The following is a 134,859-nucleotide window of genomic DNA, read 5'->3' on the forward strand; positions in this document are numbered from 1 at the left end:
CCTTCCCACACTGCCAGTGGCAGGTCCAGTTGGCACCAGTAAAACCAGTGCGGGGTGTGCGGGAAAAGGTCTCGGAGACCCCCCCAAAGGCTGGGGCTGGCGGGAGGTGGCTGCGGGTGACAACTCCCCCATCCCAATGTCCCCAAGGAGCGGGATGGTCCCGAGCGGGTACCACCACCCTGGGGCAGCATCCCGGGCATCCCCCGTCCCGCACCCCGTCCCCGGCCCAGGCCTACGCTTGGCGTCTCCCATTCTGCTTCCTAGGATCCTAATGACTTTTCCAGGCTTTTTTTTTAATTCTTTTTATTATTTTTTTTTTTTTTAAGTAGAATTTCTTCCCTTTCCCCTCCCAGCCCCCAACCCCTGCACCGAACCCTCCTGCATTCCTCGGGCGGGCGGCCGGGGGCTGATGAGGTGGCATCGTCCCGTTCCCCCCCCCCCTTTTTTTTTTCCCCTCCCTCTCCATGCATATAAAAAAAAAAAAGAAAAAAATGACATTCTTTTCTTTTCTGTCATGCTGCAAAAATTAAAGACACATCTTCAGGCTGGAGCCCGGCCAGGGGTTTTCGAGTCGCCGAGGCATGATTGGAGGAGTCTTCGCCTGCAACGTGTCTCGGATGCATAGATACAGGGCTTGAAAAGCCGCCAGCTGCTCCCTGCGCGCGCACGCGTGTCCCCGTGTGCACGCGTGTGCGTGTGTGTGCAACCCGCACAGATAACTCCTCCTGGGCTGGTTTTTTTTTTTCCTTTGCATTTAATTGCAGCCTGGAAAAAAAAAGACCTGGAGAGGTCACTGGTGCGAGGGTGGGTGTTTTTTGTGCTCTTTCGACGTGTCTCTCCCCCCCACCCCCAAGCCCCGTTATTTCATTGTTAAATTGCATTGATTTATTTTTTCCTGTTAAAAAAAAAAAAAGAAATAATAAAGAAGTAACTTGGTGGGAGCTCCCGCTCGGACGTGGTTTCCCTCTGCAGCAAACCCAGTGCTCCCAGTGTGCTGTGGGCCCGCACGGCGAGGGGGGGCAAGCAGAGGTGTGAAGGCTTAACCCAGCTCTTTGCTCTTGCCCTCCACCCCCCCAGCAAGACCCCAGCCCCATTTCCCACCCCTTTCCCTAAAAGATCACCCCTTAAAACAGGGGGTGACCCCCCCCCAGGTGCCACATTGCCCCTGCAGGGCTCCTTCCCCCCCGCTCCACCCCTGAGCTCCAGGCGGCTGCCCCGGCCCTGGTAAATACGTATATTTTTTTGGCGTGTAATTACACCCTCCCCAAATTGCACGGTAGATTGTGGATTATTGTCAACGAGCTTTTGCTTTTTCCAACCAACGTGGCTCCTTCAAATGTGGAAACGGCCGTGGAGGCGTGCCAGGGGGGGAGAGAGGGGAGCGGGACGGCCGGGAGGGAGAGGATTGAGAAAAGAAAGGGAAAAAGGGGAAAAAAAGGGAAAAACCCAATAAAGCGAGTGGTTCTTGGGGGCATTTTGGGGGTGTCTGTGGGGATCCTGGCCCAAGGGATGCTCGGGGTGCTCATGCCCTTGGCCTTTGCACTGTGCTTGGGGGGTTTGGTCCCACTGCGTGAGGGTCCTGGTGGGGACAGGTGGGTGGGTGGGTGCTGGGGACCCCCGGGTGGACGTTCGGGTTGGGGTTCACAGTGGGGAGGGGGTGTTTGCAGCGCCCCGACCCCATGGTGCAGCACCCGGCATTGCGTGGCACCGGGGTCCCCAAACCACCACGTGCCACATCGCCTGTCCCCAACCCTGCCCCAGCCACAGCCAGCCCCTCTAACACCTCAGGATGTGCAACCCCCCCCGCAAAAAAGCACCCCCACCACCCCCCAAAAAACCCCCCGTCCCACCCACCCCAGCATCCCCTTCACATCCACCCCGCCGCCAGCCCCGCTTCAGGACGACACGCGTGTGCATGTCTGTGTATGCGTGTGCATGGACGGACAGACGGACGAGGGGGGGTGGGGGGTGTGGGGGGGTGCGAGGGGTGCCCCCCGACTCGCTGGGTTCTGCTGATTGGCCAAGGGGCCGTCCAAAATTCCCCGGTCGCGATGGGTCCCACCTCTCCCCGCTGCCGCACGGTATATAAGGGGAGGCGAAGGAGTGGGCAAGGGCAGTAGGAAGTTTCTGCTGGGGTCTGGATTTGGAGCTCCAGAGTCGGATCGGCCCCGTATGACCCCAACCTAAGAACAAAAGAGACCCCAAAGAGTCTACATGTCTAATATTTAGACATGTTCAGCTTTGTGGATTCTCGGTTACTGCTGTTGATAGCAGCGACTGTACTACTCACCCGCGGGCAAGGAGAAGAAGACAGTAAGTAGTCGGCGCCGGGGACGGTCCTCAGCCTGGGTGGGATGTGGGGTGACGGGTGGGGACGGGGGTCGGGCGGCATCTTCGACGCTGGGTCCTGCTGCCATGGGTCGGGGAAGGATAAAGGGGTGGTTGGCGTGGGGAGCCAGAGGGAAAAAATGTTGGGGGAAAGGGGGAAATTAAGGGAGATTAAATAAATAAAAAAAAAATTAAAATGGAGGAAAAAGTGGGTTGGGAGGGGGTGAAGGGGTTTTAGGGGGTCTGTGCCAGGGCAGAGAGTCGGGGCGTCCTGCCAAGAGCGGGGAAGGAGGGAAGGGTGGAGAGGAGCCGGCGGGGAAGGAGGGAGCGGGGAAGAAGAGGAGGAGGAGGAGGAGGCAGGGAAGGGAAAGGGGGGAAAGAGCGCGGGAGAGAGCGGAGAGGGGGGAGAGGAGGGGACGGGGGGGGGGGCCCGGCCCTGGGATCTGCAAAAGCCATCAGGAAAGAATTAGAAAAGTCTCGGATGATTCATAAGGAAAATGTTTCGGCAGCCTGTAAAGTCGGGGCTGGCCAGACGGCTCGGGATGGGGGATGCCGCCCCACGGCCCCTCCGGGGGGCTGCGGCGGGGTTGGGGGGCTCGGGGGGACGGGGGCACGGCTGGGGTCACTGTCCCCCACCACCGGGTCCCCCCCTGCGCCCCGCGGGGCTGCCTGCGCCTGCCACCTGCAGGCTGGGGACACGGGGGACCCTGGGACAGAGCCAGGCCTGGGGCGCCCTTCGCATTTTGCCCAATTTTTGTCATTCGGGGGGGAATATTTTTTTCTTGCACTTTATTTTATTTTACTTTACTTTATTTTGTTTTTTTGCATTTTGCCTTCTGCGTTTGACAGTATCCATTCTGCATTTTGCACTCTGCAGTTTGCATTTTACATTCTGCATTTTGCATTATTTTACATTCTTCCTTTTGCATTCTGCATTTTGCCGTTTGCAATATGCCTATTTTTTTCTGCCTTTTGCAATGATGTGCGTTTTGCCTTTTGCCTTTTTTTTTTTTTTTTTTTAATTATTACTACGTTTTGGCCCTCCCCAAGCCAGAGCAGGGGGAAGCCACTGGCCGGGACACCCCCTCGTCCCCTCCCGAGGACCCTTCCCCGCGGTGGGGCCGGCCCCCGGGCCCTGGCGCGCCGCCCTGCCCTCCCCACGCCAGCCCCCGCCGGCCTCCAGTCTCCGGACTCTCATTCCCGGGCCCATCTGGCCTCATCCAGCCCCATCCCGCAGCCGCCTGGATTTAATTTCAGCCCAGACGCTGGGGCCAACCCACCCCATCCCACTCATCCCATCCCGATCCCCATCCCTGTCCCCGTCCCCAGCGGGTGGCGGGGACCCCCGTGCCACCCCCCCTGCCTGCCGCGGGGGTATTTGCCTTGGCCCCATCCACCGCGGGACGTAGCAAACTGGCTGGAGGTTTTTGTTTAAATTCCAGCATACGTGGGAAGAGTTTATTGTGGTGCTTTTCCTGTGTCACCGTGATGGGCTGATGAGAAACAGATGAACGGGAGAAGCGCTGCAGGAGCGAGAGGGGGAGGATGGAGACTGGGGGGGGGGGGAAGAGCTTGAGATGGGCCGTGCGGGGGGCCGCCGCCGCCGTGCCCCCGCCCTCACGCTTCCCCCTCTCTCCCAGTTCAAACTGGAAGCTGCATACAGGATGGTCTGACGTACAACGACAAGGATGTGTGGAAACCCGAACCCTGCCAGATCTGCGTCTGCGACAGCGGCAACATCCTCTGCGACGAGGTGATCTGCGAGGACACCTCGGACTGCCCCAATGCCGAGATCCCCTTCGGAGAGTGCTGCCCCATCTGTCCCGACACCGACGGTACCGTGGCGTGTCCCCCCCCACCGCGGTGGTCCCCGGGGAGCAGCAGGGCTGGATCCTGCCCCTCAACATCCTTCCCCTGGGTGCGGGGGTGGTGGGTCCCACTCGGCTCCTCTAAATGCCCGTCCTTTCTCCCGCAGCCTCCCCTGTCTACCCAGAAAGCGCTGGAGTAGAGGTAAGGGCTCCCTTGCCCCCCCCCCCCAAAAAAAATCCATGGCATCCCCCACCTATTTTTGGAGAACCCCTTTTCTAACCACCCATCTCTCCCCAACAGGGCCCTAAGGGAGACACCGGCCCCAAAGGAGACAGGGTGGGTATCGCCACCGCAGAGCCCCCACACACCGTTCCGCCAGGACCCCCGTCCCACTGGGGCTCACCCTCCTCTTCTCTTCCCCCAGGGACTCCCCGGCCCCCCTGGCAGAGATGGCATCCCTGGACAGCCTGGTCTCCCGGGACCCCCCGGCCCTCCAGGTCCCCCAGGCCTCGGCGGAGTGAGTATAGGGGGGGCCCCGGCGGTGCAGACCCCCATGGGGGTGCCCAAGCCCTGCTCACCCCCTGTTCTCCCTCCTGCCTGCAGAACTTCGCTCCTCAAATGTCTTATGGCTACGACGAGAAAGCCGGTGGCATGGCCGTGCCCGGCCCCATGGTGAGCAGCGGGGTGGCACAGGTCCCCGCGGAGGGGACACGGGGTGGGACAGGGGAAGGGGTGAAGCTGGGTGAAGCACTGGGAGCGCATCCCCGGTGCTGAGGATGCTGCCAAGCCGTGGGAGGTGGGAGGGATGGGGAGGGACGTTGCTCCTGTGATGGGGTGATGGGGACATGGATGGGGTGGCAATGGGGACAGGGATGGGGACAGGGATGGGGTGGCAATGGGGACAAGGATGGGGTGGCAACGGGGACAAGTATGGGGTGGCAATGGGGTCAGGGACTGGGTGGTGATGGGGTGGCAACGGGGACAAGGATGGGGTGGCAACGGGGACAGGGAATGGGTGGTGATGGGGACTGGGATGGGGTAGTGATGGGTTGGCAATGGGGGAGACAGGAATGGGGTGGCGATGGGGAGAGGGAATGAGTGGTGATGGGGACAGGGATGGGGCGGTGACCGGGACAGGGATGGGATGGTGATGGGGACAGGGATGGGGTGGCAATGGTGTAGCAGTGTGGACAGGGATGGGTGACAATGGGGACAGGGAATGAATGATGATGGGGACAAGGATGAGGTGGTGATGGGGACAGCAACGGGATGGTGGTTGGGGTGGCGATGGGGTGTCAATGGGGACAGGGAATGGTTGGTGATGGGGACAGGGATGGGGACAGGGTGGCATGGCAGCCACCGATCACCACTTGCCATTCTCCCTCCCAGGGTCCAGCTGGTCCCCGCGGTCTCCCCGGCCCTCCTGGCGCTCCTGTGAGTATCTCCCCCGCCCTCCCTTCTGGGGACAAGCAGCCCCAAGGGCCCCTTCGGTGGTGGGACCCCGGGTGGGATGGGAGGGGACAAGGGCAGGACGGGGCGTCCCACCCTTCCCAATGGCTACGGAAACATGTGGGGATGCATGTCCTTGCGCCACCATATGGGGGGACACCACCATTGCCAGAGGGGTCTTCAGGCCAAATCTTCTCATTTCTAACCCATTTTTTCCTTTTTTTTTTCTTTTCTTTCTTCCTCACCAACCCACAGGGTCCTCAAGGTTTCCAAGGTCCCCCTGGTGAACCTGGAGAGCCTGGTGCTTCTGTGAGTCCTGTCACCTCCTCCTCCAGCCTGATGTCCCACAGGGATGGGGACAAGGCAGCCTGTTCCCAGCCCTGGCTGTGACCATGCTGTTCCCATCCCGGGGCATCTCATCCAGGAGCTGTGGGAATGGGGCTGCCAGAGCCTGGCACTGCCCAGCTTGGGCGGCAGGGTGACAAGGGACAGCCATCACCCACAGCATCCTCATCCTGCGTCTCTCCTAGGGTCCCATGGGTCCCCGTGGTCCAGCCGGCCCCCCTGGCAAGAACGGAGATGATGTAAGTGGCCCGTGGATGGGGTCTCCCCCCCTCAATTTGGGGCCTGGTGGCCCTGCCAGCCCCCCAGGTGAGCAGGAGCTGCCTGGCTTGGGGACGTGCCACCAACCTGCTGTCCTTCTCCTCAGGGTGAAGCTGGAAAGCCTGGCCGTCCTGGAGAGCGTGGTCCCCCCGGCCCCCAGGTGAGCTGCTCCCCACCAGGGGACACAGGAGGGGACACCCCCACCGCGGCCTGCCTGGTGGCAAAGCGAGGACATGACACCAGCTGCCTGCCCCCCTTGGGGACAGGGGCAGTGGGGTGTGGGGACAGCATCCCCCAAGCATCTCCATCACCACCTCTCGTTCCCTCCTAGGGTGCACGTGGTCTCCCAGGAACCGCCGGTCTCCCGGGCATGAAGGGTCACAGGGTGAGTCCCTCCTCCCATCCTGGCAAGGTTTAGGGGAAGGGGGACCCCAACGTCTTTGGGGGGTCCTCTCCTGACCCCCCCATCTTCTCTCTCCTGCTCCCCAGGGCTTCAGCGGTCTGGATGGTGCCAAGGGTGAGCCCGGTCCTGCCGGCCCCAAGGTGAGGAGCGATGGCGGTGTCACCTCTGTCCTCCCGGTAAAGTCATCGCTGCCCCCTGCCTCCCTCGGGAGCAGGTCCCTCAATGTTCTCCTTTCTCCTAGGGTGAGCCTGGCAGCCCCGGGGAGAACGGTGCTCCTGGGCAGATGGTGAGTGATGGAGTCCCTGGGGACTGGAGGGGTTGGGGGGGTCCAGCCTCAGCCAGAAAAAGGGGATGGGGATGGGGGGCAAGATGTGATGGGGAAACAGCTCCTCCTCAGGGATGCTTCCCCAGGGATGCCCTGGGGAATGGGGTGGGAGGGGGTTAAGCCCCCTGGAAATGTCACGGTGGGCAGGAGCAGGGCGGGGGGGCACAGGGATGTGAGGAGACCCCGAAAGGGGAAAGCGGCTGCATTGGTGACCAAATGTGTCCTCTCCCCTCCCCAGGGTCCTCGTGGGCTTCCCGGTGAGAGAGGCCGTCCCGGTCCATCTGGCCCCGCTGTGAGTATCTGGTTTGGGGCAAGGCTGAGCAGGGGGGCTTGGGGGCTATCTCTTCTGCCGGTGGGCATCACTAATGTGTGCCTCCTCTCCCGCAGGGTGCTCGTGGTAATGACGGTGCTCCCGGTGCTGCTGGTCCTCCCGTAAGTAACCCCCAAACCCACCCATCCTCCACCAGCACCTGGCATCAGCTCCAGCTTCTCCAGAGGGAGATCCCATCCCAGCTCCACCATGGCCAGGAAATCCTGGATGGGGACCAGAGCTCTGCTGCCCCGAAAACTCCTCATCATCAGATGCGCGAGGTGTGATCCCTCCTCTGACACGTGCCCTCTCTCCCTTCTAGGGTCCAACTGGCCCTGCTGGTCCCCCCGGCTTCCCCGGTGCTGCTGGTGCTAAGGTAGGACCTGCCTGACCATCTCCTCCCAGGTGCCATCTCCTGGGCTGGGAGAAACTGGGGGAAACTGGGAGCATGGGGTGGGGGAGAAGGACCGAGTGTCGAATGGGTTCCCCCAGGTGGCCCAAAAATGAGAAAACCCAAAGTGCTGTGGGCTCGCCCCTGCCTGGGACGGTGGGGCAGATGGGGACATCCCCAGCCAAGTCCCATGGGCATCTCTCCTGGCTTTGCCTCCATGGGGAAGGAGCTGCAGGTGGAGGGGGAAATCAGGGGTTTCAGGACAGCCCTCATGCTCACGGCTCTTCCTCCCTCCTCTTCCTCCCCCAGGGTGAAACTGGTCCCCAGGGAGCTCGTGGCAGCGAAGGTCCCCAAGGTGCCCGTGGTGAGCCCGGTCCCCCTGGCCCTGCTGGCGCTGCTGGTCCTGCTGTAAGTGGCATCCGACGGCTCCGTGTCCTTTGGCCTCACGTCCTGCCAGGTCCGGTGTAACCCTCCTCCTCCTCCTCTTTCTCTCCACAGGGCAACCCCGGTGCTGATGGTCAACCCGGTGCCAAAGGCGCAACTGTGAGTGTCCCTCGCCCCCTGCCTGGCTCTGGGATGAGGGTCCTTGCTGCTCCCTCACCTCCTCCTCTGCCTCTTCTAGGGTGCTCCTGGCATTGCTGGCGCTCCCGGCTTCCCCGGTGCCCGCGGTCCCTCCGGACCCCAGGGTCCCAGCGGTGCCCCCGGTCCCAAGGGTAACACTGTGAGTATCCCCAGACACCTCCATCCACCTTCTCCCGGGGTTGGATCCCTTCTTCTGCTCCAGCAAGCTGCTGTCCCACCTGGAGATGTCTCCTCTGGCATCCCTCCTGCAGGCATAGGATGGTGCTGGGGTCTGACGGATGCTGACCATCCCTGCCCCTGCAGAGGGGCCGGGCGGGATGAGGCTCAGGGCTCCCTTTGATCATCAATCTGGTGTTAAATGGCTTTTCCCTCTTCTCTCCTTCCACCTCCAGGGTGAACCCGGTGCTCCAGGCAACAAGGGAGACACCGGTGCCAAAGGCGAACCCGTAAGTGACCCCCGCCCCCATACCTCCTTGAGGGCTCAGCCCCTCCTGGCTCCCATGGGTGCTCCCGTGGGTGCTCATCCCTTCGCCTCCTTCCCCAGGGTCCTGCTGGTGTCCAAGGTCCCCCTGGCCCAGCTGGCGAGGAAGGCAAGAGAGGAGCTCGTGGTGAGCCCGGCCCCGCTGGGCTTCCTGGCCCTGCTGGCGAACGTGTGAGTAGCATCAGTCCTTGTCCCATCCCCGCCATGTCCCTGTCCCCATCCCTGTCCTCCTCCCACCTCCCAACATCCAGTGGCTGAGCCTCATGGGTGCTCCGGGACAGGCACCCATCGTGGTGACATCTCCAGCCCCTTCCCTCCACCGAGGTCTCCAATGGAGCATCTTGGCAGGAACACCAGGGTCCTTCCGCTGGTGGCTGGGTCCCACATTGCCGCATCCCTACCCTGCACCCCCAAGCCCCTCGAGGCCACCCTGTGTCTCCACACTGACCCCCCTCCTGTCCCTCGCAGGGTGCTCCTGGCAGCCGTGGTTTCCCTGGCGCTGATGGCATGGCCGGTCCCAAGGTAGGTGCCCAGGTCTCCCTCCTGCCTGTCCGGGCCAGAAAGCCGTGTCCTCAACGGGGCAGCGGGGACACCGTGCATTTGTCAGCCATCCCCACACGGTGGCGAGGCCAGATTGGCACCACTGCCACCGCCAGTGACACGGCTCCGGTCCCCGTCCCCGGATGATGTCCTGCAGCTGTGGTGACCTCCGTCCCCTCTCCCATCCCTCCCCAGGGTCCCCCCGGCGAGCGCGGCTCCCCCGGCCCTGTTGGCCCCAAAGGATCTCCTGGTGAAGCTGGACGCCCCGGGGAACCCGGCCTCCCCGGTGCCAAGGTGAGCACGGCGGGGCGGTGGGCACAGTGGCAGGGTGGCTACGAGCAGCAGTGAGCCACGTCAGCACGGCCACCACACTAGTGGCCCTGCTCCAGGGATGGACGCCGGCTGACACGCTCTCCATGCCAGCGGAGAAGCTGCTTGCCAGGATGCTCACGTTCGCTGGAGCATCTCTTGGAGCCCTGAGCTTCTAACCCACCTCACCCTCCCTTGCAGGGTCTGACTGGAAGCCCTGGGAGCCCCGGTCCTGACGGCAAGACTGGCCCCCCCGTAAGTGGTACCTGCTGATGCCCCGCTCCTCCCTTGGCCCGCCATGGGCTCTGCTAAGGGGGGGCTCGCTCACCTTCCCCCCCATAATAGGGTCCCGCTGGTCAAGACGGCCGCCCCGGCCCCCCCGGCCCCCCTGGAGCCAGAGGTCAAGCCGGCGTGATGGGTTTCCCCGGTCCCAAAGGTGCTGCGGTGAGTGTGAACGGGAGCTGCCTCCCCGGGGGGGCTGCTGGAGGGGATGCTGCCTGGCGGATGCAGGAGTCCCGGTCCATGAGGGATTCCCGGCTGCTGGCTTCTGCCACCACCCGGGACGGTGGCTGCGGGTGGGCATGTGGCTCCTGTGGAGCAGGCACCCAAGGAGGGGGGGCTCAGGGGACGTGTCCCCCCTGGGCAGGGCTGCGCTGGTGCATCCTCCAGCCCGTCTGAGCCTGCAGGCTCGTGCGCGTCGGCGTCGTGATGCCGTCATGGGTCTCATCCTGCTCTTCTGCTTTCAGGGTGAGCCTGGCAAACCTGGCGAGAGAGGTGCTCCTGGCCCCCCCGGCGCTGTTGTAAGTATTCGCCAGAGCCCAGCCAGTCTGGTGGTGGCTTGGCAAGGGAGCTTTGCCCCGACGTGGGGCTGGGATGGGACATGGGACGGCCGAGCTGGGGCTGGGGAAGGCTCCAAGGACGGGGATGGCAGTGGGCTGAGGTGGCTGGACTCCAGCCCGGTGGCTGCCAGCAGCTTTGGAGCGGGGACAGCAGGAGGTGACGTGGCCGCGGGCAGCTGGCCGTGGCTTCTCCTGTCCTTCGAAGGATGCTACGGCCGCATCCAGCCCGGCACCCAGTTTGGGGGGGTGCAGAGTCCTGCGGGGGCATTGGTGGGCTGCGGGTTGGGGCTCTGCTCTGAGCACCCTCTTCTCCCTCTTCCACAGGGTGCTGCTGGCAAAGATGGTGAAGCTGGTGCCCAAGGTCCTCCCGGCCCTACCGTGAGTATCAACACACCCTTGGCCACCCATAGCCACACTCGGTCACCAGAGAAGGGGCTCGGGAGCCGACTGACCCCCCCTCACGCTTGTCCCGTCTCCCCCAGGGTCCTGCTGGAGAAAGAGGTGAACAAGGTCCCGCTGGTGCTCCTGGCTTCCAGGTGAGGGATGTCCCCTTCCCTTGCGAGGGGACAAACCGCCCAGGGTGGGGGTGACGTTGCCCCTTTCCTTGTCCCCTTTGGTCATCCACCTCCGTGGTGTTTCATCGCTCCTCTTCTTCCTCCCCAGGGTCTGCCGGGCCCCGCTGGCCCCCCCGGTGAGGCTGGCAAGCCCGGTGAGCAGGTGAGTGTGGGTGAGCATGGCTGCGGTGTGGCATTGTCCCTGTCCCCTCCCAGTTGCCCATCTCCCAGCCAGGGGCATGGGGGGCACCCCCTCAGCGCACCCCGAGGCGATGTGCTCCGTGTAGCCTCTCCCCCTGGAAGCAGTGGGGACCCCAGCCCTGCCTTGTCCCCCAGGACTGCGGGACCCCCTCCCTCCCCATTCCCAGGGGCATCCCAGGGACCCCCCCGGCCTGTCCCCAGGGCCACCCCTTCCCTCCCTGACTCTGCACCCTCTCCCTCCCGCACAGGGTGTCCCCGGAGATGCTGGTGCTCCCGGTCCTGCTGGTGCCAGGGTAAGTTGAACCCCGCTCGCTCCCCAGCTGGCTCTCGGCACCCCCCCGGTGCCCACTGCCCCCCTGACGGCTTCGGCCCCTCTCCTGCCTCCCCCCTCCAGGGCGAGAGAGGTTTCCCCGGCGAACGCGGCGTCCAAGGTCCCCCCGGTCCCCAAGGTCCTCGTGGTGCTAATGGTGCTCCTGGTAACGATGGTGCTAAGGTGGGTGCGAGGTCTGGGCTCTGCGCGGGGTTGGGGACATCTGGGTGATGGGTGACCGTCCCCGGACGGTGGCTCTTGGGGTTCAGATGTAAAGCTTGGGGGGGGGGGGTTTGGCTTTGCCCCCTTTTGCTGGGGCTGGTTCTGGCAGCCGGGCAGGGTGTTGCTGCGCCGAGGAAGCGCCAGGTTCCTGCTAACGCCCGTTTTCTCTCTCTCTTGCCCAGGGTGATGCTGGTGCTCCCGGTGCCCCCGGGAGCCAAGGCCCCCCCGGTCTGCAGGGTATGCCCGGAGAGCGTGGTGCTGCCGGCCTGCCAGGCGCCAAGGGTGACAGAGTACGTGTCCCCCAAAATCCTGATGTCCCCTCTTGGTCCTCTGCTCCCGGCCATCCCGGTGCCCGCTCCATCATCCCCTCGGGGCTGGATGTGCTCCACGAAACCAAGGCCGGTGGGCAGCAGCCCCCGAGCGAGGGGATGCTCCGTGTCACCTCTGTCCCCATCCGAGTGTGGCCCTTGGGGACAGTCCCTTGCTGCCAGCTGGGAGCTGAGCCCCGCTCCTCCCCCGGAGCCCGGGAGGGGGAGGATGTGAAGGGCCTGGGGCGTCTCGGTGCTGCTGTGCAGCGTGGAGGGGAAAAGGGGGGGTGACCCGCCTGGAGGGGACCTCCCCAGGTAACCCGCCATCGTCTTCCTCTCCCAGGGCGACCCTGGTCCCAAAGGTGCTGATGGCGCTCCTGGCAAAGACGGTCTCCGAGGTCTGACCGGCCCCATCGGCCCCCCCGGCCCCGCTGGTGCTCCCGGTGACAAGGTAGGGCCATCTCCTGGCCAGACGCTGCACCGGTGACCGCTGTGTCCTGGTACCCACTGCCAGCTCCTCGCCACAGCCCTGACATCCTTGTTTTTTGGTTTTTCTCCCCTTTTCCAGGGTGAAGCTGGTCCCCCCGGTCCTGCTGGTCCCACTGGTGCCCGTGGTGCTCCTGTAAGTGTCCCCCCGCCCTGCCGATGGCCCTGACATGGGTGGCCATCCTTTGGTGGCCACAGGTGAGCACCCCCTGCATGGGGTGACACCATTCTCGCCATCTCTCCTAGGGTGACCGTGGCGAGCCCGGCCCTCCCGGTCCTGCTGGATTTGCTGGCCCCCCCGTAAGTGCGGTGGCCTCGCTCCTCCCTGCTCCGGCGGCCTGACCCTGCCCTGCCGGGGCGATGCTGAGCCCCCCCCGCCCCAGCCCCAGCTCACCCCACTCCGCTCTCCCGCAGGGTGCCGACGGCCAGCCTGGTGCTAAAGGTGAAACTGGTGATGCTGGAGCCAAGGGTGATGCCGGTCCCCCCGGCCCTGCCGGCCCCACTGGTGCTCCTGGCCCTGCCGTAAGTTCGCCCCCCACCACGCCCCACACCCCCCTGGGGTCCAGCCCCACAGCACAGCTCACCCCTCTCCTCCTCCTCTTCCTCCTCCACAGGGTGCTGTTGGTGCTCCTGGTCCCAAAGGTGCTCGCGGTAGCGCTGGACCCCCTGTAAGTACCAGTCTCATGGTGGGGAGGGGGGTTTGGGGAATCCAGGGGACCCCCCAGGCATGAACACCCTCGAGGTGCCTTAACACCTGCTGTGTCTCACTCTGTCCCCCCAACACGGTGAGGCAGAGGGGAGCTGGGGGCACTTCTAGCCCTGCACCCCCAAAACCATCTGGGGGGACCTGGGGTGGCTTCATGCCATGGATGGGGATGGAGCAGAGGGGAAAAGGAGGGGTTTGCCTTGACCACCCCCGCCGAAATCAGCCCCAGCTCCCTCCTGGATGGACACTTTCCTTCTGGCCACCGGCCTGGGGATCCCTGTGGTGGCCCCCAGCCAGGGGACTGTCCCCTGGACCCACTCCACGGTGGAGGCAGGTGATTCCTGGATCTGGCCCCTGGTGACTCCAGCTTCTCTCCTTTCCAGGGTGCTACTGGTTTCCCTGGTGCTGCTGGAAGAGTTGGTCCCCCCGGCCCCTCTGTGAGTACCCCCGGTGGGGCGAGAGGTGGGGGCTCAGGGGGGCAGGAGGGTGCTGGACGGCGGCTGCTGGTGATGGGGGCACATGGGACGGGAGATGCTGGGCACCCATCCAGGTGGCTCCACGTGGCTGCCCTGTCCCAGTTGGCACTGGGACACCCCTGGCCGCCCTTCAGCTGGCAGCTGGGGGGGTCCCAGGCTGCTGCCTGACGGCATTGCCTCCCCCCGCACCCAGGGAAACATCGGCCTCCCCGGCCCCCCCGGCCCCAGCGGGAAGGAAGGTGGCAAAGGACCCCGTGGTGAAACTGGTCCCGCTGGCCGCCCCGGTGAGCCCGGCCCCGCTGGCCCCCCTGGCCCCCCTGGCGAGAAGGGCTCTCCTGGCGCTGACGGCCCCATCGTAAGTCACCCCGCCCAGGGTCGGACCCCTTCCACGGCGCTGGGGATGCTGGGCAGCACCACGCTCCCCCCAAGCCCGGCATCCCTCGGCCGTCCCCTCCACGGGGAGGGTGGCCCCCGCTGCTACCACCACCCTGAGGTGCCGTTTGTCCCCGCAGGGCGCTCCTGGCACCCCCGGACCCCAAGGTATCGCTGGCCAGCGTGGTGTCGTCGGCCTCCCCGGACAGAGAGGCGAGAGAGGCTTCCCTGGGCTGCCCGGCCCCTCTGTGAGTACCTGGGGGGCGAGACGATGCTGGGATCCCCCCCCGGGGTCCAACTCACCCGTGTGGCGCTGGGCTGGAGGATGCTCATCGGTGTCTGACGCCTCCGATCGTCTCCCTTTCACAGGGTGAACCCGGCAAACAAGGTCCCTCTGGTTCCCCTGGCGAGCGCGGTCCTCCCGGCCCCATGGGCCCCCCCGGCCTGGCTGGACCCCCCGGTGAAGCTGGACGTGAGGTGAGCAGCCACAGGCAACCATCAGTGTTGGGGGGGCACAGACCCCCGCGTGTTGGACTTGTGTTTGCTGTGCCGAGGACTTGCCAACTCATGGCATGCATGGATGCTGCCGTAGTCGGTGCATGGTGGGGCTGGCAGTGGGCTGAGCGGGGACGGTGCCATCCAGGCCCCTCGTTAGCCCCCACCTGCCCTAACGAGGGGGTCTTTGCTCCTCCGTAGGGTGCTCCCGGTGCTGAAGGTGCCCCCGGTCGCGATGGTGCTGCTGGTCCCAAGGTGAGTGGGCTGGTGAGGGGGGCGCGGGAGGGGGCGATGGGGCTGCGCCGGCCCACACTGACCTCTCCTCTTCCTCTTCCTCTTCCTCGTCCTCCTCCTCCTCTTCCTCCGCCTCCTCACAGGGTGACCGTGGTGAGACTGGCCCCGCCGGCCCCCCTGGTGCTCCCGGTGCCCCCGGTGCCCCCGGCCCTGTCGGTCCTGCTGGCAAGAACGGAGATCGCGGTGAGACGGTAAGTGATGCTCTGCCCAGCGTGTGCCCCCCCTCGCACCCCTCAGCCCAGGGCTCGTCCCAGTCACGGGGCAAGGACGGGTCCTGCAAACCCTCGGCGGGTCAGGGTCCAGCCCTGGGCTCAGCCCTCCGTGCTGGACAAGCTTCCCGGGAAGCCTGGCATCCCACCACCCGGCTCAGGGCGATGCTCCCCCAATGTGGTGGCAGCAGAAAGTGGAGGATGCTCTAACCTGTCCCCTTCTCTCCTGTCCCAGGGTCCCCAAGGTCCCGCTGGCCCCCCTGGTCCTGCTGGTGCTCGTGGTCCTGCTGTAAGTTGATGTTCTCCTTCATCCTCCTTGTGCTTCTGAGTCCCAGCGCGGGGGCAGTGGCTGGCCTGGACCCTGCTCAACACATCTTCTTCCTCCTCCTCCAGGGCCCACAAGGTCCCCGTGGTGACAAAGGTGAAACTGGTGAACAGGGTGACAGAGGCATGAAGGGTCACAGAGGCTTCTCCGGTCTCCAGGGCCCACCTGGTCCTCCTGTAAGTCCCATGGGGTGACTGTGGGTGCTGCCCCACATCCTGGAAGCAGAGTGAGATGCTGATGGGACTTCTTCTTGTTCCTCGCTTTGCACAGGGCTCTCCTGGTGAACAAGGTCCTTCTGGTGCTTCTGGTCCCGCTGGTCCAAGAGTAAGTCTCCAGCTGAGCCACAACCTCCATCCAGGGCTGGAGCATCCTGGGGGGAGCAGGGAGGAGAGGGTCCCCTCTGGCGCTGGGTTTCTCATGGGGACAGGGGTTGCGGCTGGAGGGGACGACTCTGCTGGGGCAGGATGGCCGTGATCACCCCCTCTCCTCTCCCGCAGGGTCCTCCCGGCTCCGCTGGTGCTGCCGGCAAAGATGGTCTCAACGGGCTCCCTGGCCCCATCGGCCCCCCTGGCCCCCGCGGTCGCACCGGCGACGTCGGCCCCGTCGTACGTATCAGCTCCTCTGCCGCTGCCTGCCCAGAGCTGCCTGCCTTCATCTCCTGCTCACCATCCTCCTTCTCCTCCTCCCACAGGGTCCCCCTGGTCCACCTGGCCCCCCTGGTCCTCCTGGCCCCCCCAGCGGCGGCTTCGACTTCAGCTTCCTGCCCCAGCCGCCCCAGGAGAAGGCCCACGATGGTGGCCGCTACTACAGAGCTGATGATGCCAATGTGATGCGCGACCGGGACCTGGAGGTTGACACCACCCTCAAGAGCCTGAGCCAACAGATCGAGAACATCCGCAGCCCCGAGGGCACCCGCAAAAACCCTGCCCGTACCTGCCGCGACCTGAAGATGTGCCACGGCGACTGGAAGAGCGGTCAGTGTCCCCAGCGGTCCCCGTGTCCCTCTGGGATGGTCTCACCTCCATCCCTCTGTCGCCTCTACCTCCATCCTTCCTCCATCCCCCCGGTTGATCCTCACTTTCATTCCTCCATCCTGTCTCTCACGGCTGCTCTTACCTTCATCCTCTGCCTCTCGTGGCTGCTCCTCACCTCCAACCCTCTTACCTGCTCCTCACCTCCATCCTCCATCCCTTCATCATTTTTCACAGCTGCTCCTCCCCTCCTTCCTCTGTTCCTTGTGGCTGTCGCTCCACCCCCCCAGATGCCTCCTACCTGCTCCTCACCTCCCTCCTCCATCTCTCATGGCTGCTCCTTACCTCCACCCACCATCCCTTCATCCTCCCTCTCTCACCCCTCACCTATCCCTCCATCCTCTGTCTCTCCCACCTAATCCTCACCTCCATCCTCCGTCCTCCACGCCTGCTCCTCACCTCCATTCTCTATGCTTGTTCCTCACCTCCATCCTGGCCACCTGCCTCCCTCCTCTCTCCCTGACTCCCCTCCCTCTGCCCCACAGGCGAATACTGGATCGACCCCAACCAAGGCTGCAACCTGGATGCCATCAAGGTCTACTGTAACATGGAGACAGGCGAGACGTGCGTCTACCCCACTCAGGCCACTATTGCCCAGAAGAACTGGTACCTCAGCAAGAACCCCAAGGAGAAGAAGCACATCTGGTTTGGCGAGACGATGAGCGATGGTTTCCAGGTGAGTAAGGGGATAATGGGGGTGGACAACTGGGATGGACAACCAACTCTGTGGTGCCTAATGCCTCTTCTCCGGCAGTTCGAGTATGGTGGTGAGGGCTCCAACCCAGCCGACGTCGCCATTCAGCTGACCTTCCTCCGCCTGATGTCCACTGAGGCCGCCCAGAACATCACCTACCACTGCAAGAACAGCGTCGCCTACATGGACCAGGACACCGGCAACCTGAAGAAGGCCCTTCTCCTCCAAGGCGCCAACGAGATCGAGATCAGGGCTGAAGGCAACAGCCGCTTCACCTACGGTGTCACTGAGGACGGCTGCACGGTGAGTGGTCCCGGGATGGTCCTGGTGGGTGGTGGTGGGGACGTGTTACGGGGACGGGGCTGATCCTGACGTCCCCGCAGAGTCACACCGGCGCTTGGGGCAAGACAGTCATCGAGTACAAGACGACAAAGACCTCTCGCCTGCCCATCATCGATTTGGCTCCTATGGACGTTGGCGCTCCAGACCAGGAATTCGGCATCGACATCGGCCCCGTCTGCTTCTTGTAAACCGGACGCCCCACGCATAACAGGAGAGAGTAATAATAATAATAATAATAAAAAAAAAAAAACAGCCGAAAAAAAAGGAGAAAATTTCACATGGACTTGAATTTGTGTCGGTTTCTATCCAGCGTCTCTAAACTATTTGCGTTTCCATAAAAGAAAAACCTAAAAAAAAAAAAACAAACCCCAAAAAAGCATTAAACCAAAAAAAAATAATAAAAAATAAATGACTTTTCAAACAAAATCACCAGGCAGTGGGTTCGCTTGCTTGCCCTCCTCTCCTCCTCCTCCTCCTCCTCCTCCTCCTCGGGGTCAGGCGCTCCTCAGCCCCGGAGACGGCGCAGCTCAGCTCACCCAAAGCGCCGAGCCCCCCCCCGCGGTGCCGAACCCCCCCAAATCGGAGCGTCGGGACCCACCGAATGCCCCCCCCAGCTCTCCCCTTCCCCGCTGGCCTCTCCGCTTCTTGCATCTCATTAGTATATATTAATTTTTTTTGCTGCAAGGAAGATGTTTAACTCTTGGTTATAATTTGCTTTTTTTTGTGGTTGTTTTCCCCCTCTCTTCCCCCATCCCCTCCTTGTTTTTTGGTTTATTTTGTTGGATTTTTTTTTTCTTATTTTATTTTTATTCAGGCAGCAAAATCAATTCATTCCCAAGCACATCAGGGGAGCAGCCGCTGCCCCCGCCGCCGAGCAGACCCGACCCTTCGCTGCGTGTTCTCCTTTTCTGGAAGGCTACCTCACCGCTGTGCTTTGGGTTTTGGTTTTTTTTTTTTAATTTGTTTTCTTAATTTTGGGGTTATTTTTCTTTCATTTTCAAGTAGTTTTAGGTTCGTTTGGGGTTTTTCAGCCGTGCCGGGACTTTCCTGCCAGGTTCAGAGCAAAGGTGCTAATTTTTCTCTTAATATTCCCCCCCTTCCCTCTCTGTTTTGTTGCTCTGTTGTTCTTTTATTTTCAGTTTCCTCCGTTCAAGGTCCCTCAGGAGTCGCTGAGGTTTTTTCACCCGCAGGATTTTTATCCTGGTGTGGCTTTTTTTTTAATTATCTTTTATTTTTGGTCCCGCAACACCCGAGCCCGGGACCGCCTGGTGCTACAGCCTCCAAAGACGCGACTCGGCTTGATTTATTTTAATTTCACTATATTTTGGGATTTTTTTTTTTCCCCTCCTTTCTTTGCTGCCCAGCTCAACTTGTGAATTTTCTAAAGGTGCTATTTAACCCTCCCACCACCACCCTCATCCCGCAAGCAAATCCCGGAGCAAACGCAAGGTAGAGCCAACAAAAAATTAAAAGCCGTGAAAGGGAAAAAAATTCCCCCGATTTCCAGGTTAAGCAGGTGGAACTTCAGCTCCGCTCTTGTCTTCCAGCAGCTTATTCTCCATCCATCCATCCATCCATCCATCCATCCATCCATCCATCCATCCATCCATCCACCCATCCATCCCTCCCTCCCTCCCTCCATCCATCCATCCATCCATTCCTGCATCCCTGCATCCCTCCCCGGGCACGGAGGGGCACGAACCCACACCGTTTGCCGGCCCCCATCTCCCGGCGCATGCTCCGGGCTCTCCTGGAGTCTGTACCTAGTTTTGTATATGTATAATAATAATAATAATAATAATTTGAAATTGTTTTGGGTTTTTTTTTTTTAATTATTTTTTTTTTTCTGACTGCTGAAATAAAGCATGTGAAATGATCCAACCAACCTGGGGTGCTCTTCGCCGGCGGCTCTCGCTCTCGGGTGTGTGGGTGGGGGTCCCGGGCGGCGCCGGGGGTCGCGGCGGCGGCGCCGGGGCCGCCCGTGCCGGGCCCCGCTCTGCTCCCGGCTCCGCTCCCGCCGAGCGTCTGCGCCGCCGGCCCGCGCCTCCCCCCGCCCCTCGCTCAGCCCCCCGCTGCCCCGGGGGGGCGGGGGGAGAGGCAGGAAGGGGGGACCCACCCCCCGGCAAGGAGGCTGGGCTGGATTTGGCGGGGGGGGAAGAGAGCCAAGGGGACTTGGGGCGGGGGTGTCCCCTCCCCAAACTGGGGGGGGAATGGGGATGGGGGGCAGCAAGGGGAGGAAGGGGGGCTGGGGGGCACTCAGCGCAGGGTGCCCCCCCCCAAAAGGTGAGCTGGAGGCGGGGGGGGGCGCACAGGCGTCGCAGCTGGGTGAGGGAGGGCACAGAGAGACCCACAGTGTGTGTGTGTGTGTGTGTGTGTGTGTGTGTGTGTGACTGTGTGTGACTGTGTGTGACTGTCACAGTGTGTGTGTGAGAGAGAGAGACTGTGTGTGACTGTGTGTGGCTGTCACAGTGTGTGTGTGTGACTGTGTGTGACTGTGTGTGACTGTCACAGTGTGTGTGTGAGACTGTGGTGTGTGACTGTGTGTGTGAGACTGTGTGTGTGTGTGTGTGAGACTGTGTGTGACTGTGTGTGACTGTCACAGTGTGTGTGTGACTCTGTGTGTGTGTGTGTGACTGTGTGACTGTCACAGTGTGTGTGTGAGACTGTGTGTGACTGTGTGTGACTGTCACAGTGTGTGTGTGAGACTGTGTGTGTGTGTGTGTGAGACTGTGTGTGACTGTGTGTGACTGTCACAGTGTGTGTGACTCTGTGTGTGTGTGTGACTGTGTGACTGTCACAGTGTGTGTGTGAGACTGTGTGTGACTGTGTGTGACTGTCACAGTGTGTGTGACTGTGTGTGTGTGAGACTGTGTGTGTGTGTGTGTGAGAGACTGTGTGTGACTGTGTGTGACTGTCACAGTGTGTGTGTGACTCTGTGTGTGTGACTGTGTGTGTGACTGTGTGTGACTGTCGCAGTGTGTGTGTGACTCTGTGTGTGTCACTGTGTGTGTGACTGTGTGTGTATGTGACTGTATGTGCATGTGTGACTGCATGTGTGTGTGACTGTGTGTGTGTGACTGTCACAGTGTGTGTGTGACTGTGTGTGTCACAGTGTGTGTGTGTGTGTGACTGCGTGTGCATGTGTGACTGCGTGTGTGTGTGACTGTGTGACTGTGTATGTGTATGACTGTGTGTGTGACTGTCACAGTGTGTGTGTGACTGTGTGTGTGTGACTCTGTGTGTGTGTGCCACATTATGTGTGTGTCATGGGGTGTGTGTGCGCCATGGGGGGTGTGTGTGTGTGTGTGTGTGTCACTGTGTGTGTGTCACTGTGTGTGTGTGTGTGCCGCAGTGCACACATGCCACAGTGTGTGGGGGGCACAGTGCAAGCCCCCCCCACCCCCGTGGGTGCCCCCCACGTCCGAGCCCCAGCACACACTCACTCGTGCAGCCACCGGCACCGCACGCGTGTGCCCAGGGCAGAGGGTGCCGCCGTGTGCCACCGCGTCACCTTGGGGGTGGGCGCCAGCGGGACCCCCGGGGGCTGCGCAGGCGGCGGGACGAGGCCTCAATGGCGCCTTTCTCCTCGCCGGCCCCGGCCCGTCAATGGCTCCCCTTGTTCCCGCGGGCCCCGTGTTTTCCTAACCCCCGCCCTGGCGCCTGCCCCCAGCGAAAGGGGGGGCCATAGTGAAAGAGGTCCTTTCTTTGGAGGCGAGGGGCCGGGGGGACCCCCTGGGGGGGGAGCGGGGAGGGGTTATGGGGGTGCTGAGCGGGATGCCCGGGTCTGCGCGGTGGAAGGGACGAGCAAGCGGGGGCTCCAGACGAGATCCCGCCGGTCACAGGCACCCAGGTGAGTCGGGGGGACGTTGGGGTGCCAGCGGGTGTCCCTGGGACTGTCCCCCCCTCCTCGTTGTCCCTGTCCCCATCCCCGATCTTCTCTCCACCAGCCCCACAGGGCTGGGACCGGGGGGGGACGGGGTCAGGCCAAGCTCTTGCGGGGGGTGCAAGTCTTTTGGGGGGGGGTCGTGGGTGGAGAAAAGCAGCTGAAGAGCGGGGAAGAGGGGAGTGGGACCCCCCCCTAGAAGAAGGGACAGAGTGGGACATCACACGCACACACACACACACACCCCCCCCGGAAGGACCCCAGCCCCACAGCGCTCAGCATCCCCCCAACCTCGGAGCTCATCCCGCTTTGGGGCCGGTTGGGGCAGAGAACTGGCAAACTCAACACACTCTCTGCAGCCAGAAGGAGCCCAGCACAGGCTGCACCCCAAAAACACCCCCTCCCGCCCCCCAGTATCACTGCAGCCAGGCTGGGATGCTTGTTGGGGGGGGGGGGGGGGGGAGGGTGCGGGTGGGCAAAAATAAAGCAGAAAAGCCACAGTTCATCGCCAAACGGCCACTTTATCAGCCCCAAACCGTCTGCATTGCCCACTGCTGCGTGTGGATGATGATGACGCCCCCCCCAACTATCGGTGCCACCCCCACAAAATGCTCTGGGCAATGGCCCGGCAGCGGGCAGAGCCCAGCCGGACGGGCAGTCGCCCGTCCGGCTGGGCTCTGCCCGCTGCCGGGCTTTTGTCCCCTGCAAATTGTCCCCAAAAAATCATCATGATGCCCTTTTGTCCACCTCTGGGACTCACACACCCACCCCACCCACCCCCGGCATCATCCCGGCTCACTGCGGGAGGAGGGGGACGCGGGCACCATCCGAGGGACCGGGCATGGGGTTGATGCGTTGACCCGTGCGGACGTTGAACATGGGAAGGGTGGAAAGGGGCCGCGGGACGTCCCGGCTGCCGGCCATGTGCCTCAGCTCCTCCGTGTCCCCGTGGATGGTGGTGTGATGGACCAGCTGGATGCTGGGGTGGGGGGGGAAGGAAAACTGAGTGCTGCGCCCCACATTCCCACCCGCATGCCTTTGGGGAGGGGCTTGAGGGGGTCTGTCCCCCCATTAGTAGGGTTTTTCCCCCATCGTTGGGGTCTGCACCCCATCGTTGGGGCTGGTCCCCCACCATCGGGGTCTGCACCCCATCATTGGAGTTAGTCCCCCATCATTGGGATCTGCCCCCCATCTTTGGGGTCTGCATCCCATCGTTAGGGTCTGCTCCCCATCGCTGAGGTTCGTTCCCCATCATTCGGGTCTTCCCCTGCTATCATGGGGGTCTGCCCACCCATCGTGGGGGCCTGCCCCCCATCGCTCTGGTCTGCTCCCCATCATTGGGGTCATCCTTGCTGGTGTTGAGTCCGGCTGAGGCTATTGGAGAAGTAAAACAGCTCTTGTGCTCCAGCCCGCGTCTGTGGGGGGTTATTGGGGGCACTGAGGTGTAGGGAGAGGAGGAGGGGGGCTGGGGGGGCTCTTTGGGGAGACCTTTAGGGTCCGTCACCTCATCACATCCCCCGACCGCAACCGACTGCTCACCGTCCCCCTCTCCGTCCCCGCCCTGTGCTCGGCCACGACAAAGCCCCCCCAAAAGCAGTCCCCCAGCACCCCCACGGCTCAGCCCGCGGCGACTTACTCAGATGTCTCCAAGTCCCGTTTTTGCCTACGAAACAGGGGAAGAAGGGGAAAAACATATAATGATGGTGAGAAGGGCTCTCACCACCCCCAGGCTGTCCCTGGGCCATGATGGCTGGGGAAAGGGCACCCAGCCCGGGGTGCCCATGCCCTGGCTGGGGTGGGGGGACCCCCACCCTGAGTGTGCCCCCCCAACTCACACTCCTTCCCTGCGGCAGCACATGAGGTGGCCCAGGAGCAGGCAGAGCAGCGCGGCCACCGCCAGCGGCACCAGCAGCGTCACCAGGTACCCGGGCAGCAGGTCCCGGGGGGGGACCTCAGTGGGGGGCTGGAAATCCCCCCCCTCCTCCAGCACCCCAGAACCCCACACTGGCCCTGGCGATGTGGGGCTGGGCCAGACCTGCAGCTGCAATGGGAGGATGGTTACGGGGGGGTCTCCAGGGGGTTGGTGAGTGGGGTCGGGGGGGATGTGGGGGTCTCACCAGGGTGAGGTTGCACCAGCGGATGGTGAAGTGGGGGGCGAAGGTGTCGTAGCAGGAGGCGAGGGGCTGCTGGCCCAGGCTGCAGCGGAAGCGGCTCTGGGGCGAGGCGGCCGATGCCAGGCACGGCGAGAAGCCACCGCGGGAACCCACCTTCACGTACACCCTGCCAGGGTGGGGGGGCACTGGCTGGAGGCGCCCCCCCCAAAACCGCACGCACAGAGGACGGGGGGTCTGCCCGGGAACAACCCCACCACCCCCGGCTCTGACCGTACCCCTCTTTGCGCCCCTCGATGGGCAGCGGGACGCGGCCGCCCCGGTCCAGGGCGGAGGTGATGTTGATGACGTGGAGGTCGTCCTGCTCCCAGACACCGGCTGTGGCCCCGAGGAAGGTCTCCTGTGCGGCCACCGGCAGCAGCTCCTCCACATTCCTGTTCCCCACCAGGAACTCGCCCTGGTATGGGGGCTCCCCCCCTGCGGAGGAGACCTGGCACCCACGGGGACACCCCACGCCCGTCGCGGCGGGTCTGGGGCAGCCCGGTGCGATTTGGGGGTGCACAGCCCTTACCTGGAGCGGGGACGACGGTGACGATGAGGAGCTGAGCCACCGTCTCGTAGGTGTGACGGTTGTATGCCAGCACCTGCAAGCCAAGGAGACACTCCTGAAGATGCCACCCCCCCCCCTCCCCTGTGTCACCCCCTGGCGTGGGGCCGTGAGGGTGGGCACCTACCTCAATGGCATGGGTGCCCACCTCGGCGGCCGTGGGGCTGCCATAGAGGTAGCCTGGCTGGTGGGGGTTGCGCTGGATGTACCGCAGCCACCGTGGCAGGTCGGGGTGGTCCCGGAGGTGGGCTTGGAAGGTGATGGGGGTGGCTACTGGGTGCCAGGACACACAGATGGGTGGGGACAGACACAGACATGGGGACACGCATGCCACCAGGCTGTGCCACACGCAGACCCTCACCCTGCAAGCCCTTCCCCATCCAACTGGTCCCAACAATGAAGCACCACTGGTCTGTGCCCCAGGGGGGTCCTGGTCTCCTTTCTGAGACGAATGACCCCAAATGGAGGTGACCCCCCAACCCCTCAGTGGTGGGGGATGAAGGGATGCTGCTCCCAGGTGGCTTTAACAGCGCAATGGGGTGGTCCTTGGGGATCCCCAAGTGGGTGAAGGGGAGGAAGGGATGGAGGGTGGGATGGATGGAGGGAGGGAGGGATGGACAGCCCAACTGGGGTCATGCCAGTCATGCCAACATTAGCCAGTGCCCCCCGTTAACAGTCCCAGTCCCCCCACCCCAGGTACTGCAGGACACCCCCCCGACCCCACTCCCCTCAGCCTGGCCCTCACCGCTGTCGTCCTCGCTCCTGGCGAGGAAGGCCTCCTGGAACAGCTCCCGCTCCAGCTCGTGGACGAAGATGGCTCCGGTCTCAGAGGAGACGCGGTGGTCGGGGAGGACACGGTGGTTGGGAAGGGTGGCCCAGGACCGCCCCAAGGCCATGACTGCGGCCAGGAATGGGGCTAGAACCGGGGCTGGGGAACACAGCTCCTCCCTGCCTCAGTTTCCCCATTCCCCAGAGACCCCGGGATGACCCGCAGGTGCCCACAGACCCCCCCGGACACCCAGCTGGGGCAGAAACACGTCCCTGTGAGGCAAGCCCAGGACAACGGGGTGGGCTGTATTTAGGAGGGGGTAGGGATGGGGACACGGACAGGGACGGGGACAGCACCTTCCCTTGCCCGGGACCTGTCACGGAGAAGTCCCACTCGGTCCCCCCCATCCCAAACCCAGCTGGCACCAGGGACAGGATGGCTCTATTTAGCTCTGTCATGTCACAGCCCTGTCCCCCCCTTCCCCTCCTGCCGGGATCCCCCGTCCCCACTCTGCCCTGGGGGTCCCCCCATCCCCTCCCCGCTGGGGGTACCCCCGGCCCAGCCGTGTCCCCCCCGGGGGGTGACGGAGCTGCCACTCGCCTGCCAGCACCCAGACCCGGAGCAGCTCAGGGGCCTCCATCTTCGCCACCACCCGGGAGCGGGGCCAGGGCTGATTGACGGAGGCAGCGGGGCTGGGCTGGCCGGGGGGGGGCCCGCCTGGGGGGGGACCCACTGGGAACAAGGCCAGGACCCCGTCACAGCCACCTTCTGCCACCAAGGCTCTGTGGCACGGAGCCCCCCTGGCTGCCGAGGGGCTCTGGGGGTCCGGTGGGGTGTCCCCTGGGTGGGCTTGTCCTGGTGTCCCCACTCATAGGCAGTGGGACGGCAGTGGGGACACGGGATGGGGCACAGCGGGGTGGGGGGACGCTTGGGGACAGCTGCCGCCCCCCGCGCTGTCATGGCAGGCAGCCTGCCAGCACCGCTGCCATGCACAGGCGTGTGCCCTTGTGCGGCACCGCAGGAACACGCCTGTGAACACGCGTGTGCGTGCACGGAGGGGTGTGCGTGGGGCCGGTGTCCCTTGGCGGGACGCAGCGGAGGGTGCTGGGACACTGGAGGGCTGGCGGTGGCGGGGGCCAGGCCCTGCGGTGGGGTTTTTGGCGGGGGGAGATGGCAGCAGCGGAAGGGGAAGGCGGTGGCTGGGCGGGGGGTGGGGGGGGGAAACGTCACGTCACGTCACGGCTCGTCACGCCGCGTCACGCACAAAGGGCCGGGAGCCTGCGTGGGGCGACGTGGGCCATCTGCAGGGTCCTGGCGCCCGCGCGCTGCCCGGCCTGGGGAGCAGGGGTGCCCCCACCCTGACCCCCAGCCCCTTGGGGTGCTCCTCCCGCGGCAGGGACCCCCTCCACGGCCCCAGGCTGTCAGCTCTGGCCCCTCTGCTGTGTCCCAGTGGGAAGACAACAAACCCCCCCAAATTACCCCCAAAAAACCACCCAGCAGCACAAGGAGGAAGTGGCGCAGCATCTTGGACCCCCTCCCGGGGTCCCCTTGCCTCAGTTTCCCCCCCTGCCAGCCCTGGGTGGGGACATCGGGGCGATGTGCTGCACCCCAAGGACAAATTTATGGGGGCAGAAAGCAAATAGGGCCCCCGTGGGGACACCTCAAGATGGGGGGGGAGGACTTTGGGCATGGGTGCATAGCGGTCCCAAGGGATGGAAGCAGGGGGACATGTGGACAAAACTGGGGGGAGGCAAAGGGAGAGGAGCGTGGGGACATGGGGACAGAGCTGGGAGGACAGACAGGATGGGGGGATGTGGGTACAAACTGGGGGGGATATGGGGCAGAAGGGGGGGATACAGGGATAGAATGGGGGGACATGGGTACAAAATTAGGGGGAAATGGGTACAAAAGTAGGGGGACATGGGGACAGGACGGGGGGACACGGGTACAAAATTAGGGGGATATGGGGACAGCATGGGGGATGTGGGGGCAGATGCAGGGGACAGCGGTACAAAACTGGGGGGACAGGGACAGCTATGAGGGGACATAGGGACCAGCCTGGGGGCCGAAATGGGGGGTGGGGGAGTAGAGGGACAGAAGGAGACATGTACGGTGTGGGACAGAGCTGGAGGGGGGACGTGGGTACAGAGCTGGGGGGGATGTGGGGACAGAGCTGGGGGGGGGGCAGCAACACCGTAGAAGCCGGGGGACACGCACGGCACAGCACAGATGCTGCGGGGGGGGGGGGGGCACATGCCACAGGGAGGGGACCCCGTGCGGGTGTGGGGCGTCTGTGCGGCGGGCGGGGGGTCTCGGGGGGGTTCCCCCCATCGGCGGGCGGCGAGGCCGAAGCGGGGCGGCGAGGAAGAGGAAGAGCGAGCGCGCCGCTAAGACCCAGAGGGCTCTGCGGGCAGCGGGGCGGGCAGATCGCAGGCAGCAGCGGCTCCATCACCAGCCACAGAGAAAGGGGAAGAGGAGGAGAAGGGAGGAAGGAAGAAGGGCTGGGGTGGAGGGGGCCCCCCGGGATGGACATGGCCTGACCGAGCCCCGCAGCCCCCCCGCGGGCCGGTGCAGGTGTGCCGGCGGCGGCCCCCCACCCCGCTGCGGGCGGCATCCCCCTCCCCATGCCGCTGTAGCCGGCGAGGGGCCGCGGCGGCGGCGGCGGTGGCGGCGGCGGCGGCGGCGGCGGGCGATGCGGAGCGGAGGCCCGGTGGCGGCATGTTGAGGACGGAGGCAGGCGGCGGGGCGGCCGCCGGCGGGGGGTCCCCCTCCGGCGGGGCGACGGGCGGCGGGGGGCTGCGGAGCGCGTCCCCCCACCGGAACGCCTACGAGGCCACCATCCAGGCCCTGGCACCCACAAAGGAGGCCGACGGCGAAGACGGCAAGAAAAGCCGGGGTAAGAAGTATGGCTCCAACGTTCACCGTATCAAGAACATGTTCCTGCAGATGGGGACGGCGCCCGGCCCCGAGGGCGCCTGCGACCTGGCCAAGGCCAAGGAGAAGCCCGTCCGTCTCTCCTTGCCCCGGGCCGGTAGCCTCAGCGAGAGCATGGACCAGGGCAACCTTCTCAAGCTGGGCACCAGCGTCTCGGAGAGGGTCAGTCGCTTCGACTCCAAACCCGACAAACCCTTCTCCAAGCTGCAGGAGACCCGTAAGATCTTCGAGAGGAGCCCGCAGGAGAAGGCCACCACCACCAAGCTCTTGCTACGTAAGGAACGAGCCGGTTTCCAGGACCGTAAGCTGGACGTGGTGGTGAGGTTCAATGGCAGCACCGAGTCCTTGGACAAGCTGGACACCGAAGCCGTCTCGCCCACTGTCAGCCAGCTCAGCGCCGTCTTCGAGAAGGCCGACCTCCGTAACAACCTCCATAAGGCGCCAGGGCGAGCGGGAGGGCCACTCAACGCCAAGGTGGTGGGCAAGCGACCTCGGGTCTTCTTGCCAAGCCCTGAGGCCGGACGGTCAGGTGATGGCCACGCTGCCCCGGCACGAGCCAAGCCACTGGAGGAGGACAAGACAGCGGGGAAGACCAGCCGGCCGGCGGAGAAGGAGACAGCCACCCCACGGGTGCAGGAGGTCTGCAAGATCAAGCCGGTGGAGGTGGAGGAGAGTGGCGAGGCCGAGGAGGAAGAGGAGGAGGGAACAACAGCAGCAGGTGAACCCGTGCCCGCACCCCAACCGGCCAAGGCGGCCGAGGGTCTGGCACCCACTGCACCCCGGCTGGATGGGGGCTTGGGGCTGGCCACGGGCGAGGAGGATGTCAAGGGCGAGCGGGCAGAGGAGGGCGATGGCTACGAGGAGGCCAAGAAGGAGGACTTCTCCGAGGCGGACCTGGTGGACATAAGTGCCTACAGCGGGCTCGGGGAGGACTCGGGGGGCAGCGGGCTGGAAGAGGAGGAGGAGGCCGAAGGGCTGTACGAGCCCGAGTCGGGTTGCGTGGAGATCCCCGGGCTCTCCGAGGAAGAGGAGCCCGTCCCCAACCGCAAGATTCAGTTCAGCACGGCCCCCATCCAGGTGAGATGGTCTGGGGATGAGGGGGACAGCTGGGGGTGGCAGGGGGACACCCTGGGGTAGGGGGCAGCTGGGGATGGGGAGATACCCCAAGGTGAGGAGCACCCCAGGGTGGGGGGCACCCCAGGGTGGGGTATATGTTCCCCACCCAAACAACCCCTTTTGGGTGTGCTGCGGACAGTGATGTGGGGTGGGGGGTTGTGCCCCCCAGCCATGGGGCATGGCACCCCACTTGGCCATGCCCTTGCGTTGAGGGGAGGAGGGCGGCCACCTGGGCCTGGCTAACGAGCCGGTTAACGAAGGGCCCTGCCCTGGCGTAGCCTGGGCTCCCCCTGCCAGCGAGGGACCACCCTGGGGTCGATGTGATGGGGAAAAGTGGCACTGGGACTCGCTGGGGTGGCCATCCACAGCACCCAGTGCCAACCCACTGCCGTGCCTGGGACAGGCCAGGAGCCACCCCCATATTTTGGGTGGGGATACCCAAAATATCCGGGTATGGGGTGCTGGGTGCGGCAGCCACGCCGCCACCCTCAGCCCTTGGTCCCCGGGGGATCCCTCAGTGCCAGGGCTTCTCCTGAACCGGGGGTCCCCGAGGATGAAGCGGCGTTGGGGTGGGTATTTACCCCTGCCATGGGCCCAGCCCGGCGCCCAGGACCGTTTCGGGAAGTGGAGGAAGGGGAAGTGTCTCAGCGGCATGGCCAGGAGGGGGGACAGCATCCCCCGTGTCCCCCCAGTTCTCTGTCGGGGATGCCGGCTGGGGTCGGGGTCCCCATCTGGGATGCTCCCCCAGTGATGGGGGCAGGGGAAGAAGGGGCCATGCAGCTATTTTGGGGTGTTCTCTCCCGCTTGAATCCCCCCCGACCGGAGGAGCAGCGATTGCTTTGTGCCGGAGCTGGGTTATTTTTAGAGCCCCGGCCTATATTCTGGCTCTGAGTCAGAGCGGGTGGGTGGCCCCACCTGGGATGGGGGGACGGAGGGACAGGGACCACCTTGGCCCGGGCAGGGGACAACGGTGTGCTGGGTGGCTGCATGCTGGGGGGGGCCTTGGTCCTGTGGGAACTGGCCAAGCCGGCCCTGGGAAGGATGTCCCCCCACCCATGGATGGGCGGTCAGGCTTTTTGGGGTGCTCCCCCAGCACTGCCTTCAGCCTCTCGCTTTTACCCACGTCCCACCGCAGGGTGATGGTGGGGGTCCCGTACGCAGGTGGGGAAGGGGCCCAGGTGTCTGGGAGCTCCAGCTTCCCCCCCATGCACTTGCAGGGGTATGGGTGACGCTGAGCCCCCCAAACCCACTGTGGTGGTTGGGGCTGGGAGCACTGGGGACCCCCCCCCAGCCCCAGCATGGCCCCCAAAGCGGGCAACCTGCACCCAGTGATGGGGGCACACACTGCCAGCCCCGTCCCCTGGGTCTGTGCTGGCTCCGGCTGCTTCTCCCTTGGAAGCCAATCCAGACCCCCACCATGTCCCAACCCCCCCAGGACGTGAGGGCAGGGGTGGGGGGCACAGTGGGGTGAGCCAGGACGTGTGCCTGCAGCTGTGGGCTCGGGTGCCCACCGTGCATATGGGGGGACAGAGGCATGTCCCCTGCCCCGCTTGTCCCCGGCACCCCTGGGTGCCACCCAGGTGGGTCCTGCCCGTCCGTGGTGTCACCGGGCTTTGTGCGATGGCCCTTGACACTCATCCCTAATACCCTTTGTGGCCAGGCTTTAACCCTGCCGCGTTATCCCTAATCCACTCGCCCCGGCAGCAGCGCCGGGCCGGGGCCCCTCCGGGGACATCTGCCGTGCTCAGCGCCTGGCCAGCCTGTCCCCACCCGGAGAGGGGTGCTGGCAGCTTCCCGGCGTGCAGGGATGTGGCACCCCACTCCCTTTAGCGCCAGGCTGGGGACATTGTCCTTGTGGCACATCCGACCTCAGCCAGGGCCACCACAGTGCCCAGCATGGGGACGCCAAGCCCCTCCTGAGCTGCCGGCCCCCATTGAACCAGGTGTGGGAGGGTTTAGGGGTGCCCCACGATGGGGGTCAGTGTCCCCAGGGACTTACGATGTTAGAGGCCCATACGTGTGTCCCCAACCCATCCCCATCCCCTCTCCCTTGGGACCGAGGGTGGCTGATCCCTCCTCGGTGCCCAAGCTCAAGCATCCTACAAGTGACACCGATGGGGAGAGACGGGCATGGGGAGGATGGAGACCTGGTGGTGGGGGTGGTCTGTGGACCCCCAAGGTCCGCAGAATCCCTGGTGCTCCCTGTGCCCAGGCATCCCTCCAGATGGAGGTGGAGGTTGATCCTGCTGGGTGGAAACCCGGGGGAATAAACCAACCCCAAACTTATGGTGGGATTTATCTCTCCTGGGTGCAATGGTGGGTTTGGGTCCGTGGGGTCCGGGCTCGCCCATGGAGGTGCCCAGGCAGGGGGTGAGGTGCAGGGATGGGCAGAGGAGGTGAGGTCCATCCATCCAGTCCTGTACACTTTCTTCCACCCACCCACCCATCTATCCTTCCTTCCTTCCTTCCTTCCTTCCTTCCTTCCTTCCTTCCTTCCTTCCTTCCTTCCTTCCTTCCTTCCTTCCTTCCTTCCTTCCTTCCTTCCTTCCTTCCTACCATCCATCTGTCCATCTGCTGTTCCATCCATCCACCCCTTTGTCCATCTCTCTGTCCATCCATCCATGTGGCACAGGGCATGACACCATCTCTGCTCCCAGGGCCACCCCAAACCCTCTGTGCTTCCTCAAACCTCCCCTCACTCCATGACACGACTTGAGGGGGGATTCTCCAGTGTCTCGTAGCCTCAGTAACACCCCCTGATGCCCCTGCCCGGGGCTCCCCTCACCTGAGGATGCCCCCTCGGCCACGGGTGCTGCTGGTGCCGGGGTGGTGGGTGGCTGCAGCGTTTTCCTACCCCATCCTGCTGCCCCACTGAGCAGCTCCCTCCGTCCCGGCAGGTCTTCAGCACTTACTCCAATGAAGACTACGACCGCCGCAATGAAGACGTCGACCCCATGGCTGCGTCGGCCGAGTATGAGCTGGAGAAGAGGGTGGAGCGGCTCGACCTCTTCCCCGTAGAGCTGGAGAAAGGTGGGTCCTCACCCCATCCTGCAGCCTGGGGCCCCTGCGGCACCCTGGGGACAGGTTGGAGGTGACTCCATTGGTGTTGGTAGGGTGCTGCCACCCTGCTAGGACATGGCGCGCTCTCTCCACAGACTCCGAAGGGCTGGGGATCAGCATCATCGGCATGGGCGCGGGGGCCGACATGGGGCTGGAGAAGCTGGGCATCTTCGTCAAGACGGTGACGGAGGGGGGCGCTGCCCACCGGGATGGCAGGTAAGGGCTGCCCGGCCCGAAACACCCGCCTGGGTCCCCGCTGCCACTCACCTGCGGCTTGGGTGGTGGTGGAGGAGCTGGTGTGGGGGCAGAAGCGCCAGATGTTCCCTGGGGTGGGAGATGCCGGGGAGGTGGGCAAGGGGTGGCCCTGCTGTGACGGTCCCCTTGTCCCCAGGATCCAGGTGAACGACCTCATCGTGGAGGTGGACGGCACCAGCCTGGTGGGGGTGACGCAGAGCTTCGCCGCCTCCGTCCTCAGGAACACCAAGGGCCGTGTCCGGTAGGGCCTGGGACTGGGGGGGTTTGGGGGGCTGGGAGACCCCCACGGCCCGTGATGGGCCCCCTGAGGCACCCTGCCCCATAGCCTGTCCCCAGAGCACCCCAGCTCCCAGGCTAGGCTGTCCTCTGCCCCAAAACAGCCCTGCCCCCCTAGTCCCCATGCCCTCTGCCTGCCCTGTGCCACCCTAGTGCCCCCTTGCCCCCCAGAATGCCCCCTCAGCAGCCCAGGATCCCCCTAAACCCCCGACTCATCCACTGGCCCCATTATGTCCCCCCCACAAATTTGCCACTCCCAGGAGCACCGCCTGTCCCAGCAGGGATGTTCCCCTGGCTGTGCCACCGGGGCGTCCCCCACCCCAGGCCCCCCATGGCCAAAGCTCCCTGTCCCCAGCTGAGTCCCCGCCATCCCCGCAGGTTCCTCATCGGGCGGGAGAAGCCGGGGGAGCAGAGCGAGGTGGCCCAGCTGATCCAGCAGACGCTGGAGCAGGAGAGGTGGCAGCGGGAGATGATCGAGCAGCGCTACACCCAGTACACCGAGGATGACGAGGAGGTGAGGGGGGACAGCACCCACCCAGGAGGGGACGGACATGGTCCCCCCAGCCGATATGGGGCCGGTGACTCAGTTTCCCCTGGTGGGATGGGGTGGAGGTGCCAAGCTGGGGACCACCATGTGCCAACGCGGCTTCGTGCCCTCCGCAGACGGGTGAATACGCCACGGACGAGGAGGAGGAGATGAGCCCCATGTTCCCCAGCGGCGAGATGGCCATTGAAGTGTTCGAGCTGGCCGAGAACGAGGACACGCTCTCCCCTGTGGAGATGGACCCCGAAAAGCTGGTGCACAAGTTCAAGGAGGTGAGGAGGGGACGGGGGGTGCCCGGGGAGCGTGCCCGAGCGTGGCAGCCTGTGTGCCCGCCTGGGGATGTGCCCGCCCCGTGCGAACACCCGGCTCCTCTCGCAGCTCCAGATCAAGCACGCCGTCACCGAGGCCGAGATCCAGCAGCTGAAGAGGAAGGTGAGCGGGTGCCCCGGCCCCATGCGGGCGGGAAGGACCTCCCTCCATCTCCCCAGCCCCCATGGATCTCCATCTCCCCCATGCCCTCCTAGCTCCCCACATCTCCCCCCCAGACCCCTCACCATGCCATGCCGAGCCATGTCATGCCGTGAGCGGTCCTGGCTGTGCCGTGCCATGCCCTGACCCCGCTGTCCCCCAGCTGCAGTGCCTGGAGCAGGAGAAGGCGCGCTGGCGGGCCGAGAAGGCCCAGCTGGAGCAGAGCGTGGAGGAGAACAAGGAGCGGATGGAGAAGCTGGAGGGGTACTGGATGGAGGCGCAGAACCTCTGCCAGGCCGTGGACGAGCACCTCAAGGAGACGCAGGCCCAGTACCAGACCCTGGAGCGCAAGTACAGCAAGGCCAAGAGGCTCATCAAGGAGTACCAGCAAAAGTGAGGGCAGCGCCGTGCCCTGGGCACCGATCCTCCCCCGGGCACGAGCATCCCCCTGGGCATGGACCCATCCCTGGGCACCAACCTGGGGCCCCTCACTGAACCATCCCCTGGGTGTGGACCATCCCCTTGGCATGGACCCACTTGTGGGGCACCAACCCCTTCATGGGCACCCTTTGTCCCTGGGCACAGACCATCCTCTGGGCAGAAGCCCATCCCTGAGACACCAAATCCTTCTTGGGCACCTTCATCCCCTGGGCAGGGACCATCCCTTGGGCAGGGACCTTCCCCTCGACATGGACCCATCCCTGGGGCACCAGATCCTTCCTGGCCATCTCACATTCCTGGCCAGAGACCTTTCCGTGGGAAGGGACCACCCCTGGGTATGGACCATCCTCTGGGCAGGGACATTCACCTGGGCACAGACCTTTCCCTGGGCATGAAGCATCCCTTGGGCAAGGACCATCCCCTTGATGTTGACCCATCCCTGGGGTACCAGTTTCTTCCTGGGCATCCCTTATTCCTGGGCATGGACCATCCCCTGGGAGATCCCCAGACACCACCACCCCACTGAGCACGGTCCCCCTGGTGCTGGGTGGGGGGTGACGTGCACCCACGCGCTGGTCCCTGCAGGGAGATCGAGTTCCTGAAGAAGGAGACGGCGCAGCGGCGGGTGCTGGAGGAGTCGGAGCTGGCACACAAGGAGGAGATGGAGAAGCTGCAGGAGAAGGTGGGCACTGGGCGCCGGGACGCAGGCTGCCCCTGAGCCCCGCGGGCAACGGCCGGCCCTGGCTTCGGCCCCGCCGTCGCCCGGCCCCGCTCCACCACGTCGCTCCCGCCACACCGCCGTCGCGGCCCATGGCTTCCCAATCGCCGCTGGATCCCAGGATGGATCGCAGCAGATCTGCTCGGGTGCCGGCTCGCGCCAGCCACTGGATCCCACGCCGGGCGGTAGCGGAGCTGCGCGGGGCGCTGGCTCCCCTCTGGACTGAGCTCCGGCTGCTGGATCCCACAACGGATCACGGCGGGGATCTGCTTTGGGCGCCGGCTCCCACTGGATTGTGCTTCCGCCACCGTGCCCCGCACCGTGATCGCAGGGGATCTGCTCGGGTGCTGGCGCACGCCCGATCCGCCTCCGGGCACTGGATCCCACACTGGATTGCAGTGGATCTGCCAAGGGTTTGGGTCACAGTGGATCCTGCTTCAGGGTCCGACATCCCATAATGGATCCAAAGGAGATCTTCTTGGGCGCTGGATCCCAGGCGGTTTGGGTGGGATCCCCCGGTGGTTCCCGGTAGATCGGCACAAGGCGCGGGGTGACACTCGATCCTCTGCTGGGAGCTGGATCCCGTGCTGGTCATGCTGGATCCCACAACAGCTCACGCTGGATTCCATGCTAGCGACACTGGATTCCCGCCCCCCCCAGTAGCGGGGGGCAGAGCTGTGCTGGGTCATAGCAGATCCTCCGCAGGGTCACTGGATCCTCTGGGATCCCCCAGCGCTGAGGAGGCTGCTGTGGGTCGCAGCGGGGGGGCTGGCACCCACCCGGCTGGGGGGCACCAGGGGGGTCCCCTGGCACCCAGCAGAGCAACCCCCCACCTGCCCCCCCCTTATGACCTCCTCCGTCACCCCCAAATTGTCCCCCGGCATCCCACAGAGACTCACCCCCCGCCTGCCTGCAGCCCCCCAGCCTGTCCCTGTGCCCCCCCCATCCTTGTTTCCCCCCATCTCTCTGCCTCCAGCCCCACACTGGCCCTCCAGTACCTTCCTCCTGCCCACGCTGCCCCCCTGCCCCGTCCCCCTGTGTCTCCCCACCAGCACCCCCACGTCCTGCCCCCTTTGTCCTGTTTCACCCCCCTCAGTCCAGTCCCCCCATCCCGGTGTTCCCGTCCCCATATCCCCATCCCTGTATCCTCATCCAGTCTCTCCCAGCCCTGTCGCCCCCCCGCCACGTGTTTGCCCCCATGTCCCTGTGTCCCCACACCCTGTCCCTGTGTCCCCCACCCATCCCCACGCCCCCTGGTCCCCCCCGGCTGAGACCTCTCCCCTTTGCTGTTTTTCAGATCTCCGAACTGGAGGCCAAGCTGCAGACTTTGAAAAATTCCAACCCGACTTAAACCACCCTCAAACCGCAGCGATTTTGGGGGGGGGCCCTCTACCCCCCCCAGCCCTGTCCTCCCCACACACCCCCACACACCCCTTCCCCACCGGGGAGGAGGCGAGACCCCCGCCAAGGCCTCCTGGTGCCCCCCACTTCCCTCCCCCGGGGGCACAGACAGCGGGGGGGGGGCTGCGGTGCGTCTCGGGGGGTTCCGGGGGGGGCGGACACCCCGCGTTCGTGTCTGTGTCCAGTGTGAGTCTCGTGGTGACGTGATGGATAGATCGGGGGGGGGCACGGCCCCCCCCAGGACTCCCCCCCTCCCCAAACGCACCCTCCCCTCGACATGACACCCCCCCCCCTCCGACACAGAGCTGGTACCCCGGTTGGACGCTGGGGGGGGGGGCAGGCAGAAATGCCCTCCCCCCCTAAATGTGAGCCATACTGGGGAGCAAAGGGAGGGGGGGTTACGCTGGAAGCTCCCCCACCCCCAGCTCCTCCTCTTGGGACTCTCCTGGACCACCGGCCTGGAGGGGGCCAGTTGCCTTTGGGCCCCCCCGCGGACTTGATCCCGGCGCTGCAGCGAGGTACCCCCCCCTCGGGTTCGGTGCCTGGGACACCATGGACATTCGTCGTGGAGGGGGGACCCCAAGTGCCCCCCCCCCCCCCCGCGCCCTCTCCCCCTAGTGTCACCACCACCGGGCAGGAGGGACCCCCTCAGCCTTTGCCAACCCCTGCAGTGGGCATGGGGGGGGGCAGTGGCCCCACCGTGGCCTCCTGGGGATGTGGGGGCTGCCCGACACCCCGCTGTGGGGGCACGGCCAGGGGGGTGCCCCCCAGCACCTGCCACTGCCCTCCTCGAGCCCAGGGCTTTCGCCTTCCCTGGGCAGGAGTGGGGGGACACGCGGGGGTCCCTCTCCAGGGTGGGGGCGATGCTCTCACCCGCCTCCCCAACTGTAAATACACCCCCCCCACACCTCACCCCCCCCCAATAAATCACAGTATTTCTCTGGGGCTGGGACACCCCCCACCACTGGCCAACCCCAGCCGGGTCGGGGGGGCCCCACCCCCTCGGCCCAGGGGGAACCCCTTTAAGTTTTGTTTCTATTTTGCGCCCCCCCCCCGCCCCCCTCCCCCCGAAGTACCGAGTCTCCGACAGTAACTGGATGTGGGGGCAACTGGGAGCCAGAGCTGGTTATACTGGGAGGGGGAGGAGGGGGGCTCGCGGGGGTGGGGGGAACAGGGAGGGGGGGTCCGACTGGATTGGAGCCACTTGGGGGTGGGGGGGTGGGGGAAGTATTTAAGGGGGGGGGCGGGGAGCGAGAGCCCCGGGGGGGTGCTGGGGTTATTTAATCTCACACGTATACCTGTGGGTGTATATACTATATATATATGTACGTATGTATGTACTGGTCCTCGTTTTGTAACGCAGCGTCCCCGCGTCCCGCCATCCCCATAAACACCGCCTCAGCCTCCACCACCGCATCCTTTCCCGGACGGCGGGGCCGACTGGGGGCACTGGGGGACTGGGGGGCACTGGGAGGAGTGGGAAGGATTGGGGGCATTGGAAGGAGTGGGAAGGCTGGGGCGCGGGGCCGGGGGGGGCACTGGGAAGATTGGCAACGATTGGGGCACGCTGAGAGGAACGGTGAGGCCTGAGGGACGCTGGGAGGAGTGGGAAGGACCAGGGGGGCACTGGGAAGGACTGGGGGCACTGGGAGGAGTGGGAAGGACCGGGGGGGCACTGGGAAGGACTGGGAGCACTGGGAGGCGTGGGAAGCACTGGGGGGGCACTGGGAAGGACTGGGGGGACACTGGGAAGGACTGGGAGCACTGGGAGGTGTGGGAAGGACTGGGGGGGCACTGTGAAGGACTGGGAGCACTGGGAGGCGTGGGAAGGACTCGGGGCACTGGGAAGGACTGGGAGCACTGGGAGGAGTGGGAAGGACCGGGGGGACACTGGGAAGGACTGGGAGCACTGGGAGGCGTGGGAAGCACTGGGGGGGCACCGGAAAGGACTAGGGGCACTGGGAGGCGTGGGAAGCACTGGGGGGGCACTGGGAAGGACTGGGGGGACACTGTGAAGGACTGGGAGCACTGGGAGGCATGGGAAGGACTGGGGGCACTGGGAAGGACTGGGGGGGCACTGGGAGGCCAGCGCATCCACGGGGCTATGGGAGGGCTGGGGGAGGCAGAGCGTGTGTGGGGGGGTGCGTGTGCAGGGGGGGAGGAGGGGGGCGCAGGGGGGTGTACGGACGCCGTGTCCGCGCCCCGCCGTGTCCGTCGCCCCCCGTGTCCGCGCCCCCCCGCGCCCCCGGCGCTGTCCGTTCAGCACCGCCACCCGCCGCCGGCACCGGCCGGGCCGAACGGAGCCGGGCGGGGCGGGGCGGCGGTTCCCGGCCCCCCACCCCCCCCCGGCCGCTTCCGGGTTCCTGTCCCCCCCCCCACGCGGCCCCCGGCCCGGCGGGGCGGCCCCGCTCCGCACCGCCCTCGGCCCGGCCCGGCCCGGCTCGGCTCCCCGGCGCTTCCCCGGCGCCCTCGGCCCGGCCCGGCGGCGGGAGTCGCCCAGGATGCCCGAGGAGGGCGGGTGAGTCGGCGGGGGGGGGACACCAGGGCGTAACCCCCGGGCGGCCCATCCCGCGGTACAGCATCCCCGGTACAACCCCCCACCCCCTGTACATCCCCACCCGCCGTACAGCCCCACCCCCGGTACATCATCCCTGGTACGACCCCCCCCTCCTCCGGTACAGCATCCCCGGTACAACCCCATCCCCGGTACAACCCCATCCCCGGTACAACCCCCCATCCCCGGTACAACCCCCACCCCCGGTACATCCCCACCCGCCGTACAGCCCCACCCCCGGTACATCATCCCTGGTACGACCCTCCCCCTCCTCCGGTACAGCATCCCCGGTACAACCCCATCCCCCAGTACAACCCCCTCACTCCCGGTACAGCATCCCGGGTACAGCCAGCCGCCGCCCCCCCCCACCCCGCCCCACGACGGTGCTGTCCCCTCCCGGTAAGGTCCCCGTTCCCGGCACTATCTCCCCCCCAGCCCAGCCCCCTCCCGGACCCCCCCGGACCTCGCTGGCCCCGGTTCCCTGGGGGGAGGGAGGGGCTGGGGAGGGAGCTGGGCTCGGATCTGCCGCCCCCCCCGCCCAGAGACCCCTGAACCCGGGGTGGGGGTGGGTGGGATTTAACCCCTTCCCGGCTGCCCTGCAAAGAGCGTTCCCAGTAGCCCCCCCAGCCTCCTCTTCCCACACCGCCCCCCCACACCCCCGGGGAGAAGGGGGGGCTGACCCCCTCCAACTGGGGCAGATATCTGCTGTGTCCTGCTCCCCCCCCAAGTCCCTGCTGTTCTCCCCCCCAGCGCTGCAAGGTTGAGGGCATGGGGACACTGGGATCAGCAGGAGGGCGGGGGGGGGGGGGGGGAACATCCCCTTCCCACCCCCACTTGCAGAGGGTCTGGGTGCATTGGGGTCTGGGTTCCCTTCCTCCTCCCCCTCACCCCCCAGCACAGGGTCCCCCCTCCCTGACTGTCCCCTCTATCCCCAGCTCTGTCCCACCATGTCGATTTCCAAACTGCAGGATGTGGATGAGGTCTTCGGTGAGTCCCCGGGGGCCCACGGGGCACAGAGACACCCATGGGTGCTGCCCCCCTGGGTCCCCACCCGCCCTCAGTGTCCTCCTGCCTGCTAGAGGCGAGGGGGCGGCACCCCAGAGCTGGGCTTGGGGACAACATGTGCTAGGGGACAACATGTGCTAGGGGACAAAGGGATAGGCATGGGGCATACAGCCACCTGCAGAGGGACACATGTGGGGCAGGGGACATGGTGTCACGGGGACGTGCATGGGGCACAGGTATACGGGTATGGGAACATGTATGGGGCAGGGGACACAGGGACACATATAGGGCACACAGGCATGTGGATGTGGGCACACAGAGGGTGACAGGGACATGGGGACACGGCCCAGAGCCACTCCTTGGGCTGGGGTTGGGGTGCAGGAGGCCACAGCCGGGCAGGGACATGGGGGTGGTCCTGACCAGGCCCTGGGCAAAGCTTCCTCCCCCCCCCAGGGGATGGGGTCGCTCTGTCCTCGGGGACACCGCACTGCTCCTCTCCCCGTGCCGGGACAGCTCTTTGAACACTTCTCTCTGTCCCTCTGTCCCCTCACCCCCCTGGGGTGCCCCATCCACCCACGTCCCCAACGCTCCCCTCTCCTCGTCCCCCTCTCCCATCTCCACCGGGATCCCCTGCCCGTCCTTCAACTCTGCTGCCCTGTCCCTGTGCTCCGCTGTCCCTCTGTCCCCTCTCAATGGGGCTGGCCTTCTCCTCCTGACCATCCATCCACCTCTCCCATCCCCTTCTCCTTGTCCCTAACTGGCCATTTCTCCCTCCATCCGTCTTCCTGTCCTTGCCCATCCATCTGTCCCTCCACCTCCTCTACTTGGCCTTATCCCTTCTTCTCCCTCTCCCTGTCCATCTGTCCACTCCCCTGTCTCCTTTTCCCTACCTGTGTACGTGTCCATTCATCCATCCATCTGCCCCATCTTCCCTCTCCCTACCTGTCCATACGTCCTTCCATCCCTCCCTTGCATCTCCTTGTCCCTACCTCTCCATTTGTCCATCCATCTTCTTCCCCCCGTCCCCATCCATCCCCATCTCCTTGTCCCTGCCCATCCATATGTCCACTCTGTCTGCTTTTCCTTACCTGTCTGTTCATCCATCCGTCCATCTATCCGTATCTTATCTGTCCATCTTCCCTTCCATCCCTGCATCTCTCCCTCACATCTCCTTGTCCCTACCTATCCGTTTGTCCATCCATCCCCATCTTCCTTCTCCCTACCTGTCTGTCCATCCCTCCTTTCCTCCCTACATGTCCATCTGTCCTTCCAACCATCCCTCCCTCGCATCTCCTTGTCCCTACCTCTCCATTCGTCCATCTGTCTCCTTCTCCCTGTCTCCATCCCTCCATCCATCTCTTCCTTCTCCCTACCCATCCGTCCGTCCGTCCCTCCCTCCCTCACTCCCCATCTTCCTTCTCCCTACCTGTCTGTCCATCCATCCCTCCCCATCCGTTTGTCCCCCCTGTCCGTCTCTCTCTCTCTCTCTGCCCCGGTCTCTCTTTCACCCCCAGATTTTACCGCTGTGGTTCCAGAGACGCCGCGCCTGGACAGTAGCCTGCAGAAGGCCCGTGCCCGGCTCCTAGCCAAGGGCCGCCGCCACCGGCCCTCCCGCTCCCGCCTGCGAGACAGCGCCAGCTCCACCGAAGGCGATGAGGGGCCCGAGGCGGCGGTGAGCCCCGGGGGGGCCGCAGGGGCTGGGGGGGCTCCACGGACCCAAGGGAAGGGTTTGGGGGGACCCCTCGGCTGGGGTAGGGAGGGGATAGGGGGACACCCTGGGGCGGGGGGGGGGGAGGAGCTACAGGGGTTTGACCCCCCCACCATGCCACGTGCCCCCCAGGGAGCGGAGGGCGATGGCGGCCCCCCAGCCCCCTCACCCTTCTCCTGCAGCACCGAGTTCTCCTTTGAGGTGGGGGCGGTGAGGCGGGCCCTGGGGGACCCCCTGGCCCCCTCGGCCCCCCTCAGCCACTACCGACCCCTCACCAACGCCTCGTCCCAGGAGGGGCTGGTGGGCACCCCCTCGCCCAAGTCCTGCCACAGCTCCGACAGCTCGCCCGGCTTCGCCCGCTGCGACACCCGGCCCCAGCGGCACAGTGAAGGTGAGCCCCCCCCCCCCCCGACCCCCCAGGGCACGCAGGGACCCTGACACACGTGCAGGGGGCAGTCGGTGACACCCCTGTCCTCGTCCTGCAGATGACAGCCGGGACATGAGCCCCCCCGAGCCAGCCAGCCCCACTGTGGGGCTTGATAAGAAAACACGGAGGAAGTTCTTGGATTTGGGGTGAGACCCGGCCCTTGGGGGGCGTGAATGGGAGGGAGGGGGGATGGATGGACAAACGGATGGAGAGGTGCATTGGAAAGATGTAGGAATAGATGGAGATATCTAGAGGGATGGAAAGGTGGAGGGATGCAGGAATGGAGGGAGGGAGGTGCAGATGGAGGGATGGATGCAGAGATGGAGGAGGGATGCAGGGATGGATGGAGAGATGGAGGAAGGATGTGTGGATGGAGGGAGGGATGGACAGAGGGATGCAGGGACGGAGGGAGAGAATTCTGGCGGGAGGGAGGGATGCAGAGATGGAGGTGTCTCTGAGGATGGATGGGTGGATGGAGGCAAGGCTGAGGGCTGTGGAGGTGGTGGGAGGGGTACGACCATCAGGACACCCCGCTCCCCACCGACCCATCTCCCTCCCACCCAGGGTGACCCTGCGCCGGGTGTCCTCCAGCAAGGGTCGGAAGGAGAAGGGCAGCAACCGCCTGTCCATGGGCAGCAGGTGAGGGACCCCCCGTCCAGGGCAGGGAGGGCGCTGCAGCGGGACAGCCCGGGGGCCCTAACGCGCCTCTGTCCCCAGGGAGGTGGCAGAGGGTCCTGGACGCCCCTCGGGGTCCCCATTCCTGCCCTTCTCTTGGTTCTCGGACGGCGCGAGGGGCTCGGCCTCCCCCGGCTCCGCCTCGCCCGCCGGCTCCCCCCGGCACGAGGGGCTCAGCCCCGCCAAATCCGCCTCCCAGGTCAGTGCCCAGAACAGGGGGCTGCCGGCCCCGGGGGGTGGGTGGCATTAGGGGAGGGTATGGGAGCCCTATAGGGACAGGGTGCTGCAGGAAAGGAGGGTGGTGGTCCTATGGGTTATTGTCCCTTGGGTTTGGTTGGCTATGGGGACAGGGGACAAAGCCCCATAGAATGAAGATAGCTATGGGGAAGGGGACCAAAGCTCTACAGAATCAAGACAGCTATAGGGGAGGGGGTCAAACCCTACAGAGTCAAGAAGCTATGCAGGGGGTTCAAAGACCCATAGGGTTGGGCAACTAGAGGGAGAGGGATCAAAGCCCCACAAGGGTCAAGACAGCTTTAGAGGGGATCAAAGCCCCACAGGGTCTGGCAGCCCGATAGGGAGGACAGCTATAGGGGGGAGGATGGCTATAGGGAGCTGGCTATAGGCCAGCCCTGCCCTCGCCCCTCCTGCTGCCCCAGGACTCGACGCTGAGTGAGGACTCCCCACCACCCAGCGCCAGCCCGCGCCTGCCTGGCCCCACCGCCACCAAGTGCTCCTATCCCTACCACACCCTGTCACAGTCCTCGGACGAGGTGAGCCCCACGGGGGGTGCAAGGTCAGTTCCCCCCCTGCCCCGGGTGCTATGGGGATCCCCCATTAACACCCAGGCCCCTGTGCCTAGTTTCTGGATGAGCCCCCTGGCACGGCTGCGGACTGGACGTGCCATCAGGTGGGACAGTGGCTGGAGAGCCTCAACCTGGAGCAGTACGTGGAGGAGTTCTCGGCCCATGGCGTCGATGGTCCACGGCTGCTGCACCTCGATGGTGCCAAGCTCAAGGTATGGGGCTGGGGGGGCTATTCTGCTGGGGTGCAGGGCGGCCCAGGTACCCCCACAGGCTCAGTTTGCAGGGCAAGAGGTTCTAAGTACCCCAAACGGGGTGCTCCATGGGGTATGAGGTCTGGGTGGGTTCTAGGTATCCCAACAGGGTTCTCCATGTGACAGCTCTAGGAGGGTTCTAAGTATTCCAATGGTCTCATCACAGGACAACAGGCTCTAGGTACTCCAAGAGGGAGCTCTATGGGGTAGGAGGTCTGGGAGGGTTCTAGGTACCCCAATGGTCTCATCAGAGGACAACAGGCTCTAGGCACCCCAATGGGCTGCTCCATGGGGCAGACGCAGGGATGTTCTAAGTACCCCGATAGGCTCGTCACAGGGTACCTAAAACCTCTTGTCCTAATTGTCTGCTCCATGGGGCAGGAGGTGGGGGGGAGGTTCCAGGTATCCCAGTGCATGAGTCAACGAGGCAGACGGAAGGTTCTAGGTACCCCAACGGGCTGGTGCACAGGGGTGTAGGTACCTCAGCAGGATGATCCTGAGGACAGGCAGCGCAGGGGGGGCTCCAGATACCCCAAGGGGCTGGTCCATCAGGCAGGGGGGTGCCGGCGCCCCGTGGCCATGGGGAGGGCAGTGTGGTCCTGCTGCCAGCGCCCGGCTGTGCCGGCAGGCGCTGGGGGTGGGCAGCTCGCAGGACCGCGCCATGCTGAAGCGGAAGCTGAAGGAGCTGAGCCTGGCCGTGGAGAAGGAGCGCAAGGCCCAGGAGAAGGCGAAGCAGCGAGAGAAGCAGAAGAAGAAGGACCAGGAGCAGCGGCGGAGTTAAGGGGGGGGCTGGGAGCACCCCTGCACCCCCTCTCCACCCACACCCAGGCATCCCGGGGGGCACCCGGCTTCGGCACAGGACACACCGCCACGGCCAAGGGACAGCGGTGCCAGGCTGAGACGAGCATGGAGTGGCACAAGTCCCCCCCCTCCTCCAGCCACCCCCTCCCCGCCTGCACCCCTCCACTCCATGGGCACAGTCTGGGCCCCACCATGGGCCCCTTTTTCCGGATGCAAACGGCACATTGGACTCCCCCCCCCCCCCCCCACCCACCCTGTCCTGTCACCCCCCCAACCCTGGGGGGGTCACAGCCACCCCCCTCAGCCACCCCCGGCACGGTGCGGCACCAGCCGAGGACAGTGCATGGCCTGAATTCCCCCCCCAAGACACGCACACCCCCCCAAGTCGAGGTGTGGGGAGTGAATGCTGACCCCCCCCCCCAAGCCCTGAACACAGTGCCCCGGGGGACGCCCCAGGAAATAAAAGGGTATCAAGGGCCAGTGCAAACCAGCGTAACCAGTGTGAGCGTGACTGGGAGCAGGCTGGGGGACAACAAGGGGTGGGGGGAGCTTGGTGCCAGGCTGGGGGGGCAACCGGAGTCAGGGCACAGAGCATGGCTCCTGCCCAGGACCTGCGTCCCCAGGTGCCACCCTGTGACTGCGCCCAGGGTGGTGCGACACAGCGGCCTCCTCCCAAGCCCGGGTGGTCCCAGGGTGGGTAAACTGAGGCATGGCGAGGCAGGGGGGGGCAGTGACCCGCGTTGGGGGGAGAATACAAAGAGGGGGCTTTCCCAAGACACTAAAACTTCATGCCAGCAGCTCAGTCAACATCCAATTTACTGACAGCGGGGGGTCTGCGGGAGGTTCGCGGGGGGGTCAGATCACGTGTAGGGAACCCACCCCAGGGGCGGTGCAGGGGGTGCGGGGGTCGGGGTGGGGGAACACGCAGGTGAGAACAGCTCAGTAGTGCAATACCAGGGATGGTGCAGGGAGCTGGCAGGGGGGGCTCGGGACTGGTCCCCCCACCCTGTCAGGGCTGGAGGGGCAGGGAGGTGCTACTGGTCATACTGGGGAAGGACCAGTCCCCTGCTGCCCCTGGGGTGCACCCCCCCAGGGTGGGTGCCAAGGCTGGGGGGACGCAACAGGGGCTCCACCCCCTCCACGCTGCTCCAACGCCACCCCCAGCTACGTACCTAAGTGCCACCAAGGCGGGGGGGGTGCTGGGACCCCATACCCGGCTGGGACCCCCCCACCCCACATTTCACACGCTTCCCGGTGAGCCCGAACAGCCGCGGCGGCGGCGGGAGGCAGAACCGGGATGCTAAAACACCACGCCGGCATAAAACACCACCCTGGGGTGATGGGGGACACCCCGGGGGGAGTCCCAGGGGCTATCGACAGCCTGGAGGGGGCAGCGAGCCCCCGGGGAGGGGGGGCCCTAGGGGACGCGGTAAGTGGAGGTGTTCTTGGGCTCGGTGCTGGGGACGCACCAGTCGCCCGCCTCCTGGCTGGCCTGGTAGTGCCGCCACGCCGACTTGTTGTAGACCGGCAATCGCTCCACCGAGTCCGTGGAAAGAGCCTGCGGGAGACACGGGGGGGCTGGGGAGGGCCCTGCGCCCCCCCACCCCCCACCCAGAGGCCATGGACCCCCCCTAACCGGGGGGGAAAGACCCACCTTTAGGTAGATGACGGCGTCGGTGCCGAAGCCCTCCATGGAGAAGAGCTGCAAGTCCCCCTGGAAGTACTTGGCGTAGAGGCGGGAGATGGGCAAGCCGTAGCCAAAGCCGGCCTGGGGCGGGGGGGGAAGATGGGGGGGGTCCCCAGTGCTGGGGTCAGCACCCCCAGGGGACACCAAGCCTCCCCGCACCACCCCAAGTAGCGCCACACGCACCCACGAGCCTCCAAGTGCCACCTCCAGGGGTCACCACACCACTCTCAAACCTCCCCAGGCACACCCAAACGTCCCCACACCACCCCAAAGTGTCCCCATGTCACACCCAAGTGTCCCCATGCCGCTCCCAGGCATGTGCAGGCCACTCCTAGGCACCCCGAAACACCCCCATCCCACCCCCAGGCACTCCCATCCCTAAGCTGCCCCTAAGTGTCCCCAAAAGTCTCCACGCCAAGCCCAACCCCCCCTGTGCCACCCCCAAAGCACCCCTAACCACTCCAGCCACCCTGAAATGTCCCCACACCACACCCAGGCACTCCCAGAATGTCCCCAAACGTCCCCATGCCAAGCCCAAACCTTCCCGTGCCACCCCCAATGCCACCCTGAAATGTCCCCAGGCCACCCCCAGGCACCCTGGAATGTCCCCAGGCCACCCCCAGCCGCAGACCTGCACCTGTCCCCCACCCCCCAGGGCCGTGCGGGGTCCCCGTGGCACCCACCATAGGGGCACCTACCAGGGGGGCCCCGCCGGCGCCCAGCTGTGGGGTGGGAGCGGTGGAGTACATGTAGCTGAAAAGACGCTCGATCTTCCGCAGGGGGACGCCCATGCCCCGGTCACTCATCTGCAAGATGTGTGGGGGGGTGACAACCCCACTTCCGAACTGCCCCCGCCCCCCCCCCAACTAAGAACCCCCCAAGCTGGGCTTGGGGACCCCTCCGGGATGGAGCTGGTGGTCCCTTACACACCTTGATGGAGAGGTCCTCCTGGCCCAGGGCCACCATCACCTTGATGGCCGGCAGGCGCGGGCTGTTCTCGTGGCTCTCCACGGTGGCTCGCATGGCGTTCTGCGGGCACGGAGGCAGCTGCGGTTTAGGGGACCCCCCCCCCCCAACCTCCCTCCTGCCCCCTCCACCCCAGGCTGGGGTTACCTTGAAGAGCTCAAAGAGCATGTGGTAGAGGTGCGAGGGCACGTAGACGATGCTGATGGGCTGCTGGGAGTTGCTCGCTGCAGGGAGGAAGAGAGTGTCCGTCAGCATCGTCATCCTCCCCAACGCCCCACGAGCCGCCCAAGAATTCCCGCGCCCCCCACTCCGCCATAGGGACACCCCCCCACAGCCTGGCCTCACCGTTCACCTCCTCAATCTCCAGGTCGGGCGAGGACATGTAGTACTTGTCACACAGGAGCTTGGCCATGTTGTAGGCATCTGGGAGGGGGAGGCAGAGGGGTCAGCATCCCCAGCACGAAGGTGAGGGGAGGATTTGGGACCCCCTTTCCCCCACCCCCTCCAACTATTTTCCATTCCTACAGATCCAGGAAGATTTTGGGGTCTTCTGAAGTGACCCCAAAGTACAGGGGACCGCAGACATCTTGGCTGAGGCCCACCAAAACTCACGACACAAATGGCTCCCGAACAACCAGATCCTGGGGTCGGGCGGAAGACTGGGGGGAACCTTCAACTGCCCACCTCCGCCCTCCCCTCCCCATTCGTGCCCCCCGTGGGGGTGGGACCCCCTCGGTCCCCACGGACCTCTCACCACGTTGGCCACGCTGCAGTGGGGGTCGATGCTCCCGATGTGCTTGGGGTGCGCAGGGTTGGTGCTGCCGTCAAAGAGCAGCGCTGGGGAGGGGAACGGGGGGGACGGTGAGCAATAGGGACCTCACCCCAGCCCCAGAGACACCCAGGGCCACCCCCACGGCCCCCCACCCCAGGCTGTGCCCAAGGCTGGGCTTAGTGCCCCTCCCTGGGCTAGGGGGGAAGGGACATACGGGGACAGGGACATGCACAGGGGCAGGACCAGGGGGGCACCTGAGGGCAGGAAGGTGCCTGGAGCAGGCAGAGCATGGGGGGGTGCTGAGGCTGGGGGGGACGCCTGGCGCTGGCAGGGCTGTGGGGGGAGCTCAGGGCTGGGATGTGCCCGGGGGCCAACTGGGGCTGGTGAGGCTGCTCGGGGCAGGAGCCCTGGGGCTGGGGGGGACACTCGGGGCAGGATCCCTGGGGATGGAGAGGACACTTGGGGCAGGGGGGGGACATGTGGGGCAGGGGGATGCTTGGGGCAGGATCCCTGGGACTGGGGGCCACGCTCCTGAGGGGTGTGGGGGGATGCCCAGGGCTGGTGGGGACACTTGGGGCAGGGGGTGCTGGGGCAGGGGACACCCCCAGGGGTGCCCAGGGCTGGTGGGGACACGCTGGGCAGGGGGTGCCGGGGCAAGGGACACCCCCAGGGATGCTCAGGGCTGGTGGGGACACGCGGGGCAGGGGGTGCCGGGGCAGGGGACACCCCCAGGGATGCCCAGGGCTGGTGGGGACACGCGGGGCAGGGGGTGCCGGGGCAGGGGACACCCCCAGGGATGCCCAGGGCTGGTGGGGACACGGGGGGCAGGGGGTGCCGGGGCAGGGGACACCCCCAGGGATGCTCAGGGCTGGTGGGGACACGCGGGGCAGGGGGTGCCAGCGCAGGGTTCCCCCCCGGGGCCGCTCACTGTGCTGGTTGATGAGCATGCGGATGGAGATGCGGCTCAGGTAGAAGCGGTCGAGGAAGTACTGGATGTTCTGGTTGGAGACGGGGTCGTCCCCGTAGGCCTCCTTGTACTCGATGACGCCCTGCGCCATGGTGGGCACCACGTCGTTGTGCCGGTTGCGGATGGTGACCAGGGCGTCCGTGAACCTGGGGAGGGGAAGGGGATGGGGCCGGGGGACACCCGGTCCGGGCAGAGCCCCGAGCCAGGCCGGGTTTCCCCAGGAGCTGGTGGCACTGAGGAAAACCCGGAGCAGAGTCTGGTGGCACCAGGACGCTCAGGGCACAGCGGGGTGGGGAGGGCAGTTTGGGGTCGACGTGGGGTGCAGGTGACACCAACTCCCACCAGTGCGAGTCAGGGAGGAGGTGACACCCCAGGATTGGGGACAAGGGGTGTCATGGACAGGCTGTCACCCCCCAACTTACTGCCCGAGGGTGGCCTGGTCCTCAGGGTCCCTGTCGAGGAACTCCATGATGTCCAGCAGGCTCTGGACGTACCTGGGGAAGGAGCCGGTCACCCCCGACCCGGTGTCCCCCCCAGAGAGAAGGGGACACCCCAGGGGGCGCAGGGTGCCCTGGGGCAGGGAGAGGGGCTCAGCATCCCCTCAACCAGGACCTCCCCCCCCAAAAGCTGCTGCCCCATGAAACCACACTGTGCCTGGGGGGGGGGCAAGCTTGTCCCATCGCCCTGCTGGCATGGTGGCCCTTGGGGACACGTGGGGACAGCAGCCCCTCCGAAGGGGTGGGGAGCATGAGGGTCACTGTGATCTGGGGTGGCCCCCCCCTGCCCCGAGGGCTGTGGGAAGGTGGCACGGCCGGGTCCTGCCGCCCGCGGTGCTGGCAGGGGCTGGGGACACTGCACAAACAACACGTCACGTGGTGGCACTGGGAGAAGGTTCACGCTGCCCGCGCTGGCAGGGGGACAGCGCTTAAAGGGACACCCAGACCCCCCCCGAGGACACAGACCCCCCAGCCACCAGGGCTGGCTTGGCCCTTTCAGGGGGGCAGGACATGGGGGTGGCACTGGTGACCCCCCGGGTGGCTGGGGACACCCTGCTGGCATGGGGGTCTCCCCAAAGGGCCTGTAGCTCTTGTCACCCAAGGGCATGGCACGGCACCAGCTGGGTGGCCCTGCCAGCCAGCCATCCATCCCTGTCCCGCCCTGCCCCCCCGCCCCCGGCAGCTCCCTCCGGACCTGCTGGGGAAGACAGTCGGTGGCAGCGGTGGGACGCGTGGTGGTGTTGGGACCTGTGGTGACAGCGGGACCCCCCCTGAGCAACGGCGGTGGGAGGAGTCACGGTGGCAATGGGAGATGTGCAGGTGACAGCGGTGGGACCCACAGTGGCACCCAGGCAGATGACAGCAGTGTGAACCCTCTGGGTGACAACGGTGGGACCTGCGGGAGTGGGACCCCTGGCAGCAGGACCCGTGGTGGCAGCAGGACCCGTGGTGGCAGCAGGACCCGTTCAAATGCTACTGGTGGGACCCCCCTGAGCTACAACAGTGGGACACCCATGAACAACAGTGGGACCTGTGGTGGCAGCAAGACCCACACAAGTAGCAGCGGTGGGACCCCCACGAGCTACAATGGCGGGACCCTCATCAGCAGGACCCGTGGTGGCAGTGCCCCCCCCCCCAGGCCGCCCCAGTCTCACCAGCTCTGGACCAGCTGGACGGAGGGGGTGTGCAGGACGCGGTCGGGCAGCAGGTTGATCTCCTTCATGATGTTGGAGAGGCGGACGGGCAGCTCCTGGCGCAGGAAGGCGAAGGAGGTCTTCTCACAGGCATTGCTGGAGCCTGACGGGGGGGTGACACGGGCTGAGCCCCCGCTCGACACCCCCAGCCTCAGGGCTGGCTTTGCTCCTGCTCCTCTGCTGGTGGGCACTGGGGTATACTGGGGGGACTGGAGCGGAGCAGGAGGCAGCGGGTCCCCCAGGACACTGGAGGGGCTGGGGGCGGGGGGGCAAGGCTCAGCCTGGTGGGAGAACAGGGTGGGTTCCCAGTACAGCCCAGTACAGCCCAGACTGGGGCTGGAAGCCCCCCGGGGGCGACTCGGATGGGAGAAGGACCCGGGCCACCATCAGAGCTGGGGACACCCAAACCAGACCCTCAGCCCGGTGGCACCGGGGTGGGGGCTGCCTCTGCCACGGGGACGCACCGAGGTGTCCCCGGGACGATGTCCCCAGCCAGGAGCGGTGTCCGGCGAGGTGCGGGGGGGAGAGCTGCCCCCGAACCCCTGGAGGGGCACATCCCTGGGGACAAGGGACAGGGGATGGAGCCCAAACGTGAAGAGGACTCGAGGGGGGGCCTGGTGCTGGTGGGATGGGGCAGAACCAGGGTGGGGGCGGGCAGGGGACCCCCAGGGCGCAGCCGCCAGCCTTGACCTGGGATGGCACAGTGGGGACACGGGTAAATATAGCAGTGACATTAAAACCGCTGCAGAGGGGGGACACACGGGGGGGCCGGGACAGGTGACAGCGATGGGTGGGGGGATCTCCACCTCCCTGGGGTATTTACCCGGGCTGTCTGCCCGGGGGGGGACCTGTGCCACCCACCCTGGGGGTGCTGGGGGGCCAGGCGGGTATTTACCCAGCTGGGGGGGACCAGGGGGTGCAGGGAACACCCGGATGGGGGGTCCCACGCACGAGGTTATGTACCCGGAGGGGGCAGGAGGTACCCCACACGTGGTTATTTACCCGGGGGGGGAGAAGATACCCCACGGGGGGGGTATTTACCTGGGGTGTATTTATGCAGAGGGACAAGGGGGGGGATATCCACCCAGCTGTTCTCCAGGGGGGTACTTACCCAAGTCGTTACTTGCCCACGGGGGGGGTGACACCCCCCCGTGAGTGGTTATAGGGGGAGGCAGAGGGGAATTCCCCCCCCAGCAGGTGCATTTGAAGAGTCCATGTTCCCAGTCCCAGTTATTTACCCAGGAGCGGGGATTTCCCGGGGGGGGGGGGGTGTGGGGGGTGTGTGTGTGTGGGCGGTGCGAGAAATTTACCCGGGCCAGGGAACACCTGGGGGGTAACATCCCCCCCCCCCGAAAGTAATAACCGGGTAATTTTGGGGGGGTTATAGTTACCCAGGCCCAGACACCCACTAGAGCAGGGCCCTCCCCGAGGGCGGCCCCCACCGCCCCCCCTCCCCACCCGGGTATTTATTTACGGCGGGTGGTGTGTGGGGGGGCGTATTTCCCGGGGGGGGGGGTGGTGCGTACTTCCCGGGGGCGGGGGGGGGATGTACACGGAGGTCCCTCCCCGGAGCACCACCCCCAAACGGAGTATCTATCGTATACCGGGGGGTGGGTGTACTTCCCCGCACCGGGTGTATTCCGGGAGGAAGGGGGGGGGATGTCTCCCCCCGGGGTACCCACCCGGTGGAGCTGAGGGGGGGTCGGGGGGGGCTGTTTACCGAAGTCCAGGAACTGCTTCATGGAGAGCGGCGACGGCGAGAACTTGCTGAAGTGCTCGATGTAGGTGGGGACGCCGGCCAGCGCCGCCCGCTTGCCCAGCCACCGCAGCAGCCGCATGGCGACCCCCGCCCGGCCCCGCGCCCCCGGCCCGGCCGCGCCCCGCCCCCGCCGCGCCGCGCGCAAACAACCCGCCCCGCCGCCAATCAGCGCCCGCCCTGCCGCCGGCCCCGCCCCGCCCCGCCACAACCCCGCCCCTCGCCTTGGCCCCGCCCCTCGTGTCCAGGAGGCCACGCCCCCCCGCTGTAACCCCTTCGCGCCCGGAGCCGACCCGCCGCTTAAGCCCTTATGGCCCGGGACGCCCCGATAGCCCTTCCCGGGGGGGCTGAGCCCTCCCCGCCCCCGGCATCGCCCCCCATACCTCTGGGTTACTAGCCCCCAGTATCCCCGGGATCCCTGGGACATTTTCTCCCCCAATACCCCTGCCCGCCCCCCCCACCCCCGCACTCCTTTCTGCCCAGGGTATCCCCCCGCAAAAGAAAACCCCACCCCACCAGCCCGCACCCCCCATCATGCCGTCAGCCAGGACACGGCGGAGACAAGAGGTTACAAATCCCAGAGCGAGGCTTTATTTGGCCCCAGCGGTGGGTGGGGGGGGATGAGCAGGGGCCGGGGGGGGTAGGAACCCCCCAGCCCCCAGTACCGACCGCGCTACGGGGCTCAACACCAAAACGCCGAGGAGAGACACGGAATAACTTAACCCGCGGGGCAGCGTCCGTGGCGTGGGACAGACCCCAGGAGATGAGGCTGCGGGCAGAGGGGACACAACCTCACGCTCTGCACCCCCCCCAAGCCAAAGCTGCGTCCGATGCAGACCAGGGGGGGGATTGTGAACATGCAGGATCGGGCCCCTGCACCACTTTGGGGAGGAGGCGGCGGCAGGGGTGGAAGGAACGAGCTCCCACCACCCCCCTCCCCACCACAGCATGTACCCAGTGCCGAGGGAAGGGGGGGTGTATGGGCGGGGGGTGTGGGGCGAGCGTGTCCCGCGTGCAAGGACGTGTCCTGATGTGCAGGGATGTGTCCCGGCCTGCGAGGACGGGTCCCAGGGTGCAAGGACGTGTGCGGGACATGGCGGGAGGAGTGTCTGCGCAGGATGGCGGGGAGAAGGCACTCTGAGACCAGCAGTGGTCACCTCGGGGGATGGGGGGGGGGGCGCGTCCCCCTGAGCGTGCAAGGCACGAGCGTGCGAGAGCCGGGCTGCGAGCCCGGGCAAGCGGAGAGGAGCAGGCAGAAGCCAGCGCTGAGATGCAGCCGCATCCGAAGGAGGGGAGGGGGATTTGGGCAGGGAGAGATGCACTTGTGCAAAGTCAAAAACACCGGCCCTGGTGCTCCCCTGGCAGAGGGGGCCGGGGGGGGCGGGCAGGGGGGTCAGTAGTACTTCTCCGGCTCCTGCCACTTGGTCACCCAGTGTTTCTTGCGGCGGCGGGGCAGGAGGCCACCAGGCTGGTAGCGCTGCTCCTGCCGGATCCTCACGGCGTGGTACTTGGGCATGATCCGGTAGTAGCGGGTCCGCTGGAAGAAGTGGCACTGCGGGGAGAGGGAGGGGAGAGGGTCAGCGTGGGGCTGGGGGGTGACACCGGAGGGTGAAGGAAAGAGAGAGAGACCCCCAGAGCCGGCAAAGAGCAGAGGCAAAGGGAGCAGCAGTCCTGGAGAGAGACCCCCGCGGAGCCCCTTGTGCCCTATAGGGACCCCATAGGGTCCAGCGGGAGAGATGAGGCAGCGAGGAAGAGGAGAGGAGGAAGATGCCACTGCAGCCGGCCCCGCGGGGCATTACCAAGCGGGTGGCGTGGGCACCCGGAGGGGGGGCAGCAGGGCTGCCCCCCCAACTAGTAGTCGTCTGTCAGCCGCTTGGTTTCCGACGGCTGGATCCTCATCTCTGCCTTCTGCCCCTTGGCTTCATACATGGCCCGCGTGTTGGCCCGCCGGAAGAAACCGCACTGCGAGGAAGGAGGTGACAGGGGTCAGGGGGGGACGGGAGAGGGGACGGGGGCGCTCCTGGCCACCCCCGCGGGGCGGCGAGCTGCCCCATCGTACCCTCACCCCTGGGGATGCTGTGGGTGGGTGGCCCTGCAGACCCACGAAACCCCTCCTGGCCGGAGAGTGGGGTCCCAGGGAGCCTGGGGGGGTCCCCAGGGGAGTCAGGGGGGTCTCAGGGGGCTGGAGACCTCCCAGACCCTCAGAACAGGGGGAGGTGGGAGCCATGGGGCAAGGAGGTGCCACCACCCAGCCCTGCTTTGCGTGGGGTTTTTTTGCAGCTCCCAAAATGTTTTGCACTGGGGGGGGAAAGTCGGGGTTCTCTCTGCTCCTCTTCCTCATCGCTTGGCAGCCAGGCACCTTCCACCCTCGGGGGGACACCTTCCACCCGCCGCTCCCGAGCATCCCGCAGCCAGGCGGGTAGGATGGCAGCCACCGGTGACACAAGCCCGTCAGGTCTCAGCAGGGTTCCTGCACCCCCTCCCTGGGAGGGGGATCTGGGCCCCCCCTCACCTTCCAGAGCAGGAGGATGATCAGCCCCAGCAGCAGCAGCCCGGCCGCCACCGCCACCAGCACCAGCCACAGCGCGATCTCGGCCGGCTGCTCCTCCGTCAGCTCCGAGTCCACGTCCACGGAGAACTGGGAGGGCCGAGAAGAGCCTCGTCAGTGGGAAGAGCTCCCAGTGGCCCCAGTCCCCCCCAGCCCGTCCCAGTCAGAGGCTCCGGCATCACTCACCCGCACCGTGTGGTTCCGCATGTTGATGGTGGGGACGTGGGTCCGGAGGAAGAGCGTCGCTGTGCCGTCCACCTTCACCCGGTCAAAATCGCTGTACTCCTGGGGGTGCACAGACGATGGAGAGGGGGGGACGTGGATAAGGGAAGAGGGGGGGGTACATGGGTGATGGAATAGGGGGATGTGGGTGACAGAAGGGGTAAGGGATGGGTGTTAGCCGCTGGGCTGAGGCCTGTCAAACTCCGTGCCCTGTTTCAGCACTGTCCCCAAGGGAGCAGCCCGGCCCTGTCCCCCCCACGTGCCCCCCCATCCCCAGCCGGCGCCGCACTGACCTCGATGAAGGTGCTGTTCCACACCCGGGCGCGGATGCTGAAGGTGGTGGGGTGCTGGGTCTGGAGGAGGGGGCACTCGAACCAGACGCAGCGAGCGGTGCCCTTGGAGCAGCTCTGGGAGACGAGGGGGAAGGGGGTGTCGGGGGGGAGCCAGAGCGTGGGTGCCAAGCAGTAGCATGCACAGTGGTGCCGGTGGGGGGCTGCCGGACCCCCACCCCACCCCCCGCAGCACCCACTCACCAGCACCACCTCCGACTTGGCTTTCTTGGCGGTGGCCAGGGTGACGGGGGGCTCGGCTGGCTCGGGGGCCTCCAGCTCCCGTCTCCGCCGGGACGGAGCCTGGTCCTCCAGCAACTGGGGGGGGCAAAGACCCCCGTCAGAGCCTGGGCAGCTCTGCCCACCCAGGGCTGACAGGGCTGGAAGTCCCCACGCCGTGGGGCAGGGACACATCCCTGCGGAGCAGCAGGGACAAGGTGACTCACGGTGAGGTTGAGGGGGTTAATGACCCCCCCGGGGGGCTGGCAGGTCTCGTTGCTGTTGATGAGGATCTCGGTGGGGTAGAGGAGCCACTTCCCGTTGGGGATCTCGTAGGGCCACTCGAAGCCAAGCAGGATGGTGCCCAGGTTGCCCAGTGACTCGCCCTTGGTAGTCACCTGTGGAGCAGAGTGGGAGATGGAGACCCGGCGTTCCCGACCCCCCCTGCCGCGGGCACTGGCCGCCCCCCGGCTCACCTGGAAGTCGAAGGCGAGGGGGCTGCCCACGTCCTGCTCGCTCCGCATGGCCGACTCACCCACCACCGTCCCACTGAAGTGCGACTGGGCGTGGGAGGGGGCTCTGGGGGGGGGACAGGGATGGCGAGGGGGGCAGAGGTGGCACGGAGCATCTCCAGAGCATCCCTCTGCCCCATTCCTGGGGCACAGGGGGGGCCATGCCCACTCCTGACACCCCAGACTCAGGTGGGGCAGACGGAGGGGACGCAGAGGGACCGGGGGGACACACACAGCCTTGCTGCACTCACATGGCCAGCGAGGACTGGATGCTGTAGTCCACCAGCAGCTTGGCCAGCACGGGCTGCAGGTCCTCCTGGGTGCTTTGCCTGCCAAGGCACCGGGGTCAGTGTCTCCCACCGCCGAGCAGCCCCCGACAGCATGGGGCAGCCCTCCCCTGCCCCAGCAGGAGCCGTGGGGTCCCCGTCCTGCCCACCCTGCTTCCCAGTCCTTCCCGGAGCAGTAACGCCACCGGGTACAACCCCGATCCACCACCGCGATTCCACCAAGCACGAGAGGAGCCGCCATCGCTCCGGGCACCCCCTTCCCAGCCCACTCCCACCCACCCGGGGACACTCACGTGGACAAATCCAGCCACACCAAGATCTCCCGCGTGTCCAGCATGATCCCGATGGCCTCGAAGACGATGATCAGCTCTGCCTGCAGCGCAGAGAGACCATGGAGCAGCTCAGCCGGCCACCCCGCCTGCCTCCTGAACCCCAAAAACAGGCTGGGGGGGGAAGCACTCACCCGCTGGTTCCTCTTAAAAGGGTTGCCCAGCTCACACAGCACCGTCTCTGCAACCGTACAGGCTCCGCTCTGGGGAGGGGAAGAGGGTGAGGAAGGTCCCGGCGAAGTCCCTCCCCCCCTGGTTCTTTCACCTTCTGCAGCCGGGGAGGGGGAAGCCGTCGCCTACCGGGCGGACGGAGGAGGGCAGCAGGCTGGGTGGCACCGTGACGTTGAGCAGCGCCTCGTGGGCGTCCTCGCCGTTGGAAGGGGTGGTGGGCACGTTGGTGATGTTGATGCTCAGGTAGAGCTTCCGCACGTCCCGGCTGTACTGCAGCACCTGGGTACCGTTTAGCCTGCGCAGAGACCCTCCCCGCTCAGCACACCTCAGCCCGACAGACTCCCCCCCACCCGGGGGGGGGGCTAAGGGGTGACCCACGGCCGACAGGGGTGGCACAGCGGGTGGTAGAGGTGGATGGGGACACGGAGGAACCCGCTGTCACCTGGGTAGGGGCTGGTTCTGGTCGGTGACGAAGCCGCTCTGGAGCTGGAGGTTGCTGTAGCACTTGTTGTCGGAGCCGCACTCCTTCTGGAACTCGATCTGGAGGGACAGGGACGTCCCCGTGAGCCTTCTCCCGCCCCCCAGGGAGTCTCAGCCCGGCATCTCCATCACCCCCCCGGCACCTTGGTCTCGTTCTCGTGGGACTGGTCCTGGTTGAGGACAGGGAAGGCGTCGAGGGAGCGGGGACCCAGCTGGAAGGTCCTGGACTTCTCCACCAGCGAGTAGTTCATGGAGAGCACGATGGGGTGCAGCTTGTCCCGGATGTTCTCCTGCGGGGTGGCAGAAATCACGGCAAAGCCCCGACTCCCTCCCCGGCCCCAGCTGCAGCCAGGCAGCCCCCGGCCACAACTGGCGTACCAGCTCCTGCTGACGAGACCCAACAAACTCATCACAGGATGGATAGAGGGAGGGAGGGATGGATGGATGGATTTCCACCTCTTTTCCTGGCCCTGTTGTTCCCAAAATCCTCCACACCCCGCCATCCACCTCCCCATCTCCAGGAGCTCCAGCCCCACGGACTCGCAGTGCACGCCAAACACGCGTGTACTCGCGTGCGCACACACACACGCTCACCAGCAGCAGGAGCTCCTTGGATTCACAGCGGGTCCTGGGCATGGGGAAGACGCCGTGGTAGGTGGCAGAGTGGGTCCCCAAAAACCTGACGCGGGGGGGGTGCCGGTCCTTGTCAGCCTCCAGGGTGTACTCCAGGGCTGGGGGAGCGCGGAGTGATGTTGGCGTCGCGCATGCGCGTGCCTCCAACGCAACCCCTCGTGTGCAGGTGTATCCCCTGCACACACACACGTGTGCATCCCCACACGCCGACACGTGCTCACACCCTCCCCAAACCCGTGCTCACACCCCCCCGCACACACACGCGTGTCCCCCCGGGTGTGCCCGCACCCTTGCACAAGTGCTGGTGGACACCCCCCGCCGGCCCCCCCAGCACTCACTGATCTCCTCCTGGTACTTGGGGTCCCCGGCGCTCTGCTTGTAGGCGAAGCAGACGGTCACCGTGATGCTGGGGGGGGGAAAGGGCGCCGTGAATGGAGGTGCCGGCACCGTGGTGCCGCGAGCGGGACCGGCTGCACCGGGGGGAGTCTCACCAGGAATCGGGGGTGCACCGGGCAGGGTCCACCTTGCTGGGGGTCACCGTGAAGGTCTTGTTCAAGATGTTGATGACAGGCCGAGCTCTGGGCAGAGACGGGGATCGGCTGAGCATCCCCTCCCACGCCCCCCGCAGCGGCACAGCTCCTCCTTGCCTGGTGCCAGCTCCCGGAGCCGGGCACATCGCTCCGTGCCCACCTTGGGGGGTGCTGGCAGAGGCAGGATCCGTCCCTGGGAGGTGGCAGGGAGGACAGAGGGCTGCAGGACGCCCGCTGTCCCCATGTCCCTTACCTGAGCAGGACCACCCTCTCGGCCAAGCTGCCCACCAGGAGGTCGGGGTAGAAGTTACCGTCCACGTCCACCCCCCCGCTCAGCGAGTATCCGAAGGTCCGCGTGCTGGCGGGGCCCAGATCCAACCCGCTGATCACCTGGATTTGGGGGGGGCGGTGTCACCCATTGCTCACCGTCCCCATAGATCCGGGCACCTACCCGCTGCACCCCGGGTCCGGGATGCTGGGCGAGGGGTCCCCACGGGGCCGGTACCTGCCGGGGTTTGTCCAGCAGCCCTTCCGCGCTGCTGTGGTAGATGTAGACCTTGCCGGGACCCTCGAAAGGAGCCCCCACAGCGATGTCTGTGGGGAGAAGAGGAGGGTCAGCCCCACAGGGGACGAGGGTCGTCATCTTCAATCCCCCCACACCCAACTCTCACCCAGCCCCTCTCCTCCATGAACACCCCCCACAACCAAGATCCCCCCCATCTCCTCCTCTTCACCCAAACCTCTCCAGAGACCCAACGCAGCCCCTCAAGTGGGATCCCCTCCTAGCTGAAGACCCCCCCCACACACCCCCAAGGCAGCCCTGCTGTGCCCCCCACCATGGCTCCCCCCTCGAGGGTCCCCAGCCCCTCACCCTGGAAGCCGTCCTGGTTGATGTCCCCGATGCTGGCCACGGCGAAACCGAAGGCGGAGTAACTGGGACCGGTGAGGACCAGGCTGGGGTGGGGCTGGAAGCCCCCCACCTCGTTCATGTAGACGTAGACTGCGCCCCCCACCTCCTGCTTGCGCTGGAAGTAGTAGGGGGCTCCCACCACCAGGTCCTGCCACCTGTGGGGCCAAGGGGCCGGTTGGGGCTGGGGCCTGTGACACCACCCCCCCCCGACACACCAGAAGCAGAGGGGACCACCCCCCAGACCCACAAAAAGATGGCCCCCCTAAAAAAAATCTGGCGATCCCCCCACCCCTGGAGCTGTGCCCCCATGCTATGACCCACAGAGACCCCCTCGAGCTGTGGGATGCCCAAGGAGAGACCCACCCCCCCAACCCCCTGGAGCTGGGGGGGGTCCCGGCCCCCCCGGCCTCACCCGTCGCTGTTGAGGTCTGCCAGGGCCACGGCGCTGCCGAAGTAGGAGCCGACCTGGTGTCCGGGGAGCAGGAGGCTCCTCTGCAGCGTCTGCTGGGGGCTGCGGCTCAGCAGGTACACGGCGCCCGTGTGCTTGTACCGGGGGGCGCCCGTCACCACCGTCACCGCGTCCTGCTGCAGCACCGCGCTGCCCACCTCCGCCGTGTACCCTGCCGCAAACCCCCCCACGGTGAGCGGGGGCCAGCAGCACGGGAACCCCCCGCCATCCCCGTGTTCCCCCCCATCGCCATCACACCCTGAACACCACGGTGTCACCACCACCCCCCTGCTCACACTATGCCCCCCCCCCCCCCCCCAAACCCCATAACCCTTCAGCATCCACTCCCAAGGCTGCTCCCTAAATCCACATCCCCCAAACCTCCTCCTCGCCCCAAATCCCCCCAAGGAACCATCGTGGGGGCGGGGGGGGAGTGGGGGAAAGCCCCCCTGCCCTGCTGCCGCACACCTATATAGGTATTGCCATTCTTCTTGTTGGGGTAGGAGAAGTCGTGCAGGTCCCACATCTCCCGCTGCAGCATGTAGTCGGTACCTGGTGGGGACCGGGGGGGTCAACCCCACAGTGGGGGGACAGCCCCTCGCCCCCAGCTCAGCACCCGCTCCCCTTGCACCCCTGCGGTGCGTGCGAGCACACACACACGCGCGTGTGCTCCAAGGTGCGTGCACACACAGGTGGCCATGCACGCACGAGGGGGTGTCCCGTGGGGGTATGGGCACCAGACATCCCCCCCCAGCCCCACACACCTTGCCAGTTGTAGGCACCGGGTGCCCCGAAATAGATGATGTTGGCGGTGAAGCCGGCGCTGGTGCCCATCTGGCACATGCCGGTCTCGTCGGTGTCGGTGTTGGAGTTGCACATCTCGTTGTGGTAGGTCTGCCACTCGTCGCTGATGTTGAGGCGCAGGTCGTTGCCCCGCACGTAGCACTTGCCCACCATGCGCCGCTGGTCCTCGCTGCCCGACCACAGCACCTTGGTGTAACGGTGAGCGCAGGCCTGCCGGCACAGCACGGCACCCCTCTCAGCGCCTGCGGCACCCCTAAAAATGGGGGGCTACGGCCCCCTCCTTCCCAGGCCACCACCCCCTGCCCCATGCGCTGCCTCTGCTCCGATCCTGGTGTCAGGCCGTATACAGGGACACTGCCCTGCCATTAATGCAGCCCAGACGTCGGGGGTGTTGCCCAGCGTTACCTGGGGTGTGATGGGCTATAGGGCACGATACTGTCCTGCCACCTGAGAGCTCCCGAGATGCTCTGAGAGCACCTGAGAGGCTCCTGAAAGCACCTGAGATGTCCCTGAGACACTCCCAAGAGCATCTGAAATGTCCCTGAGATGCTTCTGGGATGCTCCCGAGAGCACCTGAGATACTCCCGAAAGCACCTGAGACGTCCCTGTGATGCTCCCGCGAGCGCCGGTCCGTCCACACCAGTACACCCTGCCAGGAGAGGGGTCCCTGCACCCCGTCGCCCCACAGCTCCCCGCCCCAGGGGACAGGCAGAGAGGGAGGTGACAGGGGAAGCCCTGCAGTGCCTGCCTGGTGCCACCACGCTGGGGACACCTGAAAGGACCAGCAGCTCCCTGGCGCAGCCGTGCGAGGCGGCATCTCGGCACCAGCACAGGCGTGTGAAACGTTGCGGTGCACGTGGACTCACCAGCACCCTCCCGGCCGGCTGCCGCTGGCTGGCCACCGTCACCCCCAGCCACATGTCATCGATGATGGCCTTGTCCGGCTCACCTGGGTGAGGGAGAGACAGCGTGAGAGTGGGGACCCCCCCCAGAGCCCCCACGTGCCGGGGGGTGTTTTGGGGTGCCCACGTACTCTTCAACTGGATGTCGAGCCGCTGGCAGTCGCTCGTGGAGGCGGTGAGGGGACAGGCGTAGACGGCGCCCGTCCGCGTGCCGTTCGCCGGCTCCACATCTCGGGGGGCCCCGACCAGCAGCCTGGGGGGGCAGAAAACAGGGGGCAGTGGGTCCACCCGCCCCAGTGCCCTCCGCATCACTTTTGGGGGTGCAAAGCCAGGCTGGCTACCCCGGGGAGGGGGTGGTGGGTGCGATGGTGGCCAGGACACACTCCGGGGGGACGGGAGATGCATCCCCGGAGCACGTCACACCTTGACACCCCCAAATGAAGGCAGAGGGGACAGGGGACCCCCAGCCCCATCTCTGGAGCAGGAAGGGGGGGGTCCCCTTGGGTGGGCACAGGGTGGCAGCAACCAGCCGCTCGCCCCCGGCACGTGGGTGCAGGAGAGCGCTGGAAGGGCAGCAAAGGGACAGACGCCCCTCCGGGCGGGGGGGACAGACTGACGGACACGCTCCCTGCCCCCTCCTCGCAGGACCCGATGCCAGCACGGGCTCACGGCTGAGCCCCCCCATCCCGGCATATGAGGGGATGCAGGAACAGGGGGTCAGGCTGACGCTGGCAAACTGCACTCGCCGGGACGGCAAAGCGGGGAGCCCATCGGCACGATCCAGCCGCCGCCAGCGCGGGGCCCCCCCGGGCTGTGTAAACAGCCGCAGCCCTTTTCCCGGCCAACCTTTGAGCCGGCGGCGAGGCCAGGGCCCCCGCGGCGCAGCTGCGGCGTGTCCGGCAGACAGGCTTCCCGCCGCCGTGCCAGGGAATGCCAGGGAACGTCAGAGGAACCGGGATGGAAAGAGACCCCGGGAGCGGGAAGGGCGCACACGTGTCCCTCTTCCCGGGAGGGGTCCGGGCTTGCCTCCACCCGCTCCGGGGGGTCCCGGGGGTGCCAGCACCCTTCCGGGGGTGACTCAGGCCCCAGGGCGGGCAGAGACATCCCGGTTGAGTCATGGCAGTGCCATGCAGCGGGGAGGACATCGGCATCCCTGGGGGGGGTGCCCCGGCTGGAGACACAACCCCCGCCGCCCAGCTCCACGTGCGCTACCCCCCCCCGCGGTGTAGGGGATGCTGAAGGGACCCCAGCACCCACCTGAACCCCCCCAAAACCCACGGGAAGAGCAGGACCCCCAGGTAGTGGGTCCTGTCCCCCACAGCCCTGCCGTGGGGCTGGGGGACAGCAGGAGGACCTGGCATGCCCGGGGAGCTCCGGAAAGGGCCAGCCTTTCCGACGGGAAGTCCTTCGGGATGGTGAGGACAATGGCGTGGAGGAGGCATGGCCACACCATGCCAGCAGAGGAAACGCGTCCCTGCTCACAGGCGGGCTGCCGGGGGGACACACAAGGCACCCAGGTAGCCGCCACAGCCCCCAGACCTTATCACAGGTCACTGGGGTAACGAGTTGGTCGGTTCTCAGCCTGGCCAGCCCTGCCACCGGTGAGGACAGGGGACAATTCCGGCTGTCCCCATCCCGCTGCTGGCGCGCCGGGAGCTGCGGGGAGGCTGCGCCGGGCAGGGCTGAGCAGTGCGAGGGCAGCGCGGGCGCGTCCGGGCAGCGCCGGGCGGCTGACTCAAAGCCCAGGCGCAGGAGGAATGCGGGGCCCCAGGCAGCCCCCGCACCGGCATGTCGGGGCCCCCCGCGCCCGCCGATGGGCACCGCTGGCAGCATCGCTCCGGCTGAGTCAGCCAGATGCTGCAGGTGGCGGGGGGGGGGGGGGGCCATGGCATCACTCACAGAAGAGCCCCCAAAGGGGTGCAATGGGGGGCAGCTCCCCCTGGGAACGCTGGGCTGGGGGTGGCAGCGGCATCCACATCCCCCTCGGAAAGCGGGACCCCCCCAGGTGCGAAGGCAAGGTTGTTTCCTCCCAACTTTTTCCAACTTGGAGCAAAGGAATCTGCCCCTCACCTAATTCCTGCCCCCCACACCCCATACACCTGAGGGACGTGGCGGGGGGGACAAGGGGCACCATTGTGCCCATTTATCTGGAGGGGAAGTGACTCAGGGCTGGAGGGAGAACTCGGGGGGGGTCCTGCCACCTGGCCCCAGCAGGACCCGCACCCCTGGGGTGCTGCCCCACCGTGAGCACGGCTCCTGGGGACAGGGACACGCATACGGCCCCTCATCGGGGCATGCCACGGCCGGGACCAGCCCCCAGCCTCCCCGGGTGGTCCCGGCTTGGCCGGACCCCAGCTCCAAGCAAAGCCGTTCCCGACCACCATCGCTCCTCACGGCCGTGCCCCGCGGGTCCCAGGGAGGGGGGAGCCGGCCCAAGCCAAGCGGCTCCGGCGTCTCACCGCCTCCAGCCGACTTCCCGGCACAGCAGCCCACCCGCAGGCTCTGCTCCCAGGGCAGGGGGGGTGTCCGTGGGATGCTGGGGGCTTCTGAGCCCCACCAGAGCAGGGTGGGGGACATGCAGAGGTGTCCCCCACCTACACATGCCCCAGGGTGCCATGCAGAGCCCAGCTACATCGAGACCCAGGAGCTGGGATGCTGAGGCTCCCGTCTTGGGGAGGCCAGGACCAGTTTGTGGCACTGGTCCCACCCGGGCTGGGGCGGGGGGGGGAACGGGATGTGAGGAGATGGGGCTCAGCCCAGGCTTTGTGCTCAGACACCCCCGGGACGGTCAAAGAGCAGCGAGAGGGGGAGGCCGGGGAGGGAGGGAGGAGGAATGCGAGAGGCCGTGCCCCGTCCTAATCCGCCCTGGTAAACCAGGGTTGGGGGGGAACGACACACATGGTGGTGGGGGTGCTCCCCGCCAGCGCTGGCTGAACCGGGAGAGGCGGCTGCCGGATGGTCTCGGCACCGGGGCACTGACCAGCCCCGAAACTCATCCGCCCCCGGCGTGGGAGAGGCGTGAGGAGGATGGCGAAGGGGGATCCGGCCCGATGGCGGGCTGGGGTCAGCAACTGGGGGGCTCCCAAACACCCCCCCCCCGGCCCCACTTCCCCCCTCAGAGAGCAGCTGGGCAGCGCGCGCGGCACCTCATCCATCTCCCGACACGCTGGAGGGGTGATGAGCGCCGAGGGGCAGGAGGGTGGGGGCTCCGGCACATCCCACCCCATCCCCGCAGGCAGCACCCGGCTCAGGGCTGTGGGGATCCCCCCCCAGGGTTTCACACCCCAAACCTCCCCCCACCCCGGGGCTGGAGCAAGCTCAGGGATTGAGATCTCAGCTCCGCGATGGGGCTGGGGGGTCCAGCCCCCAACAACCCCCCCGACCCGCCAAAGGTGGGTAACTGGGGGGTGACCCCAGCACAGCCCACCCCTGCTCAAGAGTCACTGCTCCAGGCCAGCCCCAAACACCCACCACCCCCCCGACCCCCCCAGTACCACTACATTTACAATGGGGGGGGCCTGCAGTGATTGACTTCCCCCCCCCCTCCCCGGGAGCCCTGAGCAGGCAGATCTGCTGATGCCCATGCGGGAAAGGAGACGGGAGAGGGGGAAGAGACGGCTCCTCAGAGCAGCGAGGGATGGATGCATGGACGGATGGATGACCCCCCCCGGATGCCGGCCCCGACGCATCCATCCCCCCTAGGCCTGCCAAGGAGCCGCAGCCCCACAGGACCCCGGCAGCTTTCACTGGCCCCCAGCCAAGGCAGGGGGAGTGCGGCCAGGCCGGCTCTGGCAACCGGCAGAAAACCAACCGAGGGGGAGGGAAAGCTGGGAATTCTGCCGGCCCCGCTCTCCTCCTCCCTACCGGCCAGCTGGGACCAGCAGGATGCCTGAGCATCGGGCAGATTCCCGCTCCCCCTCGCAGACAGTAGGGAAACTGAGGCACGCAGAGCGTTGCAGGTGTGGGTGCTGCCTCCTGCCTCCCCGGCATGGATGCACCGTGCCTCAGTTTCCCCATGTCATTCAGGGACCCCCCAAACCTGCATGGGTCGGGTTTTCCTGGCACCGCTGGGTCCCACCAGTGCAGCCATGAGCCAAACCCTAGCGGAGACCATGGGAGTGGTCGGATCCGGCACTGGCAGCTGAAGGAGTTTCTTAATCTCGGGGAGGCAGATAACGCTTCCACCTTGCCTTCACCTGGCCCGGGGAGGAGCGAGCAAACAAACCTTTGCATGGGCACAGCTCCGGGACACGAAAAACACGGCGGCGAGGGAGGGGGGGGTGGGGGGCAGGGAAGGAGGAAGAGGGGGACACTCTGGCATGATGCCAGCTGTGCCGTGCCAGCCTGGCCCCCCGCCAGCGCCCAGCCAGGAAGCGGCTCTTCCCACGTGGGCGAGAGGTGGGGAATGCCAGCCCTGCTCCGGAGCATCCCTCTTCACCCCACCGCCAGCCCCACACATCCCACGGCCAAAGCGGCATCAGGGCAAGGCCAGGCAGAGATTCCCCCTCCAAAAAAAAACACGGGACACCCCCCTGGCAGGGATGATGGTGTCAGGAAGCATCCCTTTCCTGTCCCCACCTGCGCGGGCATGCCTGGCGAGCAAAGGGCAGCAGGAGCCCCTGTGGTTGAGGGAGGGGAGCGGGTTCGCCTCCCCCCCCCCCCCAAAAGGTTGCAGCCCCGGCTCACCACCCCCAGCACGCCTGTGCCGGCGTGACCCCCCCCATCCACCCAGAACGACTGACACCCCAGGTTGGGGACAATGGGCACCCCCAAGGACAAGGGTGCCCTGTCTCCCCGCAATGGGGCCAGGCAGCAGAGGGCTCCCAGGGAAAGTGGGTGCAAATCCCCCAGGGGTTTCACACTCTAAAACTTTCCCCCCCACCGCGGACGGCAGAGCCTCCGCGCCTCGCCAGCATCATGCTCAGACACGCACGGGCCACGTGGGCCACGCCGGGGGATCGCTAACCCCTGCCGGGGCCAAACACCCCCCAAAACCCCCCCAAATCGCAGTGACGGCCACCACCAACATCTCGGGAAGATGGACAAGGCGATCCGCCCCAGCGCCAGCCAGGACCCCGACCTCTGTCCCCCCGCCAGCAGCTCCGATACCACTGGATACCCAGCCATGGATGGGAGCCAATGTGTCCCCACGGGGAGAAGGGGTTCCGGGGGGCTGAGCCAGGTCCTGCACCCCCCCCAGCTGCTCCACAGGGAACGGCTTCACTCCCTCCTGGACAGGAGCAACAACAAGACGTCCCACGGCAGGGCAAGCGGCCGAAATGCATCTCTGGAATGTGGAGCAGCAGATGCCTCGGTCCAGCAGCTGCCATCGGTCCCTCCGCCACGGGCACGGCGGAAAAGAGGGAGCCCTCTGGGTCTCCGAAGGGCCACCCCCCACCCCCCCGCAGCCAGGAGTTCCACGGGAGGGTGAGCCAGCAAAAACTTGTGCCCTCAAGCGAGAAAAAAAACCCAACCCAACCCCTACGCCTTCTCCCCAGCAGGAACATGCAACTCGCACCTCCGCCCAGGAGCGATGGGGTGCTGCCCACGCGTGGGGGGGGGGTCCAGCTGAGCTGGGGGGACAGCAGGGGACACGGTGAGTGACAGTGGTGGGATTGCACGGGGAACGCGCCGGCTGAAAAGGGCTTTTGTTGGGGTTTCGCTCGGCAGCAGGAACCACAGTTCAACAGGTTCCCCAGGCCCCCCCACCCCCCCGGCAGACCGGGGGCTGCTGGATGGGGACAGAGGCGGCCAGGGGTAAAGGGGGGACACGAGGGGCTTTGCAACCAGCCCGCAGACGGTGCCCAGCCGGGACCCCGCGGGTGGGGACAGCCCCCACCTCCCCGGGTGGCTGCCAGGCTCCGTGTCCCCCGGTGCTGTTGCGGCGTGTCCCTGCCTGTTGCCCCAGGTCACCGGGGTCCTGAGCAGGGACCCCACAGTGGGCGCTCGGCACCCGAGGAATAAGGGGAGGGGGAGAACCCCAGGGTCAGGATGGGACCCCTTCGATAAAGGGGTGCAAAGCAAAGCCACGAGCAGTGGGCAAACACCCGAGGAGCTATTTTACAGCACGTACCCGCCCTCGCCCTGAGCTCAGGGCTCTGGGGTGAGGGAGAGACACCCCCCCTCAACACCCCCCACTCCCAGCTCAGCACCTAGACCCCCGGGACACCCCCCTCCCTGCACCCAAAACCCCCCCCTCCAGCTCCTCCTCCTGCCTCACCTCGGCGGCCAGCACAGCCTGGGGACCTTCGCCCTGCCCCACGGGGGACCCGCACGCCCCGGGGACCCGCACCCAACGGGGGACCCGCCCCTCCTCACGAAGGACACCCCCCGTCTCGAGCCCCGGGACTCCGCTCCCCCCGGCGGGACCCCCCTGCCTGGACCCCCCTCCCAGCCCCCCGAGAGCCCGGACACGGTGCCCCCCCCCCGCACTCACAGGTGGCGCTCCCGCCGCTCGGTCTGCCAGTGCAGCGCTACCGAGAAGCCAAAGAAGCCGTCGGGGGTCGCGCCCTCCTTGAGCACCGGGAAGGCGCGGTCCAGGTTGAAGGCGGCGGCGGGGAGCAGCGGGAGCAGCAGCCCCGGCAGCAGCCGCAACAGCCCCAGCGGCCGCGGCGGTGGCCCCGCCATGTCCCGTCCCGCACCGCCTCCCGCTACCGCCGCACGGACCGCGCCCCACCGGGGCCGGTGCGCTGCGGGGCGGGGGCGGGGCCGGGCGGGGCGCGCGCCCTTCCGGGCACTCCCCCTTAAAGGGGCCGCACCCCCCGCACCCCCCCCCCCGCCGCCGTCACACCGGGCACCTGCGGGGGGGGGGGGGCGGGGGGGAACCGCTCCCGCGCGTGCGCACCGGGGGGCGGGGCCATACCTGCGCGTGCACAGCAGGCGGTGGGAGCACGCGCGCTGGCACACGCCCCGCCCACCCCGGGTCACCGCATCCCCCCCCCGCCACACACAAAGAAGGACCCCCCCTTCGCCCTAGGGGGGGCTACCCCCCAGCACCCCCCCTGCGCCCTGCGCCGTCCCCTGGGACCCCCGGGAGGGCACCTCCCTGCTGGGACCCCCGGGCTAGGCCCCCCCCCCCTCAATCTGGGACCTCCGTGGGTGCGACCCCCCACCTCAGACCCCCGGCATCGACCCTTTGGGATGGGACCCCCAGGCTGGGACCCACCATGGGATGGGACCCCCGAGGACTGGATCCCGTGAGGATCGGACCCCCCGTGCGATGGGACACCCAGGAGCAGCCCACCCCCACAGAATGGGACCCCCAAGTCAGGACCCCCCCCCCCCGGAATGGGACCCGCAGGGTCGCATCCCCCTCCCCGGGACGGGACTCCCAAGTTAGGACCCCCCGCGCGGTACCGCCCCTCGGATGGGACCCCCCTCTCCTGAGCTCAGCCCCCCCGCGTTGTGCCCCGGAGCTGCCGGGGCGGGACGGGAGGGAGAGAAAATCCCCGGCCTCCCACGGCGTCCGCCCGCCCGGGAACGCCGGGAATGCGCCGGCTCCCTGCCCGGTACCGGCTCCCGGGACCCTCCCTCCCTCCTGGTTGGGTCCTCAGGGCTGCGGCACCCGGCGGGGGGCTGCGGGGATGGCTGCGAGGGCCGGGGGGGTCCCCAGGGGCTGGACGGACAGGAGCCCGCCCCCCCCGCGAGGGCCTGGCAGGGGGTCAGGGTTGGACCCCACGAGCGGGCCCGGGCCCACGGCCGTGCCCCGGGACAGCCACCCCGCGCCGGGACAGGGACTCCCCGGCGCCGTCCCCGGGGAAGGCGGCTGCAGCCGCAGCATCACCGCTTCCCTCCCGGGGAGGTGGCGGCGGCGGCTCCTGTGGTCCCCAACCCCGGCAGAGGTCACCGGGAGCCGCCCGTGACAGGAAACCCCCGGGTGGGGTGAGGGGGGGCTGCAGGATGTCCTGTGTCCCCCGCCCCGGCGTCCCCGCGCCCCGGCACGGCTCCTGCGCTGCACGATGTCACTGGAAAGAGTGACGGCACTGGGGACAGTCCCAAGGGCAGCCGGCACACGGCTCTGGCAGGGGCCTGTCCCTTGTCCCCAACCCCAGCCCCTGTCCCAACGGCCCCCAGCCTGTCTGGCCCCGATCCTGGCTCGGAGCACCCCAAACACCCACTGTCTCCCCAGGGACGCGTGGATTTTCCCTCTGGCAGGTGACACAGCCCTCGGCACGGGGGCAAAGAGCCCTCCCTGGCCGCGTCGCCAGGTGCGTGTCCCTCCCCGGCTTGGGGACATTTTTGGGCACAATGGGTCGATCTCTCCCCACCGGGTTGTCGGGTGTTTCAGGGGTTCGCCCCGTGGCCTTGGCTGCCACCCGGGGGAGTGGGGGGGGCAGCACCCCAGGAAGCGTGTTTACACCCAAAGAGGGGTGTTTGTACCCAAAGAGAACTATTTGCACCCAAGGAAGGGTGTTTGCATCCAAAGGGGGGTGTTTGTACCCGAAAAAGGGGTGTTTTCACCGAAAGAAGGGTGTTTGCACCCGAAGGAGGGGTGTCAGCACCCCAGCAGGGGGTGTCTGTACACAAGGAGCATGTTGACACCCAACGGGGAGGTACCTGCACCCAACGCGGGGGGTCTTAGCCCCCAGGGAAGGGTATTGTCGGCCCGGGGGAGGATTAGCTCCCAAAGAGGGGGGTGTTCGCACCCAAGGGGGGGTGTGAGCACCCAAAGAGGGGGTGTCGCCGCCCAAGAGGGGGTGTCATGACTTCAAAAGGCCACTAGATGGCAATGTCCGCCCAAGGATGCTTTGGGTGGGCGCGGTCCGCTGGGTCGCCCCCCCCGCACCCCTCCCGCAGCTGTGGCAGAGGTGGGGACACGAGGGGACCCCCGCGGGCACTGCTGGGGCTCCCACCGGGGAGAACCCGGGGGGCGGGGAGCCCCTCCAGCCTGGTCGAGGGCACAGGGGACGGCGGGGAGCCGGGGGAGGCGTTGCTGTGGTCAGCCCTGCCAGCCCCCCGTGCACCCACCCACCGAGACCCCCGGGCGCCCCAGCGCAGCACCTTCTGCCACCCCCACTGTCCCAGTTCACCCAAACTGACCCCCCCCCCAGCGCCGCCCCACAATGAGCTCCCGGGTTTGGGGCTGCAGCAGGAGCCAGCCTGTCCGAGCAGCCTCCGGCAGCCGGAGGCACCAGTGCCTCCCAGTCCCAAACTGGTTCCGGACTGCACAGACCTGCTCCCTGTTTGCGCCCCGCTCCCCAGCTGCCTTCCCCGGCCCGCAGCTCCCCAACCGGCTTTTCCTGCTGGAGAAACCCTCTCCCAGGAGGAGCCAGCTCTGGTGACAGTCCGGCCGGAGGGACAGCCAGGCTGGGGACCCGGGGATGTCCCAGCGGCTCCTCCGGGACCTTGGGAAACCTCCCCAGGGAGGCCCCCGCAGAGCTCCGAGCGGGACAGGCGGCAGGGCTGGGCTTGACCCAGACATTTCCGTCCCCTCCGAATTAATTCCTCAAATCTCAAATTACATTTCCCAGGCGGGGAGGCGAGTCTGTGCCGTCACGCACTGCTTCTGGGTCACGCGTTTGCCGTGTCCCGGCTGCTTCCCTCTGGAACTGATCCCGAGCTCTATCTATTTCTATTATTTCTATTCCTCTTCCTCTTCCCCTTCCCGGTTTCTATTTCTCCTAACCCTATCCCTATCCCTATTCCTCTTTTTACCCCATGCCTATTCCTAATTTCTATTTCTATTTCTCCTATTCCTAATCCTGCTTCTAATTTATATTTCTATTCTTCCTATTCCAATTCCATTATTTCTATTTCCATTCTGTTCGCGTTTTTGATGATTTTTTCCCACTTCGCGCCCCGGCGGTGGCGGCAGGGCCGGGACTCGAACCCGGGATCCCGCGATTGGCGCAGATCCCCGCTGCGGCCGTCAGGTGGCGCCATTGCACCGCGCTGCGCCGCTGGCAGGGCGGGGGGTCGGGGGGGGCAACCCCGGGGGGGGACCCACGGGGGGGGGCAGGAGGGGAAAAGCCCCGGCCAGGCTTAAGGATCCGCCCCCCCGCAGCCCCCCCAGGGGTAAGGACCTGCCAGCAGGGGCAGAGACACCCCCTCCCAAAATAAAAGTACCCCCTCCCAAAGGGCCCCCCCTCCCCAGGTGCGGGGTGGAGGGGGTGGCTGGGCACAACCCTGCGAGTGTCCGGGGGTGGCAGGGGGTGGCCCCGGGTGGGGTGACGCTGCTGGGGGGTCTTAGGGCAGCAGGGGGGGATGTCAGGACTAGCGGTGGGAGGGGCACAGAACTCGGGGGGGGTGTGTGTGTGTGTGTCCCCAGAACCCCACGAGGCAGGTGGAGGATGGCAAGTTTTGGGCTACGTGAGGGTCTCCTGCTCCGTGAGGCTGGGGGGGCTCTGCCTTGGGGACGGTGTTGAACTGGGAGACGCTGGCGACTGTTGGGAGAAAATGGGGGGGCAGAGCAGGGGGGTCTAAAACATACCCCCGCAGCCCCAAGCCCGGATCCATCCTACTCCCTAACCCCAACCCTTCCTCTCCCCCACCCCCCAGCAAACACCCCCCCACTCTGCTCCCCCTCCAAATCCCCCCGCAGCACCAAGAGTCCCGAGGGGGAGGGGGGGGGCACCAATCCCCTTGCAAAAAATCCGTCCGTCCCCCCCACCAGGTAGCACGGTGTCCCCAGAAGCCCTTCCAGCCGCTCCCCCTCACTGCTCCTGCACCCAGGAGCCTGCGATCTTTATTTATTCCTTCTCCCTCCTTCACCCACTCTTTGTTGTTTCTTGAGAGAGGGAAAGAAGGGGGGGGGGAAAGAAAGAGTAAAAAAAACACAGAGAGAGAGAGAGAGAGAGGAGGCAGGAGCCTGTTTTGCCTCCCAGGCAATATTTCTGGAGCCAATCGGAATGCGCACCCACCCTGCCCTGCTCCCTAATTAAAGGCTTTAAGCAGGCGGCCGGGGCTGGAGGTTTGGGCACAGTCTCTTGGTTGCTCCTCGCAAGAGCCGCTGCGGAGAAGCCGGCTCTGGGCACGCCAGGCCTGACGCCGGGTAGCCGGAGCCGCCAGGTTGGGGGGTCCCCAGCCAGGCGGGCAGGTCCCCCCACCCCACCCCACCCACCCCGGTTCCAGCGATGAGCGGCTCTTTCGACAAGAAGCTCTCCAGCATCCTCACCGACCTCTCGGGCTCGCTCAGCTGCCATGCCGCCTCCAAGGACTCTCCCACCTTACCCGAGTCCTCCGTCACCGATCTGGGCTACTACACCGGCCAGCATGACTACTACTCGGGCCAGTCCTACAGCCAGCCCGTGAGCCACTACCCTTACCACCAGTTCAACCTCAATGGCATCGGCGCCGCCGGCACCTACTCGCCCAAATCCGACTATTCCTACAGCCCTTCCTACCGGCAGTACAGCCACTTCAGGGACCAGCAGCTCCCAGCCCAAGAAGCAGGTAGGACGCTGGGGAGAGAGGGGCTGTATCCATCCCGCTCATCCCTTGGGATTGCGGCAGGACCTTCGCCAAGTTGCCCCCCTCTAAGAGTCCCCCAAGTTGGGGACGGGGTGGCCAAGGGGGTGTTGTCCCCGCTGAAGGATGGGGGGGGTGTTGGGACGGGGCTGAGTCCCCTCCAGCATCCCCGGTGCTGCTGGGGGGGATGCAGCGGGATGGAGCTGCGCTGGATGTGGCCATCCTGGGGAAAGCCCCGGGGGACGGGGCAGTGCCACCACGCCACGCGGGATGACCCTGAGCTGGAAGGGAAGGGGGTGTCGGCACCGGGGTCCCTTCACCATCACCGGCCTCACACCTCCGCTCTCTGCCCAGTGTCGGTGAAGGAGGAGCCGGAGCCGGAGGTGCGGATGGTCAACGGGAAACCCAAGAAGATCCGCAAGCCCCGCACCATCTACTCCAGTTACCAGCTGGCGGCTCTGCAACGCCGCTTCCAGAAAGCCCAGTACCTGGCGCTGCCCGAACGGGCCGAACTGGCCGCCCAGCTGGGGCTCACCCAGACCCAGGTAAGGGCTGAGCCCCCCGACACCTCCCACCACCCCAGTTCCCAGCTACGGGCGGCAGGGATCGGCGAGAGGGGGAGCCAGAGCTGCCCCCCGCCATTGCAAAACCCCAATCGGTGGGGATTTGGGAGGGGGCTCCGTTTGCAGCTGGATGGTGAGAGGTGGGGGGGCCTGGGGGTCCCTGGGGATGCGTGGTCCCTGCTGCTCGCGGGTGCAGGGGTCCCTGCTGCTGGATTTCCCTGCGCGGAGCAGATCCGGGCTGCCAGGGAGAAGGCGGAGGGGAGGGAAGGAGCAGAGAGAGGGGACAGACCCCAGCCATGCCCCGCTCCCGGGTTTCGGGGTGCATCCCGCCCCCTCCGGAGCCAGCCACGTCCCAGACCGTGCTCTGCCCCGCTGCCCGGGAAGCTGAATCCTGCCCCGGCGCATGGCAGCGTCCTGGGTCAGCAACGCACCCGGCCTCCTGGGAACATGGGACACTAAATTCCAGCTGGGACGGGACACACGGGACGGGACACACGGGACAGGGTGCTTGGGACGGGGTGCTCGGGACACCCCATCCCAGCAGCAGGTCCTGGCCCCGCGTCCAGCCGGAGCGCGGGGACCTGGGGGACGGAACCTGGGGCTCCCCTTGGGTCCGTCCCCCCGGCACTGCGTCTCCCCCATCCTGCTTGGTCCAGGCAGGGAGAAAGGAATCTGGGACAGGAGCCACATCCCGCCCCAGGACCCTGCGCTGGGGGTGACGCTTTAGCCCGGACTGGAAGAACCGGGATGGGCGCCTTGGGCTTCTCCTCCCCACGAGCCACCCAGATTTGGGGCTAAACCCTGGCTTTTGGGTTGTTCCTGGCATGGGGACAAATCGTCCCCCGCCGACCTGTTGGTGTGAGGGCGAGCAGGTTGTCACCGCTGTCACCGCAGCGCGTGACTCCCCCGCACCCCGTCCCGTCCCCGGCGCCCTCCCTGCCTGCGGGCCGGCGCCGGCGCCCTTGTGCCGCCCTTGGTGCGGCGCTCCCCGGCACCCGGCCTTCCTCCTCCTCCCTTGGGCGATGAAGCAATCGGGGACAACTCGGCAAAGGGCTGACGGAGCGCGTCACCCGCTCCCAGAGGGACATCCTGTTTGGGTGACAACCACCACCCCCCCTCCACCCCTTCCCCGGGGGCCAAGGGTGTCCAGCGCCGCCGCCTCACCCAGCACCGGGGACGCTCCCGACGCCCGGCGTGCCGTGATGCATGGCGTGACAGGCTGCCCACGACACCCATGTCCCGGGGGGGGCTGCCCACGATGGACCGCGTCCCCGGGGCCCCCATGACACCCGTATCACGGGTGCCTTCCCACGGTGCGTGGTGTGTCCCGGTTCCCCGTGACACCCTCATCCCGGGTGCCTTCCCGCGATGCGCCCTGTGGCTGGGGTCCCCATGACACCCATGTCCCGGGGGGCTTCCTGCGATACACCGTGTGGGGGGGGGTCCCCATGGTGCTCATATCCTGGGTGCTTTCCCGCGGTGCACGGTGTGTCCAGGCTCTCTGTGACAGCCATGTCCCTTGTGTCCCTTCCCACCTTGCATCGTATTTCTGGGGTCTCCGTGGCACCCACGTCCCTTGTCCCTTCCCGCGTGCCTGGCGTTCCCGCGTCACCCCCATCCCGCCTCCCCTTCCCGCGACCCCCGTGCGCCCCGTTCAAACCCGAGCATCCCCTTTTGGTGGCGGGGCGCTGACCCCCCCCTCTCCCTCCCTTTCCAGGTGAAGATCTGGTTCCAGAACCGCCGCTCCAAGTTCAAGAAGCTCTACAAGAACGGCGAGGTGCCGCTGGAGCACAGCCCCAACAACAGCGACTCCATGGCCTGCAACTCCCCCCCCTCCCCGGCCGTCTGGGACAGTAACTCGCACGGCAGCGCGACGGGCCGGACCCCGCTCCCGCAGCCGCTCCCCTACAGCTCTTCCCCCGGCTTTTTGGAGGAGCACAACCCCTGGTATCACCCCCAGACCCTCAGCGGACCCCACGGACCCCACCAGCCGCCGCCGGCCACCACGATGCATCACACCTCCCCGGGGCCACCCCCCAACACCGGCGCCGTCTATTAACAGCGAGAGAAAGGAACGAGAGACAGTGGCAGAACTCCTTTGCCTCCTTTTTTTTCCCCCCTACTTTTTGGTTTTTCTTCTTTTTTTTTTTTTAAAAAAAAAAGGACACCCATGTACACGCACCCCTAGATATACGCTTACATATCCTCTCCTCTCCGGGCTCATCTCAGGAACAAGAGGACTGCAAAGGTTAAATTCGGAATCTCCCGGCCCAGGGCAGGCGAGGAAAAAGGTGGAGAATTCTTCTTATTGCATTTTGTTTTTCTTTTTTCCATCACCCCCTAATAAAAACGGCCCCCGAGGAGCCACGTCCCGCCAGGGGGTCCCTCACCAGAGCTTTGCTTCTTGGGGCCACCCCCATGAGCTGCTTTGGGGGGCGGCCGTGACACCCCCCCCCGAGTGCGGGTGGGCACCCAGGAAGGGTGCGAGGGGCACCCGCGTCCCGGTCGGGATGGAGCCCGTGGGGACGAGGACAGACAGTGGGTGTCCATCGCCGATGCCGGAGGAGCGGGATGTGCGTCGCGCTGGCGGCACCCGAAATCCGGGGACTGGGAGCAGTTTGGGGGCCCACAGACACCCCACGGGAACAAACCGGGACCCCCCCAGTGCGGCCGCTTCTGTGGCAGCTTCGCAGGAATCGCCCGGGACGATGCTCACACAATAAGGTGGTTATTTAAAAATAAAAAATAAAAAGTTGGGGGGGGGGTGGGGAGAGAAAATATTTTAATATTTAAACAGTTTGGGAATGGCTTAAGTTATTTTTTAAAGAGAAAAATTGTGCTAATGTCCGTTTTCTAACAGTGCCTCCATCTGCGTCATTTAAGCTAACGGCAAAGCAAAATGCCTATTTTTTAAATAAATCGACAACACATTTTAAAGAAAAAAAAAAAAAACTCTTTACTATTTTTTAAGAGAGTGATGCTATTTTTTTAAAAGCAGAAAGTGCAGTTTTAAGAAGTGTTCATATGTGTTGTACAGTCCCGAGGATCTTATTTATGTTGCCTTATATAAATAGGGGTGTACGGGGGAAAAAAGAGAGTGTACATAAGGTTCATTTGTATAAAGTTGATCCAAACCAAACTGGTTTTGGTCTCGTTTTTTCTTTGCTTTTTTTTTTTTTTAAGAAAAAAAAAAAAGAAGCCCTGGTTGATGGGAGCCCCCGCTACGGCTGGGGGCTGCCTCCGAGCGTCCTGTGCTGCTTTCCTGGTCTATAAATGTTAATAAAAGCACTTTGAATTTGAAGGCTCCAAACACCATTTTTTGGGAGGTTTTCAGTGGAGCTCAGGAGTTTTCTGCCTCGGGAAACGTGGAGTTAAACCCCCGCGTCCCCTGCACCCCATTTTTTGGGGTACAACTGGGGGGCGGTGGGGGACTGGGGCTGGCACCGGGCGATGGGCAGGGGCTCACCCCGCGTCCCGCTTTGCCCCGCTGAGAGGGAATTTGGGGAGGGACAACTTTATTCCTGGTTTGCCGAGTCTTCCCTGAACTCCCGCAGAGACCTGGCGCTTGCCTCCCGCTCCTCTTGCTGGGAACCAGTCAGCTCCCGGCTGTGCAAACTGGGAGGGTGGCCGGGCTGCCCCGGTGTCCCCTTTGGGGACACACCATGAGTGACGGGACCCCCACCAAGGCACCGACCCTGCAGGACCGACACTCGCTGCCACTGCGGAGACGGTGGCTTTCCCATCGGCGTTACGGGGCTGGGAGGGCTCGAGTGACCCAAAGACACCCCCCCAGACACAGGGGACGGTGACAGGGACTGGGGCTGAACTGTGCTGGTCCCCCTGCCCCACTGTCCCCACTGTCACTGGCATCGTCTCACGGGTGGGAGCGTGGCCAAGGGTCACCCATCCTGGTGCTGTCCCCACCGAGCCGTGCTGGGGACGGGGGACCTGCCCTGGTCCCCGGCATCGAGTCGCCGATGACTGTGGGGGGTCCCCCAGCCCCCCGCGCTGCATCCAGCTCTCCGTGGGGTGGCCCCAGGGATGGTCCCTCTGCGCTGACCGGGGACACCCCCAGCACCGAGGGGTGCTGTCACAGCTGGGACACATCCCAGTGTCCCTATGTCCCCCCTTTCCATGGCCACGTCCACGTGGGGCCAACCCGGGGATTTTGGGTTTCCCCAAATCCCCCCACGGGCTGCACCCGCCAGCTCCCCATCCCCATCCCCCGTGCCACCATCGGGACCCCGGGCATCCCCCTGTGGTACCTGCATGACCGGGCAGGTTGCAAAGAATCAAGGGGTGCTGTGAGCCCCCCCGTCCCCCAGGGCTCGGGGTTGGGGCTGGGGTCGGAGGGGGGGAGCAGCTGCCCCGGAGCGGGGCAGACGCACTGGAGACGGGGGGTTGTTCCTGGGGGGAGGCTGCCAGCAAGAGCGAGGGGGAGGCGGGTTGGGAGAGGAGGAAACCGAGCGGCATTGCCTGGAGTGAGAAGCACGGCATGAGCTGGTGCGGGGTTATTTTATTTATTTTTTAATTTTTTAACATTTTTTTTGGGGGGGGGAGGGAAAAAAAATAGAAAGACGGCAGATTACATACCCGTGGATTATATAAATGCTGGGTGCATCACTGCCTGCAGACAGGCGCTAACCCTGCTCCCCTCCAGCAGCCCTGCCTGCAAGCCGGGCTGCCCCGGCAGCCTGTGCCACCAGCCCCGACGCTGCGGGGATGGGCACGGGGGAAGACACAGTGCACGTGTAGCCCCCCTGTCCCTCCTGTCCCACTCCTCTGTCCCCGCCACAGAGCACGTCCCGGAGCCCACGTGGGGCTGGGGGTTGCCAGGGGTCGCAGCACCCACAGCCCATGGGGTGGGTGCCAGGAGCCCCCTGCACCTGCCCGAGGAGCCGCGGCAGAGCCAGGCACAGCCCCTCTCGGCTGCCTTCCCCCTCCTCTTCCTCACTCAGATCCATCTCCAACAGCCCGGGGGGGGTCACCACCAGCATCACCTGCAGCTCTTCCAGCCCAGAGGTGGCCAAGACCCCCCAGGGCTCCCCAAAAGGGGCTGCTGGACCCCAACATCCCTCGCCAAGGCCACTCCGCCTGCCAGCGGCTGTGGCCCCGGCATGCTCCCGAAAGAGAATGGGGCACGAGAGCCAGAGGCAGGACCCCCCTGGGGTGGGGACATCACCCCATCACCCCATTCCTCCCAGCATCCCTCACCCAGCCCTGGCAGAGCAATAAAATCACCATCCTTCGTTATCCCTGTTATCCCAGTTACCCCTTGCCGGCACCGGGAATGGAAAGTGGCACCGGCCGGTACCGGTGGGGATGCTGGGGACACCCAGCCCCTTGCGGGGGATTTTGGCAGTGGCTACGGATAGGGTGAGGGCTCAGATGTGGTTTCTACCCCGTTGTGGGTCCAAGCTGTGGGGCAGCAATGCCCAGTGTCCTCCCCCGGCTCTGCCCCACGCGCGCAAGCCCCGGCGCGCAGCCCCCCAGCGTGGCACACGTTTCCTGCCCCATTGCGACACGCCGCTTCCAGCCGCTTGCGTCACGCCGCTGCCAGCACAAAGCGCGGGGGCAGCTGCCCACCCACGGCCCGGCCCGGCATCCACCTTCGTCCCCTCCCCAGCTCTTGGCCAACCTGGCACGTGGCAGCAGGAGCCGAGGAGCGACGCCGGGCAGCCACGGCATCGCCGCCAGACAGGGTTCCATCACTGTTGTCAGTGCTGGAAAATAGGATGGTGGCCTCGGGGACCTCTCTGCTCCCTGTCGGGGTCTGTGTCCCATCACCCTGCCCGGGCTGGGGATGGGAAGGGGACAGCAAGTACCCCCCGCTGCTGCCCAAACCCGCCCTGGCAATTTGAGGGGGGCCGGCTGGGTTTCCAGCTGAGCTGGTGGAGGGAAGAGGGACCCAAACAAGCCCAGGGACATCCCTGTCCCCCAGTGGGATTTCTCCCATCCAGGGGGTTGAACTCCACCAGAACGGGGTGTCTGGGGGCTCTTGGCCTTTTCTGAGTGTCCTCAACCAGGCGGGGAAGAGCCAAGAGTGGGTTCGGCGATGCCGTGCTGGCAATGCCACCCCTCTCCCGGGGTGCAGAGGAAAGCGGGGTCACCGCCTGGTTTGGCTGCAGAGAAAGGGGCAAAGCAGCCCCCAGACCCTCTCCTCAGGGCACAGGACCCCCTCCCTGTTCCCATCCCCATCCCAGAGGAGCATCCCGAGCAGGACCCGAGCACAGGTGGGTGGCAGCGGGGACGGGGCTCCCCTGAGATGGGCTGGAGCGGGAATTTCCCTGCGCCCAAGGGTGCCCGAACTGGGATCTGATCCCACGCGTCAGGGCAGGAGGGGTCAGCGGCGGCTCTCCCGTGTATGTGGTGGGGGGAGCCCTGGGCAAAGGCGTCCGCGTCCCCCCCCCCGGTGAGGTCGGGGCGCCAGCCGCCGTCCCGGTGGCACTGCCAGCGCTGGGCGGGCTGGATCGCGGCCCCGGGAGCCGAGGGCTGCTGCCTCCCTCCCGCTGCAAGACGGGACCTGCGAGCGGCTCTGGCTGCAGGTCCTTGGCAGCACATCCATCGGGAAAGCCGAGCGGGCGCCGCAGCCTCTGCCTCCTGCTTCCCCCATCACGCCAGAGCCTGTGCCCCCCCAGCACGCCATGCCACCGAGCCCCCTCCAACCCCACTGCCAGCTCTGCTGGGGTCACCCCAAACGCACAGGACCAGGATGGCACCCAGCAACCAGCTCCTCCATGGCAGCACCCCGAGTCATCCAAGAGCCCTTCGCAGCTGGGACCACACCAGGTTTCAGCCCCTTTCCACAGCTGGGGGGTAATTCCTGCAGAAGAGTCACACTTTCCAGCCCAATGCCCCTGCCCAGAGTAAATCCCACCCGTGAGGAGCTGTTTTTTCCCCAGTCTCTGGATGAGAAATTCTCCTTTCCTCCAACGTCGTGCAAAGTAAATCCATCCGCCTCCCTAAAGCCTTGGAGGGGGGGACAGGCTCCATCGCTCAGGGAAAATAAAGCCAGCCTTGCCCTGCACAGACCCCTGCTTCTGCCAAACTCGTCCCCAGGTGTGGACACCATCCACCCATGCAGGGGACACCACGTCTTGGCCCCTGTCCGCAATTTGTCCTGGCCACGGTGTCCCTCAGGGTGTCCCCAGCCCGTGGGCTCCACGTCCTCCCCATGCCATCGCTGCAAGGTGCCCATGGCCGTCACAGGACACAGCGGGGGACAACCACCCCCACATCCCGGCAGGGTCACTGCCAGCACCCCAAACCTCTCGGCCGAGGGATCGGACCCTGGTGCACGCCATTCCCACACTCGGCACCTGGTCTCCATCCCTGCCCATGTCTCCCGCTATCGATCAATTGCTCAAAAACCCGACTCTGCGGGTGGGAGCCAAGGTCTCGGAAAAACTCTGGCCCCGCGCGCTGCTGAAGGCGCAAAGCAAACAGAGCCGCGCGTGGCATCACGGCATCGCTCCCTCCCCGGTCCTGCCGGCTGGGGTGGGAAACAGGGTCCCCGGGGCAGGTGGTGACCCTCGGCGAGGGGGGAAATACAAGGTGGGAATATCCAGAGTGAGGAGCACGGCGTGTTCGTGCAGCAGAGCAAACCTCGGTACAAGCTCCCTGCGCCAGCAAATCTCTGCGGGGGAGAGCCCCAGCGCGGGTCTTGTCCCCCTGGTGGGTGACAAACACCGAGCAGGATTGGTAAAACCCAGAAATAAGGATAATGCATTTTCTAGCCAGGTTCTGGCCTCTGAAAAGCACAAAGGGAGCGTTTATTCTGCAGGTCAAAGCCGCAGCTGAAAAATATCCCCCTTCTCCCAGAGCCCCCTGGCTCCTGGGGCCAGGGACTGACGGCGGCTGCTGGAGAGTGGGGCAGACACCCCCGGCTCGACCCCCCCCAGCCTGCCCCCCCCTCCCACCCCTATTAAGGGAGAGATCTTCAACAGCTCCAAATTGCCTGTAATTACCCCGAGGAGGCGGCGAGAAGCCCCTCACCCAGGGGCCTGGGCCCACAATTACTATAATTGTGCCTCCATTTCGGGGGAGCGATCGCATGGCTGGAAATAACGGCAGGTCCCGCACAGATGTTTGGGAGGGGACACAGCCCCATCCTCCCGTTCCAGTGCCCCCATCCCCGTGGGGCTGTTTTCCCGGGAGATTTTGGAGACGGGAGCCTCCAAGGACCGGGACCGAAGCGTCTCCCCCAAATCGGGGACAGACCCCCCCCAAAGGAGAAGCAGTCATTACTTTACAAGTGTATAGCCTATTTATAAAGGGGGGGGGAACACATACAATAACAGACCGTATTTATAAATAAAGCCAGGCCGGGGAGGTCCAGGGACCCCCAGCCCCTCTCGGGCCCCCCCCGCCCCATGTCCATGAACGGAGGGACCCGGGGCTGCGGCTGGAGGCCAAGTCCTGTCCCACCGGGACGTCGCGCCGGAGCTGTCTCACTTCAGGCCACAATGGAGCAGGCGATCCCCCGGTCCCTGCAGACCGCGGTTGCCTTCCTCCTCCTCCTCTTCCTCCATCTCCATTCGCTGGGGTCCCCCAGGGCTTCGCTGGGCTCCCCGGTCCCTTGGGGGGGGCAGCAGCAGAGCATCCTCCCCCCCTCGCTGGCCCTCCCGGAGCCAGCGGGTGCTGGAGCCATGGCAGCGTCACATCATGGGGGCCCGGGGGATGGCGTCCTGCGGGTGCGGCTGGTACCAGGCTCCGAAGCTGTTGATGTAGCTGCTGGGGGCCAGGGGGGGCCCTTTGCCCGGCATGGGGATGTCCCAGAGCGGGGGGACGTTGGGGGAGCAGGGGGAGAGGGAGGTGGCGGTGTGGAGGTGCTCCCCGTCGGGCGCGCTGGAGCCCTGCTTCATGATCTTCTTGTACTTGGAGCGCTTGTTCTGGAACCAGATCTTCACCTGCGGGAGGGAGCGCACGGTGAGTGCGGAGGATGGGGTCTGTGGCCAATGTTCTCCCTCCTAGACCCCCAGCATCAATAATTCCAGACCCCTCTGGCATCCCCCCATCTACGCCTGCCCTCTTCTGGGGGCACAGCCGATTCTGTGGGGGTCTGTGAGATAAGCCGGGCTCTGAGCCCAACCCCTTACAAGCCACCAGAGACTCCACTAAAGGCAGCAGGAGGAGAATGTGGGAAGAGGCACAGGGAGCCCAGACAGACGGGGAGCGAGCCAGGAGCCCCCAACCGCGCACATCCCCCTGTATCCCCACGTTCTCCCCCCACTCCAGCTCGGGCTGTGCCCCCCCCAGCCCTGCTGGGTGCCGGGGCTGGGCCGGGGTGCGGCGCGGTGGGGCCCGCTGCGCTGGGGTGGTGGCCCCGCTCATTCCTCCCCACGGTCCCCCCCGCGCTGCCGGCAGGTTCCCACTTGCCTCCTCTTCCCCGGCTTTATGAGCTCGCTTCGCCCCCGGCTCCGGGCTGCACCGCTGCCGCCTGCCTGTCTCTCCCCATCGCCTTCAAAAACCCACTCGCCCCGTCCCGCGGCCCTGGGCCGCCCAACGCCGGGGCACGGCCGGGCCGGCAGCCAGGCTCCGGGGCTGGGAAAGTCCCGGTGCCGCTGGGAGGTGTGAGCCGGAGCGCCCCGAACCCGAGCCCCGGGGGCCCACCGGCGCCAGGCTCCCCAGCCGCAGCACGGCACGGCTCGGCACGCTTCCAGTTGCACCCCGGCATCGTGACGCAGCCTGAAATCCGGAGTCGCTCCCGAGCAGGAGCCCCCCCCACCATTGTCCCCTCTCAGGGGCCATACCTGGGTCTGGGTGAGCCCCAGCTGGGCCGCCAGCTCCGCACGCTCCGGCAGCGCCAGGTACTGGGTCTGCTGGAAGCGCTGGTTGAGGGCTTGCAGCTGCAGGCTGGAGTAGATGGTGCGGGGCTTGCGCAGCTTCTTCCCTTTGCCGTTGATGCGCAGCTCCCCGTTGGTGACGGCCGGGGGCTTCTCATGCTCTGGGGGGCGGGAGAGGAGCAGGGAGTTGGTTAAACCAACGCGCTGGGAGGTTAAAAAAAACCCAAACCACCAACCCCCCCAAACCATCCCACCCCGGCCCTGGGGGCTGCAGTGGGTTTTGGTTTTTGGAGGTTAGTTTTGGAGGGGGGGAGAAATAAGTAGGGGGGGTGCTGCTTTTGCCAGGCTGGTTTGATTAAGTCCCAGGTAAAGCAAAGGGGAACCAGGAGGAGGAAGGGAGGGATGGGATTATTCATCCAATATCATTATACAAGCCCAAAAGCGGGCAGGCCACAGGCCCATCTGCCATGCAACCATTGGAGGGGGCCAGGCAGGGCCCCACGGGGTGACGGAGGGGGTAGGAGGACAGACACCCCTGTCCCGGGGGCCCTTGCTATGGGCACACTGCTCTCCGGGGCTGCAGCGAGCCCCCCGGCAGCCCCTCGCTTGAGGTCCGTGCCCCCCTCCCCATCCCCGCTCCGTGCCTTTGAGCATCCCTGGGTCCATCCTGGGCCACGTGGCTTGTGCGGGGCAGAAGCCCAGTGGGGACAAGGTGGTCCCCAGCTCAGCAGCACAGGGCTGACGGTGGCGAGTGTGTCTGTGTGCCCACGTACATCCCACACATAGTCTGCTCTGGCCACAGCCCCCCGGAGCTGGCGAGGGGCCGACAGGGCCTCAGCCGGGCTCAAGACCCCTCCTGGGGGCTGCTTCTCTCTGGGGGGGCTCAGCTTGCAGTTTCCTGCATCAGCTTTTGGGGAAAACAGTGGGGCGCAGGGATGCGATGGGGCAGGGAGCTGAGATCAGAGCATGGTGGCTGTGGGGCAGAGGGGAGAGTCCGTCCCGCCCGGGCAGGCACAGGGCGCAGGGTACGGGCAGCTGGGGGTCTCAGGGTGCGGGATGCGGGCAGCCGGGGCTCTGGTGCTCCCCATCCCCGAGGCTTCTTGCAACCACGCAGCCGCCCATCCGCACGGGGCTCCGGGCGCTCCGGGTGCGGGGGGACACCGCCCCCGGCCCCCGCGGGGCCCCTCGGGGACCTCCCCGCCGGGTCGAGCCCCGCGTCGCCGCTGCCCCGACGGGCCGGCGCTGCCCCCAACCCGCTTCCGACGGCTCCGTCCCGGCGCTTCCCGGTGGATCCCCGCCGCTGCCGGCCGGGAGGGTGCCCGGGGGCGGGCGTGCAGCGCCGAGCGCCCCGCGCCCACCTTACCTGCGTCCTGCAGCCTGGAGCCGTGGGCCAGCCCGGCCGGGGGATGCTGGGCGCCGGGGGGCGGGTAGGGCAGGTAGGGACCCCCGTGGGGCGGCGGGGGGGCACCGCCGGTGTAGGGGTAGGGCCCGGGCCGGCCGTAGGAGGCGAAGGGCGGCGGGTCGTGCTGGGGGTGGCCGGCGGGGTGGAGGCCGTGCAGCGGGTAGTGCGGCGGCGAGGGGTGACCGAGCTCCAGGAAAGCGGCTTTGGAGGGATCGGGCCCCAGCAGGCTCTCGGCCACGGAGCTCATGGTCATGGTGGGCCGGGCCGGGCCGGGCCGGGGCGGGCAGCCCCCGGAGCCCGCAGTGCCGCGCCGAGCCCCCGCCGCCCCCCGACGGGCTCCGCGCTGCCGCACGGCGGCCCCGCGCCCGGGGGATCCCCTGCCCGCCCCGCCCCGCCCCGCCAGGCCACGCCCGCGATGACGTCACGCCCCCGGGGCACCCCCCCCCCCCCCCCCCGGTTACCCCCCGCACCCCTCGGGGGCAGCCCCCTCTCTGTGTCCCCCCGCCCCGGGGTTCCCCCCCCCCCCGCCCCCGTCTCTGACCCGGCCCGGAGCAACGTGTCCCCTCCCCGGAGGCGACCCCCGGCGTGGGGACACCCCGACCCCCCGTGTGCTGGCTGAACGTCCCCGGGGGGTCCTGACCCACGCGCTCCTGGCCGTGTGGGGTTGGAGGGGGGGCAATCCCTTCTCGGGGACCCCCCCTCCATCAGGGACACAGGGTGTGGACGGTGACTCCCTGCGCACATGGCCCTGGCAGGACACGTCCCCTTGAGGGGGGACATGGGGCAGCCCTGGGCCCCCCCCGAGGACAGACCCCGGGCAAGGAGGAGCTGAGGCCGTTCACATTCAGCTCACCAGTGCATGGACGGCGGGACACAGCAGGGATGGGGGAAGGATGGACACGGGAGGGACAGACACCAGACGGAGGGACACGGACGCGCAGGGCGTCGAGGCCCCGTGCATCCCGGGTCCCCGTGCTCTTGGGTGCTGGGGGAGGACACCCAGGGTGCCGGGGTGGGGACGGGGGGGGAGCCCCGCAGCCGCCCCGTCGGCGCCCGCCCTGGCAGACGGGAGGCCCCTTCCCCTGGCGTCGGCAGCACCCCGTCCCCGCGGGGCCCCGATCCCGGCGGCAGGCGCCGACCTGCCCGGCTGCGCCCTCCCACTGCCCCAGGGAGCCCTGACCCCACCGGGTGCGTGGGGCCCGCAGCCTCCACCCCGGTTTGACGGCCGGGGCAAACTGTGGGTAAAAAAACCCCGCCAGGGCCGGGGGATGCTGTCACCACCTTTGGGGACAGCCAGCCGGGGCCCCGGACGGTGCTGGCAGGGAGGATTTGCACCTCTTGCAATCCCAGGTCTCACGCCAAGCCCTGGATGGGGTCCATGAGCCCCGGCTGCACCGCGGTGGTGGGTTTGGGGACACTGAGGTGACAGAGCAGGAAAGGCTGCCGGGTGGCCCGTGCTGAGCCAAGCACCGGCCACGAGGTCTCAGCTGCCACCCGGCACGGGGTTTGCCCGAGAGGAGCAGCCCCGAGGGAGCGAGGAGGTGACAGGCGGCCGGGGATGCTGGCAGGGAGGGTCCCCTGTCCCCGCCCTCCCATTAGACCATCTTCAAAACAAGTTCCATCTGGCCATCGTGCTGGGTCTGAGTCACCGAGAGCTGGGGCCAGGAGCTCCCATATAAATAGCCGATCTCCTGGCTAACCCCGGGACACGCTGGGACCGTGTCCTGCCCCACTCCCAGTGCAGCCACCCTTCCCCTGACCCACCTCCCACCCTCCGTGGCTGATGGCTTCTGCCCTCTCCCCATCCCGACCTCCCTAAACCTCCGCTCACGGCCCCATAAGGACCATTTCCACCCACAGACCGGCCCCTCCGTGCTGGGCACAGGCTCTGGGATCCCTGTGTCCCTCCATCCCAGCATGGACTGTCCTCAGGGGTGACAAGGGCTCAAAATCCTATGAAAGCCCTAAATTTGGGCACGGGGAGAAGCTGTCCTGCCACCTCTGCCCGGGCCACCGAACTCCAGGGGCCAATGTGGAAAATCCCCCAACTCCACCCAGGCAAAAGCAGGGGCGAAGCGGCAAATAAAAAGAGGCCCAAGGAGAAATCCAGATGTTCTCCAGCCCTGCCCTGGGCTGGCCGGATCATCTGCAGGGAGCCCAGCTTGGCCAGCACCGCGGGCGAAGCGTGGCCACTGCGAGTGTCAGAGGAAACCTTTGCTGATCTGCTCTTACCCCGGCTCCGCACTTTCCCTGCCGGGGTGACTCAACCCTCACCGGCTCCGGGGACGGGTGCCGGCTTGCTGGGATGAGCTACCGGCGGCTCCGCTCCCTCCACGGCTCCGCGCCCCAGCGCTGAGGGTGGGAGGGAGATGCGGGGGCTGGGGGCTGCATCCCCCCGCCGTCCCACTGAGGATGTCCGTGCTGGCAGGGAGGGCCCCAGGGATGGATCCCGGGGGGTTCAAATGCTCAGGGGACCCGGACCCTCTTCCCAGCCCCCTGTGCCCTCCCACCCCTCTTCTACATGGTGGACATGATAAATGCCGATAATTAAATACAAATGTAAGTACCCCAAAATGTCTACCAGGTAGCAGAGGACCCAGGGTCCCTGTGCCAGGTGCTGGCAGAGCAATAGCGTCCCCATGGCTGTTTTGGGGCAATATTTGACTTCTGGCAGGAGGAGGAGGACCCTTGGGGTCGAATCCCCTCCTGGGCCGAGGCGTCGCGGCTCTGTTTCGTCCGTGATGCCAAGGAGGGATCCCGCCCCGCCATGCCTGGGGTCTGGAGAGGGAGCAGATCCCCCCACTTGAGGATGTCCCTTGGCATGGGGCAGCCCAGGGAGAGCAACGAGGCAGGGGTGACATCAGACAAGAGGCGCTGCATCTCCTCCTGCTCCTCCTCCTCCTCCTCCTTGTCCTCCCCGACTCCACACCGTCTCGCACAGGCAGAGTTTTGGGTCGGGGAGGGCTGCAGGTGTCGATCTCAGCATCCCCGACCCCCATCCTGTGCCAAGGGGACACCCCGTCTTTGAGCCCGGGGGGGACAGCGCTCCCTGCCCTGCGTTCCCTTGGGAGACGGGGTCAGAAACTGGCACCGAACCCTTCAGGTGCTAAAAAACTCCCTGCTCGCAGCCACGGCTCACCCGGGGCTGGCTCCCGGCGGCTTCGGCAGCTGGAGGGCAGGAGCTGGTGCCACCCAGGCACCTGCCCGGGGCCAAGCGCGGGGCGCGCGCCCGGGGGGACACGTCCCAGCCTCCTGTTTGTCTCGGCGCAGGCTGGCAGGGACGGAACACGCTGTTTGAGCAGGGTTTGGGGTTTGAGGGGGTAACCCGCTGCCAAAATAAATACATCAAGTCGACTCGCATTAAATTAAAAAAATAAATCAAGGGCCGCGCTGGGTGCCAATTCAAAGTCTCAGTCTCGGGGCTGGAAGGTGCTGACACACGCCGAGACCCACGGGGTGGCAGGGACCGCGCCGGGCGCTGCCAGCCAGGACACACGGGAGCTGCTGCCGTTCACCGGCCCAGCGATGCTCCGGCCGCGGCGAGCGCTCGGGATGCGGCTTCGCCGGTGCAAAGCCCAGGCGATGGAGGCTCCGGGTTTTTTTTACCTGCCGGCACCGAGGCTGATGAAAGCAGGAAGGATTAAAGGGGTGCAGGGAAGGGTGTGTTGGGGGGGGGGAGCAGGAAAGCATGTGCCAGGTAACAAACCTACAAGATCCTCCGAGATAAAGGGAGATCCCAACAGCTGTAATTACGCGCTGGAGATAGAGCGGCGCGGGGAAAGCCTGAAGCCAAGTACAGGAATTCTGGGTTAATGGCAGCCCAAGGAGAAGTTAATAACAAGCCGAACAAAGTGGGAGCAGACAGCCTGGCGTCTGCCCTCCCACACGCCACCGCTGCCACGCTAACGAACAACCGCGCTATCTCCAGCCCCGTCAGTAATCCCGGGGGAGCGCGGGGAGACGGGGTGCCGGTGGGGGACGGGGTGCCTGGGGGGGACGGGCTCCTCTGCCCAGGGACCTGCGGCACTGGCTTCTCCCCTCGGCTTCTCCTCTGGCTTTTTCGACTTGTTGGCTGGAGCGAAAGCCATCCCCGGCGGGGGGGACCAGGAGGATGAGGGGCCATTGGAGAGCGTAGAACCACAGAATAATTTGGGTTTAGAGGGAGCATCCCCTGGGAGGGGGCTGGAGCAGGGTAAGGGCTGTGCTCCACGACCGCTCCTTTCCCAGGGCCCAATCCTGCCCCCCAGGGGACCACCAACACCAGTGGGAGCAGGATTCGTCCCCCGGATGGTGTCAGACACCCCCGAAGCGCCCAGGACCTGTTCCCCCGCTCCGTGACTCACGGCGTGAGCCAGGCGAGACGGGAGCTGCTGGCGGGGAGGTGACCCGAGGGCGCAGGGGTGGCCCAGGGGACACACGCACCTGGGAGGTGACAGCGATGTGGCCGTCACAGGAGGGGCTGGGACCCGGCTTCAACAGGGGGAGAGAAAGTTCACATGAATATTCCCCCCCTGCCCCGCCTTTACCTTTGCAGAACTCCAGCTTCTCCAGGAGGGATTTTAAAGGGTTTTTCTGAAAAAAAGATGCTCAAAAATGGCTTGTCCCAAAGGCTGCCGCCTCAGCAGCTGGCCTGGCCGGGGCTGGGCTGGTTGAAGCCTGGGCTGGGGGGGTTCTTGCCTTCCAGCACCCACAGGCTGGGGGGGGTCAGCCTGGTGCCATCAAAGGCACCGTCCGGGGGGTGTAAATCAGCATTTCGTCAGCAGCGCGGCTGCGGTCAGAGCCGCCACCTCGGCCAGGATTTGTGCCCTGCTTCGTCGCCAGTTTGAGCTGAGCTGAAATCATATAGATGTTGAAAATTCTTAAAATCACTCTCCCCACTCCCCCTCAATAAAGCAAATATTTTGTTTTAGAACTTAAAATGTTTTCCAGGACATAGATCTGGTCTGGGTTTGATTTTCCCAGGGACTGCCGGCTGGAAATCAAAGGAATAGAAGGACCCTGATGTAAATCAGCAGCGATCCACCAAGGGGCATGTGTTCCCCCTGATTTACGCCGCTTCAGCCCTTGGCCCCCGCTGAGACAGGGGGATGCGGGAGCAGAGGGGAGGGGACAATTCCCCTTCGTGGCATCTTCTTCGGAGACAGAAAACCGGTGCTGGTTTTGCTACCCCATAAACGCAGAGGCTGAAAATTTACACCAGCGTCCCCAGCTCTTCCTGACCGGCACCGCTGAGGGCCAAACCCGAGAGGGTCTCTCCCCGGCCCTGCTGTTCTTTGGTGAGCTTATTAAGTGCCTGGGATTAATTGCGGGAGCAATTTTCTGCTGTCCAAATTCCCCATGTCACCGTTCCTCCCCCTGGGCCCTGGCGTGTGAAGCCAGTTTGGGGATAATTATGCCCCATCTGGAAACCTTTGGGGAAGGTGTGAACCTGCTAGGCAGAAATATGACATATTTAATCAATTATTCCATTCATTAGCCCCGGCCTCAGCGCCTTGCCCTGCTAATTTGACAAGAGAACCAGCTAAAGAGGCTTTTTAACCCCCATTCGCTCCCCACCACCCCTACCGCAGGGAGCCGGCGAGCACCGAAGCTGGACACGAGCTGAACCCCATCCCGCTGGGGACGGTGACGTGGGACAAACCCTCCGCCTGCCCTTCGGTGGTCACTGGGAAAGCTCCGGCTCTGCGAAAGCACCTTGTCTGCTGATGCAAACACGGAAAATCCTTCGGGGTGCTCCAAAAACCAGTGTTAAAACCCCAGTTACGTTTATTTTCTTTCCACTCATGAGAAACTCTGTCTCTTGGACTTCGGCTGTGGGTTGGCACCAGCCTGAAACCTCACTCGTCTCTTCTAACGTGATGCTCTTCCCCCCCTGCCCCTTCCCTTTGCTGGAGCCGTGCAAAACTGACTGGTTCTGGGTGGAGCAGATAAAAAGGACAGTTTGAATTTATTGTGTTGTAAGTGGAGCAGTTAAATAATGGGAAACACTGGTCCAGATTATTATTTTTTTAGATATCTTGAATTTGTTGTGCATTTAAATAATGAACAATGCTGGTTTGGATTGTTGGCTGCTTTTTTTTTTTTTTAGATAACTGTTTGGAGGTTGATTTTCCCCAGAGGCTGAGCCTTCCAACAAGCCCAATTAAGATCTGGCCCAGGTTTTCTACACGATTTCCAGGGGACTCTTCCTCGCATAAATGGCCTTTTCCTTCCCTATCGCAGGCTCTTCATTTGAGAAGCTGTTCTTTTCCCTTTAGTGAGACCCATTAAGGGTTTGCAACTTTAACAACATAACCAGGCAGTCGGTAATGGCTACCTCCGCATTTAAACAAAGACTTCACGAAGCTCTGGCCTCTCAGCGGAGAATTTGATCCAATAAACCCGGATTGGTTTGTTTTAACACACTCTCTTGCAGGCACACGTCTCTAAAGGAGAAACTTTCTGAACTTTGGGATTAGGACTGCGACGGGCAGCACCTATTTTAACAGCTCTAATAGCTGCCAGGCTGGCAGAGCGGGACGGGGGGGTGACGCCGTGGTTTGAGGGGGGTGAGGTGCCTGGGGTGGTACCCGGCTGCCAGCGCAGCCGCCTCTTGCTCCGGGTGCCCAGGACGGTGCTTACTTCCCCTCATCCCCCTCCGTCCCAGGCGCTCGCAGAGCATCCACCCCTGGCACCCACCCAGCGCTCCCGGGGCGATGCTCCGCTCCCACCTCGCTGCCCACGGGGTGGGAGGAATGAAAAAACCCCATTTTCCCCCCCTGAGCATCCCATTCCAGCCCCGCTCCCACCTCGCTGCCCATGGGATGGGAGGAATTTAAACCCCCATTTGTCCCCCCGCTGCATCCCGCTCCATCCCGCTGGCTGCGGCACCTGCTGACATGTTTCTCTGCAAAGGGGCTTGGCCAAGGGTGGGATTTAAAACCCACAGATTTTCTTGTGGTTTTTTTTTGTTGTTGTTGTTGGTATTGGTTTTCTTTTTTAACGTCCCAGCTGGCGAGTTGAAAGCTGTGGCTGAGACCTCCTCTGGCAATGCCGGGCTCCATCCCTGCCATCGCTGGCTGCCCAGCGCCCCCAGCAAAACCCGCCTCCATCGCCCGCCGGGTCCAGATGCTGGGCTGGGGGGGACCATTCTGCTGATGCTGGGACGCTCTGAGGGCGAATGGGAGGCCAAACCCGAGAGCTGAACTGGTATGGATGGGTGGAAGAGCTGAGCTCCTGGGAAGAAGAGCCCCTTCTGTCACTTGTTGCAGTGAAAAGATTAATTTTTCACTTCAAAATCAAGCTACTCTTTTTTTTTTTTTTTTTTAACCAGCAAACTCCTGTTTAAATGCCAGTAAGTGGGACAAAATCCTTCCACTTTCTCAAAGCAAAACATTTTGATGGGTCAGAAGGGTTGGGGGGGGTGTCTCACCATTTGTGGGATGTTTTCATTCTGGTTTTGTAAAGGATCAGGAAAAAATAGCGGGGTTTCCTCTGCAATCTGAGCCCTGCCCAGGCCTCTCAGAACGGCTACAAAAACCTGGGGAAAGGCCAATGTCTGAGCTGGGGGTCGGGGGACGCCACTGACAGGACCGGTGGGAGGAAGACACAGCGGAATCTCTGTCCTTGGGTTTTGGTGCGGAGAAATGGCACGAAATGATCTGATCTCAAGTTGGGGCAAGTTGGGGGACCTGGGGGGGACCTTCGCCTTGGGGGATCTCCACTTTCAGGGCGCACATTGGGGATGCTCCAGCTGTGGGAGGGGACGCCGGCCGGGCAGCCTTTCCACAGCCCGATGCCACAGGGCAACACCGGCACCCCCCGTTTAGGAGCACCGGGGACCCCCCCAGCCTCTCCCAAGCCCTGGAAGCTGCATTTGCAGGCGGACTCGAGCCGGGAAAGGGGAGAGTGTGGACAACCCCGTGCCCACCCCCGTGCCGTGGGACGTGCGGGAGCTTGCAGGTCGGGGGGGAAGAATTTGCCGAGCGTTTAAAGAGCCGACAGGAAGGGCTCGAGCTCGCAGCCGATGGCACGTTCAGTCCTTGTTGGTGAGCACTTCGCATCGCTGATGACAGAAAATTGCTCTGTTGCCCAGGCGGTGGGGATTGAGTGACGGGAAATCTGCGGCGCTTGCTCGAATTGGCACAGAGGGCTCCTCGGCGGCGGGGGGAGCCCAGCCCTCCCCTGCACCTACTCCCTCTGCCGAAAACGGATGAGCGATTTAACCATCCCCACCTCCCTGGATTTATAGTCATCAGAAGGTGCTTTCAGCGAAGCCCCGTGCCAGACCGAGCTCGAGATGCAGCTTGTGGCTATGGGGGATGCTCCTGGGTCAGCCAAGTGTGGCTCACAAGGAACCGCATTGGAGTCCCGTGGCAAAAGTCCACGAGCAGGTGAACGAAGAAGGGGGAGAATCACTGTGACATTTTACTGGTGGAACAGAAACTTTTCAACGAATTCTTGGAGAGAAAAATATATATTCTGATGATGTTTCCCAAGCCTTCCACCAAAACCCCAAATGCACGCACCAAGTCCCTCACTACTTTAATGAAGAGCAGCGTCCCAAATGTCCTTTTCTTTTTGGTGGTTGACTCTGAAAACAAAAATATTTCATGAATTTTTAAGAGGGCAAGGAGCAATAAATCAGAAAAGCTTCAACATCTCTGGAGAAATGGATGTTTTCCGACCCATCCCAGTGACTCGCTCCTGTGGGTTTGCTGCTGGAAGGTGCCAAGGACGATGGCTGTGCATGTCCCGGGGGGAATGAAGATGCCGAGCTTGTCTCTTGGTCCGGGCACAGTGTTAGGGAAGGGGGGAGAAGCTCCCTGGGTTGGACCCGCCACATTCTCTGTATTCCGGCTCTATATTTTAGCCCTGATGAAAGCTGCCGTGTTAGCAGCCCCAGGCCTGGCTCCTTTCCCCTCCTTCGCAGCCAACGACGAGTTTCAGAGGGAACAGACTCAGGTCAAGCCTCGGAAAAAATTGTTGTCTCAGAGTCCTCGATTTACCCACAGAAGAGGTGACAGCAGGGCAGAGCCTGGCCCCAGGTCCTCCTGCCCCCCCGCGATGCCGGGGGACCCGGGGATGCTCAGCGCTTGCGTGGTCACTCGCTGTCCCCAGCCGGGACACGTGGGTTTGGAGAGACATTAAGAGCATCATAATCAGCGACCCCGCATTCTTGCTAATTAACGGAGAGAAAGTTAGTGGTAAAGGAAATTGTTCCTCTTATATTGCTGTTTTCTGGTTTGCTTGGTTTTTTGGCTTGGGTTTTTTTTGTTCTCTGCATGTACCATGTAGAAAGAATTATTGAAGCCTCTGGGGCCAAATTCCCAGACTCAACTTAAGCGAAATTCTCAGTGTGAGGTTTTTTCCCCTGAATAAAGGAGTCTGGGTCTTGCCCAGAGGCAGCAAAGGGCAGAAGCCGACCCTCCGCTCGGCTTTAAAGCAGGCTGAGCCCACGGTGCTCCCTGACGGCGCGGTGCCAGGCGGTGCCCGACCCAGCCCGGACCCTCCCCTCTGCAAAGCAGGGCTCCATCCCTGCCAAATCGCACCCGTCGCTGCAGAGGGCTCGGAGGGAAAGGCAGGCGGCTTCGAAAAGCAACCTGCCAGCGCCGTGGGCACCAGACACCGCCTGAGGCAGGCGGGACGGCTCCGGCAGGGATGCCAGGAGGGCGGACACTGGCAGAGCTGGCGGTGTGACATTTGGAGCTGGGATTCCCCCCTAGGGCAGAGGTGTCTGGTGGCCACCGATGGCTGGCTAGTGCCTAGGGCTAACAGCCACCTGGTAGCATTGTCCCGCTGCACAGAGCGAGCGCAGGGACAGCCCTGCATCCTGGTCCCCTTGCAGGACCTGAGCCCTCCTCTGCTGGCCAGTGACAGCCATCTGCCCGACTCCCAGAGCCACCGTCCTTTGCTGCAGAGCTGGAGGCAGAGCTACCGCCCTGGGGGCCCGGGGACACCCCGGCCGAGCCGGGGAGCCACTGCCAAGCCAGTCGGGGCAGTGTCACCTAGCATGTCCCCACGCCACCGTCCTCCCTCCCCAGCGCGCTCGCAGGTGGTCATTAGCAGAGCTGACAGTCCCCGCAGCACGCGCCGGGTATTTACATCTCTGGGGAAGCTGAACTCAAGAGGGAGAGAGAGAGGCAGGAAAAAAATGGTGACGGTAAATGTATAATTAAAGTCCTATTAAGAGGCGCCTCGGAGTCTCCTGGGGAGCAGGGTGTACCAGATCGCTGCCTCCCCGACGGCTCTCGGGTGCAGAAGTTTCCCCAGGCATGGCCAGGAGGGCCCAGGGGACCTGCCCCAGGGGATGTGGCATCGTCGGGGTCTCTGTGGCGCCGGGCATCCCTCCCAAGGCCAGGCTGCGGTGTGGGAGGACTGTCCTGTCCCATCCCCTGCAGCCTTGTTCCGACTCCAGAGATGCTGGGAGCCGGTGTCCGTCCCATTGCCATCCCCAGACAGCTCAGACTGGCGGGCTGGGTGCCCAGCTCTGGTGCAGGGGGCTCCCTGAGTCCAAACGCTCACGGACTGGGCTGGACAAGTGGCCACCAACCTCGGACAAGCAGAGAGTCCGGCCTGTGTCCTGGGCTTGGAGGGGTGATGCCCAGCTGGAGCCACGCGGCTCGGCAGAGCTGTTGGAGGAGACAGGCATTTTAATCGGCAAAAAGAGGGAGCTGCTATCGCCTGATCTACGTTAGCACTGCCACGGAGTCAGGGTTTGACCATCTCCTACACCCCGGCTACTCCCTCTCCAGCACTCAGCCCTTTCAGTGTGTCAGGTCCTCACCCTCACTGGGAGATCCGCGGCATCCTCAGAGACCTGCCCACATCCCACCACGCTCCCCGGCACCGTGCTCTTCAGGCGGCCTTCGCTCAGCCCCTCGCCGGCTCTGTGCCCACCTCCGGCCATGCCCGGTTCGTAGCCCGGCTCTCGCCCAGCTCAGCAGTCCACTGTGCGCTGTGACTATTTTTCCACTCTCTGGAAGCATCCCCATTACGGAGGTGACACATGAACCCTCCCCGCCGCCTTCACCCAGGGCTCTCCCTGGCTGCCCCTATTCAAGGGTGGAAAAAAAAGCAGGTTGTGGCCGGCTTTGACGGTAAATCACACCATTTCCTCACCGCCCGCCGGATTCCAGCAGCCCGGCTCCCTTGCAGGTGGCTTTCCCATTCAACACCTCCCATCGCGCCTGCCCCTGCTCTTTACAGCTCCCGTATTAGTTGTGGTTCACTGGGCACTGAATGGGGACTGGAATTCCTTAATCCACCTGTGACCTGCGGAGGAGCTTTCCCAGCCCCAGCCCCGGTAACCCAATCCCGCTCGGCACAAAGCCGGGACGGCATTGCTGGCGTTAACCAGCTTTTGAGTCTCACCTCCTCCTGGTCCCGGGAGGGTGGGCGGCACCGTGGGCACCCCTCCCTTTGAACGTCCCCCGATAGAGATTTTGCCGGCGCAGAGGTCGGCCGAGCTTTTGTCTCGCCGTCGGTTTGGAAAATTCCACCTGGTCGCGGTCAGGCTTTCCAGGGGTCCCATTTCACCCGGTTCTAAGCCCAAAACGTGCCCGTGGGTTTGAGACCAGCTGCCCCCCTCACCCTGAGCTGAGCACTGAGCAGTAAAAGCGACCGAGGGAGGGTTTGGAAGGGTTTTGTTTTGGGTTGTTTTTGTTGTTTTTTTTTTAACAGGAAAATGTTGATTCATTGGAAATAATGATTTTTGCCAGGAACATATCTGCTCGCTTTGACCCGGCCAGAATTTCTCATCAAAATATCACAGAGGTGTATGTGTCCATCCCATAACAGCTCGCAGCTTGGGCATTCACGTGGGACAGGAGACTCCCACGGCTCCCCAGCTCCCCTCCCACCGGCTGGATTTGCCCCCACTTTGAGACCTGGAGAGCAGTGAGGGTCCACGTCTCACACCCTCCCAGAGTCACAGGCAGTCCAAGTCCTTCACGTCAAAAGATTTGTCTCGAAAAATGTATTTTCTGTTAAAATACATTGCTGCCTTCTGCAAAGAAGATGTCTCTGCAAAGAAGATGTCAGCCTTCCCCAGCTCTCCAGCCTCTGGTCCTTCCTGCCCCATCCATGGACATCCTCATGGAAATTCAGCTTAGGTAGGAAAACCTGTTTTTTGGCAGAGGAGAAGTTTTGAATAGTTAGTAAATTTGAGTGCTCCGAAAAGCCTTTGAGGTGGAAAGCGAGTCTTTCTCCAGCCCACAGAAGCTGGATTGGGAAATTGTTTGAAATCGTGGCAACACGACCTGCAAAGTCACTTGTATGGTCTGGCCATCATGCCAGAAAACTTTGCTGTTGGGAAATATGGATAATCATCCTGATTTTGGAAAGCTCGGGGTGGGCGATCATCATTATGGGCTGCGGGTGGGTTTGGTGTCAAGGCAGCTTTGTGCCCCCACAGCTGGAGAAGGGCCCAGAGCACAGGAGGACCCAGGGGTGGAAGGAAGATTTTCAGACAACATCCAGCACGGCTGGGGCATGTTTTCCTTCACCTTAATTTTGGGTTTAATTTTGTCATAAGATAAGTCTGAAAAGCATGAAGCCCTCCATGGCAGAGGGACGAGTGGGGACGCTGAGGAGAAATCCCAGGGCATGGCGGGAAGACACGTCTTATAGACGCCTCTGAAGACACAGCCTTAGCCAGTTTCCAGTGCAAAAAGCAGGAAAACAAGGTTTATCTCAGGTTGTAGCTCCAATTCAGACTCCTGTTTTCCAGCTCCTGTGCCCCATCTTCTCCTCAGGGAGGTGGCTGAGCTGCTGGAGCCACGTGCACCTCTCCTGGGAGGCAGAGCATCCCCCCAGTGTGTCCCAGTCACCCGGGGAGCGATGAATGTGCGTGTCCCATCACAGCTCTGCATGGACCGACGTAAGGGACTCATGCCTGTGTGTGTGTGCATGGACCAGTGCCTTTCTCCGGTACATGGGTGCACGTCTGTGTACATGGGGGCCCGGCGCCTCTCACCTCTGTGTCCCCCAGCCTGTCCTGGCTCAGGACAGGGACGTGCGGCCGAGCTGGCAGCTGAGCGCCATGTCCCCTCCCCAGCCGCCTGCCACCCGTGGCCTCGTGCCGGGGGCGTCTGGGTGAGCTCAGCTCCAGCTGCGGCCATGGGAAGACGAGGTCAGAGGCAAGTGCCCACTTTCCATTTACTCTGACTTTCCGCCCCTGCATCCCCCCACATCATCCCCATGAGTAATAGGGAGCGGCCGTTCCCGTCTGGGCCAACGGGAGACGAGGCCACCCAGGGCCACCCCTTGGCCCGGGAAGGCAGCTGGCAGGCAGCGAGGAGGAGGAGGGTGATGAGGAAGGAGACTCTGGGTTTTCCTGTTCCTCTTGGCTCCCTAGGGTTTCTTGGGGTCCCGGACTGACACCCCTGGGAGCCGGCCAGCTCTGTTAGTCACACAGGGAGGCGCGGAGGCTGGAAAGACCTGCAATCCTGCCAGGGCGGTGGAGAGGGCAGAGCGGGCAGGACTGCGCAGATGAGCACAATCGCTCTCCGCTGCACAGAAGCCACGAGGAGGCACCTGGGTCTTGGGACCTCCTGGCCTCCGCTCCTTCCCCTTGGGCCAAATCTCACCTCTCCTGGCTGCCGTGGTGGCATCCCTCCTGGGACGGTGTCCCACCCTCAGGGCTCCTCTCAGAGGCTTCGAGTACGGGGCACACGGAGGGGAGGTTTGTGGCTGGAAGAACACGGGTGACTTTGTGACAAAGGTTTACAAACTTGCAGTTTTCAGAGCTCAAAGGGCAGCAGGCAGAGACCAAGGAGGGACAAAAACCCTAAAAAAACAGAAGAAAATTAATACTGAGTAGCGGGAGGCATTGCACTGGAGACTGGAGGACCTCAGGAGCAAGGGCAGTGCTCCTGCCTCCCCCCCACCCCGGTCCACCACGGCCCGTCTTCTCCAGGCTCCCCTTGCTCCCTCACGCGCACTATCCTCCAGTGATAATTATGTTACCTGTTTTAATACTATAAGCTCCAACTCAGGACTCCCATAAATCTTCCCCTGGGTGATGAGCACACCCCTTTTCTGTTCAGGGCTGTTCTTCCATACCACACTGTAGTTTCATTTCCTCGTGCACTGTGGCCCCAATATGATGGTCAATTAATTAGCATTCTCATTCAGGCCGGCTGGCTGCCTCGGAGAACCATGACACCATGCTTCTCCATCCTCTTCCTCTTCCTTGTTTTAGAGGAAGCAGGGAAGGATCTTCATGTGGGGAAACTGAGGCACGCAAAGGTGCAAGGTGGAGGTCAGTAACTTCTCTGCTTGCAGGAACTCGCCAGATGTGGCCCAGCAGAGACAGGCACGGTGCCTGGAGCGCCACCAGGCTCTCAGCAGCCTTTCTCCTGCCTTTCCAAGGGAACAAGCCCAGGTTAACACTAGATGGTTTTCACACCTGCCCTACCCACCTGATCAGCTCTAAAGCCCTTCACATAACAGGGCTCGACTACGGCACTGATATAACGTGGGCAGCAACGATAACTGAAGGGAGCAGGGAAAGGCACGGGGTGTTTCCCGGCAGGTTACATGCTGCTGTGCATTCCTGGTTGAAAGCCAGCTCGATTCAGTCATGCCTCAAAACCCTCACCACCGGCAAAATCCGCGCTCCCAGCCCCAGCAATGGCACCAGCGCACAGGACCTGTAGCGAGCGCTGAAGGGTCTCTGCTGGCCACTGTGGGCTGGACACGCTGCACCGACCAAACCGGTGCTGGGGGTCAAACCCAGGCACTTTGCAAAAGTTTGGGGATTGCCTGAGAAATTCTGCAGGTAAAGAGAGGCTCCAGGGACGGCGACATGTCTGTATGAACACGTATGTGCATGTGAACACACGTACCCTGGTGCCGTCACCTCTCTGCCCGGTGATGTGACATCTCACGACGCTGCAGCCAGTTTGCTGTTAAAGGCGAAACCAAGGACCTGGAATTGAAGTGGTTTAAAGATAACTCGTTTTCTTCGCGCACGCTGGTGGGTCGTGGCTCAGAGGTGGCCCCCGGCCTGTCGCCGGGCCAGGCTCCGCCGCAGGGGGCCGGGGACCGCGCTGTCCCTGCGGCCCCGGGAGCGCCCCCGGCCCCGCTCCCGCTCCGGCCCCCGGAGAACCGGCCAGGCTGCAGGTAACGTTGCCATCTAGTGGCTTCCCCTCCCCGAGCCGAGGGAAAGAAGCCACTTTTGGGACGATTTGGGACGAGGATGAAGGGGGTGAAGCAGCACAGGTGCTTTGGTACCCGAGGACGCCCCAGCGGTGCCCACGTCCGGCGGCGCAGGGACCAGCGAGGGCTTGGCTCGTCTGAGGATGCGATGGGCAAGCTTCGGCCTCTCCCCTCAGGCAGCAGCATCCCCTCCTCTTCCTCAGCGGCTTGGACCCTGCAGCAGCTCCTACCCCAGCCCAGCTGGGACTTGCAGTGGGTCAGTGTCCATACAGCCAGACCCAGGGCTTGGGGAGGGAACAGTGTCAACTCCCCCAACCTGTGACAATGCTTGAAAGCAGCTAAGACCCCTGAACTCAGCAGGCAGAGGAGCCCGGAGCTTCTGCACAGCCGGGAAAGGAGCCTGCCCCCAGCCTGAGGGCAGAAGGTGGAGGCTTGGCTTAAACCTGGCAACACCTCCGCTCCTGAAGCTGTCAGGGCTTGGTCACAGCTGTGACATCCATCGCAGCCGCCTATGGATGGTACTTGATGGGCAAGATTCCTGCCAAAGCATCTTTCTTGACAGAGCTTAAGATCAAAGGCGTATGGGGCCGAGTACCTGTGCAGCTCGTCTGCACATGGGGCCGTGCCTGAACCAAATTCAGAATGGCCCCAGCAGGTCCCCAGCTGGGAACAGAGCACGGGAGCATCGCACAGAGGTGTAAAAATTCACTCTGCATTTGCTGGCTGCTCCCTCGCAGGACTTGCAGCCTCGTTAGCCAGCCTCACCCCCATCCTGACAAGAAACTGCCTACAAATTCTGCACAAATGTCTTTTTTTCCAGCCCCAGAGGGAACTGTGCTTTGCCACGTCGGTACCAAGACCTGCTTCACCCTAGAGAAACAGATAGACGGATCCTCGCCCTATCCAGGAGAGTAAATCCAATATTACTGCAGAAAAATCTCACGAAGGAGGAAAACTACTCCAGGATGAGACTCGGGATTCCTCCAGTTCCTCCTCTGGAAACCCTAAAGGAAGCAGTTTGGGGATTACCTGGCCCTAGAATAAACTCCTGCCTGTCCCTTCATCTTCTGCGCTGCTATTTATGGGCTCAAGCACGAAGATTTTATCTGTACCCGACCTCTTTATCTTTTACAACTTACTATTTTAAAACTCTCGCTGTCCTCGCTATCTCAATACCTCTCTAAAAGCTTTATTAGCCCCACTAAGCTGTTGGTAGCAATAGTGCCTTGTGGCAATGAGTTTTGCAGATCAGCCACGCGCTGCTTTGACGTTATTTCATTCCCGATGGAGATGCTGATGCTGACCCTTCCTCTCACCTTTCAGGAGCCAGTGTCGTGGCTGTGCTGGCAAAAGCACTTTTCAGCTGCCCCTCTATCTCCTCTCTGCATCTCACACATGAACAGAGCCTGTGCCTGCATTCCTCACAACATAGTCACCTTGTTTGGCTGGTGTCTGATCCGTCTTGGTTTCTCTCCTGCTCTGGAAAACACACCCACAGGAAGGCAGCCACCTCCTCTTTGCCCCTGTCATCTCCCTGCTCCCCGTGGCGCACACGGGGAGAGGCATCACTCGATGCCTGCTTTGATTGTGGAAGAAGATGCAATGGCAGGGTGTTCACCCTTGTGTGCCCAGGATCTTTATCTTGTCAAGGGAGAGAGGAAGTGCTGAGGATTTAAATTGGGAGCTAGAAATTAGCTCGGGAAGACGATCAATCCCGCACAGCCTTCCAGTGGCTGTGGGTATCACTTCATCTGCCATAATCCTCCCCTGCCTGCATCCCGCAGGAACTCCCCTGGCCTGGCAGTACCCAGGCAGCTCCTGGGGATGCTGTGCTGGTCCGAAGCCACATCCCCGACAGAGATCCAGGAGTCTGTCTCCCCCAGCACGGTTGCATGGCCCCCAACTCCTGGGGCTCAAGGAGTGTGTGCCACGCATCCCTCAGGCTTTGCAAGCCGTCTGCTCCAGCTCCCCACCACGGCAGGCACGTTGGAAGTGGCCAACCCTGCCCCATCCCCGCTGACTGCTACAGTCCCGTCCTCCAGCTGCCAGGGGCCTCCCCGCCCCCAGCCTGCCTTAAGCCAGTGGAGACCATCACTCCTCCTCAGCCTCATGCCCACGGCACCTCCTTTTCCCGCTACAGGCGACCTTCCTTGCAAATCTGGGGGCCCAGTGTTTTCTGCCCCCCGTGCAAAGCGGCAGGGGCCAGTGCTGGGCCTTGGCGAGGCAGGAGGGCAGCGGGCACTGTGTGTAGGCTGCGGGATGGGGCCACGGGGAGAGTGCTGCAATCCCAGCCCTGCTCTGCCATGTTTACTTCCCCTCCCAGCTTTTTTGCAAGCTCCTTGGGGCAGTGCCTGTTACTCAATACAGAGCCCTGCTCTCTCCCGGGGCTTCTTTCTGCAAGTGTGACCTAATGCTTTTGCCAGAGATGATGCCCAAGATTAAAAAAATAAAAAAAATAAAAAAATCCAGGCTAAAATCCCACCCAAACCAGGATCCCACTGCTCATCTCCCTGAGCATTTCCGCACACGCGGGGTCAATCTCCAGGAAAACCCTGACCGAATTGCACGCTTCTGGGTGAAGTCTAGCTTTCTGAACCCCGCAGCATCGCTGCTATCGCAGAAGGCTATGGAAAAGGCCACTCGGTATCCGAGGGAAGGTGGTGCAATCCAAGCAAACCAGACTCCCTGAGCACCTCGCAGAGGTCAGCTCTATGCCAGCCCATACCCAGCCAGCAGCTGAAGTTAATGAAAGGATCCTCACTTCCATCCAGCTGCAGTTTTGGCTCCCAATTCTCATTCTCTGAGGGTACAAACACAGCCCATGTGAACCTCTGGCAGCGCAGGGCTGTCGCCAGCACACACAGGCAACTCCCAAGTGTCTTCTCTGGGTGCCAGCCCTCTCTGCAGAGGCTTCGCTCTTCTCCAAATGCTGCTTTAAACCTTCTCATGGTGGCCAGCGAGCCTCTGAAGCTGACAGCTCTGGGGGCAGATGGAGTCCAACACCGATCATGCAACCATCGTTATTGTCTCATGGTTTCTTTAGGCTCCACAGGAGGTATCCACTTGTTTTTCTCATTTTCTACCAGGCTACAAAGCCCCAGGGGCAGAAATCACTTCTTGCTGCTTGCAGTGCGCCTAGCCTCGCAGGACACTAGCTTGTATCAGGGACTCCCGGCTGCTAGAGCCACTCAAATAAATCAAGGATGTTCATTAGCTATACATAACAGCATGCTCCGCTCTGCTTCTGTGGCACCTACAGCCAACCTGGGTTGTGGCTGGTAACCCAAAGAAATCAAAAATGGAAACGGCACATCGCAGGAAGGCTAACAGCCAGGTTAGTTCTGCTGTAAGATAACCAGAAGAGCACCCGACCGAGACAAACAAGTGTGACACGGTCACGCTTTTCACGCAGGCTCAGGTGTGATTAATCCCTGAAGCCTGCCGGGGAAGCGCGCAGCTAAGCAAAGCCAGCCTTTGATGTGCAGCTTGGGGATTGATGAAACTGCAGCACATTTAGAGCAGCGTAGCTCTAGGGTGGCCGGCGGAGAGGAGGGAAGAAGGGAGGAGGAGTGAGCAGATAGTCAACCTGTCTGTTCCGTGTGTTATACAACTCACCCCGATGGACTCGGAGCAATGCCTAAGGTACATAATAATAATAAAAAAAGATGCTACAGAAATTTAATTTCATTTAATTAAAAAAAAAAAAAAAAAAAATCAAGAGGAAGGCCGGCGAGAAGAAAGGATTGTCCCAGGGAAACTTCCCCTTGCCCAAGGGAGGTAGCTTGGCCCTGCGGGTGGCAAACTAGCCTGGGGATTTGGGATCTACTCCAAGCAAGGCTGCAAGCCCCTGTGTGGTCCCCCGGTCAAGTTCCCTCGCCCCGTTCCACTGCTGCGGCGAGGTGTCTCTGACCGGACGCCAGCCTGCAGCGAGTCCGGCTGGAGGGACTCTGCGCAGGGAGCGCATGCTGCGCTGGCGGGGTCTGGTCCTCATGGACCTGAGGTCTATAGCAGGCAAGACGGGCACCTTGCGTTGCCTCGCCGTGCAGAGCAGCCTCCGCTGAGCAGAGGAAAGGCAGCAAAGGGATGGAGCCGGACGGGAGGAATGCAAGAGGTCACCTTGCTCATCACGTAGCCCCAAGCAGGGACAACTCTGCCAGTATCATCCTGGACAGGCGTTTTTCCAGACTCCTCAGACTCCCAGCAAAGGGAGAATTGACATTCTCAACACAAAATGGACCATAGTTCCCAGCTGACATCAAATGCAGGGCTCTGACCTTTCTAAATGCAGTTCCTCAAGGGAGAAAGGTGAGACGTGGAAACTCTTTCTGAAGCAACACAAACCTGGACATCTTTCCACCCTCGCCGGTTTGCCATGTCCGAGGGGTGCCAACCCCCCAGCGCTCTCACCCAAGCCTCCAGCTCAAACCCTGCTGCTGAGCCCCATTCACAGCTTTCTGGATTTAGCAAAAGCGCAGGCACAGGATCAGACCCGAGCACAGAGGATGGATGACATGACCTGGGGATTTCCTTTGACTTAACCTCATGGAAGAAATTGCAGCAACTCCGTGATTAAGGCTTAGCAAAGATAAAACAGGGAAAGTAAACCATACCTGTGCTTTGTAGGGAAATGATGTTAAATCCCAGGCCAGCTCCGTGGTTTTGATCCTTCTCTCGATGTGTCCCAACACTCTTTAGCTGCTCCCTCAGCTTCTCTGGTGTGATGCTCTTTAAATTAAAAAAAAATAAAAATAGAAGCGTTAGATTGTGAGGATTCAAATCCCAAACAGAACACACCAAAAATGTGTATTGGCTCCTTCACAAGCCCCAAACTAAATCCAGAGGTGCGGCATGTGCTTGATGGGATAAAAAGGATGTGGCTGATTGCCTACATGGACACAGTTCACCTCTCGCGGTGGCAGCAAGGCACGGCGGGTTCTTAGTTTGCCTTTTCCCAGCCCAAAGCTGCTTTCTCATGCTCCAGTCCCCAGCAGGGAGAGCAGCAGAGAAGGATCCTCCAAGGGCGTTTGAGACCAAGGAGTGATCTAAGCCGAAGGGTTTTCCTGTTGACTGTTTTTTCTGTGGTTTGATTTAATTTGATTACAAATGTCTGTCACAACAAAAGCAATCCCAGGAAGATGCAGGCAAACTTCAACTTGCATTGGAAAAAAACCCACATGTTCTCTGACATAATGACTCTGACTTTGATGAAACTGTTTTCAAATGTGTTCCTCTTCCCCAAAGTGAAATGTTTCCATGTAGTCTGATCCCCACAACCACACACATATAGAATTTTCCAACCAGCTCTGCCCATGGCCCTTTGCTTCACCCAGCCCAGCATTCTCTAGTAAAAAAGACTGACAAAACTTCCCTGGAAGCCCTGGCCTGTGTGACAGCGCAATGGAGGATGTTCCCTCCGCAGCAACATTATTCCATCCTCACACCCACCTCTGACCCTCCACGGGCTCCAAAATTACCCGTTGCACAAGGTGGCTCCATCTGAGTCTCCTGAAGCATCCCGGGATTGCTCCCATCACACTAGAGGACTGCAGGACCATGACTCATTTCTTCATAAGATGAAATCAACCCTTCTCTTTCTGGGGAGGGGGACATTTATTAGCCAGGATGGCACAAACCGATTCAAGACCGTAAACTCACTCACCCTTAGCCAACACTCAGAGACCATGCCTATTTCCAAAACAGAGCCTTTGTGGTTCTACAAAGGCTAGATGTCCTCTTAATTTCAAACGTTCTTCCAGCTTTCTTCCAGGACCAACAGGAAATGTGCTGAAACACCGTGAGAAAGCTTGTTCTTGTGGTTATGTCTGGCCCTAACCAGAAACAGAAGCGCCAGGAGGTGGGATGAGAGTGCTTGAAATCTCTCCAACTTCCCGTTACAAACGCTAAAGGTCTGCATGCTTCAGATGAACTTTTGGATGCTCCCATTGAGCTTTTGATGTCTGCCCTTCCCTGCTTGCAAGGCGCTGAGAACAGCAAAGCATCGGCAAGTGAAAGAGTCTGGAGGAGCGATCCCCAAGATGCCTGTGGAAGACCCTCGTCCCTACATATGTTGTAGAGCTCATCGGTCCACAGAAGCAGCTGCAGCTGCTTTGGTTGAACTTCTACTGCCAGCTCTGATGGCCCCAACTCCATTCCCTGCATGCTGGCCCAAGAGGCAATCTGTTGGAAGTGCTCCTAGGGTTGCTGCATCATGTCTCAACCTGAGTGTTTTCAGCAGCTATGCACATCTGAGGGAATCTCATCACGCTCCAGCAGGGATGATATTCAAAATACCACTCATTTTTCCACTCCTGGGGTCCAGAATATGTCCTCTCCTTAGACCCAAATCCTCCAAGAGATTCAGTCAAGAGTTCATCTCTTGATCGGATGAGGAAGGAAACCCAAACAGAGAAGGGAACCCCAGAGAGGACAGTCTGAACAGACCTCAAGTGGCATCTTTAACGCCTTCAGTTACCTTATCTAACCCTCTGCACCAGCATCATGAGGTGCTGCAAGAGCCGCATGGCAAGGAGAGACCAAAGGCCTCATGGGTGGCTCCAGAAAGCCCAAGCCATACAGGTATTTCAGCATCCTGCTCTTATGTAAGCACCAAGGCCAGATTTCATGCCAGATGATTCAAAGCTCCATCAGCTCCCTCTATGGGCCGCAGAAAGAAAGAGAGGTGGCCTCCACCAAAGAGGGTGGTTGAGAGCAATGACTCATGTTTTGGAATGGCTGCTCTCTCCATCTACTCAAGAGGAAGGCTCTGGTGACCATCCTCCTTCCTTTGGCACCTCCAACACTCAACGCTTGTAGGGTGAGCCCTGGCCCAAATCCTGTAGGGCTCCTGAGACCGAGGAAGGTCAGCACCTTTGTGGATTTAACCCCAAAAACCTCAAGTAATGACGCTGTCCCTAAAGCAAAAGGACTATCAACGCTCTTGGAATTTCTTGTTCAAAACAATGCGTCACTGCCGGAGCAAGAGAAGGACCAGCTCTGAGTGACTCGTCACCTACCCAACACCCCTGGGCAAAGGTGGAGTGGCTCTCAGTGGTCCATCCCTTGGCTTCCTGTTTGCTCTGCCCACAGCACACTCCCGGAGCGCCCGGAATGGCCGGCAGTGCCCTTTCCTGCACACCAAGGTGTCTTGTTTGATTAGGAACAGGTTACCTGGATACGACGCTTCATCAAAGGGAATCCTGCGTTGATGGCATCCCATAGATGCTTGGGTAATTGCAGGTTCCTACTGGTTGGAGCCAGTTCAACCCCTGGCCTCGGCTCTGCTGGAAAGGAGCACTGCATACAAAACGCAGGGGGGAAGAGCAGCAAGCTTCCCTGAGCTTCCACAGAAGAGATGCTATTGTAAAAATATTGTAAATAGGTGGCCCCAAGAACCACTTTGAGCCTTGAGTCCCAGCAGTTGCCTAGCCAAGGGAGCAGGCAGCAGGGCAGAAAAGGCGGCGTTGCTGGTCAAATCATCTCCCTCGCTGTTAGTTCTGCTTCTGCCCCCCAAAAGTTGCAGGTCTGCTGCTTGTATTGCACCTTGCGGAATGAGACTGCGGAGCATCACTGTAACGTGCCGGGTGTTTTAGCCTATTGGCTCCAATTCACCACTCACAGGCTTTCCTGGGTGACCCCTCCTCCTCCTCCTGAATATTACTGGACATGTTACAAGAAAAGAAAGTGAAATTAATCAGACTTCACAATTTGGAACAGCTCATACTGCCTCGTCTAATTTTACTCTTTCCCAGGCCAAACCTACCCTGCCGAAGTACTTATTTAATTACTGTATTTTCTGTAATCATCTGCTAGCAGCCCATAAACGCGAGTAAGACACCAGGCTCCAGTTAGCAGTCACCAGCGAATTATGATGTGCTTGAAATAAAGAATCACTTAAGACCAGGATGGCTGGCACCCTTGAGACATCAGCTATTATCTAATTTTCACCTCTTTGGTAATAACCTCAACCTTTTCCATGAATGCAGAGAAAGCCCTAATGCTTGAGGTGTGAGACACTAATAGCTCGATTTGGCTCTTATTTACACTGGTATAAATGGGAACCAACGGCCCTGAATTCCGCACAGATAAATAACGTGGGGTCAGGAGTGGCTTCAGTAGCCGGGTCTGCGATGCAGCTGGGAACTGCACCTTTAGGCAGCTGAGCCAAGGGAAGAGGATGTTCTTTCCAGCGGGGACAGGTTTAGGATTGAGCCCTACTTAGGGAGAAGCCTCTGGAAGTGGCCCTTTCCAGCACCTGGGGATCAGCGCGATCCCAGAATGTCACACCCTCTGTATAACTCATCAGGAGGGCGGAGGTAGGAACAGAAAGAGTTGAGCAATAACCAGCTGTTCCATTTTGGGAAGAGTTTCAGGATTTTGAAATTTCTAAGTCTTTCAGAAAGGAAAGAAAACAAAAAATGATGTTGACGTTTCCCAAAATCCAAAGCTGAATAAACAGCAAAGAACAAATCTCTCTCCCAGCCCCATGCAGAAACCCAGCTTCTCAAGGGCCGTCAGAGTATTTTGTTTCAGCAAAGTCTGGCCAAATGCGATGCCTGTTTCATTCGACACTATAACATTTTCTTTTCTGGAATGATTTCTTCTCAAAGGTCAGATGGTTTTGAAAAATATTTTCTTTTGGCTTCTCAGCATTTTTTAAATTTTTTTTTTCCTTTTTTTGCATCAAGAGGTTCTTAAAGACAGACCTAGAATTGGCCAAATCCTGTTGATTTTCCACAGGTTGTTGGGTAACTCTCAAGATAAGGCTTTCCACCTGGAGATCAGTTGTCCAGGCATAAGGCTTAGGTCAGAAAGAGATTTTCAAATTGGGCCAGAGAGCAATTGTGTCCAGCACAAAGAGAGAAAAATCAAAGTGCATTATCAGCCCTGGGATGACCATGAACTGCCAGTTTGGTGCAGCAGTGCATGTATGGTGATGTAGGATCACCAGGCCCAATGTTTCCAGGAGAAATAGAGGAGTATTCCCTCTATATGGCTTTGAGGGGTCTCTTCTGAAATACAGTATCTTCTTTTAATCACCCTGAATCAAGAAATCAGGTGTGGAGGAGAACTACTAGGGCAACGAAGGGAACAGAGTCCTTCTTACAAAGATGATGATGGAGGACCTTGGCTTTCACAGAGAGCTAAAAGGGAATGGCCTTGTTCTGCTAAAGGAAGGAACAGCCCAAGTACCCAAGGGTGGAAAAGCAACACAAAGCTGAAGGACAATGTTGCTACAGGGACAGATTTGTATAAATTGGACGTTAATAAATTTAGGCTAGAATCTAGCAGGTTCCTTATCAGCCACTCAGCCTGTAATGTATGTGAGAAATGGAAAGGGTGGTGTTTGTTTCACCCAGCGTTAGATGTTGAGAGTAAGGATGTCTGCATCCGAGAGCGGAGCACCTGGGGCTCTGTCTAGAGTCCCTCAAGAGAAATGGGCTCTGGTAATTCCCCTGGCCTAACGCAGGCACCTCGCCTGGCGAGAGCAGAGATGTTAGAAACGCTGATCTCCTGCAGTTGACTACAAAGGCGGGCAGGGTGCCTGGTGGAGACAGGGAGAGACGTGTGAACGAAGGGAGGTGAATCCAGACCTGGTATCACACAGATCTCCAGGCAATGCTACGCACACACAGGGCATAAGTGGGAAGTGGCACAAATTCCACTGAGATGTCCCCAGGAGACACCCGGGCCCAGGACAAGCATCACTTAGAGATAGAAAGCCAGCAGGACGGACCAGGTCAGCATACAGCACATCGGTGTTAAGCCAAAGCAACAAGGGCTCTATCAGCTTTTTAAGGGGGAAAAAAAAAAGGAAGGGCTTGGAGTTGTAAGGACAAGAAAACCTAAGGCACAAGGGCTGTTATCAGCTCAGCAGACCCATCGCATCTTCCTAGCTGGAGAACTGGAAAAACTCCAGGTGTCTTAGAGACTGGGGAAACTTTCTTCCAACCCCTTCCAGGAGGAGTGGAAAAGACCCTTGTGGAGGCTGGCAGGACATCGCCCCACGCTGCCTGGTGCCAGGATGATGCATGAACCCTCACCTCCCTTTTCCCAAGGCCATGGTGACTGGCTGTCCCCCGAGAAGTGCCACATTGCACACAAGCAGGTGTCACCAAGCCGCTCCATCCTGTGCAGAACGAGTTTACAGGCCTGATGCAATCCCCAGCAGGGGACCAGTCCATGGCAGCATTCCTGGGCACGGAGTCACAGGGTGCTCACACAAGGCCATTGGAAGAGGGCACTCGGCGTGGGTGAGCGTGTGTGTGGTGGGGAGCGGAGCAGGAGTGTTTGCAGGAGGCAGGGACTGCTCGGGAGGGAGGGGGGGTGTGCATCGCGTGCACCCGCACTCGGATTCATAACATCCTCCCTCTCAGGTGAAAGGGACTGGCGAGGAACTTGGATGGGGCTTTGAGCAACCTGGCCTAGTGGGAGGTGTCCCTGCCCATGGCAGGGGGGTGGAACTAGATAGTCTTTAAGGTGCCTTCCAACCCAAAGCATTCCATGATTCTATGATTCAGGCTTTGGCTGGCTTGGGGAAAGGGCGTCTGGTCCAGCTCTGCCCCAGAATCCTTGGGTGATCCCAGATGAGCTGTTCGTGCTGCCTAACATGTGCTGTCCCCTCATCTGGGGAGTGGTACAGGGACACGGTCTTGCTTGCATGCTTCGTCAAAGCCCTTTCAGTAGTCAAGAAATAGGAGTTTTGTGATTTCCTACACATTAACTTAACAGAAGCCAAAAGGATTTTGAAAGAGAGAGAGACATTCACTTGGTCTTGACTTCAGACCATCACCATGTGCATAAGAATCTGAATTCAATCCTTAATTCACCCCAGCTCAGGCATAATTCCCACAGGTGTTATTGAAGCTGTACCCCGGATCACAGAGCCATAGAATTGCCCAGGTTGGAAAGGATCTTTCAGATCATCTAGTCCAACCCAACTCTGACAAAAACACAGTTACAACTGCTAAGAGCTCAATCCAATCCATCAACTGTTTTCTTAATTAAGTGTAACTTAACCTCACTAATCAGTTTTGTTAATAACAGTACACTTTGTCCATCTGCAAAAGGATCGCAGAGCCTCCTGCAGAAGGGAGGTTGTTGGGAGACTGAAGGACACACAAAATAACTGACTATGGTGGGTCAGAGGACTTGCCATGAGCTTGCAGAGCCATCGCATGAACTTTCCATCCATGCACTTGCCACCGCTTCGTTCTGCATGACCGTGACCATGGGGTCCCAAAATTTTTTTTAGGGAGCTTGGCTCCCACTGAAGTTTTAAAGAATTAGCTGCGATTCATCAAGTGTGTTTTGAAAAACATGATGGGAGTTGCCAGGACCCAAGCACTTTGGAAAACCTGGTCCCACCTTGAAAAACCAGCTCCCATCTCTTGAAAATCTGGTCCACACAAAGCAACAATCACTTCTCCCCTTGCAAGGCGCTCTGTGGCGAAGCAGACTGTCTGTCCCCCCGCGTCTCCCTGCCAGAATTAAGCCTTCAAAGTTGATCTAAAAAAGTAATTTCTAGGCTGACAGATAAGGAGCGTGAAAATGCCACAGGGAATGATTGGCATATGCTCCAGTGGAGACACCAGGCGAGGTGAGCTTTAATTACAGACTGGCCTGGTGGCAGTACCTGTCAGATGACTCACTTCCATCGCATCCCGCGAGGTTTCTCCTCTTCTCTCTCTCCTTGCACCTCTCTCCACTGGGCTCTTTCATCAGATGCTGGCTCGATGGCATCCTTACAAGCCTTGAGGCATTGAGTCACCTGTCATCAGGCAGGAACCTGGCAAAAAGCACCTCATGGTCCACCTGACACCAGTGTCATGCAGCCATCCAGCTCTGCCGGTGGAAGAGTCCCTGCTGGGGGACAACTGAGGAAACAGAGACTCATGGAGGGGGAAAAAAACCAAAAACAAACAAACAAAAAAAAGAGAGGAAGGAGCATGCAATGCAATCTTTACCAAAACTATTAAAGGGGTTACTTACCTGAAATAATTCAATACACAGATTACAAGGGGACAGAACATACCTGGGATAGATGGGAAACCTCCGAGGAGCATCCTCGTGTCCATGGCATTCTCCTACTCCTATTTCCGTGTAACCAGTGAAGCCCTGCAAGCCACTGGGGTTTTAATGTTTGTGCAAGATTCAGCAGGGTACCTAATCTTATTGCTACCTTCGCTGCTTTAGGGGTTGATTTTCTCTCAAACTATTCTTATTACAGCTTCTGGTGATGGCAGTCCAAACTGGCACTTTGTGAAGGAAGAGAAGGTGCCATCAATCACATGGAATTAGAAGCAATATATGGTTTGTAACTCTTATTTCAGAAGGAAGAAAATCCATTGATGGAGGCCAATACTAGCCTACATTGGAAGAATAACTCAAAACAGCATAGGAAATAGAAATGGGAATAAAATGCAACAGGGGAAGATGGTGACAGACTTACTAAAAAGACTTTTATCAAAGTCACCGACTCCAAACAAAGGAAACACAGACAAGCTCATCTGGACTGCAGCGAGCACAGCAGTAGTTGCGGTAAGGCTGCGAGATGGGGATTAGCACAGGAAACCTGCCACGGAAGTGCTGAGAGTGAGACAAGGACGAGCGGTGGGGAAAGAGGAGTCTCAGGTAAAGAGGATTTGCCAGTGAGCTCTTCAGGAACAGACTTGGAGAGAAATCCTCTCCGAGATCATCATTAATGGTACGGACAGAGATAAAAGTGCAATTTGGTGATGGCACCATGGCTTGTCCTGGGAAGAGCTCACCGTTGCCATCAGAGGTGGTAGGTCAGACCAGGACAGGTACAAAGAAGGACCACAGAGACCGGATCACACAGGACAAGGGGACAACGGTGGGGTTTTCCAACATGAACAAAGTGAAAGCTGGAAGAGGATGTGTTACAAGGCAGGTCAAAGTCTCAAAGAGTAAAGATGCTCAAAGAGAGAATTATTTAACACAACAAGAAGAGGTGGAAGGTTAAGCCGAGGAAGGGTGCAAGTCAGAGAGCTTCCCTGTTGTGGAAGTTTCTGAAAAGAAATGGATAAGTTCTCCATTACCCAAGAGACTTTCACGGGAGACTGAAAAGGATGCAAAGGACTGTTGAGGAAAGAATGGCACAAATGTAGGATAGAAAGGGATCCTTTTTTCCTTTCAACACACTTTCTCATTTTCCTATTTATTCCATTTCATATAACACTTTTAAAAAAAGATCAGTCTAAATTAAACATTTCAAGTTTACTGAATAAAGGCCACTTTCATGGAACCAAACAGTTTTCTTTTCTGCACTTTCGTTTTACAAAAAAAGATTTTAGATCTTTGCTTTTCTTTTATCTAGGAATATTATTTGGACAGCAAATCCATTTCCCACTGGGGTCCTCTCCAAGACCGTGTCTGTTGTCCTAGATACTACACACACTCCCCAAGAGAATTTTCCACCTTCAGAAAAGGAAAGGATTTTGTCCTTTTTTTTTTTTTTTTTTTCCCCTAAGAGCAGTTCTAGGTGGGCCTGACCCAGTTCAGTGATAAGCTGGGAATACGATGACTTCCAGTCCAGCCATTGTCCCAAATCAAGAGGGTTTGTTCCGTCCCCCACCCACCCCCACCCCACCCCCCTGCCCCCCCAAACTGTTCTAGCTCAGAGAAGTTTTTCTTCTTCTCAGGTTGAACCATGGTCCTGTTGAAGCTGGTGGGATTTTTGCCATGGACCTCAGCAGCACTAGTTTGGCCAGTTATTTCTCTTTTGGTTTTCCCCTCTTCTTCTGAAGGGTCAAGAGTCAATGGGAAACAGAGCCCCTTGGCACACAGCAAGCAAGAAAGATTAGAAGCACGTTTCCCGCTCCCAAAGAGGTACAAGAGGGTGCTGATCCTTTTGAGGAGTTCATTTAGTCTCCTCCAATCCTCCCAGTGAAGGAATGGCAAATTCCTTCGAGTCTGAGCCTCCTTCATCTGCTCCCGCTGCCGTCCTCAGTCTCCCTTTCCATCCTGTTTCCCATCCTGTCCCAGGATTGGAGCTTAAAGGTAGCTCAGCTCCAATTCATGTCCTCAAGGTGACCAGATCTTGTAGAGAGCTCAGTTTTCACATGGATCCCGAGCACTTTGGAAGAAGCTGGTGTTCCCCCTCCAGAGCTGGGTTTGCAGGCTCCTAAGGGGGAACTGAGCCCTGAAAGACTTGTCCGTGGCTGAGAGTCTTAACTATTAGCACTGGCAGTTGCCTCCTAATGCGTCTCTTACACTGCCACTGTGAGAACTGGTTTGTGTGATGCTTTTATATCCCTTGCTATGGAAAAAAACAGCTGCGCAAGCCCATGCACTGGAAAACCCGCAGTTTATTGAACACTTTATAATCCCCTTCTTACTAGAGCTGACAGCAAAATGTCTACTAACTCTAGTAGTAGAACCAAGGCCAAAGCATCAGATCTAAATTAAGATTAATTAATGTCTCCCCAGTGGTTGCCTTGTCCAAGGCTAGGGAGACCCTGTGTGGAGACACGGGGCAGCACAAGCTCTGCAAGTCCATGTGGGAGGAGAGGAGAACCACAAGACTCACCTGCACTCAACAGCCCAGTGAAGAACACCCTGTGTGTTTGGCACAGCTGAGCCAAGCTGGCTACAATCTTTGGTTCAAAAACAAAGAAGGTGGAGGAAAAAAAAATCATTACAATTATTCCGGTTGAAATTTCTGCTTAAAAAACAACATAAAACCAGAATTCCAACCACTCAACTTTAACTCTCTTTTTTCTATTTCAATTTTATCATTAAAATGGTGGCAAAGGTGGGAAACAGAGGAGAGCAGGAACAGCAGAGAGACATTGACTACTGCTAATAAAATATTTAGCTTCAATTTACAAAAAAAGGGAAGTTACATTTTGTATATATATTTTAAACAAGTAAAATACACTTTTTGTGGAAAACAGTCATTTTCAATATGCAAAGCTAGTGTTGGGTGCAAGGAACATACCAAAGACAGGCAACAAAGGGAAGATTATTAAGCCAATTCTTTCTCCTCTCCACTCCAAAGACTAACGTTTACTTGGGGGGGGGGGGAATTCAGGAGATTCTCACATAACGCCGAGATTCCCACGATGCCCAGAACAAGAGGACTTTCAGCAGAGACACTGAACACTGCCAGGATCTCAACAGCCCAGCGAGAGGCAAAACCACAGAGAATTAGAACAAACTTTGGTGTCGTTTATCATTACAGCCCTGGAGCAACTACTACGGGATCCCCTGGAAGGCAAATGCTTTAAAGGCAATACTTTTCAAAGGCGTTATGCTTTCATGCTGTCTCCTGCCTGTCCCTTCAGAAGCTGCATAAATGATTAAACCAGATTCCTGAAAAGGTGAGTCAGGCTCACAGGACTGCAGATGAATGTTATGGGGGAAGCACCATCATTTTTTTTTTTTCTCCTTTCGTGCCTCCTCGCCAATGAGGCCCCGCGTTGTTTTGCCGACGAAGAGCACAACACAAGGGCAGGAGAAGGCAGCAGCAGCGGCAGGCGATGGGTCAACGCTCTGGCATCTCCTCACAGATTGCGTTTAGGAATGTTTTAGGCCAACACAGTGACACGGATCTCAAAGTACCTGACCTATTTCCCCTTGGGCCCATCATCAGAATCGCCTTAAGGACCAATGAAGATGTTTAACCTGAATAGCTTTGGCAATATCCACAAAACACCTGATCTTAAGTGGGTCGCATCTTCAGTGAGGACACAGAATGGGTCCATATCAGGACCTTCAACCCAGTTGCCCCAATGCCAACAGAAAGTGGGATTTATTTGCCATCACAATAAACAAATCCCATCTGAGAAACCAAGACACAGCCAAAGAAGTCACCTCACACCCAGCAAAGCTCCTGCCCTGCCCTGCCCGAACCAAGAGGGGAAGGCAGCAATTCCCCAAACCAGTCCAACCCTTGGCTACCGTCCCAGGAGGGGACACAAAGCTCAAACCACCTAATTCATTGAGATGGGAAAGTGAGACAAAAAGAGGGAAAGCAGGCGAGTGAAAAAGTGGAAAACGTAGTATTTTGCATTTCCACCTGTGCTGCTGACGTGGTAATCCTCTGTTGCAACCAGCAAAGCGACTCAGGGACCATTCAAGTCTGCTGGTCCTCTGCACTCGGAAGTGGCAGCTTTCCCACACTCCCCTTCCCCTCAGAGAGATTTGTTTGAACATGGCAAGAATCAGAAATCAGCTGAAGGGACACAGTGTTTGTGCCTGGTCACCGCTTGTAGTGTCTTTAGAAGCTGTGATTTTCCTCTGCAGCCATCGGGAGTAGGACCTTTAACAAAAGATGAGATTTTGATGTGCTTACCCAGTTTCAAGAATTGGAACTTTTTAAAAAAAACGAAAAGCAAAAAACAAACTCAAGTACAATGCGGAACAAATGTGATGAGACAGAGCTAAAAATCATGAAAGTTCGCAACACTGGTGTTGAAAGAGGAGCCCTTTGTATGTTAATGATCTTTCCCCTTCTGTGCCCAACCGCTAAAGGGCGATTCGAGCGCTCCCTGTGCTGAGAAGATGGGAAATTAAACATGTCCAAGGACAGCCACATACTCTGGCACGTTGTTAAAACCTGCCCCACCCCAGGAGGCCACCACGAGGGAGCTGCGCTGCTTCAAGCCTCCTTCCTCTCCCCAATCCCAAAAAGGAGAGGAAACGGCTATTTTGCAGCTATTTCTAAATGCCTGCGACCCCAGAAGGGCTCTGAGGTGCTTAGGGAGGGAAAGGCTTGGGTTGCACACAGGTTGTCTGCAATAAGGAGGACTCCAAAGCAGCGTCACACGTGGAGACTGAAATTGTGGTGTTGTCACTTGTCCTGGGTGTCTCCTGCCTTTCACTAATAAGGCAGACACACACCAATCCCACCCTGGCAATTCCTCATGATTTGAAGTTAGTGGCTTTGCTCTGCTTTGCTGCTCAAAAGCACCACGGCAGCAAAGCCCAGAGCATTTTGCCCATGGTTAAAAAAAAAAAAAACCCACCCCAAACCAGGCTGGTGTATTTGTTCCCTGCTACCCGCTATCCCGATGATCCCGTGCCCTTGAAGACGGGGACAGATTCAGCCGCAAGGTCTTCCTTCAAATCCACGTGGCTTCCAAGACAAGGGTCACCCCCGTGGTGGGTCATCTGGTGGTGCTCCTCACTGACAGATCACCTACTTTTTCCTCTGCTCCTGTGGATTTTGGTGTCAAGCAAGACCAGGCTCCCTCCACAACACATGAGCAACCTGCCTCGAGGAGGGCTGGGAAGCCAGAGACCTGCACGTTACTGCCAGCTCCTCCACGTTGTGCAATCTTGTGCAAGACAATTCTTATTGCTCAGCTTCCTTTTCTTCAACGCATACGGACGCGTGGGGCTCCTTCCCCTGCTCTGCACCACGGTGGCACCGCGAGAGGCCGGGACTCAGGAGAGCTTTTAATGGCAAGTCTGGCTCCGCTCACCATGGGCTGCCATCATCTCCAGTGAGTTATTCCGGCACTTCCTCCAGTGCCAGTGAAGTCGTAATCAGTCCCTGTGATAAAATACCTGGGACTCCACGCCCAGAGGAGCCACAGCAAGGCAGTGCCATGTAAGCAGCAGCTGGCACCTTAACGTGGGCTCCGGAGACACCAGCAGTGCATTCCTTCCCTTTGCCCACTGCAATCGGCGCAGGAGCCAGCATAAACTCCAGCTCTGAACCTGCTTTTAATTTGCACGGCAGGCCCAGGAACAAACCCCTTTCCTCTGGGCTTGTTTGTCAGAGCCCATACAGTTCGTCGGGTGGTTTCTCCCCACCTCTGTAATTTTAGTGGGGACCAAACAGCCAAAATGAGACTCCAGGCTTTTCAAACCACAAGCCCTACAGTAAATAAGGGTTAAAGGCATTTCCAGGCATGTCTATCAATTTTCTGGTGACTGTTTCATCCTAGATTTTTTTTTTTTCTGTCAGACAAGCTCTCTGCCCAGCTTCACACACACAAATAGGTCCCTGTGCAAAATTTTGCACAGGCTTTCAGCATCACCTTTTCGCATTCTTAAACTGCTCTGTTAAGCTGGGAGTCAGAAGAAGCAGCGATACAACAGAGCTGATTTCAAAATAAGTGACTTCGAGTTGCGTTTCACAATGTTGGATTATTATGAAGAAGCAGCTAACATCCCAGGACTGATCCTTTGGGATGTTTCGCATGCATATTGGGGCAGTGAAGCATCATCCAAGCTTCTTTCAATCTTGGCAGTATAATTTTGGCTTATTTGATGGTAGAGAGCAAAACTCCTTCCCCCTAAAGTCAAGCTATTTGCAGAAGCCACATCTGTTAAGTGCCATTGGCCGTACAGAAGAGCAGCGGCAAAGCTGGAAATAAAACCCAGCAGTCCTGAGCCCTTGGGCTCTATCTTATCCATAGTATTTAGCTTTCTAAATGTTTATGTTAAATAAACTCTTTCTGGAATTATTCAACGTAATAATTATTGGTAGATAATTACATGTAGCATTATACAAGTAATAATAATCACAGATACAAAATCATTTTTAAATAACATCAGGTCATGACACCACACAAGGAAAAAGAAATCCTCTCCCAGTTTACAAAGCACGTGTTCCTTCGTCTGAGGCAGCCACAGCCAAATCTTAATTACCTGCAGAACACAGGTTTCTCTGCAAAATATTCTGACAACGTTGCAATATTATACACCACCGAGGACCACTTGCATCCCCCTTCACATAGAGGATCACCCAGCGATGGCAGCAAGAGAGAAAAGTGACCTTATGCTCATCTCTCGGGGAACACGGGGACAGCAGAGGGTCCACAGAGGCTCCGCTACAAGTCCCGTGATGCAAGTCCATCTGCATTAGAGTTTCTCAAACTCCTAAAAGGAAGGGATATCCACTCATTTGCCTCGCTTGTCTCTTCAGTGTGAGGTCTCCAATGCCAAGCCCACCTCCTGAGAGATGTTAGCGGGTAACCTTTGCTTGTCCCTCTGCAAGCCCTGGTCAGATTTAGCCTATAGGTGAGGCTCAGCACCACAGGGCCTAAAATGACTGAGAGAACCCGCACTGGAGTCTGTTCTCGCTAAGCTGCCTGTGCTGAGCACCATTTCTGAAGGCAGAAGGGGAAGAGAGGAATGAGTGACAGGCAAGAAGGGGAGAAATGAGCCTCTAATTAGATGCAAGACAAGTCTACACCACACAATGAGCCCCAAGCTAGCTCCAGGGAGGCTGGTACATCCACAGCCCACACATGGAGGCACAAGTTCCTCATACTCAAGGTCAAACACCCCCCTCCCAAAAAGCAAGGAAAAACGAGGGGCCATGAGTGAATGCAATCGCTGGGATCCTGAAAGCACCAGAGGACAACGGGGTGGCTGAGTGATTGGGCATGGTGGTTGAAGCTACGCTGGGACACAGGACCACGCCAAGGTAGCTCCCAGACCTGGGGGAACCTGAGATATCGGCAGAAAGTACTGATGCATGGGGTGGGCCTGTGTCACAAGGCAAGGCAGGTGAATAAAGAACCAGCTGAACCCTTTCCGGTGGGCCAAAAAAACCCCAAGAGACAGTAAAGCCTACTGGAAGAACCACTGATGCCCTAATTACTCTTCCTGGCAACGCAGGGGCCTTGTGAGGCTGCAGCCAGCGCTTGGCTCTGCACAGCACAGGGGAGTCAGCAGAGAGGATGCCCAAGGTGACATTATGGTGCCCTTGCTGACAGGGGAAGGCTGATGAGAGGTGGTCACTCCTGCAGACACTGGGCTTGTAGGTGGTCTGGAGCTGACCTCCCCTGGGATGAATAGCCTGCTTGTTCTTGAGATAAAGAAACGCAACAAAATGAAAGAGCTTCTTGTGATTATCTGAGCAGGACAAAGACACCCGACAAAGCGCAATGGGAGCCGCAGGCACTGGGATGCTCCCAGCAGCGGGTCCTAGCAGGGAGAGAGGAGTCACCCATCCAACTGCTGTTGACAAGGAGGCAGTACCAAGCCGAGGGGACCCAACAGAAAGCCTGGCTGGGAACTGAGAAGAGGCTCTTTGCCATGAAGAATCACCGAGTCCTATTGACACAGACATTCAGGGCTCTCTGGGGAATCCTTTGATGTGAGTCAGTGACCCCCGGAGGCCTGCCCCCTTCCAGTTCTGCTTGATTCAGCATGATCTTTAATAAAGAACAAGGATCTCCCGAGACAAGCCTTGGACTTGTAAGCCAGGAGCAAGGACAGAGTAACTGGCATTGCATGCAACAGCAGACAGACAGCAGCTCCGCACCACTGGGTGACGTGCAGCTACTGCTCCCAGGATCAGCCAAAGTGTCGTCCACGGTCGGACCACCACCAGGCAAGCGGTGCCAGAAGGCAGCAGGGTAGCCGCACTGCACAAGGAATCACTCAGCCTGAGCAAAGCTCCTGCCTGCAGAACCACAAGCCATGCAAAGAGCTCCCATTGAGCAAACCCAGCTGCCCTCACTCCATCCTCTCGCCAAACCCAGGAATAAGCACGCCATGGAGCTTCCAGGTTGCGAGGATAAACCCGAAACCCAAACTGCAGCAGCGCAAGTCATCAGGCAGTTCTCAAACCGGTGTGTCAGCACCAAGCGAGCTAAAAGGTGCCGCTCGTGCGAACACAGGCTTTGCTGCCCTGGTAGCATTGGCAGGGCCTCTGGCTGACATAAGGCTTCCAGCAAAGGGCAGAGCATTCATTCCTCCACGGCTGTGCCCAACAGATCGCGGTGCCCACGTGACGTCAAGCTGTGTCAGCAGAAGCGTGTTGCGGCGTGAGACGACATTGCGATGTCCTCCATGACATCACCCCGGGACGAGGGCTTGTGGACGAGCCCACAGAGCAGGTCGCGCTGTAAGTTACAGCGATTACGACATTCCCACCAGAACTGGCCGGCGCAGCCCCTAGCCAGGGTCACCCTGGCAAGCCCAGGGAAACGAGAGCAGCAGGACAGCTCTGCTCAAAATCCTCCAAGAGCCAGCACCCTCCACCTCCAAGTCTGGCTATTTCCTTGGGCAGTAAAACGTCTGCTACTGAAAGCAGACTTCACTGGTTCATTCCCAATTAACCCTTCCCACCCACACTCGCCTCAGTAGCTTTAGTTCCTCCTTCAAATCAACAGGGGGTCTCAGACCATGGTGGTGCTCCTGTCAGAGGCAGCACTGGAAAGCCAAGATGAAAGAAGTTAAATTCCCTCTGACAAGGTTCCCATGGACTGGGGCCTCCCCCAAGGGCTTTTTTAATGGTCTGGATTTAGTCTTTTGTCCTGGTGGTGGGTTTGATTTTTTTCTTTTTCATTGCAATACACATCTTTGAAGATAAACAGGCTGATAACCTGTTTGATGGCTGCACGAGGGATGGAGGAAGCCTCATCTACAAGTTCATTAAGGCTGCATTTAAAAAAAAAAAAAGGGGGGGGTTCTCTAAGATTTTCTACTGGGTTCTGAGCAAAGCAGTAGAGAGTGTGAAATATCCTCGGGACAACACTCAAAAGGCAATGATTGACCAAAAGGCCAGAGATGCAGAACTGCTACCACATCTGAACTGAGACTCTACCACCCATGCCAGCCCCAAGGAAATCGTTCTTGCTTGCACTGGGGCCCTGCTCCTCTGGCGGCACACACTTGGATAAGTCCAATAGCTCTCATGCTGCTATACATTTCGCAGAGGTAAATTCCCCTTTCTCTCCAGAGGGCTTTCTTGACTTATAGATTTTGATCCTTGGGCAACAGAGGTCAGGAAAGGTCAGCAAGGTGGGCACAGGGCTTGGAGGGTTTGATTGCAAACTGGAACAAGGATCCCATTCCCCAAGAAGCTATTCCACTCTCTTAAAGGTCAGTGACTCTCCATAGGAGTGTGCAGTTGCAGCCACGAGGTGGGGGATGTCAGGGCATTATGCTGGTGTCCATCAGCGGGGTACAAGCATCCCTCACTTTGACTAGTGGTTTGCCCCAGAGAGCAGAGAAAACCCCCTGCAAAGGGCATTTTAGAATAAAGTACCAGGCTAAGACACACTGCAGCATCTCTCCAATAGAAACAAGTCCCAAAACCTATGGCTACAAATTCCTGAATAACATCATTTCCCTTTTCTGTGTCACTTTGCTGCTACTGGCTGCAAAATGCTCCATAAACCTGAGCAGAAACAGCTTCACAGCCCGCACGGAGACAAACTGGTGTGTTATCTTCTCAGCACGGGAGAGAGCATCAACAGGCAGTGGAGAACAAGCCTGTTTAGGGACATGACTCGTAACCTCAGAGCAGGGGAGAAGCAAGGAATAAGCAAGACCTGTACTCTTCCCTTAAACAATTAGTGATGTGTATTTAATGTGCCTTGGAATGGCTGACACAGCTGTGGTCCAGATGGGATTCCTCACCTCAGAGCACACCTGCACACGGGACAGCTTCAAAGACCAATCACAACTCCTTAACTGTACTGCAAGGACTTGGGTATTGCAGTGATGGATACCTTAGGCAAATACGTTAGGAGAACAACTTGGCAGACAGGTGAAAATCTAGAACTTGGTTCTCCTAATACTCAGGATCTTCAAGGGGAAGAACCGAGCAGGACACCTGCCCTGCTTCATGGAGAGGAGAGGCCTGTGAGGTTTAACTTTCCACATACTTAAGCACATAGGAGCTACACGACATGTAAAGAAAAACCATTGGGACACTGATACCAGTAGAGTCTCTGGGCCCCAGCTGAGGACTTGTACTGGAAGGACATTGTGTGGAACTTCGCAGTGAAGGATGACAGATGAAAGCCTGTTTTAGAGATGGAGAGCTGAGGCTTAGAGGCAAAAGGAGCTCACAAAGTCACAACACACTTTAGACCCTGGCATTAAAGCAGGATCTGTCCCCAGCATCTGGAGCCTCACACTGGCAGCCGGGCCCCAGCTTTGCCCATCGACTGGTTTCCTTTGGGGCTGTGTGGGTACCCGGGGGCCAGTGGGATGTTGCCATCACAGGAAAGGTGGAACTGAAGCTTGGGAAACACTTGGTCAGACTTTCCAAAACTCCTGGGCTAGGACTCTCATTGGGGAAGGCGGCAGACGTTGGGTTTGCTTGCTTTACGGACAACCAATGCTACCAAGGCACAGTACTCCTAGGTTAACCATCCTTGTTTTGGCTCCAAGCCTTCCAAGGGGACCTCATCAGAGCAATCAACATGAAACCCAAACCTCAAGTGTTAAATTAAAAAAAATAACAGATTCATGCTTTAGTACGCTACAGCTTTCCAGCCTTCAAGGACAGAACCAGGACAGGGACCCCTTTCCGTAAACATAAATCTCCAGCTGGGAAACGTCCTCTAGACCCAGAAAACAGAGGAAGGAGGACTGGATCCCTGCTTATCACTGGCTTTCCATTAGAGATGCCCCATCCAACAGCTGCTCCCATACCCACCACCACCCCAGCACAGGGCAAATACGAGATACCAGCATCGCCTGGATATCGTTACAGCCAGAAAGGAGGTGGCAGGCAGCGGAGGGGTTAAGAAACAGATCAGTGCCTGTCATCAACAACCCTGGATTCGCCCCAAGTCTCCGGTGTTGGTACCTGGGCGCCTACCTCTGTCTCCGGGGTGGAGTCCTTCTAACCACAGGGCAGCCTCGCCTGCATTCCTGCTCCCTGAGTGACAGCTCGGGAGAAGCTCACTCCAGCCTAAGCCTTGGCAGGAGAAAAGATGCCTCCTGCAGGGCCAAGTCAGACTCGCCCTGGAAATCTCCTTACTTAGTAGAAACAGGTTAAGGAGCCAGGAGCCAAGGGCTTGGCACCAGCGGGTGTTTTGCTGGAGATGTTTAGGAGCGCATTGAAATTGCCAGCTTGCATCTCCTTAGATGTCTGAGCAATATCCTAGCACAGAATTAGGCAGGTAATAAGGGTTTGAAAGCAGGAACAACCACAGCTGGATTAAGATACAGGCACTCTAGGCCTTTGCGCAGTTCCCTGGCTCACAGAGACTTGAGATGACATCAGTCTTTGCTTTTGCTTAGTAAAAGCGTTTTTGGCACTGTTTGCAAAGAGAAGCTGGAAGGAGAACTGTGCGTGAGCCACTGCTCCAGTGACACTTGCCCAAGTTCAAAGACAGGGTCCAGCAGAGGGAAGAGCAGCAGTTGGTATTGGTAGAGCCAGGAGAAAGACTCATGGGCACAGGCCCATGACCCCCTTGTTATGAAGGTGGCTTGGCTGGCACAGGCATCAGAAGAGCTGCTGCTACCACATGGAGGCACCACACTGGTGGGTGGTAGCTCTGGGGCAACCACAGGCAGTCTCAAGAGTACCAGATGGTTTCCATCAGCCCTGGGAATGGCCAGAGGTGTACAGGGCTGGACTTCCCACCTGCTGGAATTCATCCAGGTCTCTGCCCTCACCTTTCATCTGCTCACTCATCAAAACCATGAGGCCATCCCTGAAGTTTCCTTGGGGAAGTGAGTGTCCACTCCCATCAGATGAAGCCAAACATTGACTTTAGGGGAAGGTCCAGAGAAGGAGGGCTCATCAGCTACTGGGTTTGCAGCCCACAAACCAACTGAGCACACACAGCCAGGCTTTTAGACAACCTGTACCATTATACAGCTACCTGCTGCTTATCCCCATAGAGCAGGACAAGGATGCTGGCGTTTCACAGCCCCAGCCTGCCCAGCAGCATTTCCCCAGTTCTGGGGCTGCTGGACTTACCTTTACCCAGCAAAACCCACCCTGTCACGCAAATGAGAACAAGGGAAGCTTTATCTCACCTGGCTCAGTTGCCCCTCATGCAGGTGGGTCATTCTCTGCCAAAAGCTTGGCTGAGCACCATCATCTCGCCCAGATAAGTCCAAAAAGTCAAGGTTGATGCTGTGCCCCCTGCCCTCCAGCAGGTCTCTGCAGCACCCAGCTCTTGCAGAGCCGTCCTCCCAAGCACCCACACTCATCCCACCCCAGCTGTGAACACAGACCATGCTCAGGGCACCTTATTCATCTGCCCCAGCTCACATGAAGCTCGTTGATGATATTACGGGTCCCAAGTGAAAATCACTGCATTTAAGGGCATGGGTGGATGCTGGCACATGGTCTTGTTAGTGGGGCTTAATGGGTTACTGAACACCAGCTGAACCGTGGTAGCTCAGTTCATTAAAATGCAAAATAGGAACCACTGCAGTAATTTGATCACTTGTAATCCTCCACACATTGTCTTAAACATCTTTTGATTCACTTTCCACCATTAGTAATGTAGTGAAACTGCTGCCAGTTTTTGTAAAGTATTTTGATTTATACAGATGAGGAGCATAAGTCCAGAGCATATTTCCTTTTCCTGCCTTTTGTCTTTTCTATTTAAACTTGTAAGATATTCAGAGTCAGAACAGACTAGACACTGCTAATCTGATTTAGTCTTCCAAACTATCTTTTTCATAACTTTTTTCATAACTGCTTCCATCCCAGAAATTGTTTCTTCTTTGTCTCACCCCAGCAGCAGCTGAAGCATCTCTAGAGAAACACAGATCTTGTCCATGGAGCAGTAGTTTACTCAGATCTTTGCAACTGCTCCCATCGGAGGTGCATGACTACAGTGCCAAACCCTTTAACTGTGTTGCAATGTAACTCCACTAGCCCCACTGGCATTACTCCTCCTTGTTACTGAGCATCACTCCTTGGGAAGGAGACGCCAGGGAGGAACAAGAGCAGGGCTGCTCCAAGAGCAATGTCAAGCCAAAGGTGACCACGCCAGGGTCCCTCATCAGTCCTGAAAGAGGCAAGGCAATCAGTCATGTCCCAGGTCCACCCACAGCATCCAGTCAGGAGCAGCAGCAAACAGAGACAAATCCACAAGGTAGGTCTGAGAGGGCCATCTGGTAGACAGGCTACCTCCAGCATAGGTCCCAGAGCCATCCAGTAGCCAGAGCCAGAGGCGCGCACACACACCTACAACGTAGCTCAAAGGAAAACTACAAGCCCAGGGACTGAGCTTTAATGGAGCTCCTCAGCCTATAGGCAAGAGCGAGAGGGTGGAGACCCCAGGTGAGGCTGCCCAGGGTCTCATGAGGCTTCACGAGGGTTTCTAAGAGATGAAGATGAAGCCTGGACTACTGGGATCCCAGACGTGAATGGCTCCTTGGACTACACTAAAGGTTTGAAGTCAGGGCTGAAGAAAAGTGGTCTCAGAGAAGACCCTCTCCCTTGACCAGTAATGCATGACGTCCCTTCTACATTCTCTGCCCAAGAAGTGCTACAGGACTCTCTGGAAGGAGCTGGGTTTGGTGGGTGTCAATCTTCTGCCCATGCAGTGTCCTGTGCTCTAACCCCACGTGGAAACCTTCTGATTTACCTGGTCCTCCATAAAGCACCGCAAGTGGCTTTCACCACCTTGTTGGGAAACTGTGACCCTCCCTCCACCAGAGGACCAAATTGCTAATTTCATTTTATCTCAGTGCTGCACCCGTGGCAGATGGAGAGAATCAAAGCCGAAATCACTGGTTCCAGCTTTTGCCAGCTAACACAGAAATGCGTATTTGTCCTGGCCTTCCTTCACTCTTCAGACCGCAGTGCGTTCATGTTCACAGGAAACACTTTGCCAAAGGGACTCACGGGGACTATAGAGTAGTTTTATCCAATTACGTTTTAACTACACCTGTGATTCCTGGTGAGGTCTGGACACTGTCAAGGAGAGCAAGGCTGGCTTTGTGTTCATAAATTAAAGCATTTGCTGGGAAGCAACCCAAAGAGCTCAGGCTCTTCCCTTTTATGCTCCTGTTCCCCATTCCAGATCAATGTGGACATGACAAGGAAAATGGAAACATTCCAAAACAAAATTTCACCCCCAAATCTGTTTCTGTTGAATCATGTCAAGACCTGATGTTACAAGAAGAGTACAGTAAAACCATTTTTTTCTCATTTAATGGAAAACAGTGAAACTAAAAATGAACAAATAAATAAATAGTCTTCCTAAAGGGAATGAAGGCAAGAAACCTTCAGAATTTCTAACAGAATGGAATAAAAAGGTAAATTGATTCTTTCCCAACAAAATGCTTCATTCTGAGAGAGTTTGAGGATGACACTAGGCTCTTTTTCAAACACTGCACCAATAGTGAGGAACTCCAGAAGGGACTCACAAAGCTAAATAAGTAGGCAAAAATCAGGCAAATTATCTAAGTGCACATGACATTAATACACCTAGGAAAAAGTAATCTGAACCATGCCTACGCAGTGTTGAAGTCAGAACTGGTAGACACAAGTCAGGGAAGAGAGACATCTTGGAGTCATCATTGGCAATTCTCTGAAACCATTATCTTAAAGTACTGTGGCAAACAGGCCAACAGAATTGGGTACCACCAGGCAGGTGGTACTGAGGATAACCCAGAGGGTGCTGGTTTGCTGCTACATAAAACCTTGATGTGCCCACATCTGGAGTACATTGTGCAGTTCTGGTCACCATGTCCCAAGACGTGGAGTTACAGAAGGTCCAGAGGAGGGCAACCAACATGATCAAGGGCATGGAGAAGGTGTCTGACGTGGAGAGGCTGGAAGGACAATTTCCTCAGAAACCGTTGAAAAACCTCTCACGTTCTCTGACCAAAACCTAATTTCGGTGACAGCCTCCCTGGGTCCAGGCAATGTCACTGCAACTGGGACACTACCCGAGGAAGAAGGTGCTAATTTCACCTCTTCCACTCTTCTTTCGTTTCTTCTTGCGCAATCAAGAGTGGCTGCTTGGGAGACGCCAGGCTGGAGGGACACGGGGAAGGCTGGACCCGTGACCGAACCGTGGGTCAGATCCTCAGCCGGGAGCACTCGGCCAGTTTCACCTCCTTTGCTTGTTTGTTGTGCACATCACCCTGAAAAGGCCCAGTGAGTGTGTGACCTGGTGCTGAATCACACCAGAGGCTTGCAAAGCCAAGAGCTGATGAGTCTCTGCTAAGGGTAAGGCCACCGCATCTTATGTCACTGTTGGCAGCAGGGAAAAAGAGGACACAAGGTGCCAAACAGCCTTGCTCTGGTTAAATGCGTTTGCAAAGGGTGCGATGACAACACAAGAGGGCAGGAGAAAATCAGACACACAGATGAAATTTTGGCTCTTCCGAAATTACTAGCGAAAATCTGAAGCCTCTGGTGTGCTGATATCTGACAAGTCACACGCAAATTCCCCATGAGAAAGAACAGGAGACACTACAGAGTAAGACACTGGCAGTGTGAAGGAATTATTTGTGTCATGTACACATGGAGAGTACTGCAGAGGAAGGCAAACATCCAGACCAACCCTGCTTTTCCATCAGCTGGAGGATCACCAGGAGTTTTGCCTCCTCTGGAGATCTCACGGCTTGAATCCAAAGGAGGGCAGGGTTATAACTCCCCTCCACATATTCCAGCCTCACCAAAACTGCAGGTCCCTCTGGTCCTTGCTCTTGTCATTCTCTAGCAGCATTACCCAAAATTTTACTTTGGAAATTCAGATGCTTCACTTTTTCTGTAAGATGCGTTGGTCCTGCCTCCACCACCTTTATTTATTTTAATTTTTTTTTGTAAGGCTCTCCTAAAACTAAGGGATTCCCTGATGCAATGCCATCAAGACACTATGAGGAGCAGACAGGAGGTCCTGGGGAGGCTAAGAGGCTCAACTCAGTCTTACCATGCTCTCCAATGCACTGTGAAACAGTATTATTAATCAGAACAATAACAAAGAAAAGGATGACATCACATAATGGGAATTTGGTGGGCAAGACACAACGGTGTTGATGAAGTCTGCCAGGGAGAAAGCAGACTGAAAGCAGAAATGGCATTTCAGAGCCTAATTCCCATACACAACCCCCTAAATCCACTTGTGCAATTGAAAAACCCTTTTGAGTAGCTGCAGGCTGGACACGTCCAGATTTATGGCAGATTTCATCTCAAAGTGGTCATGAAATTCCACCCCAAATCAATGAAACTTACTTACTAGCCTCGTAATTTGGGCAGACACAACGGAGAGGGGATTTGGGAATGCCTGGGGCCAGCCTCCTAGCACCCACTGAGATTATTGCTGTAGAAGGTATTAGGCAGATGGACTCGTACCAGAATGGATGTCTGCTTTTTCACTTGCTCCACCTCTATCATTGTGTTTAAACCAACGTTGAACAGTGGTTTGCAACGCTGCGAGCTCCAAGTTCATCTGTCCAGCGGGAATGGGAGTGGGAGAGGCCAGTCCTACAGGTTGCCATCTGGCTCCAGTTCTCTGTGGAAGCAAGACAGGTGAAGGCTGGTTATAATTGACCCCGATCCCTCAAATAGCCCCAATTGCCGAGGAGATGGCTAAATAGCAGTCTCCGAATCCGCTCAGAACAGACCCAGGTGTCCTGGTGCCCTATGGCCTGGGATAGAAACCTTTTGGCACCCCTGTATTCCCTCCAAAGAGCACTGACAGTGTCTTACTTCAGAGAGTATCTGTCAGCCCGAGAAGTTTAAAAGCTCTGGATCAAATTCGTAATTACCCTGGACGGACACAATAGGGGCTGTCAGCACACAACAGCTCATAGGCTGGCATTGTCAAAGGGACCGAAGTGTTAAAATACCACTCGGCTTTGCCAGAGAAAGTTGACTACTGGGGAGGGGGATAGTATTGGTCTGCCTTTTTCCTTTACAAAAAGGTTAAAAACAGGTCAAACTTCATAAGTGCCATTTCAAAGATCTGGGCAGGAGGATCTGGTAGGAGGCAAAATGATTGGTCTTGTTTATGAATAATTGTAAATTCTCATCAATCACAGGGTTTCGTGGCAATTCTAGGTGACTACTTTCATCAGAGCAAAAATTTAAAGAATGAAAATATTTTGTTAACAATATTTGTTTATAATATTGTTTAAAAGTCTTCTAGGTTTCTTCCCATCCCAGACCATGTGCTATTAAAAGATTAATTTTGACTGCATATAGAAATGAGATACTCCACAAAATCTTTAGTTTTGAAATAAAAGTTTCAGTTGCCATAATTTTATTTTTTTTTGCTTTTAGTCCCACAGAAAATTCAGTTTGGGTTAACCCAAAACAATGGGAAAAAATCCTCGAACTGCCAGAGTGAAAATATTAGACATTTATAAAGCTCTAATTATGGGTAGTTTCTGCAGGCTGGCTCATCATTCTGCGCATCACATATTCCAGGTCTTTATAACCAAACCTGTAAAATGCGCTCGAATTTAACCTGGAACTGGATTTGGTTCTCAACCCTGTTGACAGTTTTGAGCTGTGACACCTGTGTCAGTTAAAGGGTACGAATTTTTTACCTCTGTAGTCATGTACGTATAATCACTAGTCTGGTTATCATTACGCTGGTGTAAACATACCTCAACCAACATGGCCTATTCACCTTCCTTTACCAGAATCATGACGGCACCAGAAAGCGCCTCTTGCCGCTAAAAATGTGCCCGAAGCCAGCGGGTCCCGCTCTTCAACTCTAGTAACAGTGAAATACGTTTTTTGGGTCCTGCTCTTTGCTGATTCTTTCTTTCCACATTTTTGACAGAGCCACCCAAGCATGGAGGACCATGCCTCCAGTGACAAGCCTGCTTGCTTTGATGTATACCCAGCAGGCCATCCCTTGGTCCTCAAGGACCATAGGCTTCAACTTTGGCTTTCTATTTAAGCCTCCGTATGCACCAGGGCACATACAGCACAAGGGAAGAGTCTGTCCCCGTGTCCCCAACCATAGTACGGCCACCATACCCAACAGCAGAGAAGGTCTGACATCCACCCTGGGGTTGTGTGCTGCCACCGGTCCCCAACGTGCAACGCCAAATGGCAATTCCTCTTGGCGGTCCTTGGTAAGGCCCCCAAGCCCTGCCTGGCAGGGCTCCTTGGGACATCCATCAGGCGGTGTCAGACTCAATGTGTGTCTCAGCCTTGCCCTCTTACCCCTGAGATGATGTCAGGGAGAGGTTGGCCCAGTGGCCAGCCAAAGATCTGTCACTGGCCCTGCCAGAACTAACAACAAAGACAAATGGGCCCATCACAGTAAATGGCTCTTAATGGGCTGCAGGAGGCAATTGGTCGGTGTGCTGGCTGGGCACCATATGTGAATTCTTCACTAATCACTCCAAATTGGTCCAATTTGTTCGAGAGCTGTGTAGGGACTCGAGCACCAGCAGCCGTAGAGTTTTAACATGAGCAGAGCCCTGCATGGAAATAATTTTGCACTTGTGTGGATGCTTCCTGGGGCTCCAGCAAAAATGGGGAAAAAAAAGAAGCAGCAAAGAGGAAGTGAGAGCTTTCAGCTGTACGACTGAGGCTTTTCATCATTTTTCACTTAATGCTGCTTGTCTTGAGGAGGAAAAAAAGACAAGGATCTAAAGAGATTGGATGTGAATGAATGAGACAGGGAGGTTCCAGGTGATGGCTAATAATAGCCTTGATCTAGCACTGGAAATACACTGTACTTTACTGGCCACGGAAGGAGACCCTACCCATGAGAGCTCCGTGTCAAACAGAGCTGGGAAAGCTGAGGTGGAGCGGTGAAAAAGCAATATTGGGGAAAATGAGCCTTAAGGAGGAACTTCCTTGGGCGCAAGGACGTCCGTGAGGAGTCGATGCTGGGACAGTGATGCACAGAGTGGATGGTTGCTACATCTTGAAATTATATTGTAAATCTCACGCCGTCTCTGAAAGCCCCAGCTCCCGGAAACACTTGTTGAGAGGAGAATCTCTCCTTCTGGCATCTCCAAATCTTGGGGATGAGGCTTATGCACACTGAGAACACAACCCAGAGATGTGGATTTTAAAAAGATCTTGCCATTTTGGGGAGAGAGAAAGGATTTATAGGTTTTTGAATGACCGATACTGAAATCTGAGAAGTTTGGATTGAAATTCCCATCTGTGTCAGGGCAATGGAGTGAGCTTGGGCCAAGCAGGGAAGTCCCTTCTGCGTGAGGTTCCCCATCTGTAAAACATGGCAACCAAACTCCCTCGGCTGGGCTGATGGAAAGGCGAGGTGGGTCAGGAGCGGCCGGGATGCCGGGGTCTCCTGCAGACCTCGGGAAGATGACTGATACCCGGAGCACCCATCCACCCCAGCCAGGAGATTAAGTCACACCTGCAGCCTGAATGGCACTAGGAAGATAACAACCGGCTTCCTGCACCCTTTATTCAAAAATAAGCTACTTAACCCCCTTTTTAAACCCTGCACTCCTATCCCCTCCCCAGCCCCCCGTGACCATCCCAGCAGTCACACCCGCTATTGAAAAGAAGCATTGTTCTGCCCCTACCTTGCCTTCACCTCTCTCCTGTGATCAGATGTTATGGCTCTAATTATCTCGCTCCTTGCCTTCTGGACTATCAAGACATTCAATCAAAGGTCACCTGGGTCATCCTTCATTGGGAAGAAGAGACATCACCAGGAAGGTAAAGTTTCGGAGCATCCTTTGATGCTAAGCTAGCAGGAATTACAGTCCAGCTCTCCCGGGACATTCACCACTCGTGGCTGCTCTAAGGCACTGAAAGGTTTCTCTTCTGGACTTTTTTTTTTTTTAACTTTCTTGTTAACTATCAAACCATTGAAGACTCTGCAAGTCCCACTAGAAACAAGAGCGGTGCAACAGCAGAGATGGCCACTGGGCCTCCTGAAAAATAAGCCACCACGCTTCTGGGTTGAGTATTGGGCAGAGGTATCAGCGCAGTCCTGGTTAACACCTTGGGTCCTTCTGGCTGTTTTTGAGCGAGATGCTGAGTTTTCTATTGATTTATAACCATGTCTTTAAAACTCCAGCCATGGCCAGCTCGGGTCTTTTCACCTTGATGGTAGGATCTGCTGCACTCAAAGATCTCCTGGGAGGAGATCACCATTCATGTGCTCCAGCATCATTCTGCAAAAGCCATCACCGGCAACTGCAAGTGAAGGCTCGAAGACTGTGTTGGAGACATCTCTCACCGTGTCTGGCCAGAGCCTATGAGGGAAAAAGGGCTCAAGAGACCCAAACTGGGAAGCAGATTTTCATAAGAATTCAGTGCAATGGGAGTCGAAAGCTTTGAAAACCCACCGCACTCGTTTAAGGACTCTGCAGACTGAAAAGCCTCTTGCTGGGTGCCCAGCAGCAGAACTGTCTCTGAGCACTCGGCAGTGAGGGTCCCTGCCCCACTCCTCATCCCAAAAAACCTGAAGCAGGTTAAGAAACCAGCCAAAGTGCTTTGGCTTCTACAAGCCAAGGAAGAGATACATTTTCTCCTTGTTTGCATGCTGATGAGACCCACAACAGAGGTGCCCTCAATACTGGTATCTCCTGCCTCACTGCATGCAGAAAGATGTAGAGATTTCAGCCGGGCTCCAGCCTGGAGGGCCTCGCAATTTGAAGGGAAGGACAGTTTGGCTTTGCTGCATCATCCCTCCTGAGGGCTCCAGGGACTGCAGTTTAAAGAACTTCCCCATCTTTGCAGAATTTGAAGCTGAAGCTTGTGGCTGGCAGGGAAATCGCAGCGAGGCCAGCTCTGCTGTGCCCTGTCTGGATTCAGGCTGGCACCACGCGCTCTCTGGGACAAGGTCGTTCCTATTTGGTACCTTCTTCTTTGCCAGTTTTTCTTCCTTTCCTTCCACTCTCACCTTCCTGCTCTTCTGAAATCCGCAGCTTTTACGTAGGTGCCAAGGCTTGGCATGTTCTCTGTGATGCTTCCCTGTATTGTATCTTTTTCTCCCAGATAAGCTTCTTCCACCTTGAATAGGAGAGAAGAAAGAGCTAAGGAGAACAGAAAAAAGAAAACAAAATGTCCTGGAGGGACTTGGTTATGACCCACTAATCTTGCAGAAAAAGTGCTCAGACATTAAAGTAACAGAAAAATGGAGAGTTAGTCAACATTTTTTACCTGGAAAACCTTCTTCCAGATGATGTGTTTCCCTCAATACTGGTATTTTTCTTCAGCAAACACCAATTTCAAGAGAATATTTGAATTACGAAAATGGGAAACACTTACTTAAATCTCACTGTATCCGCTTCTGGGCTCTCCACTTTAAGAGACTACATAAGTGAATCTGAAAAGACAACACAAACAATAAAGAGGATTAAGAAAACACAATATACGAGGAAAGATTTCGTGTGTCCTCGCGTCAGAAACTGCCATTTAGCCTTGGGCAAAGAGGCTGAAAAGTGCTATTGTTGCAGAGGTGCAAGAAAGTGAAGAATTATGTCCACTGTGCAAAACGGACTGACACGGCCCAGCCCTACCGAGAAGGTCCAGAAGTGGTGGGACAGAAAGCAGCCCTGGGGGAGCCTTAGCCCACCGTCCCCAAGACGACTCGAGAAGGAAGCCAAGATCTGCCCCACCTGAGATGCCTGGAGAGAAGTCATCCCCAGGCCTCCTCCAGCGTCCAGTGGAGAGGACGTGAAGTGGGATGAGCCACCCTTTAAGGTGTCCTTGTCAACCCTTGGGTCTGCAGAAGCTGCGCTCCTAACTCAGTCACCTCTGTGGAGAAAATCAAGTGGCAGCGAGTCCAGCCTGCAGTCCAGAAATCCACACCCCACGAAAGGGCACTTCCCCTCCTCTTTCCCAGTTCCTCGGCTCAGGGGAGGTTTGACAAAAGGGATGTGGGCCCTCTCGGTGGGGCTCAGCTGAGAGCCTTTGCCAAGACAGCGATGCCACGGCATCCCAGCGCCGCAGCCGAGGATGCAGAAGCTCCACACCAGTCCCAGCACCCTCACCCCAGCAGGGGGTCATCCTGGAATTCTCCCTGCTGAGAAGAGGGGACACTCACTCATGCCCCTTTGCCCACGCGGAGAATACTGGAAAATTTCATGGAGAAGAGAGAAGTATTTAAAAAAGAACAAAATCTTCATATTAATAAGCTTGGAAAGGGAGAGGAGACAGGCTTAATCTGATTGTGTGGGAGAACATAATCACAAGGGACTCGGCGCCGGGGAATCGATACCAACTGTGGCTGCAGGGGCCAGGATTTTGGTGCAGGCTGGAAAAGTTGTTAATTTGTTTAGTTCCTGTCAGTTTTTGGGAACAGGGGAGCTAAGGGAGGACGGGATGGGACCCAGTCAGTGGGGATGGGGGAAGGAAAGGCCGCCTGTGCCTTTAATTTCTGCAGCCCAGGTTTTAGAAATGCAGCTTTGCTTGGAATGCTGCTGAGTGTGTAGCCCTGGGACAACTGCGATCCCTTTGATTTGGCAGACTGGAGCCTCTGCAGGTTGCTTTGTGGGTGTATTTCATAAGAAAACAGAGGAGGCAGCAATCCTGCCCTGTAACAGCCTCCAGACATTCTGGCCGGGTGCTGCCAAAGCAACAGCCAAGAAAGGCAC

The 134,859-nt window shown here is 61.0% G+C and overlaps 8 protein-coding genes across 14 annotated transcripts; 4 read left to right on the forward strand and 4 right to left on the reverse strand.

The window, feature by feature from the left end:
• Positions 1-2,097: 2,097 nt before the first annotated feature.
• COL1A1 (collagen type I alpha 1 chain) lies at positions 2,098-17,820 on the forward strand. Its single transcript, XM_074561737.1, has 51 exons — positions 2,098-2,313; positions 3,969-4,163; positions 4,304-4,338; positions 4,438-4,473; positions 4,562-4,654; positions 4,741-4,809; positions 5,527-5,571; positions 5,842-5,895; positions 6,117-6,170; positions 6,296-6,349; positions 6,521-6,574; positions 6,679-6,732; positions 6,834-6,878; positions 7,156-7,209; positions 7,305-7,349; positions 7,550-7,603; positions 7,928-8,026; positions 8,117-8,161; positions 8,241-8,339; positions 8,593-8,646; positions 8,745-8,852; positions 9,150-9,203; positions 9,417-9,515; positions 9,732-9,785; positions 9,876-9,974; positions 10,277-10,330; positions 10,694-10,747; positions 10,852-10,905; positions 11,033-11,086; positions 11,373-11,417; positions 11,519-11,617; positions 11,839-11,946; positions 12,308-12,415; positions 12,533-12,586; positions 12,697-12,750; positions 12,865-12,972; positions 13,065-13,118; positions 13,540-13,593; positions 13,826-13,987; positions 14,145-14,252; positions 14,374-14,481; positions 14,701-14,754; positions 14,877-14,984; positions 15,238-15,291; positions 15,396-15,503; positions 15,598-15,651; positions 15,825-15,932; positions 16,019-16,301; positions 16,844-17,034; positions 17,113-17,355; positions 17,436-17,820. The coding sequence occupies exons 1-51, from the start codon at positions 2,232-2,234 to the stop codon at positions 17,580-17,582; spliced, it is 4,362 nt and encodes a 1,453-aa protein (XP_074417838.1). The 5' UTR covers positions 2,098-2,231; the 3' UTR covers positions 17,583-17,820.
• A 3,960-nt stretch (positions 17,821-21,780) lies between these two features.
• SGCA (sarcoglycan alpha) lies at positions 21,781-25,761 on the reverse strand. 5 transcript variants are annotated; one of them, XR_012584158.1, is made up of 10 exons: positions 25,365-25,458; positions 24,741-24,893; positions 24,123-24,265; positions 23,960-24,032; positions 23,667-23,865; positions 23,395-23,557; positions 23,113-23,318; positions 22,914-22,940; positions 21,949-22,256; positions 21,781-21,890 (listed from the first exon to the last, which is right to left on the reverse strand). XR_012584158.1 is itself a non-coding variant. In XM_074562035.1 (9 exons), the coding sequence occupies exons 1-9, from the start codon at positions 25,402-25,404 to the stop codon at positions 22,073-22,075; spliced, it is 1,188 nt and encodes a 395-aa protein (XP_074418136.1). In that variant the 5' UTR covers positions 25,405-25,458; the 3' UTR covers positions 21,781-22,072. The 5 variants fall into 5 exon arrangements, 3 of the variants coding, with proteins under 3 accessions (XP_074418136.1, XP_074418135.1, XP_074418137.1); XR_012584157.1 differs by having other exon boundaries at positions 24,123-24,268; XM_074562035.1 differs by having other exon boundaries at positions 21,781-22,256.
• A 1,408-nt stretch (positions 25,762-27,169) lies between these two features.
• On the forward strand, positions 27,170-36,876 carry PPP1R9B (protein phosphatase 1 regulatory subunit 9B). Its single transcript, XM_074562033.1, has 10 exons — positions 27,170-28,775; positions 31,712-31,844; positions 31,970-32,090; positions 32,266-32,370; positions 32,784-32,919; positions 33,069-33,221; positions 33,328-33,381; positions 33,581-33,810; positions 34,444-34,540; positions 35,874-36,876. The coding sequence occupies exons 1-10, from the start codon at positions 27,483-27,485 to the stop codon at positions 35,925-35,927; spliced, it is 2,376 nt and encodes a 791-aa protein (XP_074418134.1). The 5' UTR covers positions 27,170-27,482; the 3' UTR covers positions 35,928-36,876.
• Positions 36,877-38,181: 1,305 nt separating this feature from the next.
• On the forward strand, positions 38,182-44,697 carry SAMD14 (sterile alpha motif domain containing 14). 2 transcript variants are annotated; one of them, XM_074562038.1, is made up of 10 exons: positions 38,182-38,495; positions 39,467-39,518; positions 41,051-41,208; positions 41,536-41,635; positions 41,730-41,817; positions 42,236-42,310; positions 42,389-42,545; positions 43,006-43,119; positions 43,209-43,364; positions 44,032-44,697. In XM_074562038.1, the coding sequence occupies exons 2-10, from the start codon at positions 39,479-39,481 to the stop codon at positions 44,182-44,184; spliced, it is 1,041 nt and encodes a 346-aa protein (XP_074418139.1). In that variant the 5' UTR covers positions 38,182-38,495; positions 39,467-39,478; the 3' UTR covers positions 44,185-44,697. The 2 variants fall into 2 exon arrangements, with proteins under 2 accessions (XP_074418139.1, XP_074418138.1); XM_074562037.1 differs by having other exon boundaries at positions 38,362-38,495; positions 41,072-41,208.
• Positions 44,698-45,003: 306 nt separating this feature from the next.
• Positions 45,004-52,196, reverse strand: PDK2 (pyruvate dehydrogenase kinase 2). Its single transcript, XM_074562063.1, has 11 exons — positions 52,007-52,196; positions 50,248-50,389; positions 49,019-49,090; positions 48,558-48,742; positions 47,605-47,694; positions 47,203-47,280; positions 47,005-47,081; positions 46,822-46,920; positions 46,590-46,697; positions 45,859-45,972; positions 45,004-45,762 (listed from the first exon to the last, which is right to left on the reverse strand). Exons 1-11 carry the CDS (start codon positions 52,122-52,124, stop codon positions 45,622-45,624), a joined length of 1,224 nt encoding a protein of 407 aa, XP_074418164.1. The 5' UTR covers positions 52,125-52,196; the 3' UTR covers positions 45,004-45,621.
• A 414-nt stretch (positions 52,197-52,610) lies between these two features.
• On the reverse strand, positions 52,611-68,157 carry ITGA3 (integrin subunit alpha 3). 2 transcript variants are annotated; one of them, XR_012584167.1, is made up of 26 exons: positions 67,803-68,136; positions 61,498-61,619; positions 61,331-61,413; positions 60,425-60,674; positions 60,129-60,212; positions 59,625-59,832; positions 59,174-59,367; positions 58,808-58,896; positions 58,556-58,692; positions 58,264-58,350; positions 58,111-58,178; positions 57,734-57,870; positions 57,283-57,429; positions 57,102-57,199; positions 56,789-56,954; positions 56,623-56,691; positions 56,453-56,532; positions 56,124-56,201; positions 55,837-55,939; positions 55,588-55,758; positions 55,346-55,459; positions 55,106-55,219; positions 54,777-54,875; positions 54,555-54,680; positions 53,842-54,004; positions 52,611-53,594 (listed from the first exon to the last, which is right to left on the reverse strand). XR_012584167.1 is itself a non-coding variant. In XM_074562226.1 (25 exons), the coding sequence occupies exons 1-25, from the start codon at positions 67,991-67,993 to the stop codon at positions 53,436-53,438; spliced, it is 3,174 nt and encodes a 1,057-aa protein (XP_074418327.1). In that variant the 5' UTR covers positions 67,994-68,157; the 3' UTR covers positions 52,611-53,435. The 2 variants fall into 2 exon arrangements, 1 of the variants encoding a protein (XP_074418327.1); XM_074562226.1 differs by lacking the exon at positions 53,842-54,004 and having other exon boundaries at positions 67,803-68,157.
• A 4,281-nt stretch (positions 68,158-72,438) lies between these two features.
• DLX3 (distal-less homeobox 3) lies at positions 72,439-76,364 on the forward strand. Its single transcript, XM_074562183.1, has 3 exons — positions 72,439-72,757; positions 73,127-73,317; positions 75,053-76,364. The coding sequence occupies exons 1-3, from the start codon at positions 72,439-72,441 to the stop codon at positions 75,392-75,394; spliced, it is 852 nt and encodes a 283-aa protein (XP_074418284.1). The 3' UTR covers positions 75,395-76,364.
• Positions 76,365-81,992: 5,628 nt separating this feature from the next.
• Positions 81,993-84,775, reverse strand: DLX4 (distal-less homeobox 4). The gene is made up of 3 exons (XM_074562540.1): positions 84,484-84,775; positions 83,088-83,281; positions 81,993-82,244 (listed from the first exon to the last, which is right to left on the reverse strand). Exons 1-3 carry the CDS (start codon positions 84,773-84,775, stop codon positions 81,993-81,995), a joined length of 738 nt encoding a protein of 245 aa, XP_074418641.1.
• Positions 84,776-134,859: the final 50,084 nt, after the last annotated feature.

The sequence above is a fragment of the Larus michahellis genome, chromosome 18, assembly GCF_964199755.1.
Source record: "Larus michahellis chromosome 18, bLarMic1.1, whole genome shotgun sequence".
Taxonomy (NCBI): Eukaryota; Metazoa; Chordata; class Aves; order Charadriiformes; family Laridae; genus Larus; species Larus michahellis.

Coding starts and splice junctions, on each gene's coding strand:
- COL1A1 (XM_074561737.1), top strand. CDS start 2,232: ATGTTCAGCTTTGTGGATTCTCGGTTACTGCTGTTGATAGCAGCGACT. Junction 6,171..6,295: donor CTGGCAAGAACGGAGATGAT/GTAAGTGGCCCG, acceptor CCTTCTCCTCAG/GGTGAAGCTGGAAAGCCTGG. Junction 13,119..13,539: donor GCGGTAGCGCTGGACCCCCT/GTAAGTACCAGT, acceptor TCTCCTTTCCAG/GGTGCTACTGGTTTCCCTGG.
- SGCA (XM_074562036.1), bottom strand. CDS start 25,724: ATGACAGCGCGGGGGGCGGCAGCTGTCCCCAAGCGTCCCCCCACCCCG. Junction 23,866..23,959: donor CACCGTCGTCCCCGCTCCAG/GTAAGGGCTGTG, acceptor TCTCCTCCGCAG/GGGGGGAGCCCCCATACCAG. Junction 23,319..23,394: donor GCTGGTGCAACCTCACCCTG/GTGAGACCCCCA, acceptor CTCCCATTGCAG/CTGCAGGTCTGGCCCAGCCC.
- PPP1R9B (XM_074562033.1), top strand. CDS start 27,483: ATGTTGAGGACGGAGGCAGGCGGCGGGGCGGCCGCCGGCGGGGGGTCC. Junction 32,920..33,068: donor ACACCGAGGATGACGAGGAG/GTGAGGGGGGAC, acceptor TGCCCTCCGCAG/ACGGGTGAATACGCCACGGA. Junction 33,811..34,443: donor ATCAAGGAGTACCAGCAAAA/GTGAGGGCAGCG, acceptor TGGTCCCTGCAG/GGAGATCGAGTTCCTGAAGA.
- SAMD14 (XM_074562038.1), top strand. CDS start 39,479: ATGTCGATTTCCAAACTGCAGGATGTGGATGAGGTCTTCG. Junction 43,120..43,208: donor TGTCACAGTCCTCGGACGAG/GTGAGCCCCACG, acceptor CCCTGTGCCTAG/TTTCTGGATGAGCCCCCTGG. Junction 43,365..44,031: donor TCGATGGTGCCAAGCTCAAG/GTATGGGGCTGG, acceptor CTGTGCCGGCAG/GCGCTGGGGGTGGGCAGCTC.
- PDK2 (XM_074562063.1), bottom strand. CDS start 52,124: ATGCGGCTGCTGCGGTGGCTGGGCAAGCGGGCGGCGCTGGCCGGCGTC. Junction 48,743..49,018: donor GACCAGGCCACCCTCGGGCA/GTAAGTTGGGGG, acceptor TCCCCTCCCCAG/GTTCACGGACGCCCTGGTCA. Junction 47,695..48,557: donor CATGCTCATCAACCAGCACA/GTGAGCGGCCCC, acceptor TCCCCTCCCCAG/CGCTGCTCTTTGACGGCAGC.
- ITGA3 (XM_074562226.1), bottom strand. CDS start 67,993: ATGGCGGGGCCACCGCCGCGGCCGCTGGGGCTGTTGCGGCTGCTGCCG. Junction 59,833..60,128: donor GAATGGCAATACCTATATAG/GTGTGCGGCAGC, acceptor GGTTTGCGGCAG/GGTACACGGCGGAGGTGGGC. Junction 57,430..57,733: donor CCAAGGAGCTCCTGCTGCTG/GTGAGCGTGTGT, acceptor GCCACCCCGCAG/GAGAACATCCGGGACAAGCT.
- DLX3 (XM_074562183.1), top strand. CDS start 72,439: ATGAGCGGCTCTTTCGACAAGAAGCTCTCCAGCATCCTCACCGACCTC. Junction 72,758..73,126: donor GCTCCCAGCCCAAGAAGCAG/GTAGGACGCTGG, acceptor CTCTCTGCCCAG/TGTCGGTGAAGGAGGAGCCG. Junction 73,318..75,052: donor TGGGGCTCACCCAGACCCAG/GTAAGGGCTGAG, acceptor CTCCCTTTCCAG/GTGAAGATCTGGTTCCAGAA.
- DLX4 (XM_074562540.1), bottom strand. CDS start 84,775: ATGACCATGAGCTCCGTGGCCGAGAGCCTGCTGGGGCCCGATCCCTCC. Junction 83,282..84,483: donor CTCCAGGCTGCAGGACGCAG/GTAAGGTGGGCG, acceptor CCCGCCCCCCAG/AGCATGAGAAGCCCCCGGCC. Junction 82,245..83,087: donor TGGGGCTCACCCAGACCCAG/GTATGGCCCCTG, acceptor TCCCTCCCGCAG/GTGAAGATCTGGTTCCAGAA.